This window comes from Parasteatoda tepidariorum, chromosome 2, assembly GCF_982258835.1.
Source record: "Parasteatoda tepidariorum strain Cologne lab strain chromosome 2, Ptep-v5.0, whole genome shotgun sequence".
NCBI lineage: Eukaryota > Metazoa > Arthropoda > Arachnida > Araneae > Theridiidae > Parasteatoda > Parasteatoda tepidariorum.
Window position 1 is genome coordinate 100,100,753 of NC_141756.1, and position 103,133 is coordinate 100,203,885.

Below are 103,133 nucleotides of genomic sequence, written 5' to 3' on the forward strand. Positions count from 1 at the left end.
TTCAGCACAGATTACAAAGCACTTTTCACCAAAATTCTTGTTCAAAACTAAATCAAAGCAGGTGCAACTCCTTCAGGGTGTGTAGTCAAATCTTTCAACAAAAATAAGCACCGTTTAAGGACTCAAAAAATATTTTTAAGCACTATATACATTCATAAAATGCAAAATAATTTTCAAAGGCTTTACACGATAAAACATGTCTTTGACAAAAGAATTTTTTTTTATTGTATTAGCCATAACAAAATGATCAAGAGATCACAAGTACTTCAGATCGTAAGGACTCGCAAGTATTTCATCAAACATGTAAAATGATTGGAGCTTTCATGCGCTTCGGACGAACCGACGGTACGCTCAAATAGATTGTGGTTGAATGAATTGTGAAAACGTTGAATAGAACAATGTGAAAAGCACCGCTTTTGCATAATATATGTCGAAAATTGACAAGGTAAAGAAAAAAAAATCTCATTTTTGAAAAAGGAAAATTAAGCACTTTTTTAAAAAACCCAATGACAAAAAGTATCTTTAAGGGATTTAAAAAAACGAACATTGAAAATAAGAAGCTTTAAATACCTTTCAAAAACCCTACGCAACATGTCATTGGCTGCGAGATCAGTACTGTGTGGTAGATGGTCTCAGCAAATAGTTAAAACATCGTTTTGCGACGTTGCGAGTGAGGTCTCACATTGTCATCAGCAAAAAATGTGAGCTGGCCAGACTATGACCATAATACATAGCATTAATGACTCCAACCCCCCCCCCCCAAAGTCAAGCAACATAACTCCTTGGGATCAAATCTTAAATAACACAAGCCATTCAATGCTTTTTCAGCATGCAGAGCTCTGATATTTCTTCTGGGAGAATTTTAGAGGCTTATAAAATAGTGTAATAAATGTACTTGATAACCACGTGCACACGTCTTATCAATAATGGCTTTTTATATTCTCTATCATAGACACTTCTGACCACAGTCTCCAGCTTAGTCATGAATCATGCAAAATGCTGATAATAGAGAGATTCCACACTTTTTTTGCGTATGTAAGATTTGAATCAACTGCGCATGCTTGCGTTTATTTTAGATGATGGGTGTCTTTACGTTGCGCTGGCGTGATTAACGCCACAAAGACAAAACTACAAGCACATTGTTCATAGCTATCTTCTGTTTAAGCCTACCTTCGGACTTAAAACATGGAAAGCAAATTTGAAGAAATATATTGATCAAATTTAGAAATGAATGGTGTGGTATTACAACAACTTGTTGAATGAAGAGATCATCTATGTCCATTGTAAATGTTTGCTTTGATTTCGTAGTCAAAACGATATTCCACTACGTTAGCATTTTTAACATAGGTTTTTTGAGAGATCTCTTATTTTCACTTATGTAAGTTTGATATTTTTTTATGGGGGCGCATTTGCTTCAAATCTTACTTAACGGGAGTGCACAGAAGCTAAAGAAAATTTGCAAAATCTCCCATCTTGAAACATAGCTTGCACATTTCACAATTGATGGCGGCAGAGTTTTGAATTAAAAAAAAGGTTTCCAAAGTAATAGATGAAAAGAGACACACTGTAAAATAAACAATAAATGTTACAAGAAAGAACAACACAGAAAATGTAACTAAAATGTATAAAAATCAGAATTTTAATTAAACCATTAGACCAGGAGAAACAGTATTTCAAAATGCAGTAGAGTTGGCAGCTATACAATCACATTTTATCGTGCAAATGTTTACTACAGTATAATTGCTACGTAAGAAAAAAATACAGGATGGTTACATTTCTCTTGCCTGAATGAAGACTATTATGTTCAAGGTTGCTGCAAGTTTTGCCTGCCTTAAAAAACTCAAATGAAATATTTAAATTTGTAGCTAGGAACTGCACTAGAATGCAACTAGCAAAAGCATTAAGATTTCAAAACATATCTGAGAAAATTTGTTGATTTGCAGTCATCTTAAGCTGTTATTTTTTACAGCTCTTTAATCAATTTCTTATTATTATGGTTAAAATTAACTTCATTTGTGCAAATTAGTAGGATAGCAGTTATACACAGTTTAAAGCTAACTCCATTACTAAGATTGATAGCAATTCAAAAAGATGTATTTAAATGAAGTGTTTGATAATTATAATTAATATAAGCTCAATTTGAAATTTATAAATTTGTGATTCTTATGAATTATTTTAAGTTATTTAATGCTGCAATACTTGCTAAAAAATCTTTAAAACTTAAATTAATAATAAGTTCTGTCATATTTAAGATTGCTTTTCAAATTAAAAAATTATCAAGAAATATTTGCACTTTTGACTAATTTTATTATAAAAAAAAAAGATTTTTAATAAATTTTGAACGGTGATAGTCAACACATTATAACAAATTTAGGCAAAAATGTTGTAAATAAATAGATTACTGCTTTTGACATTTATATAAACAACTGTACATTAACCATATGATGGTTGGTATATTTTGGAACAAAAAATAAACAACTCTTAAGCACTTTTCAAGCACTCGAAATATACTCTTCAACTCTTTATTAAATTCATACATATAAAGGGGATATTTCAGTTGCCTAATGTTCTCGCGGACTGCTGGCCGGAGAGTACCAAGACTTGACAATTATTCTGCCACAGATAACGATACAGAAATTTCCCCAAATATAATTAGGATAAGCACACTAATAAAAAAAAATTTCTTCCTATTATTGAAATATCATATATATATATATATATATATATATATATATATATATATATATATATATATATATATATATATATATATATATATATATATATATATATGTATATATATACACATATGAACTTTCAATACTAGGAAGATAACTTTTATTAGTGCACATATCCAAATAATAATATTATTGTGGTTGAATGAATTGTGAAAACATTAAATAGAAGTGTGAAATCGCTTTTCTCATAATTCTGGGCAAAAACAGACATTTGTTCATTTGGATACAGCAGTGAAGGGGTAAGAACTTTATATGGTACAAGTGATGAGTAATTACAGATGTCACTAATTCAAAAAGTGAATACTGAGCATAATGATAGGAAAAGATCCACCAAATTGTCTCAAGTAAAAACAAGAAAAGACACAGGGTCCTTTCTATATTTTAATGAAGCACCTTCTCTGGTTACAAAATACAAATTTTATGTGAAAACACTGGAGAAGATGTTTTCGTACAGTTTTAATGGATGTTCTTTCAATGTTATTATAGCTTCATTCATACACTTTCATTTTAAAGTAATCTGTTTGGCTAACTAATAAAATTATATGAAGAAAAAAAAACTAGAATTAAAAATAAAATAATTATATGTATACAGACATACATAAAGTAATTTTATACACATTAACACCAAATATACTGAAGAATGATATAAGATGAAATGATAGATATGAAAAGTATTCCATGCATACAAGATCTTCTATGAACATCAACACAAAGAGTCACTAGCCTAGAAAAGAAAATACATTTAATAGAACGAAAATTTTAAACAAAAAAAAAAAAAGCTTACCGTCTTTGCTCGTAATAAAATTGACAAACTAACTGAGAAAAAAAAAGGTAACAAAATTTTTATCAGTTTGTCAATACCAATTATAAATATGTAACTAACATAGAGATATGTTCAGTACTAGATATTATGCCAGAAACAGGGATGAGATTAGCCACAACGCAAAAAAAGCTGAATTTCCACGATATTAAATTTTACGCAAGCGCAACCCTTTAACAATAAATTCCAGACAATTTAAGGTAATAAATAATGTGTTGACATACAATTGTGTACTAATCTATTATTATACAAACGATTACATTGATACTTAACATTTAGTGAAAAAAAAATTCCCAATTGAAAAAATAAAGCTGGAAATTATATTTTTCCTCAGTTCACATAAGAGACAATTACTACTTGAAAAACTACCTGGTTTAGCAAATGAAAACTACCTAGATTATATATTAATATTTCATTTCTTTTAATAAATACTGTTATGTGATTTATAGCAAATTTGCTATAAATCACACATTTAATTTTTAAAAAAATTTGGGTAAAAAGAGTTAATTCATCATCAAAATTTTATTTATAATTGCTGTTATTTATGCTATAAAATGCAAAATTCTTATCAAATAAGAAACAATTATCTAAACAGTTGCTGATTGTCATGTAATTTTTCAAACTAAAATAGCAATTTTTGTATGTTTAGGAGTTACTATATATTTCTACTTCACTGTTATTGATATGTTTCAGAGGGCTGTAGTTAGATTAGACTATAATATGAACATAATTATTCGGTCCATTGTTAAAGTTTTTTTTTTCCAATATAATTTAAAAAGTAATATTACGGATATATTTATATATCCGTAATCGAATACCATCTTCAAACATCTTGTGACAAATCCTATTTTTTCTTCTTTGCAAGCACAGAATGTAAGTTTTGAATATATTCCCTTCCAGTTTCTCTGATGTTGTAACACTTACATATACTAATAATCGTCGTTAGAAAAACAGTCACCTTTATAGTAACTAATTTGAAAAAAAAAATTTACTTCTTACAAGAATCGCGATAGTTGATCTTAAAATTGCGTGAATATGAATAACAATTATGGATTTTGAAATCGCATGAATATGAAAATAGATATACGATTTTGAAAATGAGAAAATATAAAGTGGGATATAGAATTTTTAAAACGCGTAAATACAAATCACGATTCATAATTTTTAGATAGCTTAAATACGAATCATGATGTGTAATTTTTAGATTGCATAAATAAGAATTATGATGCATAACTTTAAGAATGCGTGAATGCGAATCCCAATGCCTTATTTCAAAATCTTGTATAAATACGAAAATCAATGCTTGATATTACAAACCACATGAGCAAATCAGCACATTGAATTTTAAACTTGTGTGAATAAGAGTCACTACATAGGTTTTTAAAAAGACGTAAATACGAATCACAATATCGGATTTTTAAATCTCGTAAATAAGAATCGCAACGCACAATATTCAAATTGCGTGAATAAGAATCGCAACGCACAATATTCAAATTGCGTGAATAAGAATCGCAACACACAAATATGAAAAGCTATGTTTGATATTAAAATCGTGTGAATAAGAATCGAGATATTAGCAGATTCCAGGCTTGGGACCTCTAAAAGGCTTGTCAGAAGCAGCCTCGTTTGAACTTCGAAAATCGGATCTATCTGGAGGGCGGGTAAAAAATTCGGAAAATCTTATGTGCTGCGTGTAAAAGGGGAGAAAATAGGTCAAATAAGTAAAAATGAGAAAGGATTGGTAGCTATGAATTTTCTGTTTCTCTTTGAAAATCGGTGAATTTTCTGAAAAAGCGGAATACTTATAAAAAAAATGGAAATTTTAAGAAAATCTGAACTTCTGATAAAAAAAACTGAAATTTAAGAGATAAAAGCGAAAAAAAAACGGAAATCCGCTAAAAAGCGGAAAAATCTCATCCCTGCAGAAAAAAAACTTACGGGAAAACAACATACTCAGATTCAGAGATTGTGCATTTGAGGGCAAATTAATTACCCAGACTGGTTTTCGAACTGGTCACCTGAGCCCGAGTCTCAACATATGCAAGGTATTATAATCAACGTTGCCATAAATTATTTTTTTGTTTCACATTTACCAAACAAAGCATATCTGATAAAATATAATGATACAATTAAGATTTAAAAACAATGTTATAGTTATAATTGTAAATATGTTGGTTGAAATTATTAGAGTTGTAAGAATACTAATTTAGCCGAATACCAAATATTTGACAGCTGAAAAGCAACAATATATATAAATATAGTAATGATTTTTTTATGCATATATAAATAATTTTATATATGAAGTTTTGTCATTATTGAAAAATAATAAAAACTAAGCAATGTTATTGGTATCAGGTAAAGGAGAAAAAAAATAGATAAATAAAAAAATGATCCAAAAAAAAAAAAAAAAACTAAATGCTGTGTACAAAAAAAAAAAAAAAAAAACTAAAGTGGTAAAGTTGAAGAAAAGAAAAAGGGAAATGAAAAAAAATATTTTCTTAATTCTGAAAACAAAATTTTAATGTTAAAAATAATTTCTGGAAAAAAATTAGCCATAAAACGTTAAAAGAGATAAGTCTATCAGAAATGCTTTTAAAAATGTAGTGCTATCATAAAAACGCCCATAAAAAAAGAAGACACAAAAGTAAAACAGAAAATTGGCCTTAATTTTTGAGAGAAAATTTGAAACCTCAACACTTCAGCTTTATAACTACTGTTTTTTCAACAACAAAAAAGTGATGAATAATGTCTAATTGAAACACTTTTAATTGCACATCATAATCAAAATTTTTTATACAAACAAATGCTTATAAAAAAGAAAAAACGAAACAAAAATTTTTCTTAATTTTTAAACACAAAAGTTTAATTATTAAAAATTTTAATTTAACTTTTCCAGATAGAAATTCTTTTCCATAGAAATGCTGTCATATAAAAAACGCTGATAAAAAAAAGTTAATAAAAAAAAAGCAAAAGAGAATCTGAAAAAAATTTTAATAGTTGTAATTGACTTACAATATAATTGAAACAAAAAAATCAGCTGTGAAAAACTTATAGTTCAGCGTAAAGTAATCTATTTTAAATTCTTCAAGTTTCACTTTTCCATTTGCCTTACAGAATATAATTTAACAAAACATAAGTTTTAGAACTTAACAAATATGAGTAAAAACTATTTCTAACAGTGGCGTAGTTTTAATGTATATTCGAGGTGGGATATCGGTTATGACCAAATATGCATATATATATATAATGTAGCTTTTGCTAATTTACGTTGCACTAGAGCTGCACAATGGGCTATAGGCGTCGGTCTGGGAGACATCCCTGAGGATGATCCAAAGACATGCCACCACAATTTTGAACCTTTGCAAATGGGGATGCCACCCCAGTTTCGATAGTCCATTGACCTGCACACGAAACGGTAGAACAGTTTAACGAGAACAACCTCGGTCCGTACACAGACTGATCCAAGTGGTCACCCACCCTCACACTGACCGCAGCCAGTGACAATTTACTTCAGTGATCTGCTGGGAACCTCGATATATATGAATATATTCCAAACATTTAAATTTTAAAGAATGAATAATGAACATTTTATTCTATCTACATCCAACTTATCATACAATAGTTCATTAAGCAAGTAATGATTAATTTCAGAGGGGGTTTTGTCCCCAAAACTACGCCACTGATTTCTAATAATGAATAGTAAAAAATACGATTTCAGATTATTCTTTATTAAATCTATTCAAATTCCTCCCTGAAAAAAAAAACTTCATTGAAAAATACTTTTTCAAAAAATACTTTGCTTGCAAATATTTGGCGGAACTTTCAATCAAATATTTGGCAAAAGCCGAATTCCTGTGGCAGAACTATTTTCGAACTATCTGCGACCAAACTCTTTAGCACTAATATCTTTCTGAAAGATACTCTTAATAATAACAAACATACATGTTACTAATTTAAAATAACAAAAGTGCTGTGTTCACAAAAAAAAAAAAAAAACTATAGTATGCATTTTAATTGAACATGTCATAATTTTTTATTCTAATATTATAGGTGATATTCTTGCATTATGATGGAGAAGGATGCACAAATTTTTTTCTTCTTTACATTTTGCAAATAATTATCCCAATAAAGAATAATCAATAATTAAAAATCAGTAAAAAACGTAGTTGTAATTACCACAAAAAAAAAGATAGATTACGAAATCAAGACTCCTCTAATGCATGTTTCGTTTCGAAATTAGGTTGTTGCAATAAATAATATCATACAAAAAATATCAGATTTAAAAACTACGGAGAAATCAATAGCAATAACTGCTGAAAATTCAATAGAATATTTGCATTATAATAAGTAAATACACAAATGCACGACTTCAATTTTCCATATTGTTTAAAATATATCGAGATATTTAAAAACCACATGAAAATCTAAATCAATAACTGCTGAAAATACAATCGAAACATTATATCGAATTACGATACTATCGCGTAAATTGAGCACGTCTAAAATTCTGTAGAAAAGAAAAGTACAATTATTTGCTTTTCAAAAGAAAAATCTTTCTGCAAGAACTCTGCAACGTTCCGAGACAATGTCACTGCGATTCTGCCACGGGATGTCGGATAATGGTTACATCTCTAAAAACTATCCTTTAATTGATATAAACCTTTTTGTTCTAACTCAATATTCTATTGAATTTAAAGAAAGGGAGGTAATTATTCAATAGATATCTAGTGAATGTAAATTATTTAGATTAGAAAACATTACTGAAAATTACACCGCTTTTCTTAAGTATAAATATACACTAAATACACATTTAAAATAGGTTTCAAAAGCACTCATTATTTAAATAAACATAAACTTATATGGGTATAACCAAAAGAAGTTTTAACCAACAGATCATTTCACATACAGTTAATAGAAAATTGAAATTAAAAATACTCATGCCACTCTTATCAACTTTTCCACTCTTGCTTTACGTTTCTCCCATTATTATCATCGTTACGTTTCTCCCATCGATATCAATTAATTCAGATTTAAGAAGACTACAGCAAAAAGAGTAAATTTATTAATTCAATCGTATAAACAATTTTTAGCCAAACATTGTTCAGGGTGGTTTGTTTTTTGTATTGTACTTAATTTCTTGGATGATATAAAAAAAGCATCGATCACTTAAATCACAAATATTTGATAATTTCCTAGCATTTCTTAAATCACTGTCGAGAAAAGCATAGAATTTGAAAGTTTAAAGAACAAATTCGTAAAAAAAAAAACTTAAGAATAAAAAAAAAATATTTTTTCGTAAATATAAAAATTAAAACTACTTAGTATCTCCTCATACTTAACCAAGCCAATTTTTTAATCAAAATCATTTTGAATATTGGTGAAAATTAAGTTCTCCAGTTAAGTTTGTCCTCTAAAAGTAGCGAAGTAGTGACTACATTTCGAAAGTAGTTGTAGTTAGCTACAAAGAAACTGCAGTGTCTTCAACCACCCGCTGCAGCTTAGGGCTTCAAGAACTGTCGGTGATGTTACAAGCCAATATATATTTAAAGAAGACACTAGCTCTTGTTGTTTGGCCCGTATTTTTGTATTCAGTTTCTCACGGGTGTTATTTGTTGGTCATTTGTAACTGTAACAAACTTTTGCAATCGTTCAATATTCCTTAACTGCTTCCCTTGTCAATTTTTTTGAAAAAAAAAAAAGAATGCAAAAAATTTACACATTTTTTATTTTATTAATAAATACAAGGAACTAAAATAAAACAAAATACACAAGTTCTAAGTAGAAGTTTTAATTTTTTATGCGTAAAAAATATTTAATTTACGGTTAGTTTACTATCCCAAACTATCTCGGGCAAATTAAAAAAGTTAAATATTAGTCTTTGTATATGTTCACATCTTCATTATTTGAAAAATCATCTGCATTACCTTCACTTTTGCTCGGGAATGCCATTTTTTAAATTCTTTCTTTGATGTAAATTTATCAACCATCGTATATACAATTGTACAAAACACGTCTGCGGTCCCTGCAAATGGCAAAACTCAGATACAAGACATGGCAAACTTCCAATCACAGCAGATTATTATTATTTTTTTGTTTTGCTTCCAGTCGAATAAAAATGTGATAAAACAAAACGTATTGACAAATTCTGTTGTGCCCGTGTTTACGCAGGATAATAAATATCTGCAATATATATATACCCAAGATAACTCGGGATAATCAGAGAAGTGGTTAAGCGGGGGGAAAGAAAGAAAGAAAAAAAGCTATACAAACCATTTTCTCAGCAATATTACTCAATACAAAGTTCATAGTCCTCAATTTCAGAAAGTTGCTGATTAAAACTCTTATAAAAAGCTTCTTCTTCTTCTTTCTGAAAAGGCATTAAAAAAAGTTGTTTAAGCAGAGTGAAATAAACACTGTGTGATTGAAACTATACAGGATATCTGCTACATTTCAGATTTTCAAATTCATGACTTTTCACGACTAATTCCAAGAATTTTTCATGACATAAAAGAAGTTACTATTCTCTCCGACGAAAACACAACAATAAATTTAAAAAAGCATTATAATAACAGTAACTGAAACGATAGGTATAACCAAAAATGTTATACTCCGGATCTTCATATTTATAGATTTTAAATTTAAAAAACAGAGTAAAGAAAGAGTTGAAGAAATAAAATAGCTGAAAAAAAATACAAAAGCATACAATTTTTTTTGGCAGAATTATATTCTAAAGCTACTTTTCTTGTTCATCGGAAAGGAAAGAAATACTCCCGATTTTTCTGATCTCATTTTGGAGTTTAAAAAAAATCCCCAATGACTGGGGATAGCTTCAGCAAGAATTTTAAATTGATAAAAAAAATAATAAAAAATATTAAGAAAAATTCTGAAATTACAGAAGTTTAAAAGCTAATTCGTTCTAGAAATGATGTTTTTTCTTTCATTTTTGAAAGAACACCATAATTTCTAAAGAATGCGATAAAAAACGTTTTATACTTTAATAAAATATGACTGTGAGTGGGGATTTTGTTATAAATTCAGATATTCTGAACACCATGAAATTGGGGAGGAACACCATGAAATTCCAAAATTCCATTTTAAAAATTAGATTTTTCAGTGACCCAAATCCATGACAAATTTTGTTCAACACCGAAATTCATGACTTTCCATGATTTCTCATGACTTTTCAGGTGCGCAGACACCCTGACCATCGGATCCAAACAAAGACATTTTTCTCCTAGTGGGGGGCATTGACTTTTAAAGAGGTCACCAAAAAGTAGGAATGTAACAAATATTCAGCCTTCAGAATTCAAACTAATAAATGCAAATATTGACATTTAATGTGTTTTAACAAGGAAAACTTTGTAAAATGACACATTCTTTAAAAATAAAAAAATTTGCAAGAATTTTTTTTAGACTGAAAATTTTCCTTTGACTGCCTGAAATTCCCTCAAAACCTCTCTCTCATAATTAGACATATTCTGCTAACCTGCAGATAAGTAATAATAACAAACATTACTATAAGTAACTTATAATTATTATAATTAACTTATAATTATTACTTATAATTATTATAGGTAATAATAACAAACATTAAGAGTAAAAAAAAAAATTTTTTTTATATAAGTGATTTGACAATTATTGGCGACCACTTTAGATTTACTTAAGCTAAAAAATCTGTCTAAATTGTGGCATAAAATAATCAATATTTAGATTGATAATAATTAACAACTCACAGTTATAATATACTAAGAGTACCATGCTTTTACAAAAAGTAATTAATAATATAATGATTTTGCTATACTTTTTTTTACAAGTGATATATTAATATAAATTATTAGCAGTATATAATGCAAAGTATTGTGCATGTTTTAATGTCTAATAATATGTCCCCAATGTTAATAAAGAAACTTGTCCCAGGTTTTTGACAGTCTTAATCGCATTCCGACAAGTTCTGATACCTTTCCACAGGTTTTTGACATCAAAATACTAACCCTGTAATTAAGATATGCGTACTAATAAAAAAAATTTCTTCTTCCTATTATTGAAAGTTTTTCATAAATACATTAAAATGCAAAATAATATCCTAAGACTAAATATGATCATGATAAAATAACTTGTTTCTGACAAAGAATTCTTTTCTTGATTATATTAGGCACCATAAAAACAATTTATACACAATTTTAAAGATATTCAATATTAAGTGCTTCAATCTATTTTTTTAACTAATAATTACTTTATTTAATTATGAAAAAAAATTTATTCAAAATTATAATTAACTATTATTTAAAAAGATTATTGAGTGTATTTTTTAGATTCAAATAAAAGTTATTTATAAAAGCACATGCAACAAAACATTAACAAGACTTACTTGAAATTATCGATCACGCTGAATTTAAAGATATGTAAAGAATTAAAGGAAAATAAAAAATCCATATTACAAATGTAAATTAGTAAATGGTCCCTAAAAATGTTCACTAAGTTTCAAGGCTTTTGTTAAAAAGACTTTCTACTGTATTAAGAGAAGGCCATACCACGGGAAAAAATTCGTTACACTTAAAATACATTTATCATAACTACTTTAAAATGAAGAAAAAGTGAGTTCAAACAAACCTAGAGTAAGCCATAAATACTGAAGAGAAATTTTTAAAATATCAAAATGAAAGTAAATTATTAGACAATAACTTAGGAATGGAAAAGTTCTCTTCCAATGATTTGTTTGCATTTTGATATTTTCCCCCCAGCAATTTAAACTTCATTCAGGAAGCATAGCCAAATCTTTCAACACAAAATAAGCATATTTTAAGCATTTTTTAAGTACTCAAAAAATATTTTGAAGCACTATATACACTTACAAAATGCAAAATAATTTTCAAAGACTTTACATGATCATGATAAAATAATTAGTTTCTGACAAATAACTCTTTTCTTGATTAGTATACAGTCAAATCTGGCTAACTCGAACCTCGATTTCACGAATTTTTCGATATCTCAAAGAAAAAAAAAATTCCCTTCATATTTCATCCTACACTTAATGTTAAAAAAAACTTGATTTCACAAATTTTTTTTTCTAACCCCTCGATAACTTGAATTTTTTTTCTGTAAATAGTGCAGATTTTTTTTTCTAAAATTAAAAAAATATTCCAAAAAAAATAAAAAGTTTTAAGAATGGCTGACAAGGCATGAAATGATGTGTCTTCCTCTACGATAATGAATGGTTTCAAGAAGTCTGGATTGTTTGTAAACGTGTATGATGCAGTAACAGTGTGTGGTTAGTGGGATGGCAATGATATCATCGCTCAAACGAAAGCTTCTTGTGAACTATCAGAAGAAGAGGATGAGGAAATCGATGATTTACCGGCAGCCGAGTTTACAGAGGCAGCCGAATATGCCAGAGGAGACATTTAAAGCTATAGTCCACTTAGAAAGTGTTATAGACAAACTTTCTTACACATCTCTAAAGCAAACAACAATTGAATCTTTTTTTAAATGAAAGTGTAAAAAGTGTTTTTAGAGTAAATATGGAATAGTAAATAAGGTATGTAAAGAGCATTTTTCTTTATTCTACCATCGATAACATGAGATTTTCGATAATTCGAATTTTCGATGTCTCAAATTTTTCTCGTCTCCCTTAAAGTTTGAGATATCGAGGTTTGACTGTATTAGCCATTATAAAATGATAAAGAGATTTTTCAGTTCGATATCAGAGGGTGGAAATGAAGCCTGAAATTGAGAAATGCAGCCGAGTGCAATAATCTCACCGAACTCAACTGAGTATATGCACAAGCGGACTCGCAAGTATTTTATCAAACAGGTAAAATGATTGGCGCTTTCGCTACGGACCGAGAGTACACCGAAAGAGATTGTGGTTGAATAAAATGTGAAAACTTTGAATAGGACAATGAGAAAATCATGCTTTTGCATAATACGTGGCGAAAATCGACATGGTAAAGAAAAAAATCTCATTTTGGAAAAGGGAAAATTAAGCACTTTTTAAAAACACCAGATGAAAAAAAGCACCTTTAAGCACTTTTTAAAAACGCTACGCACCCTGTTTAAAATATCAAAATGAAAATAAATTATTAGACAATAACTTAGGATTTCGGAATGGAAAAGTTCTCTTCCAATAATTTGTTTTCATTTTGATATTTTTCTTCTTGATTGAAACTTCATTGATTACTCTAAGTTTGCTTGTACTCACTTTTTCTTTCTTTTAAATTAGTAATGAAAGAGAAAGAGAATTTGCGATGAAAAATTTCTCCCCTGGTATGGTCACCCCTTAACAAATTCTCTAAGATTCAAATGAATTTAAAACAAAGTGAAGTTTAAAAATTACCTCAGCATTTGATTTTTTCTGCACAATAGGATCAGGTTTTTTCTTCTTATTTTTGTTTTTTCTCTCATCATCAGCGGCAAAGTGCAATACTTTCCCCTCATTTATTTTTTCTTCATCTTTTTGAGGTGATCCAAAAAGTACCAAAGAATAGTCATTGGATGCAGTCACATATTCAGGGTCATTTTCATCTGGTAACTTTTCACGACAACCTACCATGTCAGCGGCAACTTCTGACAATAAAGGAGCTGTAGGAACTTCAGAGAGTCGCGCATCAAAGCTGAATACAGGCGAAGTAAAAGTAGGGCATGGGCACTCAGCATTTTGTGGAGTAGAAGTGAGTTGCATTAAACCTGGAAGACGTTCAGAAGCACCAGAGTTTACACTGCCCTCATTTGGAGGATTAAAATCTAACTCTCGCACAGGAGTAGTTTCCCTTAAAACTAATTTACCGGAATCTTTATTTTTAACATTTACTTCCAAACAAAATTCTTCTACGAGTTTTGAGGAATCGACTTGTTCAGACTTTGGAAAACTCTTTATAGGGTTCACCTCCTGTATATTTAAATCATTGCATTTTTTAGATGTTAAAGAACTTATCACTTGACTCTGAATCTCAGTTTTGTTTTTAAAACTTTGAATTATATCCTTATCTTTAGCAGCTAATTTAGTCGATTTATTTAAGCATTTTTTCTTTTTTAAAATTTTTTCTTTTTTATCCTTAAGTTTCAGCTTTTTGACTTTTTTCAAATCTAGTTCTTCCTTCTTCAAATCATCGTCAACATTTATATCGTATACATCTACAACAGATTGTTTAATTTTTTCACCAAGTACCTTAGAGCCTTTTTTAAGGCATTTGTTATAAATCAAATTATTTACAACAGAATTTACCGTTTTACCCACAGATTTAAAATTAACATTTTCTTTGGTGGTCAAAACTTGACGTTTCTTAGCTTTACTTTTTTCTTTCTGCTGGCTTTTGGAGCGATTTTCAGCTTCATGAATAACTGTCTTATCCCTGCAGACATTAGATGGCTTGATTTTACCATTTTGCTTATTGCTTTTAGGTAACTGAACACTATCAACGGTTGTTACATTCTCTTTGTCAATACTTTGAATACAAATTGTTTTTGCAGAGTTGGAAAGAGATTCACACGAAGGTTCTTTACCTCTTTTACGTAAATTTATTTTGGATACCTCAGGGTGAGCAGAGTTTTGGAGCCCAGTATTCACTTTTAAAAGCTGCCTTCGAGTTTGATACATATTCTGTGGATTATCTACAAATTAAGAAAAGAAATTAGATAAAAAATCGAAAGAAAGATAAAGAATTAGATAAATGTATTTTATATGTATGAAGTACATATTTACTGTATTTAATATCAGGGGTCTGTCTAGGTTTTTCTGAGAGGTACCTATTTTGCGAAAATTTAGACATAATTTGTGAAAAATTAAAAATTATATTGAAAAATCAACAGAAAAATATGGTAAAAATATGGATTTATCATTTCTTAAGGGATAAAAAAATAACATTTTAAGAAAAAGTATTTTGTGAAACTACCGTTTTTCCTGAAGTTGAATTTATGAAACTACCGTTTTTCCTAAAGTTGAATTTGTGAAGGTACCGCTAAACGGTAGTAAATTCGGCCTGGACAGACCCCTGAATAAGTATATATGTTGCAAGAATTATGTCGATTTCCTCATTTTTTTATGTCCAAGTTGGTTAACTATTAAATTATATCAAATTAATAAATTCTCATATTCACGAATTCCTTTAGTATATTATTCCTCACTGTTCAATAAAAATTATACTTCATTTAAACACTTGACAACCATATTAGCCCTAATAGATATTTTGGCAACATTTTTTACTCAACAAATGATAAAAGTAAATTAGATCGCAGCTTACTCTACATAACTACTACAGCTATTATAATATTTTATTATTTTTTGAGTTTTTAGTGTTATAGTGCAATATTCTAAATTACTAATTTTCAGTGACTGAATCTTGTCTAAAGATCATGTATGTTTCACTAATGCTAAAAAATCAGAAAACTAATTTACATATGTGTAAAATGTGGTTACTTTAAAACAAGAAATTAAGTCTTTAATTTTGATTCATAAATCATAGTTAGGGCTGCAAGTTTGCAGAGGGAAAAAAGACCCCAAATTCGCAGAAAAATCGTAAAAAAAATCTAAACATAAAAAAATTTATTATATAAATGATGCAAAAGACAGAAATTGCGCAAATAATAAAAAAAGCTTAAAAATACACAACAAAAGTATTTCTTTGAATTTCAAGCAATATTAATATTTTTATTTAAATGAACAGAATTTCGGTACAAAGCATTGTACATTGTCAGATTATTCTCATTTATCCTTCGTCTTTCATCACTTAATACATTTTTATACTTAGAAAACAATTTTTCTGCATCAACGCCACTTTTGCCAATTTTGGAGCGTTCGGTCTTTGATTTCCAAAACTCGATCAATTTTCTTTCACCAACTTGCAACCGTTGTTTTGTAAGAAGTAATTGCTGTGAAAACTCAAACATTCTACATTCAAACTACTAGTTACAAGTCCCTACTAACTACTAGTCCCTCCCTTCATCTCAGAAACTGATCCATATTTAAGGAATCACAAGAAACCGCCTAGAAAAAATTAACTAGATATGTAGAAAGGCAGTAGAAATTTCATTGCCCAGTGCAATAGCATGTATAAAAAATTTTCTGTCAAAGATTTGATTTATAACATTTTCCTTCTTTTGGGATTCCAATTTCTTTTGTACTTTTACTGACTTCAGGAAGGTAATTACCCTCCCTAAGTGTAGAAAGACCACCTTAGTTGACAAGATTGTGATTATCTCTTATCTCTGAACTATTTTCATGTCATTTTGCTATTGATTCACTCCCCTACACATCTAATCAGTTTCACATGTTCAATTTAAGGTTCAGGAAAATAAAAAATTCTGTTTAATAAAAAATAATAAATAAAAATTTTTTTAAAAAATCAAATTTTAAGCAATTTTCGCGCAAGTTAAGACATATTGAGAAATTTGCGGATTTCAGGTAAAAAGATGACAATTTCGCGGAAATCATTGCGGAAATTCGTGCCGCGACAAACCTGCAGCCCTAATCATAGTTGAGCTGAAAATAATTATCATGCCCTTCATTAATATTCACTTTTTACATTCCATCTACAATGCTCGAAAAGGGCAGGTATGACCATCTCCAATACCTATTTCACGAGCCGTGATGACTCAGGGGATAGAGCGTTTACCTTCTAATGAGGAGAACCGGGTCCGAATCCCAGTCGATACGAATTCTGCATCTGGCTTGCACTGACCACAATGCTGATGTGAAATATCTTCAGTGGTAGAAATCATGGGTTAGAGTTCACTTACTGTTAGGCTAACTGTGGGAGGTTCTCGTGGTCTTCCTCTCCATGTAACGCAAATGCGGGTTAAGTCTTCTGGATTGGGTTCAAAATTACAAGGCTACGGAGTTGTACGCACGTAGTCGTTAACCCATAAAATTTGGTTTATGACTAGGTTATAAATACTTGCAGATATTTTATTTTAAGGTAATGTTAAAAACAATATGAAATTTATGCGCACTAGTTTGCAGAATGCTTATTGTCTGGAAACATGGAAATAGTTAAGTTTTCTGTTAAGTAGGAACTGAGCATGTAACTCTTCTCAAGATATCCTGGACAAATTTTGCACAATATAAATCTGTAGGATTTCTTTTTACTCATTATAAATCTAATGAATCGAATTTGCAACTGCATTGTACAGCCTGGAGTGCAAAAGCTTATAAAATAATTATTTATATCCTACATTACCTGCGCATTTTTTTTCCAAATAACCAGGGTTTGGACGTCCTAAACTAGTTTTTGACAGTACACTTTGGTTTTACTGTCTTAAACTGACTAAAACCGTCCTAAACTGTCTTAAAGAGTCCAAAACCTTGAACTTTGGTAAAAGATAAAAATTTTAAGTGTGTAACCATTGTGCACATAATAATTACATATATCAATAAATATTTGATATTTTTCATACAATTTATTTTAACTTATTAAAGGAAAATAATATAATATAATAGGGAAAGGTTTATAATTTTTGAAGCTCCCCAATTCATTGAACGACAGAAGTGAATACCTCATCCTTTAAATATAAATATGCTTTTTATACTGATAAATTATGCTTTTGCATAAGGATAAATAATGCAATATTAAAAAATAATATTTTTTTAAAAAAAATACTAAATTTGAATAAAAATTAACCTTTTATTTTTCACAATATTTTTTTTAAAAATTTTTATAATTTCTGCATTACAGGATGATAAAAAAGTCATCTATTTATCAAAAAAAATTTTTTTTAAATATTAATATATTAGTTTAAATTGGAAATACAAAATAACTGAAAAATGTATTAACAGTTTTGAAAGGGCATAACATCAGTTTCAGTTACTGACACTGGTGATGTATTACCACTATGCTAAAAGAATTGAACATGAATGAAATAAAAGTAGTCTTGAATAGTACTATAGATAAATAAACCTGTTTATGACTAACCAAGCACTTAGTCCCTAATAGCTTAACCTGTATGGCAATGTCAAACTTCAGTTATGTACTATTGAATAAGAAATCCAATTGTATTTGATTACTGATTAATCTTTCTTAGTTTAAATTGAAGAGTCAAACAATATTAATAAAACATTATACTTTTAAAAACAAATATTCTCTAGTAGATTTAATTACCAATATGCTATAAGTTCTTTGTTTATTTTACCTTTTAAATATTGTTCAGATAAAACTGTGACATAATTTGAGTAAAAGGGTTTTGGACAGGACGGTTTAAACCGTGGATTAATCCATACTGTCCTAAAAATTGTCAACTCTGATCGGAATTTTACTGTGTCTGTAGACGCCGTGGAATATGTTTCTTTTCAAACTCGACATTCTACGGCGTTATTGAAATATCAATCTATATGAATTTTACAATGTCGTATACAATATTAATAAAATCTGACGTTTTCACACAGATCGATGTTTCGGAAGAACATCGATCGACGTCGTAAGCGAAGTTTTTTCGAGATCGATCGATATTGAGTGCTACTTGGGTATACGGACTGTAGACAGCAGTGGAGCTTTTAATGAAATCCTCCATTTTCTCACCATTTTTATCGTGATTTTATATTATTAGAGAAATCTTACAATGGCATTATTTTCCTATATAGGTTATTAGTTTAATTAGAGTACAGAATATATATTTCACAAAAAAAAGTTTATAAAATTATAGGATACATACAAAGAGCATTCTAAATCGCTAACGGACATTACTTTAAATATTAACTTTGTTTACTCACGTTAAAAAGGCATTAGAATTGTAATTATAATCTTTTTTTCTGTATAGATCATTCCAATCATTGATTATTTAATTAATAAGAATCGCGAATAAAATCAGTTTTCCATTTTGCGCGCTCATTTGTAATTGTTGATGATATAAATGGATCCATGAGAAAAGTGCGGCGAGCTCTCCGCTTTAGCTTATAGCTCTGTGTTTCTATTAATGAAGTTTATAGTAGTGGCTTGATAGCTAGCAGAAAAAAAGTCAGCGATTTGTGAACGGTCAACTTTTTTTCCCCTATGCATTTTCTTTTTCCCCAACTCGTGGTTTTCCATTTTTGTTTATTTACATGTCATTTGCTACATTCACAGTCACCAGGGACTAATATAGGGGATAAGGACATTTAACTTTCCCCGGGGGGGTTCAGAAAAGCAACACGCTTTTGACAGACCGGTTTTACGCACAAAAAGTGGCGTTCGCGTCGTTCCAGTGATTATTTTCTAACATCCCCGCCGTACCTTAGCATTGCGCGTAATCGATGTTGATCATTAAAAAGCAATTTAATTTAAATTCTAAAATTTTTTCATTTCCGTAAACCAGTATATTATTTTGTATATTGTTTAAAGATGTCTATTCATTGCTCATAATTTATTTGTTAGTTTATTGAAGCTTTAAAAGCAGAGATCATTCAGATTACGAGCAATTATATACTATAGTTTCGGTTTTGTTTAGTTTCGGTTTACAGAACTTAGGTTAATTAAAATCGAAGGAAGGATATTTGCTTATTCAACCATAGTTATTAGTTTGGAGAGTCTGGTTCTATTATAACTGAAGTATAGATGCTTATATTAGCTTTTTTTTATATTTAAAAATATGATTTAACAGAACGAGTTCAAAACTAAAATCCTTTGAATTTTATAAGTTTACTATTATTGTTTTAAAATCGTTAGAATTAAAAATGCACATTAATGACATATTTTTTTAAAACAAAATATAAGCCATAATTAATTTTGTTAAATTTTCGTAATCGTAAATTTGTTAAATTTTCCGATGAGAATTAGAAATAATTATTTGTAGCATTTATTATGAATTCGATTGTACTATCTATTAATTTCCGATCCTTATTAATGCCTTTGCACAAATAATTATTCAAATTATTATTATAATATATATGTGTGTGTGTGTGTGTGCGTGCGTGCGTGCGTGCGTGCGTGCGTGTGTGTGTGTGTGTGTATTTAATTGCCCACAATCAAATGCTCTTCATTTTGTTTTGATTTAACAAGGAATAAAGATTGAATAACTCATAATTTATGTAAATATTTAAACATTGCTGCCTTCATGAATGCTTTTTTAATAAAACAATCATATTTTGCGTTACGCGTAAATGGAAACCACGAAAAGATCATTCAGATTGCTTGACGCTTAAGGAGTTCCAGCGAAATGCTCAGTAATCGTAATGAATATTTTTATATAATAAATCATTTTTTTAGCGTCTTTGACAGACGGTCAATTATTTCGGTGAATATAGCGAGATGCTCTTCATATTTTTTGTAATTTTAAACTCATTCCAAAAATCAAAGTAACGTGCAATTTAAATATTAGAGTAAAATAATGTTTATAAAAGCTTTTGTGGTAACCTATATATTATTTAAAATTAAATTAAAATTTAGACAAATCAAATGTGGCGTTAAATGCAAAGGAAAACCACGAAAAGTCTTCTAGATAACTGAACAATAATGACAATACAGCTGTATGTTCATTATCGCAATGAATTATTCTTTTAACCATTAATTTTTTTATCATTCTTGACAGACAATTTGTCATCTTAGTGGATGTTGTGAAATACTTTTCTTATATTTTTAACTTTTAACACGACCCAGAAATCAAAGTAACTTGCAATTTAAATATCAGAGAAAAATCATGTTTATAAAAGCTTTTGTAGTATCCTATATATTATTTAAAATTTAGACAAATCAAAAGTTGCGTTAAATGCAAAGGAAAACCACGAAAAAGTCTTTTAGATAACTGAACAATAATAACAATACAACTGTATGTTCATTATCGCAATGAATTATTTTTTTAACTATTAATTTTTTTATCATTCTTGACAGACAATTTGTCATCTTAGTGGATGTTGTGAAATACTCTTCTTATATTTTTAACTTTTAACACGATTCAGAAATCAAAGTAACTTGCAATTTAAATATCAGAGAAAAATCATGTTTATAAAAGCTTTTGTAGTAACCTATATATTATTTAAAATTAAATTAAAATTTAGACAAATCAAATGTGGCGTTAAATGCAAAGGAAAACCACGAAAAAGTCTTCTAGATAACTGAACAATAATAACAATACAGCTGTATGTTCATTATCGCAATGAATTATTTTTTTAACCATTAATTTTTTTATCATTCTTGACAGACAATTTGTCATCTTAGTGGATGTTGTGAAATACTTTTCTTATATTTTTAACTTTTAACACGATTCAGAAATCAAAGTAACTTGCAATTTAAATATCAGAGAAAAATCATGTTTATAAAAGCTTTTGTAGTAACCTATATATTATTTAAAATTTAGACAAATCAAAAGTTGCGTTAAATGCAAAGGAAAACCACGAAAAAGTCTTTTAGATAACTGAACAATAATAACAATACAGCTGTATGTTCATTACCGCAATGAATTATTTTTTTAACTATTAATTTTTTTATCATTCTTGACAGACAATTTGTCATCTTAGTGGATGTTGTGAAATACTTTTCTTATATATTTAACTTTTAACACGATTCAGAATTCAAAGTAACTTGCAATTTAAATATCAGAGAAAAATCATGTTTATAAAAGCTTTTGTAGTAACCTATATATTATTTAAAATTAAATTAAAATTTAGTCAAATTAAATGTGGCGTTAAATGCAAAGGAAAACCACGAAAAAGTCTTCTAGATAACTGAACAATAATAACAATACAGCTGTATGTTCATTATCGCAATGAATTATTTTTTTAACCATTAATTTTTTTATCATTCTTGACAGACAATTTGTCATCTTAGTGGATGTTGTGAAATACTTTTCTTATATTTTTAACTTTTAACACGATTCAGAAATCAAAGTAACTTGCAATTTAAATATCAGAGAAAAATCATGTTTATAAAAGCTTTTGTAGTAACCTATATATTATTTAAAATTAAATTAAAATTTAGTCAAATCAAATGTGGCGTTAAATGCAAAGGAAAACCACGAAAAAGTCTTCTAGATAACTGAACAATAATAACAATACAGCTGTATGTTCATTATCGCAATGAATTATTTTTTTAACCATTAATTTTTTTATCATTCTTGACAGACAATTTGTCATCTTAGTGGATGTTGTGAAATACTTTTCTTATATTTTTAACTTTTAACACGATTCAGAAATCAAAGTAACTTGCAATTTAAATATCAGAGAAAAATCATGTTTATAAAAGCTTTTGTAGTAACCTATATATTATTTAAAATTAAATTAAAATTTAGTCAAATTAAATGTGGCGTTAAATGCAAAGGAAAACCACGAAAAAGTCTTCTAGATAACTGAACAATAATAACAATACAGCTGTATGTTCATTATCGCAATGAATTATTTTTTTAACCATTAATTTTTTTATCATTCTTGACAGACAATTTGTCATCTTAGTGGATGTTGTGAAATACTTTTCTTATATTTTTAACTTTTAACACGACCCAGAAATCAAAGTAACTTGCAATTTAAATATCAGAGAAAAATCATGTTTATAAAAGCTTTTGTAGTAACCTATATATTATTTAAAATTAAATTAAAATTTAGACAAATCAAATGTGGCGTTAAATGCAAAGGAAAACCACGAAAAAGTCTTCTAGATAACTGAACAATAATAACAATACAGCTGTATGTTCATTATCGCAATGAATTATTTTTTAACCATTAATTTTTTTATCATTCTTGACAGACAATTTGTCATCTTAGTGGATGTTGTGAAATACTTTTCTTATATTTTTAACTTTTAACACGACCCAGAAATCAAAGTAACTTGCAATTTAAATATCAGAGAAAAATCATGTTTATAAAAGCTTTTGTAGTAACCTATATATTATTTAAAATTAAATTAAAATTTAGACAAATCAAATGTGGCGTTAAATGCAAAGGAAAACCACGAAAAAGTCTTCTAGATAACTGAACAATAATAACAATACAGCTGTATGTTCATTATCGCAATGAATTATTTTTTAACCATTAATTTTTTTATCATTCTTGACAGACAATTTGTCATCTTAGTGGATGTTGTGAAATACTTTTCTTATATTTTTAACTTTTAACACGACCCAGAAATCAAAGTAACTTGCAATTTAAATATCAGAGAAAAATCATGTTTATAAAAGCTTTTGTAGTAAATGAAATGAAAAAATTTGAAATTTTGAATGAAAATAATTAGAATTTCCATTACACATAAATGAAAACCAAGAAAACGCTTTATTAGCAAACTAATTGTACGCTAACAGGCTAGCTTGGAATGTTTACTAAAATGCTCTTTATTTTATTTATTTTTCGTAAGTACATAAATTGTGTGTTTTATTTCATTTCAAATATTTGAATTTCAGAATGATATAGAGAATTAATTTTAAGAACATACTAGTTTTCTTTTTTTTTTTTTAATTTTAAAATTTAAAAATTATAAATCTTTAAAAAAATCTGAAAAAAAAATTTCATAAAATTTGCGAATTTCAGATTTTTCTGGCAAAGAAACTAAATGTTATCAATTATTATTAATCATTACAACTTATATAAATCAAATAAAAAAAGAACAAATTATGTACAGCTGCAATAAACAAAAACCGCAGTTCACTAGAGGGCGTGGATATAGAGTACAAACTGGTTACTAGACCAGTGTTGTCAACGTTCACCGTGACGTCCGTTTGGTCGAGTGATTGATCTTTCTGCCTTTATATCTATGACAGTCACCATCAATGAAGTTGTGCGTTAACAGCAAATTTTAAGTTTTGCACATGCCTTAGTAATGTAAACATTAGCTGATTCTACATTTGTGACTAGAAATTAAAATACCTGAGCTTTTGATGTAGACTAACATGTTAAATAAACATGTTCTTTTAACAGGAGCGCCAGGTATGTCATGTTGAAAGTTTTTTGTTTTTTTTGTTTCTGTTTGAATCAATTAGTATGATGAACAAGTAACAATATTTTCTTCTGCATTTTAGGTGTTGGCAAAACAACTTTAATAAAAAAAGTCTGTTCTAAACTTAAAGAAAATGATAAGCATTGTGAGGGTTTTTTTACAGAAGAAGTAAGAACAGGTCGAGAGAGAATTGGTTTTGATATTGTTACTTTATCCGAACAACGAGGCAATTTAGCACGAGCCAGGTGATTATCAAAATCTACTGAAACCGATTATATATTTTTAGTGTTAGCAATATAAGTACAACTAACATATATCTGCTCTTGATTTATTTCCATATACAGTGAAACCTCCGTTACGCGGACATTCATGGGACCAAAAAATTTGTCCGTTTATGAGAGTTGTCCGTTTACGGGAAGGGTACCCTAATAACGAAATTTAACACCGTAAATTGTTTTTAGAATATTCTCAAAAATGTAGAAACAATTAAATAATATCTACAAGGATACTGTAAATATCTACAAGAATATTTATTTAAACAATAAGAAAGATAGAAAGAATATATAAAGAAGTTTTATATAAATACATAATTCTGGATGTAGCTACAGATAAATAAATATAATTTTCCTATTAGCATAGATACTCAAGTTAGACATATGATACCAAATAGGAGCGTACTGTCCTCAGTCCGTTTCAATCAGGGTTGGGTTTTTGACGTCAAAAAGTAGTTTTTGACATGACAAGGGTATAATACTGGTTTAAACCGTCAAAAACCTGTCAAAAATGTCAAAAACTAAAGTTTGCCAAAAAAATATATAAACTTCAAAACTACCAACAGTTGCCATGCATTATATTGAAATTTAATTATACTATAAGTAATCAGCAGGTTTTAAAATATTTTTTAATTAAAATTAAGGTAAAATAACAGATTTAAAATCTCAGAAATTTATATTCAAATGCATGTGCAGAAAAATTTTGCAAAAATTTTTTTTAAATATTTATATTTTGAAAAAAAAAAATTTTTTTTTTGATACTTAAGAAAATTAAAAGTTTATTACTATGCATTTTTGACATATAAGGAACATATAACTAATATTTATAAGGAACTTACAAGTTATGTTGTATAAATACAAACTTGATACAAGTGTATGAAAAAAATTTTTAATGTTATACCGAATATCTTTATTATCCAGTATGTTAATTTGAATTTAAAAGTAGTTATATTTGTGAATAATGATAAATATAATTCATATTGTTTATTATATTTATTTATAATTATTACACTTATCATTTTAAAACAATTTTTACCTCTTAATTTTTTCCCCCACTTGTATTAAGAATACAAATAATGCATATCTTGAAAGCAAGAAGTAATTATTCAACAGCTGAATATTTAGATATTCAACAAAACTATGTATATAGTATTCAGCAAAATGAAATTCACAAGTATTTGGATAAACTAAATTTTCAGCATAGTAAATGAATAGGCTGAATATACTGTAAATCGACACTAACTACTCTGTGTATTTAACAGAAAGCACTTAAATTTGTATTGTCTTATGTTAAAAAGATTATTAAGAAGATTTAAAAGAATATTAAAAAGATTTTTCTTTAAAAGATGTCTAATGTGCAAAACTGCTAATGTTTATCTTTAAAAATGTCTAATTTTTAGTATAATCTATACTATACACTAAATTTGGTTATAAATAAATTTCTTAATAATATCACTGCAGATTTTCAATAACACATGAAAATGAATACATAATATTACAAAAGATGTGAGCTTTCAAAAGTACAAGATTTTGGTTACTATTCAAAATATAAGTGTTTCTTCAAAATTTTAAATTTATTTTTTCTAGAACATATTTAGAAACACCATCCTTTATAAAAAATATTTAAATTTTATGTATTAATTAAATTTCACATATGAATATAGGTTTTTGACATTTTCGACATTTTTGACAGTGAGGTTTTTGACGTGACGGTTTAAACCATGGTTTAAACTGTCAAAAACTGTCACATGTCAAAAACCTGCCAACCCTGGTTTCAATTATTAGGTTCACATCCCCTTACACCTACTCAGTGGCGAATATAAGTTAAAATTTTGGAGGGGGCCCAACATTTAAATTTTTTTTAGTTTAAAAAAAACTTAAGTGTTGGAATTAAACAATCTCGTTATCATTTTTTTATGCTTTCAGTTTATAAACTATGAGTAAACAAAATTGAACGTAACAATTGATTTTATTTGGATTGACGACTGTACATACATATATATATATATTTATATATAAGAAGTTTGTCTTTTTAAGTAAAATTTACAAAACAATGTTCAGATTTCTTGGTACACTTGCAAACTTATCAAGTACTTCTTCATCGCTTATTTTAACGTCTCTATGGATGGAAAGTAATGCAAATCCATTAAGTCTATTTTCCGAAGTGGTGTTTCTTAAGTAAGACTTCAGTCTTCTTAAACTTGAGAAGCTTCCTTCCACAGTCGCAACAGAAACAGGTAGAACTGCTAGTAATTTTAAAAGAATATAAATGTTAGGGAAGAAAGTCTTGTCACATTTTTCTAAACAACAAATTGCTGTTTTGGGAAGATCTTCAGATTTATCCCGACTCCACTTTTCTCTCCATAACATAAATTCACTTTTCACGGTCTCTTTATGGGACAAATCGTCTTCGTAGAAATTGAAAGCAGCTTCCAGAGAACTGAAATCTGTTTTTATACAAAATTCTGGAAGTATGTGTTGTAAGGATGCAACTGTTTCCTTGTGAGATTGAAAGCGTTCCTTTAGGGAATTACAAAAATCGTCAAGGTAAGGTACATAAACAATTCGTCGATAGTACTCTTCCTTTGTGCTGTAAGGGACGTTGTTGTGGGCTGTTTGAAGACGACAAATTCTTGGAATCTCTTCTTTAATGTCGAGTTTTTCAGCAAATTCCTTTACTTCAACATACAGGGTTTTAAAGTTGTCTTCAGCATTTTCCCTTTGCTTCGATAGCAGATCTAAGACGCTTGTAACATTTGCCATGGCTTGAGAAAGATCTATGTTTCTTTTTTGAAGCGTCTCGGATAAGTTTTGTGTAGTTGACAGCATGCGGCTCAAAAGAAAAAGATTGACAAGAAATTGAAATTGACTGATAGAACTACCTAGAGCATGTGCCTTAGGTGCTGAGTCACTTGATTCTTCTTCTATTTTCAAAAGAGAGAGAATGATTGGTTCTAAAATATCTTTAAACAAAAACACAGAGTCGTGCCTATCCACCCATCGTGTTTCACAGAGTGAAATAAGTTTCTTTTTTTTCTGTTCAGGACAGCAGTCAGATATCGTCGATTTCAGTATTTCAGTTCTTTTGGCTGACTTGTGGAAAAATCCGCAGACTTCTTTGATAACGCCCATGCAATTTCTTATAGAAGGGATGTTACTTGCATCTGACAAACACAAATTTAGACTATGTGATGAACAATGTGTATACAAGGCCAGTGGAAGTTTTTCTCTGATAAAAGCTTATACCCCTCTGAATTGCCCTCTCATCGCGGAAGCACCGTCGTATCCTTGACCTCTCATTTTCTTTAAGTCAAATCCTAAACTTGACAAGGTCTCCAACACTGTGTTAGCTAAGCCTGCACCAGTAACGTCATGAACGGGGACGAAAGTTAAAAAATCTTCTCTAATTTCGTATGATTGGTCTTCAACATACCGTACGCAAAGAGAAAACTGCTCTACTTGGCTAATGTCAGTGGTTTCATCTGCTAAAATGGAATAAAAAATAGACTTCCTGACATTTGTCACAATTTGAGATTGGATTAAATGACCAAACGTGTCAATGATTTCGTTTTGTATAAAAGAACTGGTGTACATACTCTTCCCACCACTGTTCATTAATTGATCTTTAAGGTCTTTATCTCCACTGTTAGCTCGGTATCTCAGCAATGATCGAAAATTTCCGTCATTTTTTTCGGGTTCTTCTAGGCCTATTCGTCCACCATCACGATAACCTCTCACTGCTATTTGTTGCCTTCCACAAAATCTTATAGTTTGTATAATAGGAATCAATCTTTTTCTGTTTTTTTCAATGTCCAATTTTCTTTGAGAATTGACTTGATTGATAACACTGTCAGCTTTTTTTTTACAATGGATTTTGTGTCTTCAGCAAATCAAAACTGATGTTTTATGATAAATGCAATTTTCATGTTTACGAAATATTTCCTTGGCTTTTTTCAAATTATTAAATGCCCGTGTTACTAATGCCCCTGTTACTTGATGATCTCCTTTTCCTACAGTATTGGAAGGTGAAAATATTACGCAATATTTACAAAAAGATCCGGATTTTTCTTCAGAATAAGCTAACCACTCAAATTCTTCTAACCATTTCATTTGAAAAGTTCTAGTATGGGTTGAAGTAGAACAACTGGAATTAGAAGGAAATTTGTATGCAGGTTGTGGTTTCCAAACATTTTCTACAAGCGAAATTTTTTCTTCATTTGTTAACGAACGAACGGAATCGTTTTGACAATAGTTTCCAATATCATAGATATTTCTTTTTACCTGGTTGAAGTCCTCTGTAAGTGGGGCTGGATGTGGATCAACCGTACCAATACCTTCGAAACCAGAAGAAACATTCTTAGTAGCACAGCCAACTTCAGTACTGTCGCTAATAGACTTATTTACAATCTGTTTTTTTGCAAAAAAATTTATAATAGAAGCTTGTCTCTTCATTATGAATGCAATTGACTTAACAACAAATGTTTCCCGCTTATATAGATTGAGTTAGAGCGCATGAATTCGAGAAGCTTTGATTTCTGGAACAGTCTAAAATCTTCGAAAAGGAACCTATTCAAAATCTCGATTGGGTCTTCAAAATAGGCCACGCCTTCATTTTAGATTTACGATACTCTTAGCGCCATCTATACTTTTTTTCGGAAACTATTTGCTAGCAAAGCCATCCGAATATCAACTAACTATACGTGTATATATATAATTTTTTTCCTTCGGATTTCGGGAGGGGCCCTGGCCCCCTCGGCACCCCCCATATATACGCCCCTGCACCTACTTATCATTTGATAGGGAACATGGTTAATACCTTCTTGGAAAATAAACCTCCCTTGATTCGCAGAAAAAAAAGTAATGCATACCTGTAAGTCATGAGGACCTATGGAGATGATTATTCACAATTGATCAATCAAGTGTATGAATAAATGTTTCATTTATATAAACTCCTCAAAGATTATACTTCTGTTCTCTTTTTTTTTACCCCAGTTGTGTTAAATACAGTCTTCAAATTGATAAGAAAATTAAAGAAATTTTCAATGGGGAAGAAGCATTGAGAAAAGTCATTTCAACTTGAGGGGTCTCATAACCTGTGTGGTCCAGATGAAAAGATCAAAAGATGCTGATGTCAGAATTGTTTCAGGAGTGCAGTACCATTTTCTCTTCTCCTTTCTTTACAAAGATAAGGCAAGGTGACAGGAGAAACATTGATTTTTCGGTGGTGAAATAGCTTAACAATATTTTTAGTTATGGATAAGGCAAAAAGTTTTATTTACATGCTTTAAAAATGGTGAAAAATTTGAATTTTTTTAGCTTGCAATTTATTTAGAAAAAGTAGTGTCCGGTTTGTAGAGATTAAAAACAACGTTTCAGGACCAAAATGACTGTCCGCGTCCGGTTACGGGAGTGTCCGCTTTGCGGAGAATGTTCATAATGGTTTATTCATAGAAGATTCCCGGGGAAGGAAAAATATGTCCGTATTGAGAGGCGTTCATTTTGCAGGAGTGTCCATAACAGGAGGTTTCACTGTATATTGGTTAATTTTCAAATCTGGAAATATAAGAGGGTCCCCTCATTGTAAACTGTTACTCTCTCAAATTATCAAATAAAGTATCGTCTATGAATTAATGTCTCATAAATTTAAAAAAAAAATTTAGGAATAAGAAATATATTTCTGCATTGTAAACTGCACCCTAGATTTGCCAAAAACCATGTTTAGAAGAAAAAACCCATCCCATGTGGGTATTTTCATAATTTATCGTAAGTGGGGTTTTTCAAATATATTCCTCCTGAATTGATTATTGGAATAAGATATATTGTGTATTGGAAAAATATTGTTCGATTATAACCAAATAGATGAATAAAAGAAATGGTTATGGTAATAATTATTTTCGTCATTTTTCTGCTATCTAAATGTGTAACGAAGTGCATAATAATGAAGTTACTGAAATGCTTCTTTGTAAAATGTAAAGAATAATTTAAGTGATTAGGTATATAAATTATGTCTAAGCACGTAATTTGCTATAAGGTTCATGAAGGGAATTTCTGGAAACAATAATAGAACAAGTTGAGATCAAAAAATTGCCAGAAATTAATTTTTTACATAATATTCTATTAATTAATTTTATAAATAAATGTAAATTGATCAATTATTTATTTTAAAAAATATTATGATTTAACATTATGCACACGATGTTTGTGAAAGTAGAAATATTTTCTTAGAATACTACGTTTGGAATTTAAACTTAGGGAAACTAGTTCTCCCTCTCCCCCTCTGGGAAGGGTTTATTTGCAACGTATAACAAATATATAACAAAGCAACATATATAGCAATATATAACAAAATAATGAAAATAAACAAATTTGTGAAGGGTCCGATTAAAAAAAAAATTATTTTGTGAAGGGTCTGTTAGCAGACCCAAATTTCTTCTAAACAAACCCCTGATTAGGCACGATTTTGTTTTCCTCTAGTAGACCTCGGTGTTTTTGTGGTGTTGCATGGCAGAGGTATTTTATCTTCCAACGAACTTTTCATAGAAAATACAACTGTTGAAGTGACTGGGTTTATCTGTGGTGCATAGTTTTTTGGCTCTGTGGTACATTGGTTTTGGTTTTTTTAATGTTATAATACGATTAAATTTGTGACTTGTTATTTCTTAAATATTTTCCACAATTTCTAGAATAAATTTTTTCTACACACCATAAATAATTGAACTTTTAAAAATCATTAAAATAATTATTAATTTTACGATAAATTAATGTCTGCAATCTTTCTTAAAATCAGAAATTGTTTCAATAATTTTCATCATAACTTTTCAAACGTGCGTGTTAGGTTAGTAAATATTGATTTAAAATGCCTGCATTTGTAAACCAAATGATTTAGAACCTAAATATAATTAAAATAAGTTTAAAAATACAATAAATTGATTGAATTGATGTATTAAAATATAATAATTGATGAATCAGTCACTTTATCGTAATTTGATTTGAAATACCTAAGTAGTGTAATTAAATACCTAAAACTAAAGTGCTAACTCGAATTTGAAATTCGCGTTTTGTAATAACATGTTAAATACATCGGAGTTTAAAAAACATAGTGTAAAAGGCCAAAAATATGATAAAAAATATCAGATTTAGAAAAATCATGTGAAAGGTGCCAATAAAAGGATATAACTGCCAAAATAAAAACTATCATAAAACGGCAAGAAATTGTGATAGAATTGTCGCGAAACAGAAGCATCAAATAGTGTTATACTCAAATTTGAATTTCGAACATTCTATTAAACATATCAGTATTTAAAAAACCACAGAGAAGGGCTGAAAAAATGATTAATAAGTTTAGAAGAAGCCATTATTACTCCAGTATTCTCCATAAATAATTTACAAACATATACCAATACCTGATGCTCTTAGTTGAGACCTTTGATGTCGTCTTAAACATGCCCCTTCCCATAACTTCATTTGCAGAGTTAGTGAGTGCTGTTCACGAGGTTAAAGAATCGCAACAGTTAAAACCAGCAATTATGAATGACTTGCCTGAAACAGTTATGAAAGTTCTTTAGATTATACAGAAACAGAGTTTTCCTAGGAGTAAAAAATGTGTAATATTATGTAATACGTAACTGAATTTGACCCTCAACAATTTTTAAATTACCCTCTTATGCTACTTTTTGTGCATAGTTCTAAGAATAATCTCTCATTAAAAAAAATATCTAATTTCTTTTCTCATAAAAAAAAATTGTATTCTATAAAAATAATTAAAGGCATGCTAAAAGACAGTCACTAAAGGAGTTTAGGATTGTCTCTTACAGTGAGAGCTTGGAAATATTTAATTAGTAAAGACTGTGAAAATATTCAATTGTTACAATTGTTAATATAGAAATAAAATTGGTTTTATTTATTTATTTTAGTATTCCAAGTAGTAGAACAACTCCCAAAGTTGGAAAATATTCAGTTGATGTTGAGTCTTTTGAAGCATTGGCTCTACCATGTTTTAATTGTTGTGTAAGTAAAATTATAGTGATTTGTTGGAGGAAAAGAAACTATTTATATTCTTGTGCACATTTGTGGAAAAACAAGCATCTGTTATGTTATATAAGTTATTTTGCTGCCTCACTCCTAACAGCACAGCTAAAGAACAGGTAAACTTAGTTGAAGATTCAGTTTGAGTTTCTGTTCTAATTTGACAAAGTTGAAAAAAAGCATGTGCGATGATCTTCACTTTTTATCTTCTGTCTGTTGCTAAATATATTTTTTACCTACTCTGATAAAAACAGTTAAGGGAAGGTATCGGATAATAGTTTAGCTCTTTGTGCACACCTTTTCCATACAGTGGCCTGTGAGGTCGTAAGGTAGTGACAATGTGATTGCGTTTCTGTAGAGTTACCTCATTTGCATACCCAAATAGTAGGGTATGGACATTTTGAAGCATAGAAGCTTAGCCCAAATCCTTGTTTTTTTTAAATTTCTTTGTTTACCTATCGTTAATATGGCCAGCCTTCAAAGCTTAACATGGTGCGTAGCATTTTTAAAAAGTGCTTATTTTCGATTTTTAAAAGCCCTTAAAGTTGCTTTTTTCATTGGGTGTTTTTGAAAAGTGATAATTTTTTTTTCTTTCCTTTACCATGTATTCTGCAAAAGGGTGCTTTTCGCATTGTTTTGTTCAAAATTTTCACAATTCATTCAACCACAATCCAGTTTATGCTTACCGTCAGTCGGTAGGGTATGAAGGCGCTAATCGTTTTACATGTTGGATAAAATACTTGCGATTCTGCATGTACGCCTAATGAGCTGGGTTCGGTGAGATTCTTGCTCTTTCATGTGCTGCATTTTGCAAGATATTCAAAATGATGGGGGGGGGGGTGTATTTCACCCCTTCATCAGTTGTTGTTAGGCCACTGGGACCATATCCAAGAGTTCATAGGTTTGATCCCAGGCCGGTTGAGTCACATAGTCCTCCATGTTCCCATAACAAATCAAAACCTCTGGGGGTACTGATCTAGGAGATTCCTTGTCGTCTGGATTGGTTCAAATTTACAAGAATACGGAATTGAACATTAGTAGTCATGAACCCAAAATTGGGTCGGCTGTTCAACGACGAATGAAAAAAATCAATGGGATAAGTAAATAGGATAAGACTAGTTTAAAAGTAAAATCACTTTAATGTGTAAAACGAAAGAAAAAAGCATTACTTAGCTATAACGAAGAAATCAGAATAACACTAAGACAACATTGTTTGTTAATGTCTCATATCTTGCATATTTATTATTATTATAGAATTATTATTTGTGGAAAAATTATTTTTTATAGAAAAACAATTGTAATTGAGAGCATTTTAAAAAAAAAATCCAACAAATGTATCTATTTTGGTTTGCCTTAGATATTATAAGATTAAAGTTAATGCGATTCATAGAATTGTGTCATATAGATCTTCTAGTGTATGCAGATATTTTTACTGAAGCCCAAATGACATGCAAACATTTCAAAATTTCATATTTATGTTTATTTTAAAATGGCAGATTCCCATCAACATTTAAACTGAAAATCTGACATTTTTATGAGAAAAAACATTTTTGTTCTATTCAAACTAAAGTGTTTATGTAGAATTAATTTAATATTAAATTACATAGCAAAATAAAAGTAAATGTTTCTAAAGATTTTTTTTTTTAAAATAACATACCTTGCCTTTTTTTAATCTAAGCCTATTTAAATTAAATTAGCCAACCATGATTTTTATACTCGTATTTTAGTTACATGATTAATTGCTTTTGTCTCTTTTGAAAGGCTGCTTCTATCTTAGTTTTGGATGAAATTGGTAAAATGGAATTGTTCAGCAAAACATTTTTAGAAGAGGTTAAGAAAGCATTTTCAAGGACAGATATAAGAATTTTAGCAACTATTCCTGTATCTAAGCAGCTGTCTTTTGTGAATGAATTGAGGGATCGAAAGGACTGTTTGTTGATTGAAGTAAGTTAATTTCATTTTCTGTGTTAATTGAAGTAAGTTAATTTCATTTTCTGATTTCTATGACCACCATAAATGTTTTTGGACTCCTATCATTGAAAATTATCTGTAACATTTAAGCACAAATCAATGTGTCTAAATTACAATGAAACAGAACATAATACTGTCAAGCCTCGTAGTCAATTTGTAGGGGAGGGGGCAGAAAATATGTTCATGTTAAAAGTAGCTCACATAATCAGTTAGGAAATTTTTTTATGAAAATTGTACAATGCATGGATATTTTCTATTATCTATATCTATTTGTGTTTTTTAAGCATAAATTTCTACTGTTAATATGCAAATTAATATATATTTCTTTTCAATAAAATTTCTTTTGTATTAAATTAACAACTTTGATACATTTTATCGGCATAAATACAACTAATTACTTTAAAAAATAAGGTTCTAACGGTTATAAACTTAAAAGAAGACCAAAATATTGTGGTTCAGATGTAATTCAAAAAGTATACTCACTTTCTCTGATCTTTGTACTTTGATTTACTTATATTTTCAGATTTTGTTGAAAACAAATAAATAAAAAGTTTATTGAAGAGTAATTAACCGATAGGAGTACACTGATTTTTTGCACAAATTAGAGAGAATTATTAACAAAATAATTGGTAATGCTCTCTGTTTTTGTTTTTATCAACTATATCAGAGTCTGTAATAAGTGCATGTGTTATTACATAATCATCTATAAAACATAGTCTTTAAAGATATTTATTCTGGAAACAAATTGTACGTTTGAACATCAACAACAAAATTGGTTTCTTCTAACAATCGACTTAGATATGATTTAAGACTAGATATGCATATTGATATTAATTGACTTAGATATGAAAAATCCTTTTTTCTTTCTTTCTCCAAAACATTCGTGAATTGCTTCTGTAGAAATCATTTTTGAAGTCATTTTTGAAGCATTTTCATTTCTTACTTGAGTAAGAAAGGTAAGGTTATTCAATCAACAATTTTTTTAAAATTAATTTTTAACTGTGTGAGAAATATATTTTCAACGCATTTTTAGTTTATATTATTGGATATTGCATGATTTTCAAATGCATCTTATTAGTAAACAAGTATATACAAATAATTTATAATTTTTTTCATCTTAAAATAACACCCATTGCATGATATTTTACTCCGTATCTCTATATTATGCATAATTAACATTCTTATTTTATATTGAATCTTTTAGTATTGATCAAGAGGAAAAAATAAACTATTTAAATAAATTGTTGATTGTAACTAATTAATAACATACTGATGTTTGGCTTTTTATTGAATAATTTGATATCTCTTTTTCTTTTATTTAGGTATCAAGAGAAAATAGAAATAATTTAGAAAAAAGAATTGTTGACTGTTTACTAGAAAAATAATAAAAAATAGTAAGTCTTAGAATTCTGTCTTAGTTTTTGTTTCTCATTAATCCTTAAAAAACTTTATTATTAACTCTTAAATTGTAATATAATATATATTGATTTCTTATTTTTCTATGCATTTAATTTAATTTAACTCATTGAATTTTTTTCACTCTTTTTAATTTTAATCATGCAATTTTATTATTTTAAAATTATTTTCTGTTTTTACTCTCTAGTTAGACCAAATTTAATTCGTTGTTTATAAATACACATGTTGATGTAAACAGCCAAAATGATATGTACCTTATAGAAATATATGCATTATTTAAATCAATGTATTCACTTCAAATTTTATTTCAGACATTTGTAGTAAGTAACAAAAAGAACACATTCTTATTGCATAATTATATCAGTGAGTAACTACATTGTGTATAAAAAATTTTCTTTTTTAGTGCAAAATAAAACTAGTAAAAGGAAAGAAAAGTGGTTTTTATTAATTTAACCCTTTCGCGACGCAAAGCGTGACAGCGCGCTTACCGCTGAGGCCGGCAGTCTCTCTAGCGTGTGTCTCCCCAGGGCCGGAGGGTTTTTTGATGTTAAGCCTAATCCCATGAAATTACCGAAATATCAGCGCGTTGTTTAATATTGTTCTGTAGAGTATTTAAGTGACATATGCTTTATATATATTTCTATGGATACTTTATTTACTTAAGTTATTTCTTGTTTAAATGTAATATAAATATTAATAAGTTTCAATATTTTGCATAATTTCCTCTATTTCCAGCTCAGTTAAAAATTTTCGACGCTTCGACATTCTAACGGTAAAAAGAAAAAAAATTCAAGCCTACAAGATCTAATTTTCCACTAAAAACTAATCCGAAAATCGAAAGTAGCGAGAGATAAAGAAAACTCCCTTACTTACTGTAAATAAATATCACGTGCTAATTTAAAGAGCCTTCATAAAACATTCCCCCCCTCCCCTCCTTCCCCTAAAAACCACGTGAATGTACTTTCATCTTAAGTAGAAGGTCAAATCTACATGTATCTGAAACCATATGGACATACAATGCCATCTTTTGGAAGAAATTTCATTTTTTAAAACGTTCCGAAACGCTGGCACAAATAAGTGACGGTCGGGGGTGAACGAGAAAACTCTGTCACGCGGGTGTGTCGGCCGGGAAGTGAGCGCGTTTCTTGCTGTCACATATATGTGACAGTCGGCTCGAAAGGGTTAAAGGTGAAATGTTTTTTTTTTCTCCAAAAATTGTGATAAATGAATTGGAGACTAATCAGAATATGTGACTAATCAAAATCCAAAAAATTCTCCCTATTTTTGAATTAGTCTCTCTTATCCGTGCACTAACTATTTAGCTTATATTAATGTAATTTTAGCCATCTAATGTACAATTTTGAAAAAATGCAATATGAGTTTTGAAATCACATGACAAAATGACAAAAACATAATTACTTTATTTATTGTTTAGAAAGTAGTCTTCATAACTTATTGAATTATTTCACTAGTTTGTTCACACAAATAAACATAATGGAAAACTTGACAAAAATGTCATAAAATACATTATTATAATCTGTAGAGAAATTTGAAATATTTTATTCAAAAATTGTTATAAAATTTTCTTTGGAATATGAAGAAAATATAACTTGTGTTGATTATTGATTAACACTAGATTGCCTATGGAAGTCATTTTGACTGCTTTTAATTTCAATTAGAAAAACAATTATGTATATAATGACAATTTCTTATAATTTTGTGCAACATATAATTTTTTTATTGTTAATATTTACTAATAACTTGTTATGCAACTGTAAATTATATAAAAAATATTAAAAATTAATTTTAAGCAAATTTCTTTACACATTGTTTATTCTGTTACAATCCAGTCATTTTGACTGCTTTTAGGGAATATAGGTACAGTACAGAACCCATTATCCGGAAATCGGAAAACCAAAAAACCGGAACGAAATTCGATAAATATTCCCGTTATTTAAAAAAAAAAAAAATTTTCCTCAAAAGATTTTTGGATTTTTTTTTCTTTTTTGAAAGATGTTTACCTTACCATCATTTTGGAAATAATCATTAGTGTATTACTTCATCGTTTTTTCTTCTTTTTAAGATTATTTCCAAATATTTTTTTTTTTAGTTGAGTTTGACCATGAAAAAAACGGCTTTTTGTAGCGATTCAGAAAACCGGAAAAATCAGTTATCCGGAATAGCGATGGTCCCGATCGTTCCGGATAATCGGTTCCCTACTGTATATACTAAGTTTTTGTCTTTTTAGTGTTAAAGATAACTTATTAACTCATAACACGATGCAAATACCTTATTTTAGAATAACTGCAATCTGGAAAAGTCTTTAAAATTGACAAATATTATTTGCAAGAGACCTAGATTTTTATGTTTGAAATCTCATGTAATTACAGATTTTTTTAAGAACTTAAATAATTTTTCTTGATCTTTTTACATCCAATATTTTTAAAAAATTTTACCTACTGAGCAACATGGAAAGGATAACTGATGTGAGCCATGGCTCAAAAACGTAAAATATTTAGCCGCTGTAGCGAGACAACTTACTTTACTATTATGTTTCCTGATAAAAGCTGCTGGTATTTTTCCCGCAAAATTATGTTCTTTAAAATAATGCATATACATGTAATTACAGAATTTAATTCAAAATTTTTTCGACCATTCTTAAATAAAATAATAAATATTAACTAAAAGTTATTTTTTGCATGGAATTATCTTAGGATAACAAAATAATGATTTAAATAATGATTTTTAGAAATGAACAAAATAATGATTTTTAGACATTGAACAAAATAATGATTTTTAGACATATTCTTGAAAAATGTCTAAAAATGATGCAAATACTTAATACTCCCACAGGTCAGGGAGAAAAAGGAAAACCTGGATTTATCAGGGAATTTTATTTTAACTCTAAAAATCAAGGAATAGTCAGGGAAAGTTGGAATTTTTTTACAAAAACCTAAAAAATTCCTATGTCATACCTGGAAAATAACCAGTCATAAAATTGTCTATAACAGTAATCAGTTATTGAGATTAGATTTAAATGATATTAACATCTATTACAATTATTTTATAAAAATGTAACTTTTTAGTGAAACTTTTCCATGTTTCCATTCTCATTATATTATATGATTTTGCTCACAAAATCTAATATTTGACATTAGAAATAAAGCAAATGAAAATTTGGTTATTGTATAGATAAAATATAGTATGGATTTTCATTGAAATTTACCAATATACCTGGAAAAGTCAGGTAATTTTTTTCTTCTGAAATTGAATGGGTATCCTGCTTAAGTTTTTGAATCATTCACCTCAATCTATAATTTTATCAAAGATGCATAGAGGACTGCAATAGATGGTGAGCAATTTATAAAAATTATTTACAAACTAATGTTGACAGCAGAGTTGAATTATTATAGTGTTGTAGTGACATCATATCAATTGAATAACGATTTGTGTAAAATGTTTCTAGACAATACCATAGCACCTGCTGTGTTTTGGTTTACATCCTTATTTTAAGTGGAAATTGAAATAGTATACTTAAAATATATACTTTTCTGAACAGATAATAATCTGTGTCACCGACGATTTTTGCATCAAGATATTCAACATTTATTTCCTTAAAAACTAGTTCATAGAACATGTGCTGTTTATTTTTGAAAAATGTAATAATGAAGTGGGTTGATTCTATTTCTGAAACTCTGTTTACTTCATAGTTTGGGAAAGAACCGGTATTCTTAATGGCCAATTTGATTTCACTTCATAGTTTGGGAATGAACCAGGGTTCTTAATGGCCAATTTGATTTCACTTCATAGTTTGGGAATGAACCGGTGTTCTTAATGGCCAATTTGATTTCACTTCATAGTTTGGGAATGAACCAGTGTTCTTAATGGCCAATTTGATTTCACTTCATAGTTTGGGAATGAACCGGTGTTCTTAATGGCCAATTTGATTTCACTTCATAGTTTAGGAATGAACCAGTGTTCTTAATGACCAATTTTATTATCTATTCATAATGCATCTATTGTATAAATTGTTTTTTATTACAACTATAGTTTTGTTATTATAAACGAAAATTAAGAACCTAATAAATTTATTAAATGTGTCCTTGTAATTGATGCACATATTCTTTATATTTCTAATCTGTCACTTATACAAATATGACAAAATCAATAATTTAATGGTCTGACAAATATTATCTTCAATATTTAATATTTCAGATACAGTAGAAAATTCAAGGAATAAAATATATTTATGAATTGTTTATATTTATTGTATTTAGCTTGATTGTGAAAATAAAATATATCTCAAAAGTTATTTTAGTTTTATTGTTTTTTACTTCATGTATCATGAATAAGATAAGTAAAATGCATTTTAATGTTACTTATTTAAATATTCCTTCTTATTTTAGAACAACGGTTAAAAAAAAAAGAATAAATAAAGCATTAGTAATAAGTAAATATATAAAACATTAGTAGAAAATAAACAATAAATAAAACATAAGTAAGAGATAAAAAGTGGAGTTATTATAATACGATTTTAAAACACATACTAAAATTATTTAATTTTTTTATTATTTCTTTATTATCTCTTCATTGATTGAATTTAAATGATAAAACTCTCTGAGAAATTACATGTGTAAAATGGAATTCAATAGTTTGCGTAATTGGGTGCAAACTATTAAACAATGTACGAAGTTCAATAATTCATACAAAATTTGTATTCTATTGTAAAATCTACTAGATTTTTTTTTTTCATTTCAAATTATGTTGTTATTTTGAAAGAGATCTGCAGAAAAGATTAATACTGTTTTCTTGCATTTTTTTATGTTTTAAACTTTATTTTGAAATGTACACCAGTGAATGTCTGAATATTTTGTTGAATCTAATTTTATAGTGTCCAGATGTAATGGTTTGTTGGACGAGTGTCTTTGACTCTGCATTTTAATAATTCAGTTTTATATTTCATAAAGCGGTGTTATAAATAAATAAATGAAATAAGCCACTATCAAAGAAGGGCAGTTCGTGTTGCTGTTTTGATTGAGTTAAACTTATCTTTCGAGAAGTTGGGGTCCTATTTGTGTGTTAAAGGTCAATATTTTCTTATGTGTTTGAAAGTAACTGTCCTCATCCAATTTAAAAACTTGCACATATTTTTAAAGAATAATATTCAGAAATAAAATAATTTTTTTTAAAAAAAAGACAACTTTTCTATGGTTCTGCATGAAAAAATAAAATATTGCGTGTTATTGATTAAATTCGAATCGATAAATTTCCAGGTATATTTATTTTATGTAAAGTTTCTTTAAATGTTTTGCAAGACTTTTTCATAATTTTTTTAAAGAAACACTTAGTTGGTTTTCGAGTAACAGTAATAACATCAAATAAACTGCAGTTTTAGTCTTGCTTTCTTTAACCTTTTGCTTACGGCATTTAACATGATGAAGCCATTCTGGTCCGCTTATCGTATCAGCCATAAGCGAAAGCTTAAAAACTCATTTTCTTATCTATTCTACTAATAGCAGAGTAGAGGGCCAGGACAGCCTGGTTGGTAGGGCACTGGACCCATATCCAAACCCACGACGGGTTTGATCCCCACCGGCCGAAGACTCCCCGTGTAGTAAATGGTGACTGATGCACATTAAATCTGTCGGGATGCTAAGTCTTCCATGTTCCCATAACAAATTAATACCTCTGGGTGTACTGATCCAGGACTTTCCTTGTCTTCTGGATTGATTCAAAATTACAAGGTTACGGAGTTGAACATAAGTAGTCCTAAACCCAAAATTGGGTCGGCTGTTCGACGACGGATAAAATGAAATAATAGCAGAGTAGATAAATAAATAAGTTTTTCTTTCTAGTTGTACGCAATACAAATAGTACATCCAAACTTCAAGGTATTCTGTTCAAGATATATATTTTTTTTATCATTCCATTGTTCTGACAGTATACAGTTGAACCTCACTAACACAAAACTGCTTAATGTGAAATATTGCTTAACATGAAACACATGTTTGGTCCTGTGAGTCACCAATCAATTATTGCTTTGTTTAACATGAAATTTTCAAGCTGATTATTGCTTAACATGAAAAGAAACGGGACACAGCGCCAAATAATAAGCATGTGAATAAAATCCTAATCATTCTGAGGAATGCTATTTTTATTTTTTTCCTTTGTTAGAAGTAGCAGATGGGCAAATCATTAAAATAGTAAAAATAAAATAGTTTAAGTATTTTTAAGCTTATTTTATTTTGTTTGGTCCATAATAGCATTGTTTGCATACATTATTGTAGTACATATCATGCATTAATAATATGTAATAAATTGTTTTCATGATGTATTGAATAAGGCGAAATTCAGTTAACGTGAAATAACTTATGATAGTGCCGCCAGTTTTGCTTTAACGAAGTTAGACTGAACTTCGAAATCCATCTCAGTTTTATACTTTCTTGAGTTGTTCAACTTAAACATGGTGCGTAGCGTTTTTAAAAAGTGTTTAAGGGTGCTTATTTCCGTTTTTTAAAAGCCCTTTAAGGTGCTTTTTTCATTGGGTGTTTTTAAAAAAGTACTTATTTTTCCCTTTTCGAAAAAGGAATGTCGATTTTTGCCATGTATTATGTAAAAGCGTGCTTTTCACATTGTTCTGTTCAACGTTTTCACAATTCATTCTACCACAATCTATTTCAGCGTATCGTCCGTCCGTAGCACATGGAAGCGCCAATTGTTTTACATATTTGAGGAAATACTTGCGAGTCCGCATGTGCGTCTACTGAGCTTGGTTCGGTGAGATTATTGCATTCCATGTGCAACTTAGCTGCATTTTGCAAGATATTCTCAATTTCATGCTTCATTTTCCACCCTCTTATAATGAACCAAAAAATCTCTTGATCATTTTTAATGGCTGATATTATCAAAAAAAGAGTTCTTTGTCAGAAACTAGTTATTTTATCATGATCCTGTAAAGTCTTTGAAAACTATTTTGTTAATGTGTATAGTGCTTAAAAAGTATTTGGCTATGTACTCTGATTAATGTAGTACACAACATGTATTAAAAATACGTAATAAATTGTTTTCATGATGTATCGGATAAGACGAAATTCGGTTAACATGATAGACTATGATAGTGCCGCCGATTTCGCTGTACAGGAGGTTCGATTGTACTTCGAAATCCATCTCAATTTTATACTTTAGTTGAGTTGTTAAAGATAAATTTGAGCAAGAGTTCGCTCTTTACCGTGATGAAAAACTTCCTTCAGAAATATTTGACTGTGAACAATTAGATTGTGCCTGGCAATAGAGTGTTAAAATTGCCAAAACTTCAGGAATTGATGATGGCAATCGGGCAACCTATCGTTGCACCTGTAGAGAGAATATTCTTAATGATTAAAAAAATCATACTAAATACAGGACAAGCTTTGGGATTTCAACACTGTTTGAAAAATTAGACTTAGGAAGAAAAATTAGAAATTGACTGTTGCTATAATGAAACTTTCCCTTTAGACAAATTGCAAAAAGTGCTTGTTACAAGAAGTTGAACACAAAATAATTCCTCTTTTGAATTGTATAAATTATTTGTAAATTAGTATTTAAAAAATATCCTAACATTTATAAAGATTTGGTTCATTTTTTTTTCTTCTTTTCCTTATTCATGAATATGAATAGAAAACAAAAATTTTTGCAATTTGAAAGTAAGTATATGAGGAAAATATATCTTGTCCAGTGATTGGAAAAACTACATTATTTTTGTGGCTTATCACAACTACTACTTTGTTACAAATGCAGTTAGCTTCTACTATAACTGCCTTTTTTTAAAAATCTAATGACTACAAACTATTTAGTAGTAGGAGTAAATATGAAACGTAGTTCCTGCTTCACTACTTTAAGAAGACGAACTTTTCTGAAGAAATTAATTTACACCTATGTTCAAAATGGTTTTGAGTAAAAAATTGGCTAAAGTTAAACGTGAAGAATTATTAAGAAATATATAGAGGAGCCATTTTTCTTTAATTTGTTCATTTAGCCTTCATTTTTTCATGCCTTTCTCGACAGCGAATATTTAAATTAAAAAATTCTTGGGAATTATCAAATACTTGCAATTTCTCTAGTTTAATGCTCTTTTTTTTTCCCTGTAAGAAATTAAATACATCTAAAATTTGTCCTCTTCCTTTGAAATAACATCTACGTTTCACGGATGTTCATTCGCAAGTCTAAGTCTGATCAAAGTAATACTTTATCTATTATTCGTAATGAGTAGCTTGAATATTAGTTATATGTGATTCTAAATACTTAATTCTTTTTAACGCTCAGCCACATGGGGCATTTTCATGCCGTCCGTTGACGGACCCGCGAGGATTTTTACCCATCAAATTCGAAAAATTAGCTGTGTTAGAACCTTATTTCTTTACTATGCTAACATTAAAAGTAGTTTCCGGGAATCGCTGCAAAAAACTTTTTTTTTATCTCACTACTCACTGCACTATTTTTTTTTTTAAAGCACCACACTACGCTACAAACTACGACGAAAAAGCAGCGACTGCAGTGCTTTCACTACTTCCGACCACTGGTCTTGTCTTGACCTCACATTTTAAATCCCCCCACTGATATGTTTACATTATTTAATTATTGTTGTTGTTGTTTATAATGCGACTTGCCACACTAGCAAGCCTGCTTGGTGAAACCGAGCAAATTTAAGGCAGAGGGTGCGTTTCTTGTTTGTCTGTTTGTACGGTAGAGTAGTATAGCCATCTACGGCCAAGAATTCGTCTTCAGCCATTCCCCCATTTATAAGGCGGACCCATTCATACATCCATTCATTCATCCACATATCGTAATGTTTGACCTGGATCAGAGAACGATCGATCTCCAATCCAGTACCCCCAGAGGTTTTGATTTGTTATATTTAATTGTAAATGTGATTACTGAAAGGTCTCGGGTAATCTTAAGATATGCCCCAGAGAGCTCTTGTTCAATGTTAGCAGGTCTGCTTTACGTTATCAGGTTTTATTTTATTTTATAACTGTCGTTGAACAGCCGACCCCATTTTAGGGTTTATGACTATCAATGTTCAAATCCGAAGCCTTATAATTTTGAACCCAATCCAGAAGACTAGGTAACTCCTGGATGAAGTATATGCTAACCGTGGGAGGCTTTAATGGTTTTCCTCTTCATGTAGCGCAAAGGCGAGTTAGTTCCATCAAAAAAGTCCTCCACGAAGGCATATTTCTCCCAATACTTGATCCAGGAGTTTCCTTGTCTTCTGGATTGGGTTCAAAATTGCAAGGATACAGAGTTGAGTATTAGTTCTCGGAAGCCTTTCAATTGATTCTCTGATTCTTATAGATTATGACAACTCTTTTTTTTTTTTTCAAAAATAATATTGTTGGTTAATAATGTTGAATATTTAAGTTAAGTAGACAAATCTCCTATCATATTTTGTTTTAAGAAATCCAGTGGAGTGCAGGAAAAGAGCCAGGGTTTATGGATGGTTGACTGAATGTAAACAATAACAAGCCTCTTAAAACCGGAAGAAATTCAAAAAACTTCCGGTGTATCCCTCCGCTTATGTCATGCTTACGAGGCGATGTGTGAACAGTCTTGGTAATCTGGGAAGTTATATTAATGTGATTTGTGTTTAAATTTACGCTTAATTTTACCATTCATAAGACTTTCCTGTCATTTATAAATTCTAACTGATTGTGAGCCGAAAACAAATTGAAGACAATATCACAACAGTTGTAAAATTGACCATATTTTGAGTTTTATCCCATATTTGGCTATATTTGTGTAAAATATCACCGTTTGATATTTTTTGGGTTGGTTGCATCTTTCCGGGCATAGCATGCTAGCGGTGTCTTCAGAATTCATATACGAGTATGTGGTTTGTTTGGTTGAAACTTAAATTGGAAAATGGCGTTATATTATAAACGCTTCAAGTAATGATATTAGATGGCGCCCTTTTTGAAGCTTAGGCGTAAAAATCGATAGGAAATCGTAACCTCGAAGTTTTACGACGAATTTCAATCCCTAGCGTCATCTGTGCTCAGCTTTATACCAGGGGTTTCCAACTTACATGAAGCCAGGGGCCACAATTAAAAACACAAAGCAAATGGCGGGCCGCAACTTTATCAAAATTTTATGTAGGTCTCTTTTATGTTTGAAGGAACATTAAATATTACTGTTAGACTTTTACCAAGTTCTCCAAAACAAAAGTATTGAATTACAAATTAAAATAAGAAGTAGATTTTTAAAAATACTTAATTGTTACTAGTAATATTTTTAAAAATATTAAATAAATAATAAAAATTCGGGCTACAATAACTTTAATGAGCACCTATGTATTAAACAATTAATGTGCAACAGATATCTAATTGTTAAGATATAAAACTTTAAAAAGGTTGGTATTAAAACTTACATAGTACCACACAAAATGCTCAATTAGGAAATTGAGGCTTGTCTGCTGCAACCACCAGAGAATAGGTATTTACATTTAAAATTTACAAATGTGTGTGTAAATATTTTCGTCCAAAATGAGTGGTTTCAAAAAAGTAAATCGGAGAATTTTTTCGAGAAAATTTTTGATACACGCACGCTGAATTATATTCACAAAATACAAAAGAAGGGAAAAAAAGAGCAACACACACGATTTTTTTTGTATTTGAATAAATATTTTCTTGTATGCGAAACCCGAGAAATAATTTTTCTAGCACCGTTGGTATGTTAAATTTCACAGAAACGAAGAAATTAGGTTTCTATTAACGAGAAAAGTATTTTAAACCCATATAGATTTTTTACGAAATTTGTCCGCAAAAAAATTACAACTAATATATTTTAGTTCGCGGGCTACAAAAAAAAGATGCGGCCCCATGCCGCCAGTTGGAAACCCCTGCTTTAGACGGTCAACCATTCATAGCAGACAGGTGTGTATCAATATACTACACGACCTTTTGTACTTAGTACACTTAAAAGTAGCTAACACTTTAAATGAATGAGCACATTTGTATAAATTTAATTTCAAAACAAAGTTTAATTAAAACTTCAAATAAAAAGAAAAAAAAGAATGAACTCATAACCTTTTAGACGACATCACAAATATTTTGACGAACACATAACGACACTTACAAGGGAAACTAGGGAAGTGTGACTCGCCAATTTTGAAATAAACTAGTGGGATGTATGCCTTATGAGGAATAATTTTAGGGGGAAACATTCGTTTCGGCCCATAGAAGGTCCCGTGAGAGATAAAAAATAATTCATATATAGAAAAATTGGTATTTTATTACTTCAATGCAGACTATAAAAACATTCCGAATTAATTGGAGTAAGTAATTGCAATTCAATTAATTAATTAATAATTAATTTTCTGATTAATTCATTAATTAGCAAATTAATTAATTATTCAATTAATTACAAATTAATTAGATTATGAGACAATTACAATAACTAATAGTCTGCATTGAAGTAATAAAATACCGATTTTTCTATATATTGATTTATTTTTTATCTGTCACAGGACCTCTATGGGCCGAAACGAATGTTAATTAAGTTATTAATTAGTGAATTAACTAATTATCCAATTAATTACAAATTAATTGGATTTTGAGACAATTACAATATCTAATACTCTGCAATGAAGTAATAAAATACCGATTTTTCTAAATATTGAATTATTTTTTATCTCTCACAGGACCTCTATGGGCCGAAACGAATGTTAATTAAGTTATTAATTAGTGAATTAACTAATTATCCAATTAATTACAAATTAATTGGATTTTGAGACAATTACAATATCTAATACTCTGCAATGAAGTAATAAAATACCGATTTTTCTAAATATTGAATTATTTTTTATCTGTCACAGGACCTCTATGGGCCGAAACGAATGTTAATTAAGTTATTAATTAGTGAATTAACTAATTATCCAATTAATTGGATTTTGAGACAATTACAATATCTAATAGTCTGCAATGAAGTAATAAAATATCGATTTTTCTATATATTGAATTATTTTTTATCTCTCACACAGGGATGAGAGTAGTCAGAAAGTAAAAAAGAGGAAATCCAAAAAACAAAAAAAAAGAAGAAAAAAAAAAATATATATATAAACAAAAATTTGACAAAAAAGTGCGATTTTTAAACTTGTAAACCATATGAATATAAATCCCGATATGAGACTTTTAAATCACGTAAATATTAAACTCGACATCGAATTTAAAAAATGCGAAAATACAAATCATGATTTTTTAATTTTTTGATCACGATGCATAATTTTTAAATCGCGCGATATTACAACCACAAAAACGAATCATGATATTGGATTTTAAGCTCACGTGAATACGAATTGCTACACAGGGCTTTAAAAGCTCGTAAATACAAATCGCGATATTGATTTTTAAATCTCGTAAGTAAGAATCGCACTGTACAATATTTAAATCGCCTGAATAAGAATCGCAACGTTCAACTTTTAAATCAGGTAAATACGAAAATCGATATTTGATAATAAAATCGAGATTTTAAAAATGCATAAATACAAAACACGATATTGGATTTTTAAATGTCGTAAATAAGAATCATAATATACGATATTTAAATAGCGTAAATAAGAATCGCAATGTGCAACTCTTAAATCAGGTAAATACGAAAATCGATGATCGATATTAAAATCGAGTGAATAAAAATCGAGATCTGAATTACGAAAATACGAGCTATCCAGCCGACGGATAAAAAATACGGAAAATCTTATTTTCTGTGCGTGAAATCGGAGAAAATAGCTAAAATAAGTAAAAATGCGGAAGGGTTAGCAGCTAGGGCGTATATTGAATTTTCTGTTTATCTTTGAAAATCGTAAATAAATATAATTATTTTACTTCAATGACTGAATTTAAAAAAAACGGGATATTTATTTTAAAAAACGAAACTTTTAGAGAATCGGAGTTTTTGATAAAAAGGCTGAAATTCGAGAGACAAAAAAAATCTCATCCCTGTATAAAGGTCAACCAGTTTTATGCCAAGGAAATGATTTTTAGAGAAACTTCAGAGGGAGGAAAAGGGACTTCAACAATTTCCCTCCACGGAAAATTAAATTCCTCATAAAACATTTTAACTTGGACGAAAAAAAATTTCAGCGGAAATTAGCGGGAAAAATGGAAAAATCTGAAAAAAAGCGGAAATCCGCGAATCCGCGGAAAAATCTCATCCCTGCTCACAGGACCTTCTATGGGTCGAAACGAATGTAGCCCCCTAAAATTATTCCTCATAAAGCATACATCTCAATAGTTTATTTCAAAATTGGCGAGTCACACTTCCCTAGTTTCCCTTGTTCGTATTAACTTGTTCAATTCTGCACCAAACATTTAGAAATATATCATACATATAAAGTTTGTGAGTATTATTGCTCAGAATAAAACACATCTTAAAATACATTTTCTTCAAAAAGATCGAAAATTTTGTTAGAAAAATTCCTGCAGACACCTGACCTGGATGAACCTGATAACTAGATGATTCTTATCTAAAAATGGTTTTTTTTTCTTCCCCCTTTTGAAATCAGGAATTTTTAAAATTCGTTTCATAAATCGTGGTTTGTTCCGTTTTTCGGCGGAATTTCGCTTTTTTTCCCTCAATTTAATAAAAAGAAAATTTTTGCTTTTTCAAAGAAAGTTCCGCTTTTTCGAGTTCCTCTTCCCATTAAAATACTCCTTTTTATTCTATGTAAACTTGATTTAAAATTATTCACGCGATTTTAAAGTTCTCATAGCGATTCGTATTCACTAGATTTAAAATTACTCATCGCGATACATATTCGCGTGATTTAAAAAATCTTACATCGAGATTCGTATTCACACAATTTTTTAAAAAAAATGCGTATCGTTCACACTTCTCAATTTGAATTCACGCTATTTAAAAGTACACATCGCAATACTTATTCACGCAATTTAAAAATTACACATCGTGTTCTGTTCTCACGATATTTAAAATTACGCATCGCCCATTCATATTCACGTTCATAATTTAAAAACCTCACATCGGGATTCATATTAACGCAATTTAAAAATCACACACTGAAATTTATATTCTCACGATTTAAATTTTTAAAAAATCACGCATCGATATATATTTTATTAAAACGCTGATGATATTCTGCGGATATATTAATAACCGTGTGGCAGAATTTTTTCAAGCTATCTGCGACAAAACTGTCTAGCAATAATATCTTAGTGCAAGATACTTTTAATAATAACAAACATATATGTTACCAATTCGAAATAACAAAAGCGCTATGTTTACAAAAAAAATTATTAATTTTTTTTTAATTGAACACGTAATGATTTTTTATTTTAATGTTATGGGCGATATTCTCGCATTTTGTGCCCCGCAGTGGACTGATCGTTAAGACACGGTTCCCAGCAGATCACTGACTGCGGTCAGTGTGCGTAGGGACGGAGGGTGTGCGGTATTGGTCCTCCAGGGCTCGAAAAAACTCAGAAATTTTACCCGTCCCCGAGGACGGCTTGTCCAACAATGCACCCGTCCCCCGTTGAAACTAACCCGTCGCTTTTAAATAAATAAAAATATAATTTTCTCCTATTTATTACAAACATTTATATAAATTGCACAATTAATTAGTCGTTACTAGGATTACATTATACAGTAATAAAAGAAATACTAGGTTACTAATAGTAACCTATTATTTCTTTTATGAAATAATTTAAATGACAAGGGTCAAGTTATCTGGAATGTCAAGTTATCCGAGGGTACTGCGTTTTTTAAATGAATGAAATATGACGTTTGCCAGTTCCACAATCAAGCCAATGATTTACAGAGGTTTCTGAACAGAAATCTGAAAGGGGTTTTCCATTTAGGTGGATGTTCATAATTGCTTTTAACGCTTCTTGTTTAAGACCAGTACGTATTGTGCTTTTTTGTAAGTTTATTGCTGCAAAGCCCCTTTCAACCGCTGCAGTACTCCCAGACAGAGAAAACATCAATATATGCGAAGTATGTTGCTGTATTGTGGGTCATTTTGCTGCTTTGTAACTTACAAGGCTCTGGTAAGATAACAAAAATTGAAAATGTATCACGAACATTAACGGGAAAATAGCCGTCCGCGCGGACGTCGGATTCGAGAAATTCGTTGTCCGCGGAGAATTTTTGACCGTCGAGGACGGGCGGGCGGGCTGTTTTTCGAGCCCTGGATCCTCGTTAAACTTTTCTACCGTTAAGTGCTCGACTTCGCGTGCAGGTCGTCGGGCTACCGAAGCGGGGGTGCCACACCTCCCCCCCTGCAGAGGATCAAAATTGTGATGGATTGTCTTTGGATCATCCTCAGGAATGCTTCCCAGACCGTCGCCAATAGCCCATTGTGCAGCTCTAGTGCGACGTTAATGAACTACAACTACAACTCGCATTTTGTTGGGGGGGGACGCACTCATTATTTCTTTTTTACATTTTGTAAATAATCACAATAAAAAAAATAAGTAAAAATCATGAAATCCGTTACCGAAGAAAAATCGATGACGAAATCACGCGAACAGGATTCCTCAAAAAGCGATTACTCAAATGCGTCTTTACAAGATTAGGCTGTTGTAATAAATAATATCGTATAAAAAATATAGTATTTAAAAACTATGGAGAAATCAATAGCAATATACCTGCCAAAAATTCGATCGAATCATTGCCTTAAAAAGTAAATACTCAAATGCATGATTCGAATTTTCCACATTGCTTGAAATATATCAGGATATTTAAAAACCGCATGAAAATCAATATTAATAACAGCCGAAAATTCAATCGAAACATAACATCGATTTACGATACTAATCGACGTAAATTGAGCGCGTCAAAAAGTGGTCTAAATGCATGATTCAAATTTTACGTGTAAATCTCTGTAGAAAAGAAAACTAATATTTTTTTTTACTTTTCAAAGGAAAAATCTTTCTGCAAGAACTCTGTAAAGTATACTGCGGCAATGTCGCTGCGATTCTGCTACGGGACTTAATAATATTCTTATATACACTTTTTTTCATGCACAAATTTGAAGTATTTTTAAAAATTTTCACAAATATTTTATGCATATAACATTTTATATTTCTATTTTCAGCTTTTTTAGTTAATTCATCCCTTATAAATGATATCTTATAGTTATTATTTGTCCCTCATTAAATACTGTAGTAGTAGCTTATACGGACAGAGACTGACTAAGGGAGGGGCATATGGGGCAGTTGCCCCTGGGCCCCCACATCAGAGGGACCCTCCATATCGAATAGAATGTTTATTTTAGGTTTCCTTCTTTAATCAACTTTTTTCTAAACAAGATATCAGTAGAGTGTAAAATCCGTCAGTTTTTATGTTATTTTCTTCATTAATCTATTGTATGAACATAAAAAATCTATATTTCGTGAATCTCGAGTGCGAATTCAGCTAAATTTTCGCAATTACGATGGATAAATTTGGGCAATCATAAGCCCTTTTTTTACATATTGCAAAATGTGACATGTTTACAAAAATACAGGCTTCTGATTGGCTTAATGAGCCATCGTAATTGAGAAAATTTAGCTGAATTCCTCCTTAATGTCAGCAAGGATATGAATTTTTCGCAGCTAGATGACAAAGTTAACAATAAAAAAACTGCATGATGGACATATAAATATCAGAAAATCAATAAAATGGACAGAACGATATTTTGTCTGACCATTGGAGGGAGGGGGACATTTATAGCTATTTTAGGTTCTAGTCAATTTTCTTGTTATATGTTTATAACAATGGTTACCAACTGGCGTGCCACATCCGGCCCGCGAAGTTTTTTTTTTGTGGCCCGCGAACTAAAATGTATTAGTTGACATTTTTTGAGGACAATTTTCGTAAATATCTATATAGGTTTAAAATACTTTTATTTAACATACCAACGGTGCAAAAAAAAAAAAAATATATTGTTTTGCATCCAAGAAAATATTTATTATTATTTATAATTCAATACTTTTGTATTGAACAATTTGATAAAAATTTGACAGTAATATTTATTGTTCCTTCAAACATAAAGGAGTCCTACATAAAATTTTGACAAAGTTTCTACCCGCCATTTGACTGGTGTTTTTAATTGTGGCCCCCGGCCTCATGTAAGTTGGAAACCCTTGATCTATAATGAGGTAAAAAAGTTAAATACAGTCGGACCTCTATAACAAAGTCGCTAAATCCCGATAAGTTCGTTGTAAGGAAAATTCGTTAAATTGAGAATCACCTTTTGAATTACTAAAACACAAAACAAGTTTTAAATTCATAAGCACTAGGCATATTTGAAATAGCAATTGATACACTTTCATCTTGCAAACTAGTATCTACTATTTATTTTATAAATCTTAACCATCTGCATAGAAAGCAAGAATAGAGCAAAACATTATCCAGTGTTACACTATCATGCTACATACATTTTCAACTAAAAAAAAGCTAAATTTATGTATAAAATTATGACTGCATTTATTATTAAAATAATTTTAAACATACGTTACCACATGCGTTCTTAAGTTAAATTGCTACTGATAAAATCCGTTAATTTTGTCTGAGTTTTTCGTTTGAAATGCCAACAAAAAGTGAAAGAGATTTCATTGCCTTCTCTCAGAGTTAAGTGGCTTTGGAAATCAATTCAAAGTCATTTCCCTCATAAAATGCTTTAACAAGCTTGAAATGTTCTGAAATATTTTGGGAAATAGGGGAAGTGGATCTCAAAGAAAAGTTCTTTAAATAGAAAATTCACTTCGCTATTTGGAAGTTATTTTACGAAGAAATTTACAAAATGTTCTTGGTTCCCAGAAAAAAATCGCAAAATAGAGAAATTCGCAAAATGGAAGTTCGTTGTATAGAAGTCCGACTGTACCTCCATAAAGTTCGGTTCTTCATTACTGAAATAGTGAAGCAGAAAGGGGCCCCTAAAGAAGTTTTTGCCCCGGGCCCTAATTAGGCTTAGTCGGGCCATGCATACGGATCCATTTAATGCACCCTATTGCCTGAAGGTCGATTTTGGGGCGCTTTTTTTCCTTTCTTATTGAAAATAATAGTAAGAATTTTGAGATGGATTAACTAGGTGTGCAGTGTATTGTAAATAGAGCTAGAAATTTCATCTGTATACAAATCTATAAATATTGAATATGTCTTCTGTGATGCGCAACCAAAGAATCACAAGTGTCATTCCGTTAACTTCCGCTCACGCCCCTCCCCCCATTCCATTGAAAGTAATGAACCACGGAACACATCATCACACCTGAAATATTTTCCGTAACAATCTTTGTTTCCCTTGAAATACTTTTTTCATTGTTTCTTTACCTTATAAAATGGAACGCGGTAAAATTATCGCCATGTGGCATTTGCTGAATATTTGGGTAAATGGAATAATATATATTCTCAAACGACCATTTGTTACTTCGGTCTCCACCATCTAACAGGTAGGTGCTTACAGATTTATCCGATTAACATTGAATAATTTAATTTTTATCGTTCTTTTAATGCTTAAGCGAATTTAATTGGAATTCGAAAAGGTAGGATTAATCACGGAATTATTTGCCCCAAAATTGAATCTTGTTTTTAATAGAGCTAGGAAATATCGTCTGCTTGTTTTTCAAAAGTCAGTTTTGAGCGAGAAGTTTTTCTAACTGTCAGAACTAATTCCGGCAATTTTTGGATTGTAAAACTTATTCGTCCTAAAGTTATTAAAAGAAATAATACATAACATGTGCGCCGCTGGGTTTTAATTTTTAAGGGGGCAAAGCTAAAATACACCCTCACAATTGTTCTTTAGCATAAGAAAAAAAAATATATCTGATACATTGATTTATTCGATTAACATTGAATAATCTTATTTTTATCATTCTTTTAATGCTTAAACGAATTTAATTGGGATTTGAAAAGGTATGGTTAATCACGGATTTATTTGCCCCAAAATTAAATCAACTATTTGTTTTTAATAGAGCTGGGAAATATCGTCTGCTGATACAGTTCTGCTCGTTCTTCAGATACTGAAACATAGCAGTCTTGTTCGAGCAAAACTATTTCCGACAATTTTGTATTGCAAAACTTATTCGTCCTAAAGTTATTAAAACATGTAATACATAACATGTGAGCCGCTGGGTTCTAATTTTTAAGGTGGCAATATTAAAATACATAGTCACAACTGTTCGTTAACACAAGAAAAAAAATTCTTACTTCTGCTATATAGATTTATTCAATTAACATTGAATAATCTTATTTTTATCATTCTTTTAATGCTTAAATGAATTTAATCGGAATTCGAAAAGGTAGGGTTAATCACGGATTTATTTGCCCCAAAATTAAATCTTGTTTTTAATCGAGCTAGGAAATATCGTCTGCTGATACAGTTCTGCTCGTTCTTGGAACATGTCAGTCTTGTTCATGAAGTTTTTCTAACTATCAAAACTAATTCTGGCAACTTTGGATTGCAAAACTTATTCGAACTCAAGTTATTGAAAGAAGTAATACATTTCAAGCTCACCGCTGTGTTCTAATTTTTAAGGGGGCAATATTAAAATAAATAGTCACAGTTGTTCTTTAGCACAAGAAAAAAAAATTCTTGTATTTGACTATCTACTGAAATATTAATTATTTTATCGCTTATCTTGTTTTTAATTTTGATAAATTTAAGTCAATGATGGGATGTAAAAATTTTGTTTATTTGTCTGAAATATTAAGGGTAACTTTAAGAGGAACACTGTAAAAAATTTCGAGCTATGTTACGCCAAACATTGGTATTCATTTGCTGGCTACATAAATTGGTGCTCAGTTTTACTATATATTGGTGCTTTCACTAGCTCCAGACAACGAGAGAAGGTTGCACCAAAAATGGATATTTTGAAACAACCTAAAAGCAGCGAAAGGTTACACCAAAAATAAGTGTTTTGAAGTGAACTAAAAGTGGAAGAAGGTTGCACTATGATTTGGTATTTTTGAAGGGAACTAAAAGCGAGGAAGGTTGCACCATTAGGTATTTTTAAAGTGCTAAAAAGCAGGTAAGGTTCCACCATTGTTAAATGCTTATGATAAAAAAGAGAAGATAATTTAAATCAAATTATAATTTAATTATTTAAATCTATAAAAATTAAAAAAGCTATTTTTATTTCAGATGTGTTATGTAATATATAATAAAATATATATTACATAACACATCTAAAATGAAAAAAGTTTTTTGAATTTGATTGAATTAAATAATTAAATGATAATTTGATTTATATCAATTTGATTTCAATTATATTCTCTTTTTTTATAAATATTTAATAATGATACTTACTTACTCTGCTTTTTGGCGCTTTAGAAATATTTTCTTTCATATCAAAATTTTTTCTTTCTTCAAGTGGATATATGTAAAATTAAAATTCTTTTTTACATTTCATAAGTTAAAGCACCAACCGATGCTACAGAGTTAGTACCACTAATGTATTAAAGAGAAAATATAAAAGAATTTTAATTTTAGTATAAAAAAGAATATTAATCTGAAGCAAATTCTTATTACTATATATTTTGAAATTATTTTATTACTTAAAAATGAAAGTATTACTTTCACAAATAAAAATTTATATAAAAAAGTGGAAAAATATTGGATTGGTCAACCCCCTATCTCTAATTAAGGAAACATTCCAATATTAATTACATTCGTGTACGGAAATAATAAATTTGAAGTTAATTAAGAAATTTAGAAAATAATGACATAACTTGGGGAAGTATTAACAAAAAATATACAGATCCAGATCAATATTCAAACATAATTTATTCATTTACAATCATTTTGAAGTTTGTATACATAGACAGAATGCAGTAAAAGAATACAAAATATTTAATTCCAAATTGATAAAACTATCTTTGAAAGAAACGCGCTTAAAAGCAGCAGAATTTTCTGAAGAAAGAATAAATATAGCAATCGAGAAAAAGAAGCAAATAAAAAATACCCCCTGAAGACGTCGGCTTCCGTGATCATATTTTTATTTTTATTTACTTCTTTTTCTCTATCGCTATATAGACAGGATGTAATAATTTTTATGCAAAATCTTAAAATTTAAATATATTATACTTTTTGTACAGTCCGCAAAAAAAAAAAGATATCACCCTGAATAACTTTAGTTCTAATGATCGGATTTTCACGATCTAAGTGTCAATCTTAATGGTTCCCGGGGGTGACCTCAAATATGCTAATTAATTAGTGCTAACTATTAATTAAGTTACGAAATCAGACACAAAAACGTACTTTCTCTGAATAAACATGTATTTTTTTTTACATATTTGGATTCCTGACCTTCAAAATAGTGGGGGGTAGACAAAATTTCGAAAAAAATGGGTTGTAAATTAGGTGGCAATAAGGATTTATATATCTGGCGATGGTTTAAAAATATGCCAAATTACCTCGCCATAGAAGGGGAAATAATTTATAACAACCATAAAGAAACTGAATGAATGACAAGATGGGAAAAGATAGTGCTTCTCGTTGCTAAGCAACCAAAAGAATTTTTCGCGTTGCTTTCTGGGCTTTTTTTTTTTTTTTTTTTTTTTTTTTTTTTTTTTTTTTTAAATCTCCTTTAAAAAGGAAATTTAAATAAATTAATAAATTATTTTTGATTCTCCAAGATTACAGAATCTTTGAATTTTTATCTGACATTATTTATTTTTTAAAGCTGTTTTAATGTAATTTGTATGACAGTTTTGAATTAAAACCAAATTTTCATAAGTTATCATAAATTTATGAAGAGTTGTAGGGTTACATGCTTTTGCCCCTCACTTCGAGTTTCTTAGGAAAGGAAAAAAAAAAGCGATCAAGCAAAGGTGGACCTGAAAAAAGATAGCTATTCTGATGCATAATCGCAAAATTTTATAGAAATCACGGTATTTATTTTCGATAAAATTGTAAAGCTTAATAAATGTTATATGGCATTTTAAAAGCATTTTGAGATATATATATATATATATATATATATATATATATATCATAATAAATAAAAACAAAAAAAAACACGAAGAAAATTACGAAAAATAATAAGTTTTATTTATTGCGCATAAGCTGCAAGTAAATAGAACTCATAAAATAAGTAAATAAGTTCAAAATGTAGAAAAAACTAGGGAAAAATTACAGAACAATAAAAAAGGGGGGAAGAAAAATAATAATAAAAAATAAAACTGCAAGAAACCGGAAAAAAAAATTCCGAAAAAAGGAAAAAAATTTCTAAAAATATCCGGAAAATAAAAGATGTAATCTTTTCATCAGCTTACACGATTATATCAGCAAAAAAATAGCACTTTCTATTATTGTATCAATATAGCCAAAGTAAAATATATCAATGCTTCTTCAACTACGATTAAAATAAAACTTTATTTTAAGGAGCAAGTCAAGAATTTGTACTTCTTAATATTTGCAAATGATATTAAGTAAACTTAGTTTGCAGTAAAAAGAGTTGATGTTATTTACACACTCCTTTCGTTAGTTCTTTAAAAAAACATGATTAAACGAAAATTAGGTTTATAATACCCTTAATTAAACAAGAGTAACAATTGTTACAATTTTTTTCAATACTTTTTCAACTCTGACACTCTTTTCATGAGATAACTTCTTTTGCCAACGATTTTGTCCCTTTTTTTTGTTAGTTGAAACCTTAGAGGAGTAATTTAGGTAGAGAGAACCAGTCCCCCATCCCTCGTTGCAAAGAACATCGTCACGTGATTCCTGGACGATTTTCCCTCCAGTAAACCCTCTCCCCATTCTTTTCCTATGGAGGTGAATTGATGAGCTGTGTTTTTAACTATAAAATTTTAAAAAAATGGTGGTATACTGCTGTGCATTTGGATGCAACGAAAAATTCATTAAAGGAGGACCTTTTACATTTCACAAGAAAGATTTTTATTCTTTTATATTCACTTATAAACATTTATTTTCTATTTATATGTTAGCACGTCAAGTTATGGAATGAATTTAATTGGTTTTTAACTAGCAAAATAGCAATTATTTTTTTATATTTTTATTTAAATTAATAGATTATAATGAAGTTAACATTGATAGGCATTTTCATTACAATTAAATTTCATATTGATACAAATATTCTGATATTTTTACTCCTTTTCTGATAAAGCGCGTGCATTGGATTTGGCGCATTTCTTTCACGCCAATGTTTGCAAACAGATCGCTTTAATTTTCGCTCTGTAACTTTTATTGATGCTTTAAAATAATTTTTTGTAATAATTTCAAGCCAATTTAATTATATATATTAAATGATTTAATTATATATTTAATACATTTCATGCAAAAAAAAATTTTTTGGATCAAAACTAAAATTATCTTTTAGAAATTCCGTTATTAAATAAAATTTATAAGCCGAAGAATATATTTCTTATTATTTTATTATATAGGAAAAATTGTTTGGATATTCATATTTACTTAGGAAGCTTTATATTTATTACTGTACATTTATTATTGAAGAAAATATTAACTAGGTTATTATAGGTTCTATTATTAATAATAGGTCCTATTATTAAATAATTGTTATAGGATTATAAAAGGTGTGGCTATTTATTATTATCATTATATGTATTTAGTTTTGATTTCGAGAAATAAAAAGGGAATCATTCTTTTTTTGAATATCAATAAATTTTTTTAATATAAAATTACAAGTAGCTGTCGAGAGCTATCAATGTTTCAAACAACTGGTAGACAGTATGTTCTTATATGGAATTTGGCAATACTTTTTTTTATAAATAAGATAAAGGGACAAATAACAAGACAAAAATTTGGTATTTTAATTTAAATACTTTCATCATGTTATGTCAACTCACTAAAATTTTAATTGTATGCATTGGTTGAAATAAATTATTATCGCTGATAACACTGATAACATATTTTATAATTCATGTCAGAATGTAATATAAAAAAGACATGATGTATTTTTAAAAATTAAATGTATTTCCTAACTTTGCAAATTACATTTTATTTCTTTTTCCTTATTAAAATTTACAGATTATAAAGTAATGACTTAGAAAATATTTTGCATATCAAGCCAGATTGTTGTATCAAATGGATAAGATGATTTTCTTTAAACAAAGATTGACAATGAAAATATATTTCTTAGTTCAAGCCGTAATGTAATATAAAACAGAATGATAATGCATTTTTTTAACTATTTAAAATAAAATATTGATATCCAATTATTTTCTTGCTGTTCTTTAAATTCTATTGAAGGAGCTAGTTTTTTTTTTTTTTATTTAACTCTTATGACGCTTTGACAAAAATAATTAATACCTATAATCATTTGCAATTAGTTCTTTATATTTTAAATGCTTTCAAATGTATGTTCGATTCAAAAAATCATTATTTTTATGTCATTGTCTGGCAAAGTCATACTTAAAAAATATGTTATTAGCTTTTTATGATTAAGAAATTAAAAGTAAATAATTAAATGTAGCACACATACTATAATGTATTTTTATTTGAAAGCTTATCTTTTACAATCACGAATAAAATTGGGAAAGCATTCAAAATAAAATAAAAGTGAGAAAAAATCTTTAGTACTCTTGAAAATATTCCTGTACGATGCGACCGCCAGCTATGAATTTTTCGCCAAAATGGAAACCCCCATCTTGGAACAAGTTTTCAGAGCCCAAACAATAGACTAGCTGGCTCTCTCTACCCTAATATCTCCTCTAAGGTTGAAACCAGCTTACGTATTCTTGTAATTTTTACATTTTATCTTTGAAATTTCAATCTCGAAAGACATGCATGAAGTGACGCATAGTCCAAAGAATCTAAGTTAAATAGTTGTAAGGCCGATTATTACGAAAACAATTAACTACTCTGGTTCAATGAAACAATTACAGTAAAACTTGTGTAAGTTGACCACTTCATGTGCATTGTTTTAGTGGCCAACGTAGACAAGTGGTCAACTTATAGAAGGGGTGGGACATTGCTTACTTTTTCGCTTCCTACATGTTGCTATACATTTAAATTTTTTTTTTACTTGACTTAAAAATTTGATTTAGCAAATGGCCAAATGAATATCTCAAGAAATGTGTTTAAACCTAAACGAACTTCAATTTGTTACACAGAAATAATTTTAATATTTAACTAACTTTTTAAAAAAATTTATTTTGTTAGTTATGCATGTGAAGTGTTTAATAAAAATAATTTCTTAAAATATCAGAACACGAAAGCATTGAAAATTTTAACAAAACAAAATTATTTTAACACTTTAAAATTTATTCTGTTATTACGACACATACAAGCCTATTTGCTCACTATTGCAACTGGAAGAGCAACTTTTCAACTAACACACCTGTTTTCAATGAATGAATGAAAGAAATGGTCAAAAGCTGACTCCCTACAGTTTCCCCAGATGGTCAACTCACAAAAAGGTTTAGATTAGCTTTTTACACTATTTCACCAAACAAGTGAAATATTAACATACATTGCAAAATGACAGAAAATTTTCTGAATTTTTTTTTCTGGTCAACTTATGAGGGTTTTAGAATAGAATTTCATAATACTCCTAGACAAAATTAACTTATTTCAGTGGTCAACATACAAGATAGACAGGTGGTCAAGTTACAAAGGTTTTGCTTCTTTATTATGTAGGAAAATTTCCGTTCTTGATAATTGAGGTCAACTTATTCAGGTGTAAAACTTACAAGTGTGGTCAACTTGGCAGGTTTCACTGTATAAATAAATCATTAATATTTTTGCTTTTTTATTACGAAATATTAGGAGAAATTTGTATACATAATTTCTTCAAAACGTGTGTTAAAACTATGATTATAAGTTATTTAAGAAGAAAAAAGTCAAATGGAGTAAAAGAACAATTTTTGAGATGATGATTCTAAAAATAGCACGTTTTTCAAATCTTTTTACAATTTTTTATTTTAGTAGTTGTTTAACAAAACAAGGCATATCGAACATTTTCCTGATATAGCAATATTTTTTTGAACTGTGCAAAAGTTGAGAAATCATACAAACAACTTTTAAAGAAAATATTTTCAACTTTTTAAGACAAAAGGGTAACTTAAAAGGGTTAGCGCACAAGATTAACTTTGAATGTTGAATTAAAATTGCATGCCCATAGTTTTTTGTTCATTTAAAAAACAAAACAATCTGTTAAATTTTTCCCCTGTGCGCACATACGCATTTACTTTTCATTACTCGAATAAATAAGAAGCAATAAAAAAAATAAAATTAATAATTTATCTTCATTTTTCGTAAACAATAGTATTTTTAGTAAATAGTCAGCTGTTCTGCTTCGAATGATATTGTGTGTGATCAGTAGAATATTTTTAATTTCTTAACAAGATTTAATTCTCAGATAGCTGGCAATAATTCTAAGTTTTCTTTCAATAAGAACGTAGCAATAATTTAAAAAGTAATTTTATTTTAAAGAAAAACATAAATTAAAGTACTTAAATGATTGATTAGTATATTATTGGAAAAAAATATACATAATAGAATTTTAAAAAAATTGCATTAAAATTCAATAAAAAAGTTAGAAAAATAATTCTGCGAAACACGCACAGACAGGTAATTTACAAATTTATTTTAAGATTAAGGCGATATATAAGATGTAAACAAGTTTTAAAAAACTCTACTCTAAACTCAGCTGCACGACAGCCCATGGAGGGCCAAGGCCTACTGTGCCCACCTCAGTTTTCTGGACCTAGGGCTCTGGGGTGCAGGAGCAGATGTTCCGGTCAGGTGGTCAGCCGAACGCGGAACCCCCAGTGTTTAGTTCCCAATCATGCTTGGTATTTATTTATCGACCCACTGAAGGGATGAAAGGCTGAGTCAGCCTTGCCCGGCCGCGACTTTACACATTGTCGACTCCCGGGCACCTCCACTCGCCGCAGTTTTATTTGTCAACTGTTTCACCGCCTTATCTAGTAACCCTCACTCAGAGGCAACCCTACGCTCGCCTCAATACAGCACTCGCAAAGTCATAAATGAATCTTCGCGCTCATGGATATTTTTAAAAGTTGCTTGTTGAATTAAGTTAAAATTTTATCCTCGTTTAAGACTAGAAAAATTCAAATAACGAGAACAAAATACTTCGCTCTCCTTAAAAGAAAGAGGAAGAAAAATTTACATACACATAATTATTTCAGTTAATTACATACATATTTCGATTTAAAAAAATTTCAAATAGAAACTATTCTTGTAAATTAAATAAAAATCTGGAGTAATAAAATAGTCAATTATTCAGAATAATCAATTTCTTTTGAATATCTTACTTAATAAACAAAGTTTAAAAAAATAATTCCCTATATAAATCATCACATTATTAAGTGTACATATTTTTAAAGATAAAAGTATTAAAAAAAAAATTTACTCAGTTTGAAAAATAATTATTTTCATTTCCTTCATTTTTACCAGGTTTTATCAATTATTTCTATTTTGGAAAAAATATGTATTCTTCAAAATGCTTACAATATCTTAAAAAAATTGCATATATTTTATACTGAACAACTTTTGATTGACAGTATTTTCTTCATAAGAGAGTCTTTAAAAAAATTTGAAAATATTTTCATTAAATTTGTTCAAATATTTTCTGTAAAATGCGTGCTATTAGGAGAGCAAGGAGAAAAAATATTTTTAGTGAAGCCATGACATAAAGAAACAAATCTATGACATATTCACTACTATTTTCGTATAGTTAGTTTATTTTTTATAACATCAAATCATATTTATTGAAACTTAAAGTTGTGGCTGCTTAACTTTTTTTAATGTTTCTTAAATTAGTCAGGGAAAATTCCGATATTTTCCATTTTTCTTGCTTCTATCACTATTATTTGTATATATCTGAAATTACTCACCTTCGTTTTAATTGTTTCCTAATTAATTTTATCATATATTTTGCTATATGTATTTATGCTTTCATTCTATGCTTCATTAATTTCATAACAAATCCATCTTGTAACTTTTTATTCATAATTTTATAACAACTTCAGCTTATTAGATTCTATAACTCAACAATTGGTCTATATATTTTATAATTTTTTTTATTCAATTTTTGGGCTTCTAAATAAGATATGGAAAAAATACTATGAAAATTATTACATTTATTATCAATCTAAAATTCGGCCTTTTTTTCCTCCTAAGTGCGAAAACACATTTATTAACTTAAGGGAACGTAATTTAACACGATTCATCTATTTTAATAAGAAAGATTCAGAGAAAAGCAGGATCAGAAAAAGTGAGATGTGTATTTTAATTTATATTCTGCTTCAAAAATGAGACGAAAGAGACACAGAAAACTTTCCTGTTATTATTTAATAGTCTTCATTAGTCTTTAAAATTCCGAAAGAATTTTTCAGTTGCTGGAATCATATAATAGTCTCATTTGTAACAAATTGTTTTTTAATTTTTTTTTACACAATAGCTTTTATTGCATGCAATTTGCTTTAAAAGTTCAAATATTTATTCTTGGATTGTCATGCAGTCTGTGTGTCTGAAAACTGTATGACCTATTTTATTTTATTTGTTCCTTGCAGAATGGTAATAATTGTTTCTTATTTGATAATAAAAATCTTACTTTTGCTGAGATAACTTATCGCAGGAGTTTTGTTTTATTATCATAACATCGATTAATTTTTTTGAGAAAAGTGTAAGTTCTCAGCCTTTCAACACAATTGCTTTAAAACTACTTTCTTTATTTAAAGAAAATTATTAAATTTAAAAATAGTTAAGATTCTCTTATTTGACTCAATATCTTGTCTTTAATGAATCAGAAATAAATGAACAGACTGTCCTTATATTGTTATACAGTTATGATATGAGAATGTCAAAGTTGATGCTTACTGTTTACATTATATTTTTATTTTACAAATCATAAAAAGTTTTCTTTAATCAAAATTATGTTCACCTCATAAATATACTTTAACTGCTACAAATTTTTCAGTCTTTGCTACCAAAGCTGTGGAGTTGGCTAATACGTATGACGGAATTTATCGTTTGGGACATAACATTTACAAAAAAGTGTCAAATCTAAGAACAATTGTTTGGACGCAAATATTGTTGGCACTGCAAATGGGAATCATTACATCAAATTTAATCATAGATATCAATGTCAGAAAAGTAAAAAAGAATAAAATCATGTATAAAGCTGACAGCAACAATCTCCTCATCATTACACGTACATAAAAAGAAAATGCTTAAAACTCATAAATTGTGTAGTTACTTAAATTAAAGGTTCTAAAAACTAAACAATAAGGTACAAAACCCTGCTGCATTATAGAATACTGTGTCCACATACTTGGTAAAGACACCATAAATTATTTGCTATAATTTTATAAAAATAATTAAAAAGCTATACCCTACTCATATATCCTACACCCACAACAAAACTTTATCCTAAAAAGGAAATAAAAAAGTAAGAAATAAATATGTGTTTCAGTAAGTCCGAATAAAAAGAGAATGATAATACACAAAATTTTTTAAAGCAGCTAAAATTTATTCACACCTCATGTTCACTCATGCGTTTTTTAAATCGTATGTCACAAGTGAAACATGCGCGAATTAATATTCGAAGATTTTCGCGAGAAAATTTGAAACCCGACTTGGCGAATGTAAGATTGGCGAATTTCAAAATACGGTGCCAAAGAAGTGCCCGGGAGTCGACAATGTGTAAAGTCGCTGCCCGGCCCGAGGAACGACATCGCGAAGCGCTACCGCTCAGCCACCGGGCGAAGTTTTAAGATGCTGAAAAATGTTGACTACGCATTCGTATTAATAATTATAAAATATATATTCAAGAAATTGATAAATATATTATTCCAAATCTATGCATACGTATGTATATTATTGAAATTGTATCAGTTATTGAAAAAGAAAATCAAAAATTAAAAAATAATCACATTAAGTAAGCACAATCTGGTGCATAATCATATTCTATCAGATGCACGCCTTTATAAAACTAGACATTCGTTGAATAAAGTGTTTTTTATTCAAAATGTTTTATTCATAATTTCTTTACTGAATTACAAATAAATTATTAAATGACTAAAAAGAAACATCGTATTTTATAGTTTGAAAGAAATAAAAATAAAAAGATTAGCAAACGATTATTAGCGAAAAAAATATGAATGAAATTTTACACTACGCGCGCGAAGTCAAGTTCCTCGCAAGTTTATCACATTTTAATATTAATCGCCCCATTTAATCATTTTTTTATTGTCGCCAAATTATTTTTTTAAAAATAATTAATTTTAATTTTTTTCAGATTCTAATAAATAAAAACAGTTGAAACTTTAGATTTTTCTATTGAAAAATATGTAGATTATTATGGTATAAAAAAATTCATACCTTATAATTCAATATTTTTTTCATCCTCACTTTAATTAAATAATAAAAAATAATAAATAAATATTAAAAATTATTTTTTTCATGAAATTATCTTTGGGTAAATGAGTTTTATGAGTGGGTGCAATTTTTTTTTGAATTGCTTCATTAGTTTTGAAAATATGACTGAAAACGCAAAAAGCGAAATTAACATTAAGGGGTACGAACTTTGGATCGCTCTCCTGACCAAACTATGGGGACCACATTTCCCAGATTGCGGCTACCCCCCCTATTTTGAAGGTCAGGAATCCAAATATGTAAAAAAAATACATGTTTATTCAGAGAAAGTACGTTTTTGTGTCTGATTTCGTAACTTAATTAATAGTTAGCACTAATTAATTAGCATATTTGAGGTCACCCCCGGGAACTATTAAGATTGACACTTAGATCGTGAAAATCCGATCATTAGAACAAAAGTTATTCAGGGTGATATCTTTTTTTTTTGCTGACTGTACATAAACTGCTGTTTGTAGAAAATGCAACACCATGAAAGAATCATCAGAATCAAATGAAATTTAATGCAGAAACGACTTGTACTGATACAAATAAATGATGAAATTTTCAAAACAAAAGAAACAAATTAAGCGTCCGAAATCAGTATTTGGTGCAGCCACCACGCGCTGCAATAAGTGCTGCTATACGACGTGGCATGGAGTCAAACAGATGTTGAATATCTGCTTGAGGAAGAGAATTCCATATCGCTTGTATGCGCAACCAAAGTTCGTCTTTGGAAACTGCAGGACGCGGATCACGAGTGAGACGCCGACCAACCATATCCCACACGTGCTCAATAGGCGACATATCCGGCGAATAAGCAGGCCAAGGAAGAAGTTGCATGCGTTGTGCTGAACAGAAGTCTCTAACAGTCCGCGCAACATGTGGGCGTGCATTATCCTGCTGAAAGATAGCTCCAGGGATGCCTTGAAGGAAAGGAACGACTTCGGGCTGTAGCACTTCACGGACGTATCTGTTGCTATTGAGATTACCCTCAATTCGTATCAAATTGGATCGTCCATGATACGAAATCGCACCCCAGACCATAACTCCGGGTGTTCGACCACTATGTCGTTCAATAATACACTCAGGAAGGCAGCGTTGACCGGCATAACGTCTAACACGAACACGGCCATCATGGGTCCACAAATTGAAGCGTGATTCATCTGAAAAGACAACTTGGTGCCAATCAGCTCGCCAGTCTCTGTGCTCAAGAGCCCACTGCCGACGCAGCCGTCGATGATCCGCCGTAAGGGGAATCCTGTATAATGGCACCCTTGCCCGCAATCCACGGCGCAGCAGACGACGACGAATTGACGAAGCCGACAATTGTACACCTGTAGCAGTAGACCAATGTGCTGCCAACTGCCTGGAGGAAGCTGTGCGATCATTCACCGCCATGCGGAGCAGGTGTCGATCATCGCGCTCTGACGTCACCTTCTGTCGTCCAGTGCCTGTTTTTCGAGTTATTCGGTGCTCGTCGGTCCACTGCTTCCAAACTCGCATCACTGTGGAACTGTTCCGCTGCATACGAGCTGCTATTGCGCGATAGGAAAATCCTCCTTCTCGAAGGCCGATTATCCTCCCTCGTTCAAACTCCGTAAGTTGCTTGAATTTCTTATTCTTCCGTCGTGGAGGCATACTCAGGTCTCACTAAACGTTTGCCACTAACAAATAATCATAGACTATTTTCAACGTCCCGCTACAGCACTTTATTTATACGCTTTCAGCATCAATTCAGAGGGCGCTGCGCGCGCCACGCACGCGCGATGGCTCTGAAACTTTATTAATTTGCATAATATCCTATAATTGACATTTGCTGCGAATTTCATTTGATTCTGATGATTCCTTCATGGTGTTGCATTTTCTACAAACAGCAGTTTATCACAGCATTCAAAAAATACAAAATATTCACTCAAAAATATGATCGATAGTATGTTTTTGTTACTAAAAAGTGCATTCAGTTCAAACTTATTTTTAATTTACAGTAATTTAAAGTAAAAATTATGTTAGCATATGCCTCAATGTTTACAGTTTTGAAATTTGGGATCATCTGAAAATAATTTTCAATATTTTAATAAGATACTAAGTTTTTTGATACACTCTTCCTCGTCTGAATTAAAATTAACAATATTACTAAATTACTTTTTTAGAAACATAATTTACTACCTGATGAAGAAAATTTAAATTTCACTCAGTTTAGAAAAAAAAATACTGTTATTTTTTTACAAATTAGTAAATCGTGGTGAGTATTTGAGAGTTAGCAATATTATTATTAAACACCGAAGAGCGATTACTTTATGACCACCCTGCTAATAACATGTAGGACCACCTTTAGCCATCAAAACTGCTAGCACCCGCCGTGGCATTGATTCCACAAGGTGCTGATAGGTAGTCTGAGGTATCTGGTACCAAGCGCTCACCAACTGCTCCTGCAATTCTCTCACATTGCGAGGGGGTAGTGTGGCAGCACGAATTTGGTTTTCCAAGTAGGACCACAAATGCTCTATCGGATTAAGGTCAAGTGAATTTGGAGGCCAAGACATGACTTGAAAGTCACTGGAATGTTCCTCGACAATTCAACCCTTATGACATGGTGCAATATCCTGTTGGTAAACACCACCCCCCGCAAGAAAAACTGTTGCCATGAATGGGTGAACCTGGTCTGCAACTATGTTCAAGTAGTTTACAGACGTCAGGGATTGTTCTATGAGGATTATGGGTTCTAATGTGTCCCATGAAAACCTAAGCAAGAAACCATGAAAACCTGGGCGAGCCCATTGTTATAGATGGAGGGTGGTTATAATGTAATGGCTCTTCGGTGTATATTCATTATTATAGATTCTCTGGTGCTATTACTTTAAGTACATCACATTTTTCAGTTGATAAACCTTTATGTAAAAAACACAAGATTTAAAAAGGTTACATACAAATAAAACTTTGCAGTCTTTTCACAAAATAATTGTTTTGCCAAACACAGGTTCTTCATTCTCAAAACTTGAAACTATATACATTCCTTGTCTGTAAGCTGTTCTTGAATCTAACACTTATGAAGTTTGAAAAACTGTTTATAACCCTCTAGAATTCTGGTAATTTCGGCAGAATAAATACTTTTATCAATAGGCTTGGCACTGGTTATAACAATATTTTTTCCTAAGCCTCTTTCTTGACTAAAATCATTGAAGTTGTTGATACCTTTGTGCTAATGAAAGAAGATTATAAATTGTGTAATTTATGCTAATGAAATGTATAAGAATTGAAATAACATAAAATTTGAATCCTTACATTTTTTAAAACATAGAAAGATCAATCAAAGCAAGTCATATTTTAATTGCTATTTTTAAAATACAGTATTAAAAAAAATTGCGAAATTGTTTTAATGTAAAAAAAAAAAGTTAAACATTTCACAACACAAATGTTAAACATAGAAAGATCAATCAAAGCAAGTCATATTTTAATTGCTATTTATAAAATACAATATTAAAAAAAATTGCGAAATTCTTCTAATGTAAAAAAAATGTTAAAACATTTCACCATCTGAAAAATATTTCGAGGAGATATTTGATATTTAAAAATATTCTATTTATTCGGGTGGAGGGGGGGGGTATTTTTTTCTTTAGCCTCCTTTCACCTACAAAATTCCTGGAACGGAAAGAAAGGTTCTGATATTTAAAATATTACTATTATTTTACTTTATTTATTTATTTTTGCTGATAAAATGTGTCTAAACACCTAAGTAGAATTTTTCTTCATGAGAAATTGTGAATTGAATTTTATGCAGGGTGACCTCGCAAGCAAAGAATTCTTTTGACCTTTTTCATGATCGATAAAAACATACAAATTCATATTTATGTTGCCTTCCCCCCCCCCCCTCACAAAATACTAATGTGAGCTAAAGTAATATACATAAATCTACAAAACAAAAATTGCATGAAAAAATAATTATTGAAAGCAAAGTATTTATGAGCATCTAAATATTTTTATTTATTTAGATTTAATAAAAAAAAATATTAACTTTTTAAATCCGATATTTTGTTTAATTTAAAATTTGTTTCTCTTAGTTAAATATTAAGAAAATCTGCTTTTTTTTAAAAAAAAATTAATAAAAAGAAATCAGCTTATTTCTAAAAATTCTATAAAAAAATCTTATTCTTCTCGGAATTCTGTTCAAAATTTCAGTAAGATTCTTGGCGACTAAAAAAATGTAGCGCTTTGTTTTTTTAGCACCAATATTGGCCACTTCCTTTCCTACCCTTGTGCACCCAGCCAACTTAAAGAAACCCAGTTTCCATGACAACGGTTTGAGGTGAAACGGAGTATAATTCGATTTTAAAATTTTACTACAAAAGCATTTAAGAATGCATAAACAAACATTCGTGTAATTATGTGACATTACAAACGAAAATAGACAATATAAAACATGAAAATCAAAACAGAAGCACAGATATTGATAAAAAGTTTTGTTTTAATCCTAATAGAAAGTACTTACTATTATTAATTTTTTTGTCCGCACGGACCTATGAAATTTTCACTAAAAAATTTGGCTGAAAGCTATGATGCTTACAATTGTCGTATTTACAGTTTATTTGTCATTGGTATTACACTTTCTGTACACATAAAATAGATGTATCTCCTTATTTATTGAAAAAGAGCTAATATAGATTTTAAAATATTTAATTATTCATACAACGAATGTAGTTTCCTAGAAGAAATTTGAAACTAACTCTTTCAGAACACACAACAAAATTTTTAATGTTGATATGATAGAAATGAACTGTAATTATTGCAAATGAATAAAAAAAAAGTTTACTTACCTGCAAAAGAAATGGACAATTTTAAAGAGAACTTGCATGAAATGATTGCAAGCTTCGTCAACAAAATCTGTCATTAGCCAACAATTACAAAATAAGCTATCTGTCACAGTTAAAGTTTGTGCCTCTCATAGTGCGAAAGTTTGGTGCAATCAATTGCGCCATGAATGTATTTCTCGATCATATTTACCGGTTTATGGTGCGACCTAAATAGAACATTTTTTCATTTAACCAATTTATGGTGCAATTAGAAACTTTGCACCAAGTATTGGTTAAACATTTACCGAGTTTTTTTACAGTGTAGGGACTTTATTTAAGTCGCACTTGAGTTACACCATGGGCTATTGGTGACGGAAACAGGAGGATGATCCGAAGACATTCTATCACAATTTTGTAAGGTCACTTCCTCAATTTAGACATAGATCTGATGGGGAAGGAAATTTTCTCCATATCCCAGTACCCATGTTCCTGCTCAACGACCAATCACAGGACTTTCGATTCCACAGATTCCCTGGAGCTTCAAATTGGTAATCTTTCTGAAGCGTCTAACCAACCCCCGATTCATCTTGAAGATTCCCCAGTGCTTCAAATTGGTAACCTTTCTGAAGCGTACAACCAACCCCCGATTCAGCTTAAAGATTCTTCAGTGCTTCAAATCGGTAACCTTTCTGAAGCGTACAACCAACCTCCGATTGGTCTTAAAAATTCCCCAGTGCTTCAAATTGATAACCTTTCTGAAACATACAACCAATCCCCGATTCATCTTGAAGATTCCCCAGTGCTTCAAATTGGTAACCTTTCTGAAACGTACAACCAACCTCCGATTGGTTTCAAAGATTCCCCAGTGCTTCAAATTGGTAACCTTTCTGAAGCGTCTAACCAACCCCCGATTCATCTTGAAGATTCTTCAGTGCTTCAAATCGGTAACCTTTCTGAAGCGTACAACCAACCCCCGATTCATCTTGAAGATTCTTCAGTGCTTCAAATCGGTAACTTTTCTGAAGCGTACAACCAACCCCCGATTCATCTTGAAGATTCTTCAGTGCTTCAAATCGGTAACCTTTCTGAAGCGTACAACCAACCCCCGATTCATCTTGAAGATTCTTCAGTGCTTCAAATCGGTAACCTTTCTGAAGCGTACAACCAACCCCCGATTCATCTTGAAGATTCCCCAGTGCTTCAAATCGGTAACCTTTCTGAAGCGTACAACCAATCCCCGATTCATCTTGAAGATTCCCCAGTGCTTCAAATTGGTAACCTTTCTGAAACATACAACCATCCTCCGATTCATCTTAAAGATTCCCCAGTGCTTCAAATTGGTAACCTTTCTGAAGCGTCTAACCAACCCCCGATTCATCTTGAAGATTCTTCAGTGCTTCAAATCGGTAACCTTTCTGAAGCGTACAACCAACCCCCGATTCATCTTGAAGATTCCCCAGTGCTTCAAATCGGTAACCTTTCTGAAGCGTACAACCAACCTCCGATTGGTTTTAAAGATTCCCCAGTGCTTCAAATTGGTAACCTTTCCGAAGCCTGCAACTAACCTCCGATTGGTCTTAGATTCCCCAGTGCTTCAAATTGGTAACCTTTCTGAAGCGTCTAACCAACCCCCGATTCATCTTGAAGATTCTTCAGTGCTTCAAATTGGTAACCTTTCTGAAGCGTCTAACCAACCCCCGATTCATCTTGAAGATTCTTCAGTGCTTCAAATCGGTAACCTTTCTGAAGCGTACAACCAACCCCCGATTCATCTTGAAGATTCCCCAGTGCTTCAAATCGGTAATCTTTCTGAAGCGTACAACCAACCTCCGATTGGTTTTAAAGATTCCCCAGTGCTTCAAATTGGTAACCTTTCCGAAGCCTACAACTAACCTCCGATTGGTCTTAGATTCCCCCAGTGTTTCAAATTGGTAACCTTTCTGAAGCGTCTAACCAACCCCCGATTCATCTTGAAGATTCTTCAGTGCTTCAAATTGGTAACCTTTCTGAAGCGTCTAACCAACCCCCGATTCATCTTGAAGATTCTTCAGTGCTTCAAATCGGTAACCTTTCTGAAGCGTACAACCAACCCCCGATTCATCTTGAAGATTCCCCAGTGCTTCAAATCGGTAACCTTTCTGAAGCGTACAACCAACCTCCGATTGGTTTTAAAGATTCCCCAGTGCTTCAAATTGGTAACCTTTCCGAAGCCTGCAACTAACCTCCGATTGGTCTTAGATTCCCCAGTGCTTCAAATTGGTAACCTTTCTGAAGCGTCTAACCAACCCCCGATTCATCTTGAAGATTCTTCAGTGCTTCAAATTGGTAACCTTTCTGAAGCGTCTAACCAACCCCCGATTCATCTTGAAGATTCTTCAGTGCTTCAAATCGGTAACCTTTCTGAAGCGTACAACCAACCCCCGATTCATCTTGAAGATTCCCCAGTGCTTCAAATCGGTAATCTTTCTGAAGCGTACAACCAACCTCCGATTGGTTTTAAAGATTCCCCAGTGCTTCAAATTGGTAACCTTTCCGAAGCCTACAACTAACCTCCGATTGGTCTTAGATTCCCCCAGTGTTTCAAATTGGTAACCTTTCTGAAGCGTCTAACCAACCCCCGATTCATCTTGAAGATTCTTCAGTGCTTCAAATTGGTAACCTTTCTGAAGCGTCTAACCAACCCCCGATTCATCTTGAAGATTCTTCAGTGCTTCAAATCGGTAACCTTTCTGAAGCGTACAACCAACCCCCGATTCATCTTGAAGATTCCCCAGTGCTTCAAATCGGTAATCTTTCTGAAGCGTACAACCAACCTCCGATTGGTTTTAAAGATTCCCCAGTGCTTCAAATTGGTAACCTTTCCGAAGCCTACAACTAACCTCCGATTGGTCTTAGATTCCCCCAGTGTTTCAAATTGGTAACCTTTCTGAAGCGTATCTCATACAAATCAGCCAATCGTCCAAATCGTCCAACTTCAGATTTAGTAGATGAAGTGCAGCAGGTCATACGAGCTACACTAAGGATTTTCTTTTTGACAAGGACATGGTAGATTGTAATGTACCATGCTATGTTTTACTTTATTTTGTAACCGTCGTTGAACAGTAGACCTAATTTTTTGGGCTTAGGATTACAACTCCGCAGCCTTGTAATTTTAAACCCAATCCAGAAGACAAGAGAACTCCTTTTTCAATTATCGGGAGAATTCGCCTTGATGGAAGATTTATTGATGGAACTAATCCGCGTTTGGGTTACATTTAAAGGAAAACCACGAAAACCTTCCACGGTTAACTTGACGGCAAGGGGACTCTAACCCATGATCCGTCTACCACTGAGGATATTTTACATCAGGTCGACTCAAGTCGGAGGTGGAATTCGCATCGACCAGCGTTCGCAGGGATTCAAACAAGGTTCACCTCAATGGAAGGCGAACGCTCACCATGCTACGTTTTTTCTGTATATATAACCGTCGTTGAACAGCCGACCCACTTTTTTCGGGTTTACGACTACTAATTTTCAACTCCGTAGCCTTGTAATCTTGAACCCAATCCGGAAAACAAGGGAACTCCTGGATCAAGTATTAAGAGAAATTTGCCTTCGTGGAGGACTTTTTGATGGAACTAACCCACATTTGCGTTACATAGAGAGGATAGCAAAGGAACTCTAACCCATGATTCATCTACCACTGGGGATATTTTACGTCTACACTGTGCTTGGTGCTAGCCGGGTGCGGAGTTCGAATTGACCATGGATTTGAACCCGCTCCATGAAGGCGAACGCTCTATCCCCTGAGCCACCATGGCGCACATAAAGTGTTTAAAATAATTATACAGAAGCCGAAATCAGTGCTTTTTTACAAATGGTGTCAGCAAAAGCTTTTGCGCAAAAATTATTCACGCTTTACACTTCTCTTCTCGTTCCATTTGTAAGATTACAAGAAAATCAGTTAACATCATGTCTTTTAATATTTCACCTATTACCAAGTAATTTGAAGTGTAGAATATTCACATAGAAGAAGATTGAATATTCACTTAAAAAAAATAAAAACCTTCCAACCTGTCTGATGTTTTTCCGGCGATTAAAACTATGCAAATAACTCATTAAATACAATGCTGGTTAACGCATTTTCCATATGAAATTCTTTAATATATTACATGCTTATTTTTAACTGTCATTTAAAAACATTTCCTTTTTTCTAACCTTGTTACTTACAATCTTTTGTTCTTGATGTTGCTATAGTTTTTTCCACATTGTTTGCGATTTACTGACTCACTTCTTTTTTTAATTTCTTCAGGCGCCGAAATGAAATCGTGTGCAATTCTTCAGATTTTCATAGCAGGAGTTATTTGCATATCTTATACAGGTAATATTTTAAATTTTTTAATGAATTTATTTAATATTTTACGAAATGCTTATTGATTCTCGGTACGTTATTTTTCCTTTTCAAAATGTGGTTTACGAATTAGTGGCTGCGATTTTTATTGTTATTATATTTTAATAGTGTCACTGTAAATTTACAGTGAGCTTCACTTAAATAAATTCAACCTTGATTTTGTGCCATCAATTTTAACCAATGAGTACCATATATATATATATATATATATATATATATATATATATATATATATATATATATATATATATATATATATATATATATATATATATATTGTGTATAAAAAGTACGTTTTTGACACATTTTACAGTGCTATGTCTAAACATATCAGGTATATTTTCCGAAGAAATTATTTTTTCGTGAATTGATTAAAATAAAACAGGAATTGAAAAGATTAATAGTTAAGAAGTTATGAGGGTTTTACGTGCAAAAAGTACAAATGTAGCGTAAAAGCATTTATCTATGCAAACAATTGGTGTATGTATTTTTTCTAGCTGAATCAAATTCAAACAAGCACAAATCAAAAGGACTAATATTTCAAAAGTTGCTATGGTTTTTTTTTTGTATTTCATTTTTTTATATATATATATATAAAGCACTATTTTGTGAATTATACTTACCATGAAGAAATTCCTTATAATTTCTAAGCTATATACTTTATTCACTAGTATTTTTTTTTCTTTATTCAATTCAGCATGAAAAATGATATTGCAAAATATCCTGCTCAGATATCCTCGAGCATTGTTAAAAGTGTACTTAAGTACATGTCAATAGTAGTACTTTTAATATATGTAAAACGCTTTCAACTTTTAAGCCATTTATTCTATCAACTCTTCTATAGTCTCATTCAAGTCAACGTAAAAAAACTACATAAAGAACCGTATATCACTTGCTTAGATAACAATGTCAGTTGCGTAAATTGGTACAAATACACAATTGTACTTCAACCTGTTACGAAACTAATTACTTTCGAATTGACAAACGAATTGTTACTTTTAGAAACATTTATTGGGACGTAACACAAACATATACATATTAACACAGACACTCAAGACATAATCATTTACATTAATCCCGGTTACATAGGGGGCGCTGCTGGAGCGCTTCTGGATACGAATATTCTTAACACACCCCACCTGTACTCTGTTAAGAGTACATTACTACAAACTATTAAATGCAAATACAAATTAAATTATATTAAATCATATGCAAATACAAAATATAAAGAAAGAAAAAACATTATAATGACACAAGGATAATATAGGCAATGATACATGAAACCTTTTAGTATTAATTTATTTCAAGGGGGTAAATTAACTGAATTGGTCGTTTATACTGACCTTTAGATGTTTTGATAATGCATGATCTAATATGACCATCTCGGCCAATAATTACTTTTTCAATAATGCCAAGGGGCCACAAAAATTTAGATTTCGTTATTCCTTCGAGCAATACTACGTCCCCTACCTTCAGATCCTTTTCTGGTAAGGGATTAACAAATTTGTGTGCATTTCTTAATTGCATTAAATAATTAGCTTTCCATTTTAACCAAATTTGACGTACAAGTCTAGTTTGGTAAATTTTACGTCTAGTTAAATTTTCTTTATTCGAGGGTTCATTGCTCAAAATTTCTGTAAAATGAATTGGATAGCTAAGAATTTCCTGTCCAGGAAATAAAAATTGGGATGGTGTGAGAGGTAGTGGTTCATTTAACTCATTGCTTACATAAGTAAGTGGTCGATTGTTCAATACAAATTCAATTTCTGATAGAATGGTCGTCATTTCTTCAAAGCTAAGAAAAGATTTACCGAGAATTTTTCTTAAAGGTTCTTTAATACTCTTCATGAGTCTTTCATAAAATCCTCCCCACCAAGGAGCATGAGGGGGGATAAACTGCCATGTTATTTCATGCAAAGCCACAAAATTGTTTAACTCTGAATCATCCAAAATTTTAGAAAAACTTTTCAAAATATTTTCTGCATTTTTAAAACTCTTAGCGTTATCCGAAATGATGACCTTACAATTTCCCCTTCTCGCCAAAAATCGTCTTAAAGACAAAATAAAGTTTTTTGTTGTCATATCCGTGACTAATTCAATATGAACAGCCCTTGTAACAGCACATGTAAACAATGTTATATAAGATTTTTGATTAATATCTTTACCTGAACGAACAGTGACTGGACCAGTAAAATCAATTCCAGTAACAGTAAAAGGGGGGTTTTCAAGAACTCTAGTCTTTGGTAATTGTGCAGTGATTTGTTCTGCAGGTTTCAAAGAGTACCTTTTACAAATGAGACAAGTTTTTAAAACCTTTTTCACTATTTGTCTACCCTTCGGAATCCAAAATGCACTGCGAATTTTTGCGAGGGTAGCCGACACCCCACCGTGACAAACCTTTTTATGTTCTCTAGAAATTAGTAATTCAGTAAATTTTGACTTTTTAGGTAAAAGAATTGGATGAATCTCGCTATCTGAAAATTCACTTTCTTCTAACCTTCCCCTTACTCGCAAAACATTATTTTTATCTAAAAATGGGGCGAAATAATAAAGAGAAGACTTTTTAGATACCTGTTTACCATTTTTAATGCATTCCAATTCAGAAGAGTAGACAAGACTTTGCTCATACCTTATCCAGTCCATCTCAGCTTCTGAGAGCTCAGTTGCAGTGTAAGATCCCAACTCAACTGGTAATTTTTTGAGCTTGTTGACGAATCTTTTAACCAGTACTGTGATTTTTAACACTCTATCTAAGTTACTATATTTATTTAAATCTAACACAAATTCTGAATCAAACACTGTACATTTACATTGGGAGATTATTTCACATTCTTTTCTAACTTCTAAATCTCCAATGGGTTTCTCATTTTCAATTTTACAAGGCCAAAACTCACTAGATTGACTCAACCAAGGTGGTCCATACCACCACAACGAATTTTTGACTAAGTCCGAAGCAGAAATACCCCTTGAAAGGATATCTGCAGGATTTTCTTTTCCAGGACAATGAGACCATTCTGTTTGTTCAGTTAAATTTTGAATTTCATTGACTCTATTTTTAACAAAGGTTTTGTAGTTATTGGCCTCTCCCTTAATCCAATACATGCATATGGTTGAGTCTGTCCAATAGTGATGAGTAGTTTCAAATTTTAAACATTTACTAACTTGTTTAACTAACCTAGCGGACAATAAACATCCTAACAATTCTAAACGTGGCAATGTGATTGACTTAATAGGAGCAACCCTACTCTTGGAACATACAAAGCTAGTAATCACTCGATTTTCTCGAGTAATTCCTCTTAAATAGATCACACAGCCATAGGCATTCATGGAAGCATCTGAAAAAGAATGAATATCAAATGAAATAAAATCACATAAAGTTAATCCTGAAAAATAATGTCTAGGAATGAATATCTCATTCAAATGTTCGATTTCACTGCACCACAACTGCCACTTGTAGTCCAGTAAAGGTGGAAGTTCAATATCCCAGTCAATATTAGCAGCCCACAATTCTTGGATAAGAATTTTCAGTTTCATAATGAAAGGACCAACGTAGCCAATGGGATCGAAGATGCGACCCAGAAGGTGTAATACAAATCGCTTGGTACTGCTACCATTGACAGCAATGTCTTTCAACTTGCTGACGTCAAAAAAGATTATATCTTCATCAGGATTCCAAGCCAGTCCTAGAACTTTACTTGGTACACCATTTCCACTTATGCCATTTGAGTCATCAGTTTCTATGCCAGATCTTTTGTACATCTCACGGAGTGGTATCGAGTTAGTTTGCCATTTTCTAAGCACCATTCCTGCTTTCTTCATTATCTCTACACTTTCGATGCTGATTTTATGAGCAGTTTCTAAATTATCAGTTCCTCCAACGAGATCATCGACCCAGAACGAATTTCTTAACACTTCACAAGTTTCTGGGAATAAATTTTGGCACCTTTCAAAATGGTGCTTAAGAGTTGCTGCAAGCAGGTAAGGACTTGGTTTAAGTCCAAATAGCACTCTAGTGAAGTTTAGTACACAAAGCTTGTCTGAATTGAGGTCTTCAATCCAGAAAAATTTGGTAAATCGTCGATCATCTGAGTCTATCAAAATTTGTAAATATGCCTGTTTAACATCAGCTGTATATGCTACAGCATTTTGTCTAAATTGCAACAAAAGCTCGAACAAGTTTGGATATAAGTTCATTCCAGTATGAAGACAATCATTGAGTGAGTATTCTCCCTCTGCATGAGCTGTACCATCAAACACTATTCTGAGGCGACTACTTGTTTTATCTTCGCGAATGACAGCATGGTGGGGCAAATAAAACGTAGATTCATCAATTAAATCATCTGACAATTCAACTATTCCCTCTTTAAGATAACCGTCTACAACCTCCCGATACTCCTTATACAAAGATGGATCTCTCTTAAACCTCTTGACCAAACTATTAAAACGTTTTAATGCCACCTCCCTATTGCTCGCCAACTTTTCTTGCATCCCTTCTATCCAAGGCAACTTAACACAATATCTATTGTCAACAAACTGAATCGAATCATTAAATTCCCTCAAAAGATCTTGTTCTTTGCTACCTAAAGTCTCTATTTCGTCACCTCTAATTCCCAAACTTTCCAATTCCCAAAATCGTCTAAGCTCCGAAGAGATTGAATCATTCTCACTAAAAACGAAATTAACCGATGCGGACTCAATTGAACCTTCACATCTACCTTGAAGGGACCATCCAAAAACTGTTTCAAGAGCAACTAATGATGAATTTAACCTTTGAAATCTCTTAGTCAAATCCCAATAATAATCCGATCCAACTAACAATGAGATCCTACAATCATTGGACAGCTCATTAGTATTAAATGTCAACTTAAGTCTCCTGGCCTTCATCTCAGCGCAAACCCTTTGATCAGGAACATGAATTGGCGCTCTCGAAATTTCATCTATCTCCAATGCCTCAATCACGACTTCGTTACCTTCGAAAATATTTCGCAACTTAACCTCCACTTTGCGACAAACCTGCAACTTAGGATTCTTGGAGCCAAAACTATAAATTTTCAATTTTTCAAACCCTACAACCTTTAATCCTAACCTTTCGGAAACACATTTTTTAACAAAAGTCCGTTCAGAGCCATTATCAAACAACGAAAATATTAAATCCGAAGAATTAGTGCCAACAATTTCTACCTTTACACATTGCAACAAAATTCCTCCATTTTTATTCCCTATGTGATTCGAAGAAGTGGATACAATTTCATTTAATTTTTTCGCTTCATTTTGGTTTTTCTTCGACTCACCCTCATCCTTATCCTTTTTAGAGTTTTCTAGTTTAAAACATATTGCACGCGCATGTCTACCATTACAAAAAGAACAAGCGGGGCCTTTACAAATTTTAACAAAACAATTAACATTACAACATAATAAGCATCTTCTTTCGCGTAATAATTTCTCTCTTTTATTTTGAGCTTTCAAATTCTCACATAAAGAACTCAAATGATTTTGATTACAAAATATACAACCATTTGAAGCTGCATTAGTCAGCAATTCATTCGCGGAGGATATAAATTTATTCCGATTCCAAGAGCCTCCGTTATATTTACGAGAAATTTGTTTTGAATGGAAATTCGACGCCAGGCGAGGCGAAGGGGGGGAACCCGCAGACTGCTGCAAGTGAAAAGCCCTCTCTCTGGCGATAATAGCGTTATGCAAAAAACTCATTAATTCATTTAGATCATGATTAGTACTTGAAATTTGCTCTTTACTAAATTCTAAAATAAGATCACTGGGAAATAGTTTCAAAATAATTGCGCTAAGCATTACACTATACGTTTCCGATTTTACACCTAAACTTTCAAGAGAACGAATTTGAGTTTGACATTTAAAATAAAGATTCTTTAATTCCTGTAAATTAGACGAAATTTTTAAAGGGGTCATATTCAACAGTTTAGACATATGGGCGTTAATTAAAACATCTTTTTGACCGAATGTATCTTGAATTAATTTAAGAGCTGGTTTATAGTTGTTTTCTGTTATCGCAAAACCTTTAATGCAAGAAAGTGCCTCACCACCAAGACAACTAAATAAATATGAAAATTTTTCTACATCTGAGAGAGAAGGATTTTTGTCAATTGAATTTTCATATTGATTCCAGAAATTCAAATACTCTGATGGATCGCCATAATAAGTTTGAATTTTTAATTTAGGCAATTTAGCGCTTATATTTCCGCTACGATTCATTGGGTTTTCTTGCACATTATTATATTTATTTTCAATTACGCTATCCGATTGCAACGATTTTATTTTGTTTTTTAATTTAACAGTTGTAAAAACTATTTCTTCGTTATATTCATCAATTTTTTCTATTTCTGATTCAATATCATCATTATCTAAAAGATTTTCGATTTTAACATCTAAAGATTTTATTTGATCGTCTTTGGTTTGCAATTGGATCAACAGACTTTCGAACTCATCGATTTCAATTCCCTGCTCATCTAAACAAGTTTTAATTTTTGTAATCAGTTTAGTAACCTGTCCTCTATGCGAGGTGCGTTGCTTTTTTAACTTATCCAACTCTTTCTTTTCAGCCATTACTAAATTTATATTCCTTTTCAGATATTAATAAGCACTACCAAATCAAACAATTTTTAAAGCATATGTGGTTCAGTAAATACAAACACTACAAATTCAAACTAGTACTTATTCAAAACGAAAGTATATCAAACATAAACAACACAATTTTACCATTTCAACAATTTCCTACTCATAAACCCTAATTCGACACAATATGAAACAATTAAATGTCCAAATCGAAACTATTTCAATGCAATGACTTTTAACTACTTTCAACACAATACGAAATGGATAAGTATCAAATCAAAACAACATACCCCACATGCCGTCATTCTTTATTTCTTGCAAACGAATTTTTTATTCGAACAAACCATGGGCTTCCACGGACGATGCATCAATTTTCTGTTACGAAACTAATTACTTTCGAATTGACAAACGAATTGTTACTTTTAGAAACATTTATTGGGACGTAACACAAACATATACATATTAACACAGACACTCAAGACATAATCATTTACATTAATCCCGGTTACATAGGGGGCGCTGCTGGAGCGCTTCTGGATACGAATATTCTTAACACAACCCATAATTACTATAATTATAAAACCCATATAAGTATTAACATTCAATTCAGCGGGAAAATTCTTTTTAGGGATTCTCTTTATGGAAAAGCGTACAGAAAAGAGTTAAGGAACTTTCTGACGAAAAATTACTTTTAGTATTATTTAATTCTGAAGAAACATCCTTTTTATTGACATATGTACTGTAATTAATCATCTAAACTGCACGAAATTGTGGTCACGACGATTTACTGTTATGCCGTTGACTAAATTGTTCCAGGGGAGAATTATGCTTGCGATGAGAATCATTTCTACGACGAATCATATCACGGCGAATCATGCCCACGATGAATTGTCGCCGAGGCTTTTCTCACGACGAATTGCCCCATGACAAATTATGGGCTATGATTTGACGCTATGATGCTACGAATTAAGGCAGAACTTTTTTCCCCATTATTTTTCTACTTATTTGATGTTCTTTACTTCTTCAAGTGGTGCAGGAAATGAATTGCTCCATGTAAATATGAGTTTAAACGTAGATTTTCTTAGTCTGTATGTTTCGTTCACATTTGTTTTCTTTGCGTCCAGTTATTGTACAAAATCAAGATGGCTTTACTTAAAGGGGACGCCCTGTATTCATTCGATTTAGTGGAGCTATTTCATTATAATTTATTTTTAGTAAATATGATTTAATTTTTTTCGAGCTTTTATTTCAAAAGTAACTTCATATATCGTTGTAGTAACTTCATAAATTTTATTTTTTAACAGAATCGCAGGAACAACTCAACTCAACATCGACTCGTCGGCAGACCACCAGCAAATCATCACTTTCAAAAACAGGAGATTTTCCTCAATACGTGCAAGCCCCTTACGACTATATGCGCAATTTCGACGATCTTCTGATCCGGAGTTCAAATAAAGATCAGCTGGCAACTCAAGTGGATTTTTTAGATCTCCAGACTACCCCAAAACCTCTTCAGCATTTGACGCTTTACAAATTATCCCACGATCCCACCCTAGAGTTCTATGACGAGACGGAAAACCTGGCCTTAAAAAAGCATGACTATGCCAGAGGTGGCCAAGGAAATTTTGGCGGTTGGGATAGTTTTCCTTCTGGAGGCTTCAATTTAGGAGGTCATGGGGGTGGTGGTCATGGAGGTGGTCACGGAGGAGGATTACGAGGTAGAGAAGCTAAGGCACTTTTTGTTCTGTTGGCGCCACTCATACTGCTGGCAGTTTTTGGTCCCTTTTTAGCTACTCAAGCTATGCTACCCTGGATGATCGGTGGAGGGTTGACGACTGTGAGTACGATCGCCGGAGGACGACGGAAGCGGTCTATTCTGGCTGATTTCAGGCACGCGACCGATCGGAGGCTTCAACTCTTTTTGGAAGTACAGGATTATTTGGCAAAATCTGGAAATCCAGATTTAGTGAGAGAATTGGGAGATGCTTTTATGAATTGCCAAAAATACAGTGAACGAAGAAGCAAGTGCCTGGAGAGAATGTCTTGTGAGTACATGGATCCTTCCTCAGATCTCAACAGGGAAGAACGCAGAATAGGAAGGATGTAAGTTATTAATGCTTTGTTTCATCTAGCACACTCTTTTAAACATAATAGTTTCCCTATTAGGTTCGAAGACCCATTCTTTAAACAGCATAAATTTAGAGAGTTAGATGTGTTATTTTATTGTAATTTATTTCTAGTGAAAGTGATTAAATTTTTTCAAGTTCAAAAGTAATAAAATTAAATAATCATTGTAATAGAATAATTACTGTAAATTTATCTGTAACGTTTTTTTTTAGAAAAATGCAGCTTGCAGTAAATTGGAATGTTTTTAAGTAGTGAATATTGACATGGCAATTATTTAGCATTCAAATTTAGTAGATACATTTAATATAAATTTTTTTTTTCAAAAAGTAGCCGAATCGAGGGATAAAAAGCGTTATTTGGCTAAACCATTAGTATAATTCGTTCATCAGGAGTTGGCACTTGGCTCCGCCTTCATCACGCGGTATCCGACGATACTATTCCACTATTTTTGGGAGAAGGATGTGAACAATCCTGAATAAGGTTGCTATTTGGGGATCGTATGACTAAAATATTTATATCACAATCTCTATGTGCATTTTTTTAAAAATAATTTTTCATAAATTTGATGATATTTCTTTCTTTTGAGTGAATAGTTTGTCCTTTTTGAGACATTTTGCTGCAATATATTTAATTGGCTAGAGTAACGAAAGGTATAATAGCAGATAATAAAGCGAAGTAAGCGACTGAAAAATAATTCACTGTTAGCGTTTGGAGCGCATTAAGGGTTGTCTCAATTTCAGCCGCGGATACGTTTTTCCTCTTACTCCCTGCGCGGAAATGAACTCTTCGTCCGAGGTGGAGCCAAGTGCCAGCTCCTGGTGACTGAACTATAAATGTTCGTACAATAAATTTCAAAAGGAAATTCTACAACTGCAGTGATACCGTAGGGTTGCCATGTAGTTCTAACTGATGATTTTCTTTTTATGTAGGGTTCTTCGAAATGTTCTGTCGAATCCTCTTGTACCAGTATCTATGGCAAATCGTCTGCAGAAAGGTCTTGTACATGCTAGAAAGCAATCAGGGAGATGCTACAACTATTGGTGTGAAGTTCTTGATGGTTTGAAAAATTGATGATGTTTGACAATAATGATAATTATTGAAGAATACATAAGTGAATCATTTTTCATAAATGAGGAAGTTTACTCTAAGTAGAATATCATTGAACACTTGATAGAATTTTCAATATTTATTAATGAATTGTTTTATTGAAGTTTCATTTGTAATTAATGAATACTTGGTTAATTTTTCACTTGCGACAAACTTTTCATCGAAGTTTTAAGGGTTACATCAGAATACGTGAATACATCATTAATGTTTTTTCATGGAATTGATTTCTAATAGACTTCATATACACTACCTTACAATAATAAAAGAGGAACTTTCATTTTTCGTAATTTATGAAAGTTTCTCAAGAAATATTTAAAGATTTATTTTATGACTTTAGAGACGTTTAGGTCATGCGATTTCTTTTACTTTTCAATTATGTTCAAAGCTTTCAGAGTTTTGAGAGACTAACACTTATTTAACACTAAACGTACCAACACTTAATCTATACGTATTTCTACCATTGCTGGTCAAATGACCAGACTTTATGTTTCTTGATTGAATGTATGAAATATGGATGTTAGGAAGGAAAAAAACTAAAAACACTTTATTATAATTAAACAAAATTGTATATTGCTAATTTTTATGCTATACAAACACAAAGAATAAGAATTTTTAATTCATTGCGCAACACATTTTTTACATCTACAGGGTGTTTTCATTGTACATTTTCCGCAAACCTATTTTTTCTAATTATTATTATTTCTATAATTCTTATAATTATAAGAATTATTATTCTTATAATTATTCTTATAATATTATTTCTTCTAAGAACTTGTGCTGTCTTGATTGTTTCGACATTTTTCTGGGTAAAAGTAACAGTTTAGAAATGAAGTAAAGCTATCAAAGTAAAATATAAGTTACTTACCAAAATATTTAGTTTTTGTCCCCTTTTCTTACACAAAAGAGCCAATCTAAAATTTTAGGTACCATCTTGAAATTTGAATTCACAGTTATTCTAACTGAACTAACTACGCAACAGTTCTTGCAGAAATGTGTAACTAATCGAATGCAATACGTTGAACACACATTACATCGTAGCTTCTGACATCGATGTTACATCGTAGCATCGTAGCTTCTCCCGTTCAAATGACCGTTTGTGGTAGAAATAGGTATACGACAAGTATTATTCGATACAAACAATATACAAAAAAATAATAATAATAGGATATTAACTGTATATAATTGTTAAAAAAAAAGTCATGAAGTCACATGTGCAAAAACGATAAGATGATAAGCGCATTTTCGATGCAAAAGTCCTTAAACGGTCATTTGAGCGGTTATGGTATGTTAAATAATAAGAAACAAAAAAGAGTGCTTTTGAACACCATTAATTAAAATGTAGCAATAAGTTTGCAAAAAAAAACTAAACTAAATTCAGTGGCGCGACAGCCCACAGAGGGCCAAGGCCTACTGTGCCCATTTCAGTTTTCTTGACCTCGGGCTCTGGGGTACAGGAACAGATTCTCTGGTTAGGTGGTCAGCCGAACGCGAAAACCCCAGTGTTTAGATCCCAATCGTGTTTGGTACTCATTTATCAACCCACTGAAGGGATGAAAGGCTGAGTCAATCTTGCCCGACCCGAGGATCGAATCCAGGACCAGTGGCACGGGAGCACGTAGCTCTACCACTCAGTCAACGGGCGTCCAATGAGTTTGTAACTTGTATAAATGAAGTTGCTTATTATGCGCATTTACTGTACAAAATTTAGTGAACGTAGTTTAATTATTCATAATAATATAACATTTTTATAAAAAATTAATTTTTTTGCTTTTTTCTTACTATAACTGTAGAAATATTCAATAAAATTATACAAAATTTAGTGAACGTAGTTTAATTATTCATAATAATATAACATTTTTATAAAAAATTTATTTTTTTGCTTTTTTCTTACTATAACTGTAGAAATATTCAATAAAATTATACTAAATTTAGTGAACGTAGTTTAATTATTCATAATAATACAACATTTTTATTAAAAAATTATTTTTTTTGCTTTTTTCTTACTATAACTGTAGAAATATTCAATAAAATTATACAAAATTTTCTGAGTCATTTTGAATTATTAACATTGTAAATTTGGAGATATAAAATCGTTTGAAATTGCCCAAGATATGAGGATTTAAAATAATTCCTAAACAATTTTGCGTCTTTGGAAAACATAAAAAAAGGGTGAGTTTCCTTACTTGGAGTTTGCTCCAAAATGGTCTAGCAATACTTGTTCGAAAAACAGACAAACAAATTTAATCTTAATAGATGAGTTAAGATGTTCCATCCTTCTCTTTTTATTCAAAAAAACAATTTTGTGTTGAATTTTAAATGTCTGGATGGTTGACTGAGTGTAAACAATAACTAGCTTCCTAAAACCAGAAGAAATTTAGAAAACTTCCGGTGTATCCCTCCGCTTATGTTATGCTTACGAGTCGATGTGTGAACAGGCTTAATATTCTAGAAAGTTTTATTATTGCGATTTGTGTTTAAAATTAAGCTTAAAATTTTACCTTAATAAGAGTTTTCTTGCAATTTGCAAATTTTAACTGGTTATGAGCCTAAAGCAAATTTAACACAACTAGGAGGCTTCGCCCCCTGCTCGCTGGTGCTCGCCAACTCCCGAATGGAATTTAGTTGTTGTTTATTTAGTTATTGTTATTTGTTTTAGTTGTTGTTTATTTAGTTTCAATAACTTTTCTTTATAATGCAATAAAATCTGGCGAGCAGCTATTTAAACGATCGAACACTTCGTTTGTTTATTTGTGGCTTGAAGTTAGGCTCGCAGAAAATGCCGTTCATGGGTTAAATTTAGTAGGAACAACACAACCTATGACGTAGGCTATATTATACCCAATTAAAACGTATTAGCGTTTTATATAACATGGATTAGCCATATGATGCTCACTACGTGCTCTTGCGCGCCGAATCCAATCAATTAAAAATTAAAACTGTTGCCAGCGCGAGAAAAGAAATATAATCGGTTTTATTGATACATACGTACGTATTAGCGTTTTATATAATATAGATTAGTATCAGAGCATAAATAAAGTGTAAGGTTCAGCATGTTTTGAGTGTTGTCGCCCTTATTTGGCTATATTTGTGTAAAATATAACTGTTTTTTTTTGGGGGGGGATGCATCATAGCATGCTTGCGGAATCTTCCGAATCCATTTGTTGTTTGTTTCGTTGACATTTAAATTGATATAACGAGTTATATTGTGAACACTACAAATGTAAAAATATTTGGTGTCGTGTTTTTTTCAAGCTTAGGCATAAAAATCGATCTGAAGTGGTAACCCGGAAGTCTTACGACGAATTTGAACCCCTAGCGCCCTTATTTCCTCTGGTAGGGTACACTAGTACCCGGTAATATAAGACGTGGTCCAGTTAGAGTATTATGGGTTAATATTAAGGGGAGATACAGGGCCATGTTGTAATACAGAATATTGACTTCACTTCGAATTTCTTCATTTTAACGCTATTCAGCTCACTATTATATATATATATATATATATATATATATATATATATATATATATATATATATATATATATATATATATATATATATATATATATATATATATATATATATATATATATATATATATATATATATATATATATATATATATATATATATATATATATATATATATATATATATATATATATATATAGTAACCTATAGGGCAACAATACACTTTTATCTAACTTAGCTTTACACTGTCAACCAGACTACAGTCCATACCAGACTACAAGTAGGAAGGAACGATGTTCGAGCACGGCGTGTCAGAAATCACGAGTTCGAAAAACCAATGGCACAGGGAAAAAGTGATTCAAAAGAATAAGCGTTGGAAAAAAAAAGGTGTTTTCCTGTCCTGTTTTAATTCTGTATTTTTGGACATTAAATTGTGTTATTTTTCTTACCCTCATCATGACATTACCTCATCATAATATGCTGATTATGTTTTCCTTACGTGCTGTTTTACAATTTTTTTTTCTAAGTTTAAAGACTTCAATTATGCATTTTACACTGCGCATTAAACTATTGTTAAATTAATTATAAAAATTAGTTATAAAGTTAATTATGAAATTATTATAATATTATTAAATTAATAAAAACTATTATTAAATTATTATAAAATTAACCAATTATTTGGATTAGACCAAATTTTTAGCCAAAATTTTGAAAATGTAAAACGTTTCTAACAAATTTCTATGTAGTTTTTGTACTTTTTGATAAGGGGTTATCCACAAATTTCATTTTGTATCCAAAATTTTAATGATAATACCTCATAATGATTGTCCAGACAACAGAATGTGATGATATAAGGAAGGAAGACCTATGAAATAAAACATACTTTAATAGGGGATGGGCCTCTATAATGCCAGAGTGTCATTTTTAATCTTGTTATATAGTTCAAAATAAATTTTGGGCAATTTCCCTTTCCATTCACAGCTTTCTTTTAAAATTTGCAAAAACTGTAGAGAAAATTCCTAAACTTTTTGAATTTTCAAGATATTTAAATAGGTTCTTTTTTCATTAAGTTACTAAATACGATTCAAAGCAAAATCATCAAAAGATTTTTTTAAGTTTTTCGCTCCCGCTAATCTTAAAATGACCACCTAATGTTTGTCTAAGATAGGTACTCTGACCGCCACTAAGTCTGCGGCAGTCTGGAGCTATGGAAACAAGAAGAGGGCATTTTAAGGAGGGTAGCTTCGATGAAGAGGTCTCCTTTTCTCTCGCCGAAACCAGTCCTTAATAGGGACCCCGCACCCCTACTTGAAATAATCATACCTCGTTACCATAGTCACCGCCACAGCTCCAGACGAATGTCTGGCAGAGTACCTATCTTAGACAAACAGTAAATGCCCTTATCTTGTGCAATTTTTAGCAACTGTTTTTCATATTTTAAATTGATGCTTTTGTTAATGGCTTGTTTGTTAATTCTATGTATAATATGATTATTGAAATTAAAATAAATATAATAAATTAAGTTGTTTTAAGGTGGTGATTATATTAATTAAAGAAACATTTAATGTACATTGCATGAATTCATTTTAAAATTCTATTAAAAGGAATCTTATCCGAATAAAGAGTTCTGAATAAGGTTGCTATTTGGCGATCGTATGACAAAAATATTTATTTCTCAATCCTTATGTGTATATTTTTTAACATTAAATATTTCATAAATTTGATATTTTTCTCTTTTGAGTGAATAGTTTGTCTTTTGAGACATTTTGCTGCAAAATATTTAATTAGGTTTATGAGAAATTTCCAAATCATTTTCAGTTAACTGCTCTTTTCGCAGTGAAAGAGTATCAGGTGAAGCAGAAGAGATTTACATATTCACATAAATTTTCTTTCGTTATTTCTTTTTAACACTTTGTTCAGAAGTATCAGCTATTTCATGGTTAAAATAAATTATACTCAAAGAAATATGTTCGTTTAAATGCAAAGTTTCATGACAATTATTTCTGATAACAGTAGTATCGCACTTAAAATTACGTAATGAAGGGAAAATTTCAACATCGGACTTATTCAAATTAGGTTTAAAAAGAAATAAATCATTTTGTTTATAATTAGCATCTTTAATAGTAAGTTTAATTTCGGTTGCTTCATTAGGCTCTAAAATTACTTTTTGATTAAGTGAGCAACTAGTTTCAATACACATAAGATTAATTAATAACGTCTTTAGAGATTAGAGACACTTTAAAATTCAGAATTTCTTCTAACCAACAAATTTTTACATTATTTTTGCTCAAAAAACCATGCCTTATTATGACTTATGAAAAGTATCATGCCTGAAATGGGATAGATGAAATGGAGATTTAAAATGACTTTTAGCAACTTTAAATTATATTTCAGGGCAGAATAAAAAGTATAATTCAGAATTAGTGGTTTTGATTTGCACATTAGAATACATAAGTCAAGTTTAGGGTCGACTTTTATTGATCATAAGTACCTGTTGACGTTAAACAAATAGGCGACCTACTATCGAGCAAACACTTGAAAGTGTTATGGCCAAATTTAATATGCATGGTGTTTATAAAGTCCCGGACCCATTTTGATGTTTAATAACTCATAAAATTATAAAGATAGATTAAAATTAATAACATAAATGGTTAGATAGACTCAAAAAGTTTCATGACCCTTGTCAATAAACTTCCACGTGTGCCCCCTTCGTCGCACGGAGAATACCAAGTCAGGTAGCGGCAAGCATGTCGGCATCCACAGAGGCTATTGCGGTTGTAATTCTGGCTTTTAGGTCATCAATGTTCGACACGATCCTCCTGTAAACATTGTCCTTTATAAATCCCCAAAGAAAAAAGTCCAGCGGCGTTATATCAGGTGATCTGGGTGGCCAAGGAATTGGACCTCCTTGCCCAATCCATCTTCCTGGAAAATGGTCATTCAAAGAACTACGAACGATGATACCCCAATGAGGTGGTGCACCATCTTGTTGCGAAAAGACAAGTGGCTGAAGCTCTTCTAGTTGTGGAAATGCGAAGTTTTCCAACATGTCTAAGTATACGACTGATGAGACCGTCTTTTCTGTAAAAAAGAAAGATCCAATGACTCGGTCGTGCATTAGTCCACACCACACATAAACCTTTGGGGAATCCCTTTGTGTCTCACGGTCAGATCCCCATATCCCCATATTTTCAGATTCCCATATGCGCACATTATGGCGATTAACAATTCCAGAAACATAAAAGGATGCTTCGTCAGATAACATTATACGCTTCAGAAAATCAGCAGCATCTTCTATCCTTCCTACCATATCTGTTGCAAGCGCCATCCTCCTAGGCCTTGATATCGACTTGATATTCTCCGTGAGACGAAGGGGGCACACGTGGAAGTTCATTGACAAGGGTCATGAAACTTTTTGAGTCTATCTGACCATTTATGTTATTAATTTTAATCTATCTTTATTATTTTATGAGTTATTAAACATCAAAATGGGTCCGGGACTTTATAAACACCCTGTATGTTAATGGAATATTCTGATTGTCATACAGTCCCTGGTTATATTATTAAACGTACTATAAGATGTAAAACTATAGTTATCAGGTGATACTATACAGATTTATTGTTTTTACACGGATTAACCCGATTTGCATTTGTATTGCTTCTGTATCAGTTGGTTAACATTGTAATGCAATGGGTTAAAAATAAATACAAATAGGAAGTATATAAAAGAATCTCCTGAATAAAAACCCATTAGATACATGTTTAAATATAAAAGTATTGCATAAAAACTCGTGCAAATCATGTAATTATTAAAAAAAACTACAATGTGACGAATAATTTGATCTAATTATTGTAATATACTAATATAATGCTTGATATAATAAATATTCTATATTTATATAGTATATCGTCTAATTTATTCAATCGTTGAATTAATATTATATATCAAGGATGGCCAAGCTCCTTGATAGTCGAGCCATTTTTCAAAATTTGAAATTTTCCACGAGCCGCAATTAAATACGTATTTAAAAGGTATACAAAAAAGGTATTAATTTTTTTTACATAAATTATATTTATTGAAAAGATGTAAGAAAAAATACAAAATATGTGTATTGAATTTAAATATTAAACACGTTTATTTTACTTTTCTTAATAATTCTTTGAAATTTGGTGAATAATTGGTGCCAGCACTTCTCTGTAATTCTTTCAGATGCTGTTTAGTTAATATTGATAGGTGTTTGGATTTCACGAATTTTAGAGTGGAATAAAATGATTCACATAAGTACGTTGTTCCGAATGTTGAAATAATTCGACAAGCAGCCTTTTTTAATTCAGGATACTTCGATTCTGGTACAGATTTCCAAAATTCAGTAATCGACGTCGACTTATATTTTAATTAAATGGAAAACTCACCTTGAATTGAACAACGTTGCACTTAGTCTTTCATATTTGTTCTAAGTATTTTTAAAGATATTTTGAACACATACGGAACGAAAATAATTTATTTAAAATACACTCTATAACAAAAAATACGACGCACCAAGCAGGAGTTGTCAGATTGAAACGAAAATTGGTGGATGGGAAGACAATGTAACGAATAGTAAATGATTAAAATTTCAGAACAATTGAATAATTTGCTGCAGAGTTACAGTAACAAGTTCAATAAGGTGTTGACCCACCTCTAGCCTAAATACGAGCTGCCACACGACGTGGCATAGACCGATAAAGCTCCCGGATGGTCTCTTGCGGTATTTCCTGCCAAAGTCGATCCAATTGTCGAACGAGGTCATTAACATTCCGTGCCAGATGCAATCGCCTTCCCATCATATTCCAGACATGCTCGATGGGAGAGAGATCTGGTGATCTGGCAGGCCAAGGAAGAGTTTGACAAGGTTGCAGACGACAGTTCATAGAAACACGTGCCACTTAAACGCAATTATTTCACCATCCGTTATGTCCATTTTTATTTAGACATAAATTTATCATGAAAAAATTTAAATATCATCAACTCAGCAATACTTTTCTTGCATTAAAATTCTCTTCATTATTACCCTGTTTAATTGGAATATCATTTCAAACTCCTCCATGTTGTGAAATGAATGGCGAAATCTTTTACCTTTTTTTACCAGGTTTAATAGATGTACATACAAAACTGGACCTTAAAAACAAGCCTGTAGTGGTCTTACATACTTCTAGACAATGGTCTTAGAATGGCTTTCGATATTGTACAGTTTTTCAAAAAGAGAAAAAGAAACTACAAGTTCCTTTCGTTTCATTTTAAAAGACTACTATTGAGTGTTCCGGTTGGTCTAATTTACTAATTCGTTTTCTTAATCGGAATTTTAATTTTTATGGGAAGAAATTAAAAAGAATGTTTTCAAATACCAGATTTTAAAAAAAAAGATTCAATTTTCTTTCTCTTAAACTTGTATTTTCAAGTTGCGGGGGCATAACTTATGCCCCATGAACAAAAAAAATTTTTTTTACATTATTTCCTAAAACAAAAATAATAATAATCATAATTGCATAAAGAATCAATTTAATTTAGAACGAAATACTGGTAAGGAATATCTCGCGTTCAATAGATGTAAAAAAAAATCGGAATTTTTATTTTAGTTTTAAAGGGGAAAAATGTAAATGTTTTAAATATTAGATTTAAAAAAAAAATTAAATTTTCTTTCTCTTAAACTTGTATTTTCATATGCTGGGTCATAACTTATGCCCTCGCAACAAAAAAAATTTTTATACATTATTTCCTAAGACAAAAATAATAATAATAATAATTGCATAAAGAATCAATTTAATTTAGAACGAAATACTGGTAAGGAATATCTCGCGTTCAATAGATATAGAAAAATCGGAATTTTTATTTTAGTTTTAAAGGGGAGAAATTTAAATGTTTTAAATATTAGATTTAAAAAAAAAAGATTCAATTTTCTTTTTCATAAACTGGTATTTTCAAGTTGCGGGGCCATAACTTATGCCCCAGCAACAAAAAATTTTTTATATACATTATTTCCTGAAACAAAAATAATAATAATCATAATTGCATAAGGAATCAATTTAATTTAGAACGAAATACTGGTAAGGAATATCTCGCGTTCAATAGATATAAAAAAATCGGAATTTTTATTTTAGTATTAAAGGGGAAAAATTTTAATGTTTTAAATATTAAATTTAAAAAAAAAAGATTCAATTTTCTTTCTCTTAAACTTGTATTTTCATATGCTGGGGCATAACTTATGCCAGGGATGGCGAACCAATGGCACGCGTGCCACTTATGGCACGTGACACAATATTTTGGGCACGCCACCGATCACAAAGTTCACTATGAAGCATATTAACAATTCAATTCAAATTCACAAAAAAGAACAATTAATGCCGGAAAAGCAATTAATAATCTTAAATTACAAGCGAACAATAAATAACTAGCATAAAAAATTAACAGTTCTGCTTAAACTAACATTTTTTAACCCTAATATATGTTATTTGTCATCTAATCTACAACAACAGAAGTCACACTTATGTTACTTTAAGTTGAATTACGCGTATAACTGAGACATTGCAAAAAAAAAAATTCGTAGTAAATAAAGAGTTTTGAGTTGATAGTATTTAGTATTATTATTTACCCAATAATCACTAAGTCAAAACTATTTGTCGGCACGTCTATGACCTCATTAAAATAAATTTTAGAAAAAATGGCACGTTGGTGCATGAAGGTTCGCCTCCCCTGACTTATGCCCTCGCAACAAAAAAATTTTTTATACATTATTTCCTAAAACAAAAATAATAATAATAATAATTGCATTAAGAATCAATTTAATTTAGAACGAAATACTGGTAAGGAGTATCTCGCGTTCAATAGATATAAAAAAAAATCGGAATTTTTATTTTAGTTTTAAAGGGGGGAAATTTAAATGTTTTAAATATTAGATTTAAAAAAAAGAGATTCAATTTTCTTTTTCATAAACTGGTATTTTCAATAACTTATGTCCCTGGATAAAAAAATTTGTATAAATTATTTCCCATCAAAGAAAAAAAAAAAATAATAATCATAATTTCATTAAAAAAAATCAATTTCATTTGTAACGATATGTAATACTAGTAAGGAACTTCTCATGTTCAACAGAGGTAAAAAAAAATCCTATATTTGAAAAACAAATTTTTATTGTTTTTTTTACAATTCTTTTTTAATGTAAAATCCTCAAAATTGTAAGATTATTGTGTGTGCTCTTTGAACTTGTTCCCTCCCAGGTGTTGTATGTTATCATCTTTCATTAATTATGTCAATTTTAAACAATACAATTTGTGAAAATTAGGTATATAACAATGTTTCTTTTTAATTCGATCTATAACAATATCATTGTTCAATTAGTGTTACTCATACATTGTTAAAACTTTTTAAAGAAACCAACTAATTGTTGCTGCATATCAAACTATAACTTGCATTGTTTCACAGCGGAATTCATCATTTCTAAAGTTTAAGTGCTATCTGTAGGTGATTATTTTACAGTTGCTTAAACTATTGTTAGAAAAATGGCAAATGTGCTGAAATTTTTGCGAAAAAGGCTGTAAGTATCAGATATAAGTATTATTATCTTATAGTAGCATTAATTGAACTATTTTTTCCATAAAAGTATTTTTCTCCTTGAATAGAAAATCAACGCTAGCTTTAACTTCAATTTTAAACTCAACCGTAAATAGTAATCCGATAAAATGCACTTTTATAAGAACACTTATTTCAATCGTAATATTTACAAAAATCTATAGTTATCTATTAACTTTTAAGAATAATGTCCACAGAGGTGGACAAAAAAATTCATCACTTGATTAAATTTTAACTTTTAAATCAAACATAAATAGTATTCGATTAAAGTAGTTAAATATGATTTTATAAAGACGTTTATTTCATTCCTAATTTTCACAAAAAATTAATCTTCGCAATCTAATATCCTTACACATCAACTTAACTTCACAATATTGTTGCAATGCAATGCTACTTTCAATTTCTTTGATATTTAATAATCTTGACCTACTAATTTTGTCCTTAAAAATATTTATTACAGAGGTTAGTAATCGCATTTAAAATTCGTTATTTGTTTTTAAATGGTTGTCCCATTTTAAATGACTATTTACAACAATTTTTTTAAAAATTTAAAGTACAATGCTTTATTCATCGCGTGTATTGACAAATTTCAAAAACTTTTTAATGTTACTAAAGTAAGCAACTCTATCATTCAATGAGTTGTAGTTTTTAAAGTTTAAATTAACGTTATCCTTGCTTCCAAAATCAGTTGATTCCGTTATCAAAAGTATTGTGAACTGTCTGTTTAAAAATGTTTTGAAAAGGGTCTGTTATAATGATGAAAACTGTTCCACTTTCGTACGTGAAATAATCTCTAGAATTTCGTATTTCATTTCGTAACCATCGTTATATAGGGGTAAATTCTCCATGGCCTCCTCCCATCGAAATTCTCCATGGCCATCGAGCTCCAGAACTTACAAATCTTGTTATCAAGACTTTTGAAGGACTCTAATCTTTGCTCTAGCATAGACACGAGAACAACATAACCATCGTTGAACAGCCGACCCACTTTCTCGAGTTTGCGACAACTAATGTTTACAGACAAGGACAATCCAGAAGACAAGAGAACTACTGGATCAAGTATATGAGGAAATTTGCCTGCGTTACATGGAAAGGGAACCTCTCTCAGTTAGCCTGACGGCTAGGAGACTCCTACCAATGATCCGTCTACCAATCGCTGGGATTCGAACCCAGTTCAGATCAATGGAAGGCGAACACTCTATCCCCTGAGCCATCACGACTCATCTCTAGAATTTATATAAAATCATTTACCAGTGAAAAGTAAGTGTTGTGGTAAATACAGTGTTTGAAAGAGTACTAAAACATGTTTTCATTTTTAGTGCAAAAATGTTTAGGAAGGGAGAGAATACAGACGAGAACTATTTTGAGATAAGAGATTGGAACGAAGTTCTGAGGGAACAAATGGCATACGCAGAGTATGAGTTGAGAGATTGGAAGGAGGTTCTCAAAGAACAAACGATGGTTGGATTGTCGAAGTCTAAGATGACTTCTGAGGATGAAAATGCACTTGTTGCAGGAAATGAGGAGATAAAGAATGCTCATGTGTATGGGGCAATCGATGAGCTGGATAATATTGATACTCTGGAAGAGTTGTTACACTGGTTGATGCGCTGGTAAAGATTCGATAAAGACTTTCCAAGGACTCGATGGCCCAAAATTATGTAACTTATGATAAATGCGTAAAACAGAAGTCTAAAGATGATTGAGATAACTTTTAATTTGCTTTTGCTATATTTGTAATAGAAATAGCTCGTATACCTGTTTAAATAAATGATTTATTAAGCGTTATTTCTCATATCTTTTTTTTCTAATTTCATTTTCATATTTAAAATAAGTGTGAAAAAAAAACCTACAATTCAATGTTAATCGTTCATTCTGCGAATATATATATATATATATATATATATATATATGTATGTATATATATATATATATATATATATATATATATATATATATATATATATATATATATATATATTATATATATATACACAGGGTGATTCTAAAAAGATGGGTAAAATTTTAGGAAGTCATAGTACACCCCCAAGCAAACAATTTTTTTAAAAAATGCATGGTCGAAAACAAAACGCAAAGGTGCTGGCGCATTTGGAAAGTTGTTTGATGTAAACGTGAAAGCTCCATTCCTGTTGCGCGCTGCGAGTTATTATTTGCATGTTATGGGAAGAAGCTGCTGATTCGAGTGCTATAATGTCTAAAAATATTAAAAAAATAATTGGCTTTTTGTGGGGACAGTTGAAGGATCTTATGTATGAGACTCCCATTAAATCTGCAGAAGAACTTGTCGCCAAGCTTTCGGCCGCTGCGGGGAAAGTTGGTGATATGCCTGGTGTATTTCAGAATGTTCGCCTATCTTTTCTTCGCCGTTGTATTTCGTGCATAGCCGCTGCCGGCCACTGTTTTAAACACTTATTGTAATCAAATTCCATTAAATTTGCTTTTATAACTTAACTTCATCGTTCTTCGTGTGTTTTTGCCTAATATAAGAACATAAGCTTTGACGCCCTCCAGCGGTTTTGCGTTTTGTTTTCGACCATGCATTCTTTGATAAAAATTGCTCGGGTGTGTGCTATCACTTCCTAAAATTTTGCCCATCGTTTTAGAATCACCCTGTATATATAGATAAATAGATAGATATAGATAGATAGATAGTCACTGGCCAAATTATTAGACGCACTATAAGATTATATGTAAAATCTTAATTACTCAGGTGATACTATGCAGCTTTATTGCTTTTAAGCGGCTGAAACCGGTTTGCACTTGTTTATGTACGTGCATCAATTGGTTAACATTCTAATACAAGACGTTCAAAATAAATGCAAATTGGAAGTATTAAAAAATCTCCTGAATAAGGACTCATTACATATACAGAGATGATTGTGCTCCAGAAAAAAATCCGGATTTCCTGATTTTTCGCTAACCGCGATCCGGAAATCAAAAGTTCAGAAGTTTACAGAAATCATCGATCACATTTATGTATAAAAATTCCTGTATATTTTACTTAAAAATATCAGAACTAGAATTTATACTTGGCATCTCTTTCATTTGTAAATATTTTTTCTGGTAGAATAATAAATGTGATTAGAGATGAAAGTAAACTAAATACATAATTATTAATTTAAATTGTGCTGCATATAACTTATATAGAATTTCACGTTGTGAAAATATCAATGATTTAGATTTATGAAGACATTAATTTTTTGAAATGCTTCATTAATGATTTTATTCAGGAAATTTTCAGGATTTTTCAATTCAGCTCAAAATCACCCCTGCATATATCTGTATGCATATAAACTCGTTCAAAACGTGCAATTATTAAAGCACTACAGTGCGTCTACTAATTTGGCCTAATTATTATAATGCACAAATATAATACCTGATATAATAAATATTCTATATTTATATAATATATCGTCGAATTTATCCCATCGTCGAATTTATATTATATATCATCTAATTTAACCAATTGATACACGAACGTAAACAAGTGCAAACCGGTTTCAGTCACATAAAAACAATGCAGCTGTATAGTATCACCTGATAATTAAAATTTTACATAGAATATTATTATGCGTCTAATAATTTGGCCAGGAACTGTTTTCAGTTTTGTAAAAGCAATGTTCGTAATATTATGATGCAAATAATTATCAGAGATCTCATTTCAATTTTTATTGGATTTTTTTCATACTCTTTGGTATTTTCTGCAATTTCTAGAAATTTATGTGCGTCTCAGACTTTCAAATTGTTTTAGGAATTATTTTCTACTGATAAATGCTCTCCTCCATTTCTGAAATCATTGAAATTGAACTCATTCTAGAGCAGAAAAAAATAGGTTTCTTACTCTCAATATACTATTTTTAATATAATTTCTCCATCAATAAGTTAAAAGGAAACGCCTCGATCTCGAGGAAACAAAATTGAAATTCGATTTTGTTTTTGAATAACCTTTGGATAAGTATGTGTACGCCCTGGAATCAGTTAAAAATACCCTCTGAGGGAAGGAATGGCATTTTCAGACTAGGTAATTTCAGGAGAATCTTTTTGTGATAGAAGAATTTTAATTCCGATGATGATTTTTCATGAAAGCTTTGAAATGATGTAAGTGCTCTACAGCTAGTAGTATAGGGCACAATTAACGATCAGACGATACAATTTTAGAAGAATCTTTTTTCATGAAACATTTTAATTCCGATTATGATTTTTCATGATAGCTTTGAAATGATATAAACGCTCTACAGCTAGCAGTATTCGTCAAAATTAAGTATCAGATGATGCAATTTTAGAAGAATCTTTTTTCATGGAAACATTTTAACTCTGATGATGATTTCACATGATAGCTTTGAAATGATGTAAATGCTCTACAGCTAGCAGTATAAGGCACAATTAACGATCAGACGATGCAATTTTAGAAGAAACTTTTTTCGTGGAAACATTTTAATTCCGATTATGATTTTTCATGATAGCTTTGAAATGATATAAACGCTCTACAGCTAGCAGTATTCGTCAAAATTAAGTATCAGATGATGCAATTTTAGAAGAATCTTTTTTCATGGAAACATTTTAACTCTGATGATGATTTCACATGATAGCTTTGAAATGATGTAAATGCTCTACAGCTAGCAGTATAAGGCACAATTAACGATCAGACGATGCAATTTTAGAAGAATCTTTTTTCGTGGAAACATTTTAATTCCGATTATGATTTTTCATGGTAGCTTTGAAATGATATAAACGCTCTACAGGTAGCAGTATTCGTCAAAAGTAAGTATCAGATGATGCAATTTTAGAAGAATCTTTTTTCATGGAAACATTTTAATCCCGATGATGATTTCACATGATAGCTTTGAAATGATGTAAATGCTCTACAGCTAGCAGTATAAGGCACAATTAACGATCAGACGATACAATTTTAGATGAATCTTTTTTCATGAAACATTTTAATTCCGATTATGATTTTTCATGATAGCTTTGAAATGATATAAACGCTCTACAGGTAGCAGTATTCGTCAAAAGTAAGTATCAGATGATGCAATTTTAGAAGAATCTTTTTTCATGGAAACATTTTAATCCCGATGATGATTTCACATGATAGCTTTGAAATGATGTAAATGCTCTACAGCTAGCAGTATAAGGCACAATTAACGATCAGACGATACAATTTTAGATGAATCTTTTTTCATGAAACATTTTAATTCCGATTATGATTTTTCATGATAGCTTTGAAATGATATAAACGCTCTACAGGTAGCAGTATTCGTCAAAAGTAAGTATCAGATGATGCAATTTTAGAAGAATCTTTTTTCATGGAAACATTTTAATCCCGATGATGATTTTACATGATAGCTTTGAAAAGATGTAAACGCTCTACAGCTAGCAGTATAGGGCACAATTAACGATATGGAAACATTTTAATTCCGATGATGATTTTTCATGAAAGCTTTGAAAAGATGTAAACGCTCTACAGTATTGGGCACAATTAACGATCAGACGATACAATTTTAGAAGAATCTTTTTTCATGGAAACATTTTAACTCTGATGATGATTTCACATGATAGCTTTGAAATGATGTAAATGCTCTACAGCTAGCAGTATAAGGCACAATTAACGATCAGACGATGCAATTTTAGAAGAAACTTTTTTCGTGGAAACATTTTAATTCCGATTATGATTTTTCATGATAGCTTTGAAATGATATAAACGCTCTACAGCTAGCAGTATTCGTCAAAATTAAGTATCAGATGATGCAATTTTAGAAGAATCTTTTTTCATGGAAACATTTTAACTCTGATGATGATTTCACATGATAGCTTTGAAATGATGTAAATGCTCTACAGCTAGCAGTATAAGGCACAATTAACGATCAGACGATGCAATTTTAGAAGAATCTTTTTTCGTGGAAACATTTTAATTCCGATTATGATTTTTCATGGTAGCTTTGAAATGATATAAACGCTCTACAGGTAGCAGTATTCGTCAAAAGTAAGTATCAGATGATGCAATTTTAGAAGAATCTTTTTTCATGGAAACATTTTAATCCCGATGATGATTTCACATGATAGCTTTGAAATGATGTAAATGCTCTACAGCTAGCAGTATAAGGCACAATTAACGATCAGACGATACAATTTTAGATGAATCTTTTTTCATGAAACATTTTAATTCCGATTATGATTTTTCATGATAGCTTTGAAATGATATAAACGCTCTACAGGTAGCAGTATTCGTCAAAAGTAAGTATCAGATGATGCAATTTTAGAAGAATCTTTTTTCATGGAAACATTTTAATCCCGATGATGATTTCACATGATAGCTTTGAAATGATGTAAATGCTCTACAGCTAGCAGTATAAGGCACAATTAACGATCAGACGATACAATTTTAGATGAATCTTTTTTCATGAAACATTTTAATTCCGATTATGATTTTTCATGATAGCTTTGAAATGATATAAACGCTCTACAGGTAGCAGTATTCGTCAAAAGTAAGTATCAGATGATGCAATTTTAGAAGAATCTTTTTTCATGGAAACATTTTAATCCCGATGATGATTTTACATGATAGCTTTGAAAAGATGTAAACGCTCTACAGCTAGCAGTATAGGGCACAATTAACGATATGGAAACATTTTAATTCCGATGAT

General features: G+C 30.6%; 2 protein-coding genes across 10 annotated transcripts; one reads left to right on the forward strand and one right to left on the reverse strand.

Annotated features, from left to right (window-relative positions):
• Positions 1-3,106: 3,106 nt before the first annotated feature.
• Positions 3,107-19,446, reverse strand: LOC107440691 (uncharacterized). Of its 2 annotated transcripts, XM_087157869.1 has the most exons (4): positions 19,256-19,446; positions 13,892-15,165; positions 9,829-9,925; positions 3,107-3,462 (listed from the first exon to the last, which is right to left on the reverse strand). In XM_087157869.1, exons 2-3 carry the CDS (start codon positions 15,149-15,151, stop codon positions 9,845-9,847), a joined length of 1,341 nt encoding a protein of 446 aa, XP_087013995.1. In that variant the 5' UTR covers positions 15,152-15,165; positions 19,256-19,446; the 3' UTR covers positions 3,107-3,462; positions 9,829-9,844. The 2 variants fall into 2 exon arrangements, with proteins under 2 accessions (XP_087013995.1, XP_087013996.1); XM_087157870.1 differs by lacking the exon at positions 3,107-3,462 and having other exon boundaries at positions 9,838-9,925; positions 19,198-19,338.
• A 4,712-nt stretch (positions 19,447-24,158) lies between these two features.
• On the forward strand, positions 24,159-87,231 carry LOC107440692 (cancer-related nucleoside-triphosphatase). 8 transcript variants are annotated; one of them, XM_071177901.2, is made up of 6 exons: positions 24,159-24,367; positions 24,460-24,622; positions 32,563-32,656; positions 34,436-34,618; positions 35,968-36,039; positions 75,474-75,491. In XM_071177901.2, the coding sequence occupies exons 1-5, from the start codon at positions 24,331-24,333 to the stop codon at positions 36,028-36,030; spliced, it is 540 nt and encodes a 179-aa protein (XP_071034002.2). In that variant the 5' UTR covers positions 24,159-24,330; the 3' UTR covers positions 36,031-36,039; positions 75,474-75,491. The 8 variants fall into 8 exon arrangements, with proteins under 8 accessions (XP_071034002.2, XP_071034000.2, XP_087013999.1 ...); XM_071177899.2 differs by lacking the exon at positions 75,474-75,491 and adding an exon at positions 39,254-40,373; XM_087157873.1 differs by lacking the exon at positions 75,474-75,491 and adding an exon at positions 39,772-40,373.
• The last annotated feature ends 15,902 nt before the right edge of the window (positions 87,232-103,133 follow it).

Excerpts from the sequence above, each read along its gene's own strand:
- LOC107440692 (XM_071177897.2), top strand. The coding sequence starts at position 75,482 with ATGAAATCGTGTGCAATTCTTCAGATTTTCATAGCAGGAGTTATTTGC. Across the intron at positions 75,543-83,467 it reads TATTTGCATATCTTATACAG|AATCGCAGGAACAACTCAAC; the intron begins GTAATATTTTAA and ends ATTTTTTAACAG. Across the intron at positions 84,267-85,219 it reads GAACGCAGAATAGGAAGGAT|GGTTCTTCGAAATGTTCTGT; the intron begins GTAAGTTATTAA and ends CTTTTTATGTAG.
- LOC107440691 (XM_087157869.1), bottom strand. The coding sequence starts at position 15,151 with ATGTATCAAACTCGAAGGCAGCTTTTAAAAGTGAATACTGGGCTCCAA. Across the intron at positions 9,926-13,891 it reads AGAAAAAATCAAATGCTGAG|AAAGAAGAAGAAGAAGCTTT; the intron begins GTAATTTTTAAA and ends ATGCCTTTTCAG.